The 144,179-nt window shown below is 39.1% G+C and overlaps 1 protein-coding gene across 1 annotated transcript; it reads left to right on the top strand.

The window, feature by feature from the left end:
* Positions 1-23,858: 23,858 nt before the first annotated feature.
* Positions 23,859-137,152, top strand: LDAH (lipid droplet associated hydrolase). Its single transcript, XM_039721628.1, has 7 exons — positions 23,859-23,968; positions 37,127-37,285; positions 55,538-55,672; positions 71,234-71,403; positions 96,412-96,652; positions 121,390-121,472; positions 134,003-137,152. The coding sequence occupies exons 2-7, from the start codon at positions 37,132-37,134 to the stop codon at positions 134,192-134,194; spliced, it is 975 nt and encodes a 324-aa protein (XP_039577562.1). The 5' UTR covers positions 23,859-23,968; positions 37,127-37,131; the 3' UTR covers positions 134,195-137,152.
* Positions 137,153-144,179: the final 7,027 nt, after the last annotated feature.

Here is a 144,179-nt window from a genome sequence, read left to right as displayed (position 1 = left end):
TGTCTTTTTTTTTCCCCCCCAGGTTCTGTTGTACACACACATTGGCATTAGGGAACATGAAAAAAGGCAACAAATGAAACAAAGTCAGCTGAGGAAAGCGCCAGAGGTCTGGTTGTCTCTTACACATTTATTTTCTGCATTTCATTTTTTGCCTTTTCTGCATTTGCCTCAAGCTTGATGATAATTTTATTCCTCAATGTCCTTCAAACTTTTCCAACAGCATTAGCTGTTTTTACTTGAGGTAAGCGTTGTTTATTCAACAAAATGTGGCTTTCTTCTGCATATACAATTGTGAAAAAGGCATGACTGTTAACTATGGATGAACAGATAGGTTTTGCTGTTTTGAGCCAGATTTCTTAATTCCAAGGTCCAGAGGTTTATGACTTGTTTTTTGTAGTTCCAGATCTGCGGTCAGGACGCCCTAGCACTCAGCTGGAAGCATCTATGGCTTCTTTAAATATTTTTTGTATTTTGTTATTTCACAAAACTCTCTAACATTTATGTCAAACATCAATATTTTTTGAAAAACCCCGTAGTATCCATAAGGCTCTTCTTCATAACTTTTTTTAAAAGCAGGTAAGCATTCAGTCTCCTTTAAGGAAGCCACAGACTATTAGCAGGATACAAAATTTTTCAGAAAAATTAATGATCCAGAACATAATCTTTACAAAATATATATTTCAAGTAGGTAAAAGCAATATGTTATAAATACCTACAAAGTCAAAAGCAGAAAGTGTAGTGAAGAGTCATTGCTACCTGTTCCTACTCAGCAAAGGTTGTTTCTGCACTTGGCTGCCTTTAGAGAGGCTAGAAAGAGCACAGAGCTGCTTTGTTTCCATGCCTGAGTTTCTAACCTGTTCCCATATTTGTGGAAAAGGAAAAAAAGTCTTAGGATATTACAGATTTAAACAAAACAAAATTAAATTCCTCCTCTGAGATGCACACTATGATGGATCTTGTGTTTTAAGACAGTTATGGGTACTTCTGTATTATGTATGAGAAAAACTATGAAGATTCATGGAGTCAGAGTAGCTACATGGAATGTAGCTGTATTATAACTTTACAGGGAACTTTTTGAAATTACACTATTATCTTTTCTTTTCTAAAAAAACAAGTTTTCCAGGTAAAGCTTGGCATCATAAGCAGTATGCCATGTTTTCCAGTGCAACTTGTTCAATTTCTGTAGATAAACTACATACAGCTGTATTTGCTAAACTGAGCAGCCACAAATTCTTCTTTCTATGACCTTATTCTTGCATATCAGAAGGTCCTAAGAATACAGACCTGCTATATTTATGGCTGCTATGGTGATTATCAAGCACACAATGAGCAACAGCAAATAGTTTGGGTCAGCAGTCTATAGGTAAGATAATGCAACCCATGCGCTTGCTGCTGCAAGAAAGAGAAAGTTTTGCTGAAGAAATCAAATCCTGAAGGGACTGTATGATCATAACAGTAATGGGAGGAGTTATTATGAAAAGCCAATATATAATTAAATGAAACATCCCTTTGACATAGTAAAATCCCCACACAGGATCATTTCACCAGAGCTAGGGATACCTGAGAATGTAAACCAAGTAATTTTTGGCTACTAGTTATTGCCATTTGACAGATTCTCTATAGGCTGTGCAAAACAGAAAGGTGGTCTTAGCCACCTCTTTAGGACTGCAGACAATAAAAATTCCTTTTGTGCTAAATACTCTTTCCATAGAAAATGATCTGTCTCATCTAGCTCTATGGCATATGGCAGTTGTTAATACAAAGGAGCCCCATGCCATTTCATATGCCTTATAGAATCTTCTCTGGCCCCCAGATGGGTCTATTATACATTGCTTGCTCCAGGGGGACATCTCAGATACCATATGTCACAGGCATCAGGATAACTCAGCAATGAAACAGCTGCCTACATCATCAGTAAGGGAATCTTAGACACCCAGCTCACACGCAAATGCACAAATACTAGGATTAGTCTCTGAATTTGAAATTCATTCTGAATTTAAAGCAATTTGAATTCTACCCCTGAAATTACAGAAGATTAATTCTACTCCTCATGTTTTCCTCCACTGTAAGCACAGGAGGCACACAGCTGGCTGTCACAAATCAACTCCTTGATTTCCATTGTCTCAGTATAGCTCCACAACCTTGTCAGGCACAGTGGTGAGACTAACTGACCTGTAATTCCCAGGTTCTCCTTTTTTACCTTTTTTTAAAATGGGGGTTATCTTTCCCCTTTCGCAGTCAGTGGGAACTTTGCCATAATGCCACAACTTCTCAAATATGATGGGTAGCTTAGTGATTTCATCCACCAGTTCCCTCAGGACCTGAGGATGAATTTCATCTGTTCCATAGACTTGTGCACCTTCAGGTTTTTTAGATGGTCTCAGACCTGATCATCTCTTACAGCAGGTGGTTCTTCATTCTCCCAATCCCTGCCTTTGCCTTCTGGAATTCAGGCGGTCTGGTTGGAACACACAAAAACCAAGGCAAAAGAGTTGTTGAGTATCTCAACCTTCTCCACATACTGGGTTTCCATGTCTCTCGTTCCCTTCCAGAGAGGGTTCACATTTTCCTTAGTCTTCATCGCCGAAGCACCTACAGAAGCTTTGCTTGCTGCCCTCGATGTCCCTGGGCAGGTTTAATTCTATCAGCTTTTCTAACCTGATCCCTGTTCCTCAGAAAATTTCTCTACATTCCTCACAGCCTTCTTGTCCTCACTTCCTCCCTCTTGTATGCTTCCTTTTTGCATCTGAGTTTTCGAGGAGCTCCATGTTCATTCACACAGGCCTTCTAAGGCTTTTGCCTGACTTCCACTTTGTTGGAATCCATCCCTCCAGATCTTGGGGGAGGTGATCCTCGAATACTGACCAGGTTTCTTCTGCCCTTCCCTTCAGGGCTCTATCCCATGGTACATTACCAAGCAGATCCCTGGTTAGGCCAAAGTCTGCTTCTCTGAAGTCCAGGATATTGAGTTTGCTGTGTGCCCTCCTTGCAACCCCACAGATCTCAAACTCCTGTAGTAAGGAAGCTGAACCCCTGGCTGTGGCACCAGTCCTGTAACCATTTGTCAATCAACCAGATTTAACTGGCCCTTTCAAACCATTGTGACTAAGTCCTTGTGACTAAGAGGCCTGATGAAAACAATACTGGCTCTGCAAAGTTCCTTACTGTTACTCCTAGGGCTCTGTAATCCTTCCTGATGCTGCTCAGCCTGCTCCTGCCTGTATCACTGGTGACCATGCAAAACAGCAGCAGTAGATAATGCTTTGTGTCCTCTACAAGGCTTGGCAGTCTCCCGGTGACATCCCTGATACCAGCCCCCAGTAAGCAGCACACCTCTCTAGAGAGCACATCAGGCCAAGAAATGGGTGCTCCTGTACATCCCAGAAGGGAGTTATCTACTACCACAACCCATCACCTTTTCTTATTTACACTGGTTTTTTGTACAGGGAGAAAATTTTCATTTCATTCCATCACACAATGCTTGACCAAAGAATTAATAATGTTGTGTTTGATCCAGAGCTTCCAAAAGGAAGACTTGCTTATGTTATGCTCTTAAATTAATCTAATAATATTTAAATTGTTTAAATTATTTAATTTTTAAAAAATAATTTAAACTAAATATCTAAATTATTCAATTATTTCAATCAGTAAATCACTGACCCTGCTGGGGTCAGAATTATTGCTCTGTTCATGAGGATTTGCCATTGGTGTTTCCTTGATTACTGATGGGTGCCTGCAACAACCAAATTATCAGAGGTAGAGTAGTTATTTCTGCATGAAAAGAAGTTGACAATTCCAGTGCCTTATACAATACTGCGCAACAATGTTCTAATATTTGGGTTTTCAGTTTACCACAGAATTCAGAGAGGTCAGAAAATAACAGATATCCCCATTATTTTTGGCTTCTTAGCTGACATGTACTTCAAGTTCCTACAAGGAACACTAATTAAGTGTTGGAGGCTTATCTACAAAAAGTCTCAGGATTCATTAAGCTCACAAATAACCACTGCAATATTCAGAGCTGAGTAAATACAGGATGCATACACAATTCACTAAGTTTACCTCTCTGCTTTTATCAGTATGGATCTGCTTTAAAGACTACCCTGAACTGATCAGCCATGCTATCAGAATTATTTGCTTTCTGGAAATGTTAGAGATCAAGGAGGACTGAAATCCCCTTACATCAGGCACTGTGCCTTCCTTCCTTTAATAGCCAATCTCTGCAGCAGTGCTTCCAGACTTCAAAGACAAGATCAGCTAACTCTTCTTGTAAAATAGGCCAAAGTCTACCCAGAGAGTACAAAACTGTGTAAAATTGGATACAAACTGACAAGGCCTTCAGATGTACTGTACATAGTGAAAGAACTCTGAAAACCTGAAATATGTGTCTGAGGTTGGAGCCTGTAAAATTGCTGTGGTTTTGCCAACATAAAATTCTCCTACAGACTTGAAAACACATAAGAAACTTAAACATTATAGAACAAAGATGGATAAAATGAACAAAGAAAAATTTCCAGATTTTACACACTTTGTGGTTAATTATATTTTTAGGATCAATCCAAATGATACATTTCATAGATTATTATTATACAATGAAAGGGTTCCTACTCAATTCAAGCAATTAATTAGCCAAGGTGGGTTGGCCCTGGCTAGCTCCCAAATACCCACCCACCCACTCACTCAGTCAACTCCTCTCTCCCCTGTGATGGTGAGAAAGTAAAAGGAAGGTGAGAAGACTCACAGACTGGGTTGATAGCAATTTAACAGAGAAAACAAAGGTTGCATGTGCAAGAAAAACAAAGTAATGAATGCATTACTTCCTTTAGTCTAGCAGATATCCAGCCTCTTCCTGGGCAGCAGGAGCCCTGCACACACAATAATTACTTGGCAAGAAAAATGCCATAACTTCCTCTTCTTTCTGACAGTTATTATTTCTGGGCACAGTGACATAGGATATAGGATATCGCTCTGGTCAGTGGGGACCAGCTGTCTCAGATGTGTCTCCTTGTAATATTTTGCCCTACCCCAGCCCTGCCACTGGGGTAAGCAAAGGGGGGAAAGCCTTGATTCTGTGCAAGCACTGTTCAGCAAAAGCCAAAACACTAATGTGTCACCAACACTGTTTCAGCCACAAACCCAAAGCACAGCACCACACAGGCTGCTGTGATGAAAATTAACTCCATCCCAAGCAGAGCCAAAGGGAAATTAAAATTTGTCTGAGTGGCTGGATAGTAAATAGATAATAAAGACTAATTAAATTTCATCACTGGGTTGATGAAATGTGGATGGAGGAAGCATGTAGAAGAGTCATCAACTACCAGCAAATAGGGACTTGACCAAGGATCCCATTGTCCTTAAAGCCACATAGAATCATAGAAAGGCTTGTGTTGGAAGGGTCCTTAAAATCATTCAGTTCCAACCCCCCTACCGTAGGCAAGGACACCTTCCACTAGACCAGGCCTCTCAGAGTCCCATCCAACTTGGCTTTGAATGGTTTGCAAGAGTTTCAGTGATCCCACACAAAGAGTGATGAGGAGAAAGCAAAACGTTTCATGAAGTTGGAGGATCTCATCCTCATGCAATGTTACAGAACCAGCATAACACCCATCCTCTGGGGAGAAAAGAACGGGATGTAATGCAAGAAGCATAAGTAGAAGTGCAAAACATTTTCTTGAAAACACTGCAATGTGAACAGTACATGCAAATTCTTTCTTCTGATGAAAAGAGGTTATCAAGTCAGAAAGCCAAGCAAGTTATTTCAAAGTTCTTCCAGTTTTGAGCAGTTTCCATACATCTAGACACAGTCCCTGCTTTTTGCACTGTTTTATGAAAGTGTTGATTTTCTTTACATTAGTATTTCCCACAACCCCAATCACAAGTAAGCTCATTCACCCACTTGAGCAAATGGAAGTGGGTTTTCAAACCTGATGTTTTACCGAAAAAAAGTTTTGGAACTCTACTTTGGTCTGGAACCCATTCAACTGTCACTGAGGACAAAAATTTTTCCAGTAAAAAAAAGATAAAAAATCACTTTTTCTTTGACACTCTGTACCTCAGATCATTCTCTTCAAGAACTTGGCTCACCCTGTTGTCAATACACATTGTTTGGTCACTGTTTTGGATTTCTTGCTATGCACAAGAAGTTTTCACACTATCTTTCGTAAACTCTTCCAAGAATTAATCTGGCAGGGTGCTGACCATTCTGGCCTGATCCAGAAAAACACTTAAGGCTGTCTTTAGGCACCCGAGTAGTTCTAACCAGACTGAGCTCATAATACTATTGTTTTACAAGATGGTGAAATATCTGTTTACTCATTAAAGTCTGAATATTAAGATTCAAGATTGCTTGTTCTATCCATTACAGATGTTTTCTCCTCATAAATGACAATCAAAATTTCATTTGTTTGATGTTTATATCTTTGTTCAGTTTTCTACTCTATTGAATAACTCTCAGTGAAAAATTCCAGGCTCTTCTCAAACAATTTATTGTTCTTTTCTTTTTCTTCATTATTATTAATGGGAAATTCCAAACTTTGCAGATAAGATTTATATACACTTTCAAATAGGTCAGAAAAAGAGAATATCAGAAAAGTCTAAAAAGCCTGTTTTGCAATTTATGGCTTTATTGGGAAAAAAAAAAAAAAAGAAAAAAGAAAAAAAAAACCTCAAACCAAAAAATAACCCCCAAAGCTTCAGATGCTTAAAAAAGTATAAAATTGCCAAAAACCTCTGTGACTGATGCACCACAAAGGAATCTGTCTTGCAAACATTTATGTGCCCAATTAATTTTAAGCACATAAGTAGCTTGTATAACTCACTGTACACTTTCATTAATGACCTAAATAATAGGAGACAGAACATGATTATTAAGCATTCAGATCACACTCTGAGAGGAGAAATAACAACGTCCTGTTGCAAAAAGAGTTAGGCTTTATATTTGCTACATAATATTGGATTTATTTCAATTTTCAAAGGGATTTTTCTTTAGTTTAACTAACTCTTTTTTTTTCCTTTGGTAATCACTCTTTTAATACACATAGAAAAAACAATAACCCTTTTCCAAGCAATTTATTTAGATTCTCCTGTAATTGATCACCTTCTCATCTTATTACCATGACTGTGTTCCAGACTGTGCTTATTTTTCCTAAACACACGTAACTTGAAACATAGTGTTTCAAGCAAGTCAAGCATTTTCTTTCTTCTACAACTTTCTGATTCTCTCTGCCCTGGGGATACTTACCATCTATCTCCATGTCAGTGGATTTTAGTGGAAATATCCATATATTTCTTCTGCACTCATGAACATGTTTTGCTTTGGAGAGTCCATTTAGTCAAGGGAAAATTCTTTCAATTTTTTTTCCCTGGATCTTCAGGTTTATTTTTGTCTCAGGAAGGAACTGAGGGTCTTGGCTTCTGGATAAAAAATACTGTGACTTTGGTCATGTAATACTGATAGATATCACCTTTTTTTATAGTGCATTAAAAATTCAGCTTACTTGCATGGTCTGACATTATAGCACAGAGATTAAAACACTAAGGTCTATTAATAGTGTGGTATTCTCAGTGATACTTTTTGTTCTAGGATCCTTCATATTTTTTTACTAATTTATGAGACAAGGCATGACTTTTTGTAAGACTGTTGAAGATTTTTCTCAAGATTTTGGCTGTGCCTTTCTGAAAAGATGACTGTGTTTGAGCAGAACTACAATAATTTTTAACAAACTTATTATCTAAGCATGCTGTACAGCCTACAGTCTAAAAGCTTCCAACATTTCCTAGTTAAAAGAATTCAAATGGGAAGGAATGAAAAAGACAGAGCCAGATTGTTCACACTGTCACCAGGTGACAGGATGAGATGCATTGAAACACAAAAAATTCCATTTCAGAAGAAGAAAAACCTTTTTTTTTTTTTTTTACTGCAAACACAATCAAACACTGGAACAGTAGTTAAGAAAGCTTGTGGAGACTCCATCCTGGGAGATGCCCAAAATCCAATTGGAAACAAAGGTCTGTGCAAGTGGCTCTAATTCACCCTACTTTGAGCAGGTGAATTGGACTAAGGAGCCTCCAGAGATTTTTGACAACCTCAGCTGCACTGTGAGTAGATGACTATGAAAACTGACTCTTCACTGCTGACATTGAAATACCCATGTAGGATGTGGACGGCTGTCTTTCAAAAATTACAGCAGCAGAACATTTGGTCACCTTAAAAGTCACTCTAAGAAGACTGATAATGAAACCCAAAAGCAAAGAGGAGAGAGCACTCAGCTGGGATAAGAGATGCTGACATTGGGATTGTTGTTTATATTAGTCACTGGGCAATTTAAACCAGCTTCCATATTGGTAGCACTGAAAACTGAGTAAACTTCAAAATCAGGGTTCCTGGTGCTTCCTCTCCTTCCAGACACCATTACGTTCTCATCTGTAGATACAAAATATTTTAACTTCAACAAGAGAGGTAAGGTATTAACCATCTTACTGCCTTTTTTCTGTCTTCAGCTGACAGACAGTTTCATGGTTAGCAAACTTCCTTAGACTATAAGATAACTTTTCAGTCACAATGTTATTTGTTATGTACATAACTTAACTATGCAACTGTGAAACTTCTATACAAAAGACATTGCTGCTGCTCTGTGGGTTGATGCATAGGGGCTTAAGATATTAAAATCCAATTTTGTGCCGACTAAGGAAGTCTTTATTCATCCATGACTACATGTTTAATATCTTAGCCAAGTGCTCTTGAGCTTGTTCTGATAAGCACAAAAGCTTATAAATCAGCTAAGGTTGGGGTTTTTTTATTTAAACTATTTTTTTATTAAGTGTATATAATCCAGAAAAGAAATTAAGAGTTCAAATATCAGTCACAGGTAAATGAGATATAGGAGGCATGTGTATACATAATTACAGTTTGTGTTGTGTAAAGATAATCTTTTTTATGGAACAATGAAAACAAACATAGAATCAAAACCACAAAAAACAGGGAAGAAAGGGTAGAGAGGAAAAGATAACATGAAAGATTAATGCAATCTGCAGTATATTAGTCTGCTATCTGATACTCAACCTAAGAGTGTGCTCTGTAACACTGTACTATGACTCGACTGATCTGACTAGAATAAAGGAGTCAATCAGTCAGTTTGTGATGAAAAAGTGTAGGTCTTATATATTCAATTTATTTATACTAGGCAGGTCTTCTGTACAAAGCTTTTAAGTTCTGGTAGAAAATGTTAATAATTGCATTATAAACCACTTCTACTAATAATAAAGGATTTTATATTGGTACTATTTGCAGAATGCAGTAAATATTATTTACAAAAAGGAAAGTAAAATTAAAAAAATATTCAATTTCTCAATCTCTATTTTGCAGGCATCACTAGTATTGTTCTAGTATAACATTTTTTTCAGAAAATATTTATGTTTTCTGGTTGTTAAATCTTCCTTCAAGAATTTTTCTTAAAATGTGTCTGCCTAAAGTCTCAAGACCCTAGGTGTCAATTTCTAAAAGGGCTGTGCTGTGCCAGCCTGCCAGCTTCTTTGGAAACTACTCAAGAATCTTTAGTAGGGCGCTGTACAACAATGGCAAAACCCTCAACCTAAAAGTGTTATGTCACCTTTGAAAATAGGACTAAACTCACTTGGCTGGTGCCACTAGAGCCTCTATCACTTTTTTTTTTTACATTGCAAAACTGTAGTGCAGATAGAGACTCTGTGGCTGAGAGCCCTGTTATTCTCCTGGAGAAACAGTGGAATTTCATAGCTTCCAGGATAACAGTCCAATGTCATAATCTAAATGGTATCATCCCAACAAACTCTCCTGAAGATCTCAATATGTTTCTATATTTCCCTTTGTGCAGGACTCTTCACCACTGCCACCTCCCCAGCCAGGCAAGGAGCTCCCACGGACCCTCCATCACATCTGCACCAGAAGCCATTGTCTCAAAAGCCCAGGGCCATCCCAGGTGGCAGCAGAGACTCAAGTGTGGACAACTGCATCAAGGCCATACAATTTGTTCTCTTATCTAGGTAATTCATACTAGCTGTACTGTAGACAACCCAATTTAGATGCCTGAATCTAAATCCCAAACAGAATTTTGACTTGGCATCTAATATTAAGCATAAATTTCCATAACTGGAGAATATTTTCCAAGTCAGCATATTTCAAGTCAGAATTCTATTACAGAAAGCTTAAAGGAAGTCAGGGTAAAATCCCTAATTTTTAACAATATACATAGAACTAGGCATTTAGAAGCTTTGCAAATTCCACTGCTGCATATTTATGTACTTCAGTATATTAAGTGACCATTAAATGATATAATTTGTGGGCATTTGCAAGCACAGGACCTCAAAAAATCTTCTGAATTCTTCAGAATAAAATGAATTTTACAGTAAAATAAATACATTGGCCACAGTAGATGGTTTTGGTGAAATATTTCAGAATTTATAAGCAAGAATACTGACATGATGATTGCACTGTACCATTACAATAATGCAATTACATGCAAAACAGGGTTTTTGGATCTCAGTCATTATATTAAATTGTCACATTTATCCTTAGATTGACTTAACATGTTTATAAAAATTTATTAACACTTTCTTATAGTACATTAAATTATTCCAGAAAAGACATGTTCATATTTTGAAGCATCAAATTTATTTTGAAAACTTGCTTTCACACTTTAAGAAAATATTTCATTTTTTTTATCACAGTTTAGAGAAGTACATTGAAATAAGAAGAACACTGGGATTCTTCTTCACATGTCAATGGCTGGCTACACTTTTAGTTTTCAAAGCAGAAAAGATAAAATTAAGAAACAACTTATAAGTGACAGATAAAAACTTGCAGAAAAACTGAAAAGGCAGCCCAATGGGTTTCTTGGATTTTTCTCAGCAGATTTCTTTGAGAATTTTTCATATTGGAAGTTCATTTAATCTTTATTTTCATCATACATACTTTAAAGAAAATCACCATGATTTTCAACAGTCTATTTATTGGGCTACACATCACAATTGGTAATTTAGAAAAATTAACAGTTTCTCTAGAACACATTATCAAAGAACATGTATAACTCTTATGTACCAGAAAGATTTTTTTCTCCCACAAAATCCACTGATGCACATCCAAGAAACCCCTGGACAGAGCCTGCTGAAGATCTTTTGCACTTCATGTATAAGACTACTCAATTCAAATAATGTGTGCAACGCTGAACCTAAGAGGCATTAATGCCAGAAACAACAACTGCAGCATATCAAGCCCAGGAAAAAGTAATGGGACTAGAAGGGAGATTTTCCAAAAATCAGAGGTTTTATTTCATCTGTAATATCGTTGATAAATGGAAACGCTACCATGCAAAATCTCAGCACTTTTTTGGCCGGAAAGGCACTCATGCTAATATAATGAGTCTGGATTACAGAGGTTTGCCAAGCTTAGATCATGTATAGATTAGTAATGATGCCTTTTAATGTCTTAATGACCTCTTAATGAAATACATTTATAATGCTACAGTTTGGTGAGGACGCACTAAACATTTTTCATATCAGAACATGATGTTCAAAGCTAAGTTCTTAATAATAATTAACACATGTATTGTTCTTTTACTCTTCAAAGTGCTTTAAGAACATTAGTAATTAGTTAAAAACCTGTGTGCTGGATGTATGTTATCTGTTTAGGCTCGAAGAGGCCCACAACAATCAAACTGGAGCTAGCCAGTAAAGTCCAAGCAGAAAATAGTCACTTCTGTGTTCTAAAGAATTTTAGATCAAGGCAGGAAAGACCTGTCACAAGATAAATTAAATGCAGGTGGTGGTCACTTCATACAAATAGTATTAGACAAATAATATAAACATAGACTATGCTTTTAAAAAATGTACCCAGAATATTAAAGCTTAATTAATTTTTTCTAAAAATCAGAGAAAGAAAAGGAAACCTCTGAAACAAAAAACTCCCCCAAACCATCTGAAACCCCATTTCATTAATTCATGTTCTCAGCATCCAAAGTGAGCAATTTTAGCATAAACAATGGGAGGCTTGTGGTGCTGATTCAAAACTTGCTAATGCTCACTAACTGTGAGCTACAACAAACCCCACGTAAATCACACCCGTTTGCTCCTGCGACTGATACCTGGCAGGGCAGGGGTTAACTGATCAAAGGAGGAACTGCAGCCAGCTAATTTTCAGGGGCTCATCATCTGCCAGATCAGTACAGGTAGGAAGAGAAATCAGACGTAGTTGTGGCCAAGCAAGGCTCATCCTTAGTACCCAGAGAACATGGTTGCTTGAGAAGAGAGGCTCTCCTTCACAGGAATATGTCCCCCAAACCAGGGAAAACTTTATTCTGAGAACTTTCCTTCAGTGCTAGAGGAAAATTGTTTCACACTATTGTACTGCTTCAGATGGAACAATTAACTATTGCATAACAATGCAAATTCAGAGACTTTACTTTTTATCTATGAATATTATAGAATTTTGATTTTTACAAATAATTCAAATAAATCTCTGAAAACTCATGCAAGAAGCCAGCTATACATGAAAATCTCATTCTAGTTAGGCTAGATTTTAAACTGTTTTAATATCTAATGCAACTGATGTGTTTGTTTTCTACAGAGAGACAACAGCAATGCCTACATTCACAGGAATATTGTGAAGATAAACATATAAAAGATTAATCAGCAATGGCATTATGTGCTTAAAATAAATCTGCAGCTAGATTTAGTCAGTTGGAGTTGGGAAAGATTTGGGTGTCTGCTTATGATCTCAGTTTCAAGGAGAAAAAATGTTTATATTTAGTTGAATTTGAATTTCAGCAGTCAAAAAAAGTGTTACTTATTATCCTTTCTAACTTCCTTTGCCATTTTTAGCAAAGTAAGATTTAAAATAAAGAGATACTCCAAGCTTATTTAATTTGAAACATTATGAAAAAAGTTCTAATATTAAACTCAGTATGTTTTAGTAAAACATACTTTTAAAATTTTATTTGAGAAAGGAAGAAAGTAGGAATAGAGGAGAATTTGGTGATTAAAAGAATGGCATGAGATATTCAAATAATAAAGAACTGATTGTAACAAAGGAAACACCTTTAGTAAAGAGCAGAAGCTGAAAGTCTGATTATTTACATATTGCACTCACTTGGATTTCTTCCAGCCATATGCTGGAATTTCACTTTACCTTATGTTAATTTTTTGGCACATGGCAGTATGATGCTTGTGAGGTCTTCAGAAATATGACCTAGAAAAAGCCGATAGCAAATTCTTCAACACACTTGTTCTACTTAAATTATACAGACAGCACAAGAAAGGAAGGGGAGAAGGTTCAAAAATGTTATGGGATCTCAAGCTGCTGACTTCTGAGTCTGAAGAAAAAGTGACCAATTTCCATTCTTTTTCTTGGAAGGCATAGCGAGGCCAAGTTTTATGGAGCAAGCCTTGCCCTACCATAGCTACCTCCCTCCTGCCTGCTGAAGAGTGAGTCTCCCCAGTAAAGCAATTCCAATAGACCTCTGAAATCTAAGGCAGGAAATTCCTTTCAGCACCGCTTTCAGCAATGAAAAGGACTGTCAAAACACCTTCCCAGAGGATTACAGGGCTCCTGCCCAGGAACTAGCGGAGAAAGTTCGGCACTTACATGAGTACAATGCCCCCAGCTCCAGTTCATGTGTAATCAGAGCAGCTTTAATGCACATTTATACTAAGGCCAGTTAACACTTTCAAACTCAGCACAAGAATGTCACTTCTGTACCAGACTGTTAAGAACTTCTAAAAATACACCACATGTATTCTCTAAGTGTGCATGCTTCCCAGTTTGCAAATGGAATGGTTTTCTTCATTAAATATTCTGTCTTTTTTATTTCATATCTGGCTAATACAAAATTTTACTAAAGACCTTTCAATAGTCTTCCCATCAACCCACTGCATATGCAATCACATTCCAGATGCACAAGCATCAGTATGCATACATGTTTCTTCTGCTCTCTTTCAAGCACAGTAACTATGAATTTATTGGTAAACTTGGAAATGTTGCTAATTTCAGTCTTTTAAATACAGTTGGTAAGGTGGTGCTGCTCACTAGAATTTAGACAATGATGGCAGGCTGCCAGGACAGGACTGGGTTACACAAACACCTGAAGGTCCCAGCCAAGATGTCCTAGGGGGTGTTGCTGTGTCCTGAGATGTTCAGACACCAGCTGCCAAACCAGAAAGTGTCTGATAGGTCCTGTCTCTCCTGTGCCAGACCCCTACATATGTCTTAGGTGCACAAGAACATGTCAAATAGCACTAGATTGCTACACACAGGCAGCTGAATCCACTTTCCAATGCTTTCTAAGCAGAGTGAACAGCAAAATGCAACAGTGAAAAAACTGAGCTCAGTAGCTCTAGTAATAGTGTAATCCCACCTTTGTGGTATTAAAAAATAATTGTATTGAAAATAGCAACTACTTGAAATGTTATCTCCCCCAAAGGAAAGCCCAAGAAAACTAAAACCCCAAAATAAGAGGCTCCCATAGACTATAATGGAAAATAGCCATAGAACATTACAGAGTATTTCTCAAATGGAATTGTTGGGATTTATTATTTCAACGTACCTTGTAAGTTAACAGGAGTTTGTTGTCAGTCATAGAATCACTGAATCCTAGAGTAGTGTGGGTTTAAAGGTCCTTTAAAGGTCATCTAGTCAAGCCCCTCTGCAATGTGCAGGGACACTTTCAATTGGATCAGGTTGCTCAGAGCCCCATCCAACCTGACCTAGAATGTTTCCAGGAATGGGGCATCCAGTACCTCTTTCAGCAACCTGTTCAAGTGTTTCACCAACCTCTTCAATAATTTCATCCTTAAATGTAATCTACTCTCTTGCTTTATGTCATGTGTCAGGAATCCACCATCTAATATTTGTGTCATTGATATATATCTATATTTTTAAACAGGTGGTTTCAGAGCAACAGACAAAGACCACAACCTCTGGCCTACTCCCCAGACTTCTCCCCAGTTATCTACTAATTGAACCTGCCTTGGACCTAAATAATAAAACCAGCTGAAACTGGAGGGATGTGTCTGTCTTTAATCCAGAAGTCTAACATCTTTTAGAAGCCTGCAGAGAAAAGAGTTTAGTAATGTTACAGAACGAAAGATTGAGACTCTGCACAGTCTGTGCCCATGCAGCATTCTGGAGAGAGGCACACAGGAAAAGCTTCTTCACTACTGCTTACTGGCTGAAAATATAATAAGCCAGAATGAGGTTCCCTTCTCCTGTGCAGGGGAAAATGATGTCCTGTTAAGTCAGAAACACAAGCACAAGATGAAAAGGCAGAAGAATTTATCAGAGAATAATGGATGAACCATTATAGGTGCTTTCACAGAAAATGTAAGAAAATCTGATGTGCTGCAAACTGGAAAACTGCCAGAAATCATGGCAAAATATCAACAACTGTTGGGTTCAAAGGGCTGTAATCAGTGACCCCAAGTTCAGTTGAAGGCCACTCACTAACAGCACAGCCAGGGGTCGATAGCAGGACCAGCACAGTCTAACCTCTGCATTCACGATCTGGACAAAGGGCCAGACCCTCAGCAAAACTGGGAGCAGTGGGGTGAAGGTACTGCCACAGGGAGCAACCTCGGTGGGCTGCAGAGATGGCCAGAGAGGAACATCACACAGTTCCACAAAGGAAAGTATGAAGTTCTGCACCAGGAAAAGGAATAATCCCACACACCCATGCAGGCTGGGGAACAAGTAGCTGGAAAACAGCTCTGCAGAGAGGGACCTGGGGGTCCTGGTGGACAACAGTTTCACTGCAAGCCAGCAATGAGTCCTTGCAACAAGGAAGACCAACAGTATCCTGGAGCTGTGGCAGCAGGAGCATTGCTAGGAGGCTGACAGCAGTGATCCTTGTCTTCCACTCAGCAGTGGTGAGGCCTCATCTGGAATGCTGTGTCCAGTCATGGGATCCCAATGCAAGAGAGACATGGGCTTACATGGGCTAGTCAGGCAAAGGGCCATAAAGATGACTGAGGGATAGAAGCAAGAGAAGGCTTAGAGAGCTGCAACTGTTCAACCTGGAGAAATCTCAGGGAGCTCCTGTCAGTGTTTAGGGGAGTTAAGATACCTGATGTAAGGAAGTAAAGAAGTGGGAGACAGTGACATGACATGAAGAAGTGGGCACAAACAGAAATACGGGAAATAAAATTAAAAGTTAAAATACCCCAAACCATCTTTCTTATGGTGAGACTGGTCAAACACTGGAAGAGGTTGCCCAGAAAACCTGTGGAGTCTCTATCACTGGGGGTATTCAAACTCAAATGGTCATAGAGCTCTAAGTAACCTGCTGCAGCTGACTGTGCTTTGAGCAGGGGAATTGATCTAGAAAAATCTCCAGAGTCCCTTCCTATGTTATCCTTCCTGTGAGTCTGTGTATCTGTAAGTGTAGTTTAAAAGGGCAGATGAAAAAGCAGAAACATAACATTTTGATTTGTCTTTTCTATGCTTATTTTCTAGAGTGAAATTACAACTATGTAGTTACTTGCCCATGTACTCCATTCACCATTTGTGCTAGACTCAGGTGCAGATGGGTTGACCTCTCTTTCATTTGATGTCTAAACCTCATGTTTGTTTTGGAAGTATATCTCTTTCCAAAATTAAACAAGGGAATAGAAAATCAAAGTCACCTATTCTGCCCTATAAAGTACTATAACAATATAATGGTTGCAGGGAAAGGAGAACAAAGGTTCTAAAATGTTAAAACTTTCTTTCATGTAACACTGATATAAATGAAAATTGTAATACATCATTAAATTAAAATTCAGTCACAGATTCTATTTCACCAACAATACAGTTTTAGAGTATAAAGAATATTGCATTATTATCAAAGGTACAGACAAAACACACATGACATTTTAGGGAATTTAATGTAGTTAAACTTATGCAAAAGCTGTTGTAAAACAGAACAATTTGATACCTTTTAAATGGCTGAAGCAGAAATAATTTTAATTTACTATCTGCATTGGGACTAAAACCAAAACATTACCACAGCGGGTTTTTTGCTGCATATTGACCTCGAGGGCAAAGTAGTTGGTCCCATCACTAACAAGAAGGAAATAGTGTAGAAAGGTGTTTGGAAAGTTCACCACTTTCTAGTGGTTTGTATTTCATTGTCGCCCTTTAATTCTGCATATGGGTCTATGACTGCTCAAAGGGAGACCACATACAAGTAATCATAAATAACAGTTTAGAATAAAATTCAATATTCTGCAAAGGCTAAGCAAAAATGTGATCCGTGTTGCTGAGGCAAAAGGTAGGGCTAGAACTGACTTTTTACAAGAGACGAAGTTCTGTACCTGAACTGAAGCCTGCACCCTCTGAAACATCAGAAAATCTCTGATGAAGATTTCTAGCCAAACCTGGCTGTGATTCATGACTAACAGTTCTCATGGTCAGTTTTAGATAGCAACAGGGGAAGGCAAGAGAAAAAAGCAACCACAAATTATTCAACTAGTTCTCAAATGTACTTATAAATGGAATTTATTTTCTTGAAATTCAATGTTTTATTTCATTTACAGTTTGCAGCTATTAAATATGAGGCAGTTGCTGTGTGAGTTGTTCCAGTACACACAGCTGCATTAACAGCTAGCTACAAACACATTTTACACTAGTGGGTACTTTCAAGAACCAAATGTCTCTTCAGGAAGTTTTACCAGTAGCTTTTTTTCATGTGCTTATGCAGTTTCAGCGAATTTGGTATGTTACTTTCCACATACATGCACTTTTTTCTGTCTCTGCTGCCTTAAAACTAATTTCCACTCATCTGTGGGGCAACACTAACAAAGACACTTCCATCTGTTCCTTGACAGGATTTGCTATACTGTAACTGTTGACATGTAAAGGGCACTTTCTATTTTGATTGGACATTAATTGTGCTTTCTTTGGATTAAGCATTTTAAACTGAACTATGAAATAGTTTTAAATATATAGGTCATAGCAATTATTGTGTTATTTATATTACTAAACAAGTCTGCAGCAGATGGCCTCCAGGGCTCTGGCCAGAAGAACCTAACTCCTGCAGATTTATTTGGTGCTTAGAGATACTACCAACTAACTTCTCAAACCTGCTTGAATGCCATTGTGCCTCTCATTTGATGCCAGCAAAAATATTCGAGGCTTATTTGTTTCAGTACCAATATTCCTCAAGGCCTTCCTGGTACCTGGCTATATAAAACGTTCCTACTTGGGCTATGGGTCAGAAATGAAGTAGCACCAGAGACCCTTATCAGTCCAGGGGGTGCAGCCTGGCCACACCTACACTTGTTAGTACTTGGCTCAGTTCTTTTTTGGAACTAGGTGGTACCACTGTGGCCATTAAAAAAAAGTTTTTATATTGTTGTAGGGTTTTTTTCATTCATAAGTGCCTGAAAAATACAAAGACTGCACTGCAGCCCTCCAGGGTGACTTCTCCATTTCACAAAACGTGGGTTGGATGCAGCAGTGTGATGCTATGGGCTGGGTGAGAGTGCAAAGGCTGCTAGGACAGCTCTGGAAGACCACACGAAGTGAAGAACATCATGTTTGGTGGAGGCTTTTTCATCTTGACTACTCAACATGGCTTCTGGTGCAAGTCCATGCCCTGGAATGCACCCAGGACTGTTCATCAGAGTGTTCACAGGCCCAGAACAGGGCAATGCTTGACCAATCTGAACAACGAGTGGTTCAGCACTAAAGGACACTCACTGGTCCTGTTTCATGTAGCAGTAAAAACATAACCAGGGAAGTAATGCCAAATACTCATGAAAATCTGACCTTGTAAAGTGCCACCCCAAGCTTTCATAATTTTTTTTTCCCTATGCCTGAATTAAACAAGTCCTTAAACATATTTATTGTATTCCAGCCTGATCTACCAAATTTTTTAATGCATGTGAGCCACTTTAACATCACTATTTTCCAGGATACTGTTTGTTTAAGCAAGCCTATGCATGTCCAGAAACTCTGGGACCATTGCTGTATGTTAGTTCATTCACATGCTCCAAGTTTTGTGTTTGCTGTACTGTGGATTTATATATTTAAAAAAAAAAAAAAAAGCACATGAAAGTAATATTATATACATACACTTAATATATACAACCTCCAATCAACTTCTGATTCCAAAACCTTGCAGTTGTCTTTTTTAGTCTTATAATACAGGAATACCTACAAAAATGTTACTGCTGCCATTCATGATAGGAACATAACTCAAAGGCATAAGGTCAGCATGTACTCACAATATTGGGTACAATGACACAATTAACACTATGTCAAGTTCATTTTTTTCCAAGAAGATGTGGAAAAATGACATTTTCCTATCTAAACTTTCCATTTGCACACAAACCAGGCAAAGTGCCTCTTCTACAAAGTGAAAGAGCTCTTTGTGACTTCACTACAGTAACTTACCAACTCTAGTTCGTATCAAAAGAAATGTATGCATTCATTATTTTAATATCACACATGAGCTAACCTGCCGCTGACAAACCAATTTTATTAACAGTTTAATAAAATGTACTCTGATCAACAATACATCAAGCACCTCAGTGGTTCTTTTATATATTCACACATTAGACAAACTGAGTTCTGGAATAAGAAATGACCTGAAGGATTTGATGTGAACCTCAGAAAAAAAGCTATGTTACTTGCAAATAGGAACATGAAAACTGTATCAGATCAGGCCAAAAGTCCATCCTGTCTTTGACAGCCTCCAACAGCTGTGCCAAGGAAAGGGCACTGGGCTATTTCCCTGGTGCAAGTTCTGGCAGAGTGACAGCTCTCAGGGCTACCCTGAGCCTTTGCAGAGTATTCTCATGTTTAACAGTCCCTGATAGATTTTCTTTCCATAAATCTGCCTTATCTTTTTGCAAATTCCTGTGAAATTTTAGGAATCTGTGACATTTCCAATGAAGTTTAAGATTACTTAAAATGCTTTGTGTTTTGACTGCTGCCTATTAGCTTAATTTGTTTTCCAAAGGTTTTGCATTAGAAATTACAATGAGGAATTACTGTCCATTCAGCTTGGTTTCAAAAACCATTGTCATTATCTCCCCAAGCTACTTTTCTCATTAGCTTGTCTTCCAATTTCCATTTTACTTTTTACTTACTATGTGAGGAATTTCAGATCTGTGAAAAATCTTGTCACATTTTCCATATCTTTTGTAGATTTACTGTACTCTTTCTGAGAGATAGTAACTGCAGTCCCATCCAAGCAGAGAGCACGTCACCATCACACAGAGTAAGGATCACGGCATTCCCAATGGCTACTAAATATTACCTGATTTTGGAAGCACTAGGCTTTATATTCCGTTTAAATAATCAGCTTTATCTCACATGTCAACATGTCCATCATTTTATTGCTCAGAAGGAATCAAGAAGTCCTTCTGCAACCTGACAATTTTTCTTAAATCTAAATAACTCAGTGTGAACAACAGATTTTACTACTCCACTGTCCACCCCTTTTCCCAGACTATTTATGCCTGTGTTGAACAGTACTGACCTTCAGACAAACTTCTTTTAAGTCCTACCTCTTACACAATCCATTGAAAAGACAATAATCAATTCCGAACCTTTCTTTTCTACCCTTTCTACTAAGTATCCACCTAGCTGAAGGTTGTAATTTTATCTCACTGAGCTTTTCACCAGCGCACACCACCAATTCACACACTGAGGTGAAGTACTCCAATTTTTGTTTTGAGTTTGTGGAAAGTAAGGAGCTTGTAAGACACAAAAGGCTGGCTCCCCAGTCATCAAAACTTTACACTATTTATATGCTTTAGCCAACAATGCCATCAGCGTTACACAACTTTTTCATAAATTAGCACTCACACACCTTATATGCTAGTTATAACTCTTGTTTCTCATGATAATTAGTCCACATGCACAGCTCTTCCCTCCATTTGAGTTTGGAGTCTGTTCAGAGTAAGTGGTCAATAAGCTGATTCTCATTATTTTCTACTGCTGGACTTAACTTTCCCTCAGTTACTGCTCAGTTCTGCTGACTTTACTCCTGGTGGCTGTCATCCAGACAGCTCCTTCATTTTGGGATTGTCTTCCCTTTTCCTTAACAACAGATTAGCCAAGCATGCAACGTTAACAATGCAATTGCTTAATTATAACTGTCTCGCTATAGCTACTGATTAACAACTAAAACAAATTGCAGTTTGAGTCAAATCTTGAGGGGCTCAAATCTTGGGTGGCTCAATAAAACATGATTCCTGAATCTTCTAAAAACCTTTAATGAAAATTCTTGCCCAAACCAGGAGGGCCAAACATGCCTGGTGCACCACAAGTATCGCCAGCCAGGCAAGGGAGGTGATTGTCCCGCTCTGCTCTGCACTGGTACAGCCTCACCTTGAGTCCTGTGTGCAATTTTGGATACCACAACATAAAAAAGACACATAGGTATTAGAAAGTGTCCAAAGGAGGGCTACAAATACGGTGAAGGTCTAGAGGGAAAGCCATATGAGAGCAACTGAGGTCACTGGGCTTGTTCAGCCTGGAGAATAGACTGAGGGGAGACCTCGTTGCAGTCTTCAACATCACCATGAGGAGAAGCCAAGGGGCAGGCACCAATCTTTCTTTCTCTTGTGACCAGTGACAGGGCCCAAGGGAATGGCAGGAAGGTGAGCCATGGAAGGTTTAGGTTGGATGTTAGGAAAAAGTTCTTCCCCCAGAGGGTGTTTGGGCACTGGAACAGCTTCCAGTGCCCAAACACTTGGGCAGTGCTCACAGCACCAAGCCTGACAGAGCTCCAAAAGCTTTTGAACAATACTCTCAGGCACTTGGTGGGATTCTTGGAGCCTCCTGTCCAGAGCTAGGAATTGAACATTATGATACAGATGTGTCCCTTCCAACTCAGGATATTCCATGATTCTATGATTCTGCATTCATTGCTCTGATTCGCCTTGGCTGATGAGGTCACTTGGCTCCTCCAAAGAGTCCCACACATTTCTGAGGTGCCATGTCCCTCCACAGAAAATAAAGCTGGTGGTTCTCAAGTGCATTCCTATTCCTATTCCTATTCCTATTCCTATTCCTGTTCCTGTTCCTGTTCCTGTTCCTGTTCCTGTTCCACTTCTTTTTGTTATTCTTCCCACTGATTTGATCAACATGCTTACCAACCTTAGGGACTCCTTTTGAAGCTGCTCAGGTTTTGGCTACAGGCAGTACTGCCTAGTCCTCCAGCACCTCCTGTAGCATGTGATTACATAGTCCAGCTGCTTCATGCCCAAATCCCTGTGTAACTCCTGAATAACACCATCCAATCTTGCCAATTTTCTACTATTCCATTTACCTGCCACCCTGGCTTCAACTGGAAACATCTCTTACAACACTTCTACCCAAAAAGCAGCATTTTAGTATGACAAGCTCCCTGAGCTTCTCTCTGATAAGCATGGGGTTTAGTTTATTCATTACATCTTCTCTGAGCTCCTTTCACACCTTACCCAGCAGGCATGCAGACTCTGTGACAGGTGCTTAGAAAAAATTTACTGCTACTTTTACTATCTTCACATAATCAAAGAATCAATTAGGTTGGAAAAGACCTCTGAGATCATTGAGTCTGACCTATGGCCTAACAGCAGCATGTCAACTCAGCTGTGGCACAGACTGCCATGCCCAGTCTTTCCTTAAACACCTCCATGGATGGTGACTCCACCTCCCCGGGCAGACCATTCTGAGGTCTAATCATCCTTTCTGTGAAGAATTTCTTCCTAATGTCCAACCTAAACTTCCCCTGGCACAGCTTAAGATGATGTCTTCCTGTCCTGTTGCTAGTTGCATGGTGTTCTTTTGCAAGTTGATCCTTAAAACATAATAATTTTTAAATTTTTTTTTTGAGTGGGGAGGAATGTTGTGATTTAGTGTGTTGCTATAGTCCTGGTGCTCTGGTCCAGTTTCCTCTTGGGATGCTGGATGACAGCAGGCTCAATATGAGGCAGGAACATGCCCAGGTGGTCAAGAAGGCCAGCGGCATCTTGGCCCACATCAAGAACAATGCTGCCAGAGTAGACCCTGGTGAGGCTGCACCTCCAGCAGCGTGCTCAGTTTTGAGCCCCTGATTTTAAAAAGATGTGCTGGAGCGTTTTCAGCAAAGAGCAACAAGGCTTATGAAAGGTCCAGAAAACATTGTGAGGTATTATGAGGAACAGCTGAGGGAGCTCAGGGTGGATCTCTTTGCTCTCTAAAGCCACCTGACAGAAGGTGGTAGTGAGGAAGAGGGTGGTCTCTTCTGCTATGCCTATAGTGAAAGGACCAGAGGAAATGGCCTTAAACAGACAGGGGAGATCCAGATTAGATAATAGAAAAAAATTCACAGATAGAGTGGTCAGGCACTGGATTAGGCTACCGAGGGAGGTGGTGGAGTCACCGTCCTTGGGGGTGTTTAGGAGGTGTCTTGGATCTGGTGCCGGGTTGATGTAGTTTAGTGGATCTTGCAGCGGCAGCACGAGGCTGATGGCTGGACCGGATGATTCAACCTTGGTGATTCTATAATTCTAGCCTTCAAACACGCTGAAGCATAAGCTTGCACTTCGCTACCCTTTTCTCTGCCGTTTTTTAAGCACCAATTCATTTTGCTCTTTAAAAACTACCTATTCCTTTTCTCCTTTGCCAGAATTCCCAAAGAAACCGTGACCGGTGAGAAAGAGCGAATGACAGGCAGAAGGAAACCCCCAAGCCGCGCGTCCCGGGACGACCTCCCCTCTCGCTCCTGCCATTCCCAAGCGGGTGGCGGGCGCCTGACGCCGGGTGAGCAGGGCCGGGTAGGAAGGGCTGGGTAGGGAGGGCTGGGTGGGAAAACGGGTCCCCTCCCTCGGAGGGGTCGCAGCCGCCGCCCTCACGGCGCGGGCGGCGGGGGGCGGGCCCCGGCGGAAGGAGCGGCCCGGCCCCTCCTCGCCGGCTGCTTCCGCCCGGTGTCGGCAGAGACAGCGCCGGCCGCCGCCGTGCCGCGAGCCGGGGAGCCTGCCAGCGGGGAAGGTAAGTGCCGCAGCGGCCCTGCCCTGCCCTCCCCTCCCCTGTGCCGGCTCCGAGAGCCGCCCCGAGCCCGCGGGCCCTCACCCCCCGCCGCCGTGCGGGGCTGACCCGCAGCCTCGCCCAGCAGGGAGGTGCCGCCTGCCCGGCTGTGTCGGGTGTCAGGTCTGTAACAGAGCCCTTGCAGCGAATAACGCTGGTGATCTCTAGGCGTGCGCTTGAGGATGGACTGACACATCCCATGCAGAAAGAAGCGCTTCGTGCGTGCTCTCTTGACTTGTTTTGTCATGGAGGAGACTTCGTGAAACGAGTCCTAAGTGATGTCTTCTTTTCCAGAAAATAACTGAGGTGATGCTGTTCGGGGTGTTTTTCTCTGTGTTAGCGCTTGTTCCTGTGAAGCATCTCTCGGAGCTGAGTGATGCTTGTTATCTTGGTGGCGTGTTATAAAACAAGAAATGTGGGAAAAGTCTGTGACCTGAAGGGCCTATAAATAGTAAAAGAGGAAAATAAGATTACAAATTCTTAGAAGCTGGAGGTGAGGTGAGATTTTTTAAGTGGAAAGAGGCGTATTTCCAAAGAGGTTTGGAAAAGCAGGGAGTCCTGCAGGCTCACACCCTCTCTCGGGAGCCTGCTGGCTGTCAGGTTTGCTGTCACTGCTGGTGCCAGGGCATCGTCACTGTCAGCACCCACCCTCACGCCTGTGTTTACTACACAAGAGAAGAGGTGCCTGTGCCAGACGGGGTGAGCAGCAGGTTCAGGAAACAAGTAAATGCTGGAATGGAAATGTGCAGTGAAAGAAATTAGGACAATGATGAAGGGCTATTTGAGGCATGACAGTTGTTGAGAGCTTTCTTAGTGGTACGTTTTTTGTTGCATTGCAAAAATGAAGAAACAGCTTATTTTCTTGCAACTTAACTATAGTAATAAAGACTTGAATGATGCAGACTCTTATTTTTTTAGGTGTTGTATATTCCTGGCCCTCTGGGACCTTATGGTACCCAGTTAAGGCCTGAGAGTCCATCTGCATGGGCCTGTGTCAGAATCTGGATATGAATCTGTATTCTGTGTGCCTCTGAGACTAGAAGCCTTCAGTTATTAATTGTGATTACTGCAGCTTCCTATTTTCTTGTGACACTTGTTTATGATGTCAATGAGGGAAGTGGTCACACATTTACAGACCTGGGTAAGCGACAACACTAAGACTTTATACTTTCCATCATGGAATTACTACAAGGTTTATATCAACACAGTCAAAGCTTGTATGATTCTTCTTTACCTAGTCCCACTCTGTGAGTATGCACTCAACTTGCAATAAAGTGCAGTCCAGGAACATTCTGGAATAGATGTACTGAGGTCTTAAAGAGCCACTGGATTTCTCCATCAGCTTTGCCTTTGACCCATAGGTAGATCTAGTCTTCCAAACATTCAGCCTCAAGTAGTTCTGTGGGTCAAAATTCCACTAACTCACTAACATCTCTTGGTTTTCGACACACTTCCTGCTACTTCTACATAGCATCATCTGTTTTGTTTGATTCACAAGGACAATTACAATAAATTGTGTATGTGTAATGGTAAAACAAAATTTCCAATATGACTGGCCAAGCCAAAGAGCTTATAAGTAAATTTGACAACATTTACCCTACAGCTTCCTAATTGTACTGTTTTCAGTGCTGGTTTTTGTTTGTTTTTAATGGATAACTTTGATTTCTTTTAAATGAAACTTTATTTTCCTATTCTTGTGGTTTGTTATAATGAGGGCACCTTGTCTGGAAAATGGGGTGGTCCTGATTTTGGATGATGTTGAGGTTATTTTTATTGAGTATTAGAATCAGAATTTCAAGGTTTCAGCTTCAGAGCATGCTGTATATGCATTTGTACAGAAAACATGTTTGCAGGATATGAAGAACAGGTAATTTCCACTTTCTTAATTCAGGCATGCTCTTAATAGCAATGTGACTGTGTTTTTCTGGTCCTGACAAACTGCTGTGTAGACACTGAATTCCCAGTGAAATGTTTGACAACACTGGATTCCAGCTTACATGTTGAATGATGACATTTAGATGTCTTGTGAGGCTTGTAAACAGGTTATACTGGGTAAAGTAAATTATTCTGTTAAAAGAATAGTTATAATAGGAAAAAAAAAGGTGTAATATGAAATGTGTGAGCTTAAAGAACAATTAGGCATGAAACAAATCAAAGTTTTCCCACTGAATACAAGCCTGACTACACAGTCGCTGGTGAAATGAATGAGAACTGCTTGTTCAGCTCACTGGGTTGCACAGCCAGCTCATGTAGTGTGACAGCACCTTGTTACCATGTGTTAGGTAATCCTGATGTGCCAGAACAATGTCTAACCAGCGATGCTACAACTTCAGGTTTGGCAGGGTTTATTTCATCATTGTCCTTGTTTCTTTCTTTCAGTATTTTTGCTTCCTCCTGCTGCTACCATGCTGTTCACTTGGTTCTTTCCTTTTTCCATCTCTTCTCTAGCTTCTGTTTAGATCCTGTTCCCATTGTCCTTTGTTTAGACTAATTCTTTATTCAAATCTTTAGTTTAAAAAAAACCCAACAAAACACTTGTGAGACAAATTTTTGTAGAGTCTGAAGTTTGGAATGAATATCAGGTGATAACTGGGTTCTTATGTGAAGCTGTGATGACCACAGGCTTTGTTCCTGTAAGTATTTGTTCAAAGTCATGACTTACCAGGATTTAGCAATTATCTTGAGGGAGGAGCTGGGCCCTTGTGCAAAATGCTGTAATAGAGTAACTTCAGGGGTTACTGGTGTGGTGAGGAGCAAGCTGCAGTTTTCCCAGCATGGTGAATTGTCTTTGGATCCTCTTGTGACTGGAACTGTAGGTCTGTGTATCAGAGCACTGGCATGTGTGGGCCTTCCTGCAGCAGTGGTTCTGGAGAAACTTTCTGGTTCCTGAACCACTGTGTCCACCTGGCTGTTCAGTTCCCTGTCCTGCCCTCCTCATGAGCAGAACCAGTGCTTCTTACTGGGAAGGACTCGGACTCCAGGTCTCACATCAGTAGTGCAGACAATTATATTGCAATAGTGATTCAGAAAGGGATCTAATGCTCCTGTTATTCAAGTCTCCTGATCATTGCTTCTCCTGTTTGACTTCTGTGTCCTTTGCACAGAGCTCTGTGCAGTTTGTTTTCATGTCTCTGATTGCGCTGCCTTCCTAACCTGTTTAGGTGAGTGGATGAGTATCAGAATGTACAGTTGCTGCAGGAAACATGAGGAGGTGGTAAGCAGCAAGCACAGGTTGAGAGGTTACTGGAGAATGCAATTGTGACTAGTAAGTTGGTCTACTATGAGTTGATGGGATTTTGACTAATTCTTTTTTGTCCTTATTAGAAAGCAAGAAAACCAGCAGCAGCTGGAGAGCTAAGCTGAAGGTGGGATAAACACTTGATATAAGAACATACACAAGTTGAAATAATAAAATGAGAAGAAAAAAGTGTTTAGAATTTGGAGCATATTTTGGGTTAAAGGAGAATAACTAACATGGAAATATGGACAAAAGAAAGAAATAAATAAGGGATAGCTCCGTGGGGAGACTTATGCTGAACAGCATAGGAAAGGATGGGGAAGCCAGATCAAGGGCAGTGTGATGCTAAATGTACTTGTGGACTTTTTTTTTTTTAAATTTGATATCTGCTTCTTGCTAGTATTCATTATGGTCTTTGAACTTTGCATTACATGACCAGAGGAAAGAAAGAATAGTGATGTCCATGAAGTAGTCAATCTTACTCTCATAGGAGGTGGAAAAGGAGTTACCAAATGTAAGGTGAAAGAGATTAGCTTTTTTCTGCTTTTGCCTGTTATTATTGCTGCTGAAAGATGGACATTTCTTCAAATGCTTAACTCCTGGGAGCTGTGGTTTAAGTGAATATGTAGGTTGCTTTTACTTTAAATTGTTGCAATTCAATGTTTCATTGAATGTTGGGCACATTACCTGTATTACTTAAACATCTGTCCAACAGAAATGTGGGACCTGTAGTTCTTTTGATGTAGGAGAAAAAATATTAGTGTAGAACATATGGTTGAAGAGCCAAATAGTTTCTTGACTTTTTTTTTCTTTTGAAAAGTTTTCATTTTCCTTAGGGATAGTAGGAACCACATGGTAAAGAAGCATCATCTTTGTTTCGTGAGCAATGGTTTTCTCCCAAACTCTCAGACCACTAGCAGACTTATTTGCAATGTATATATTTCCTCTTTCTCAATGCTATTTACAGTTTCTTCTTGTCCATGTGTCCTTGATAACCTGTTGTTCACTTTTTTTTTTAGCATATTTTGATATTTCTCTCTCTTCTTTGAAGCAATACCCTGTGAGAGGCCATGTCTTCTTCCCATAATTCACATAACTGTTCACTTTTGAACATGCTTTGGTTTGTGTGGTGATTTGTGCTGAAGTTAAGAGACCAGGGATGTTTCTTCTCTCTGTATCCAAACATAAGCATGATGGGTTCTTGTTCATGGTGTGTGACATTCCCACCTCTAACTTAGGTGAAGTTTTAACCCTGTCTGTAATTGTGGTGTTACATTTCAGTTTTAACCACTGCCTCCCAAAATACTGATGTTCAACATAATTCTAATAAACAAGTTACTGTTTACTGTTACAATTTTTTCATGCTATCCATTCCAAAGTGATTTATTCTCCCTTTGACTTTCTAATGCAATGGGCAGCTGGGAAAGTTTATTTACAAGGTACTCTTGACATGTGTCTTTGAAATTTGTTGGTCAGAAGAGACCTGGCATAGTTTTGTTTTTTCCCTGGAAACCTTTCTTACCATGTAGACATTGTACTTCAGCAGCAGCTTTTTATGTTCTTTCATGTAGATACTCTATTTCACTGAGGTTTTGCTAGCATTGCAGTTTAGTCTCAGAATATAAAGTATATTTATTATACCTGCATGTTATTCATGCTTCCTACCTTCTGTTTATTCCCCTGTGAGATTTCAGTTTTAAAAGCCCCATTTTTCTCTGGATCCAGTACTTTAATGCAGTATTTGGAGGGAAAGTGATCTTTGAAAGTTACATTATTTCACCAGTAAATTTCAGTAGTGTGCACCAATGAACAGCTTTTTCTTCCTTTGAAATGAAAAGGTTTCCCAAAATCCTACTTTCTGTTCTGGAAAATGCTTCACATTACACCAAATGAAGCCATCCTATTTGCTTTCATGCAAGTGAAACTATCATTACTTCCTTGAGTATATTTGTTTCTTTAAGCAACAGCTTTCTTGGTTATTTCATTTTAGGTCATGGACAGTCTTAGCTTTGTCATCAGACCTGCATATTGGCTGGGAAATTGGAAATTTGCTGGGACAATAGCTACCACTTTCTTGTAATCTGTGTGATTCCCAACCTTAATTATGCTTATGAAGTTACTTAAAGAAAAAACAAACGAAAACAAAAAACTTGTACAAAAAACTATGTACATTTAGGATAAAGTTCACAAACAGTTCGCTTTTGAAAAAGTGAAAGTTACTATCTTGTTGTGATGAAATAGAATGGCAGGACATGATACCTCTTCCACTGTATCCTGAAATGTGTTTGATAAAACATACTCCACTTTTAGAAAGCCATGTCTTTATTCTTTTGGATACATTTGTTTTGTCTGGTATTGTGTGACGCCTCAGGGACCCTCGGCCACACCAGGGTAACTTCTCAGGGTTTCCTCTACGCTCGCTCTCACCCCAGTGCCCTGTGTTTCCAGCCAAGTGTTAAACTGCAATGGCAAATGGAGGAGCTTTGATCTAGCTGGTAACAAAGGACATGGACTCTGCTCTCGGAGCACTGGGCAAGCATAACTGGGGTTTTATGACCTTTGTTAAGCTGGAGGTCTGTGATTGCCAAAGGGGAAAGAGGCAAGCATCAAACTTAGAGTGTTGTTGCCAGAGCTGTAGTGAAACATTTGCTTGCTGACTGTTAAGTTCTGTAGACCACCAGCTGATGCTTTCAGAGGTGTGTCTGCTTTCATAAGGGTTCATAAGTGTGCCTGGTCCCCATGGAAGTCTTTCATTTGCTTTTTCACCTTCTTGAGAGTAGCGAGGAAGACAAGGCCAAGAGTACTGTAGTAGTTCCATTATGATAATTAAAAGAAGCTCTTTTTTAAGTCATTAGTACATGCTGAACTTCTCAAAGCTAAAACTCGCAGCGACATATAAAGATTGGTTAAAAGTTGTGGTGGGCCTTCTTAATCTATTTCCCCAGGGTTTTTGATCATCTTATCTGTTGAATAATTTTGTGCCAGACCAATGTATCATTGTGGGATCTGAAAATATTTTCTGATTTCTTGATTTCCTAACTCCAAAACTGTATCAAATTATTAATTTCAGAGCAAAGCACCTTTTTGGAATAAGGTTGATTGGAAATCCATCTGTTCCTGATTTGAGTCCTCAAATGGATCTTTCTAAGCTAACAATTTTTTGATTTGTGAGTCCTGTCCTGCTTTGATGAACAGCTGTCTCAATAATTGCATTCATTATAAATGAATGAATGGCAGTGACATGTACACCTTGTCTGGTACAAACTAGATTCCCAGAAGCTATTTTCCCTGCATCCCTAACCCCGGCACCGTGCACACTTTCTTGGTCATAGCTACAAGATTATTAATGGTAATATCATGTTACAAGGTCTTGCAGGTAGATCCAGTTCTTAAAACTAGGTTTCTCGCTCAGGTCTTTGCACAGTCCCCCATGTGTTGTCTCTGAACCAGGTTCAGACTTGAGAAGTGATAGCAGTTTTCATTTTGCACTTCAGCTTTTTATCATTACAACCTAAACATGAGTAAGCTGTACCCAATTCCACATGTGTCACTGATATTTTTATACAGTCATCACTGAAATTCTCTCTCCCAGCAGTTTTACTCCTTGAGGGAGTGGCATGGGGAATGAGGCAGGAACAAAACAAATTGAAGGCATTGTATTGCTAGCACATCAAGTGATCACTGAAAACAAGGCTTCCTTTCCTAGAGGAAAGCAGTGTTATTTTGTTTAACTATGTTGCTTTGACTAATGAGTCTGCAGTGTTAATTTTTTAGCTTTGTTCATTTTTAGAAATAATGCCTAACAATTTTTATCTACTAATTCAGAGCTACTGTGAAAGGGGCTCATATATGACTTTGACAGAGAATTGTGCTGGAAAGTACAATGAAGAAATGTTTCATTTTTATGTGCTACTGGCTGCTGCTGCTTTTCTTACGCAGAATTGGTCAAGATTTGTGGCTGATGTCACAACAGCTTGCAAAGTATTTGGCCTGTGTTTATTGCTTTCCCTGAGAAAATCTGGCATCCATTGTTTGTTGTTCATCCAGATAAATCTTTGATGAGGTCTGGGCATCGTGTGTCATGTCGTACCTCATCTCTCACATCATGAAATCCCCACTTCCCTTGTTCCTCTTTGCAGTTTTCTCACCAGGTCGCTCTCTCCCTTTCTAGTTCCTAGCTATGAGCATGCAAGTTCCAGTCTGCAGATCAAAGAGCTTACGTCAGGTCTGGATGGTTTTCCTGTGGGAATAATGTAGAAATTGTGACAGCCTTAGTGTAGAAGGCAGCTGAAGGAATCTTGCTATTTTTCCAGTTATTCTTTTACATTCTAGTGTTGAATTCAGTCACATAAAATCATCTATTAGGGCAGGGTTTCTTTTTTATTTAACCTGGTACAGCTAATCAATAGAATGCATCTACTTTAGTTTCCTATATTTTTGGGGGACTGTCTAGTTTAGATTCCTTTTCTCTGACCTAAATACTTAGTTATTGTCATGGGCTGTGTTCATGAAACTCTGCATTTACTAAGGTACTAGAAAACTTGTTTGAGATCCTTGCTGTACCCCCTGCTTTTTTTTTTCTCCTGTTTTAGGGCCATAAGAATTGTAAACTGTTGATTTGTGGAAAACTGTGGAGAAAACTTAGTCCATCTTTCTGTTGAGATCAAAATTACCATTTTGTCCAGCTGAGTCTTAAAAACCTCCAAGAGACAGACATTCTGCTGCCTTTCTAGTGATCATCCATTGCCTTCTTAGCAACTTGTTTTTTATGATGCCTGGGAGTGTCAAGACACAACTTGTGGCTGTTGCCTCATTTTACCATCTTCCATTGCAAAGAAAGGTTTGGCTATGCTGCTTTTGCAGGTCTCCTTCAAATGGCTCTAGGTTGCTATTTCATTACAGCATGGGCGAGTGAAAAAGCACAGTTCATAAAGCTTTTCCTCTAGCCTAGTTATTCACTTGACCCTCCCAAGTTTCCTTGTGTTCTTGATGTGGCAGGGTTGAACAGAGCTGGGCTCAGTGTTGGAGGTATGTTTCTGATGAAAATCCTGAGTTTTACAGGCTCCAGTATTGACCCAAGAGTACTTGACAGCTGTCAGACAGCAGGCAATTATCTTTTAAGCTTGTTCAGTTACTTTTCAAACTATGCAAGTCAGTTTATTCAGCCTGCATTTCCTTGGCCTAGAAAGGAGAATGCAGTGGAAGACAGTGCCAAAATTCTTAATAAGGTAGTGTGCATATTTACATATTTTCTTTCAGTGTGCATATTTACATATTTTCTTTCGTTCTTGTGGCCAGGTATTTTATAATTTAGGGCAGTTGCATTGCTTAGTATGGTTTGCTTGTGGCAGACTGGTCTCGTATTCTGATTAACATCTCTTCCTTTATGTGATCAGAGGAACTTACACAATGCACACTCCTGTGATTTTTCCTGTGGAGTCAGCTGAGCCAGATCTGCCTATAGTGCCTTGGGTGCTCTTTCTTGCCTTTTCTGCTGGAAAATGGCTGTGACTTTAAATACCTTTTCATCCTTAACCATCAAGACCTCCACTGATTTACAGTGGTTTTTGATAAACTGCATCCTTGTAATTGACACTTTATGGTATATCTAGTCGTCTCATGAATTTATATGCATCCAACTTCATAGGTTATCCCTGAGATGTAGTCCAGGTCCTTTCTCAGAAAGGTCCAATGCCAAGCAGCAGAAGATAAAAACATTCTAAGATTGCAGGCTATTCCTTGTGCAGCCCTGTATACACTTGAGCTTAATGGTTACAGGAGCTCATTACTGACTCATTTTCAGCTTGCAAATCATTTGTGTCTCATTTGGAAAGCCACTTCCTAGCTTTTGAGCCCCCAGTCTATGTTCCTGCATTGGGTTGCTGACCTCTTGGTGCAGGACTTTCTATCTGCCCTTGGCTTTTATGTAGTTCCCACCTTTCCAGCCTGTCAGGGTCCATTTGGATAGCAGCTCTGCCCTCCAGATGTTTCAGTCTTCCTCCCCCTGACATTTTGCAGGACCCTTCTGAGAGTGGCTCCTGTCCTGTGTGCAGGTGTTCAGTGGAGACATCAGACATTATTGCCCAACACTGATCCTTGAAAGACATCACTGGTGCATTAATGTTTGTTTCATGTTCTTGGGTACATCTTTGAGCAGGATTTTCTTTTTTAATAACTTTCTGTGAACTGAGATGGGGTTGACTGGCCTAGAGCTCCCTGGACACTCTAACATGGGCACAGTGGTTGCCTTTTTTTTGCAGTTTCCAGACATGTTTTCCAGTCATAGAATTGTTAAAGTTGAAAAAGAGTGCAGGTGTTCAGTGGAGACATCGGACATTATTGCCCAACACTGATCCTTGAAAGACATCACTGGTGCATTAATGTTTGTTTCATGTTCTTGGGTACATCTTTGAGCAGGATTTTCTTTTTTATATAACTTTCTGTGAACTGAGATGGGGTTGACTGGCCTGGAGCTCCCTGGACACTCCAACATGGGCACGGTGGTTGCCTTTTTTTGCAGTTTCCAGACATGTTTTCCAGTCATAGAATTGTTAAAGTTGAAAAAGAGCTCTAAGATCATCAAGTCTGACTGTTAACCTGGCACTTCCATGTTCATCACTAAACCATGTACCCAAGGGCCACATCTACACATTTTTTAACACTTCCAGGAATTCCACCATTCTCCTGAGTAGCTTTTATAAATGTCATTGTAGCTTACAAGAAAGGATAGAGATTGGCCTCACAGTAGCCTTGGCCATGGACACCTTGGGGTGTGTCTCTTATGATTTTGTGGAACCTTTTATGCCAAATCTGCTGCAGTGGTCCTTTCTCCCTTACTTTGGTTCCACCATTGTTTTATTACCTTTGCCCTTGTGGTTATCATTGCATCTTTCACTACAGCATCATGCTTCAGAATGGGTACACCAACCTGTTTGTCCTGTCTTGTGATCGAATAGTTTATATGTCAGATATCAATATATTTACTCTGATTACATTATTACATGGTGCTAGTCTGAGTTCTGGTAACTCTTATATGTCAGATATCAATATATTTACTCTGATTACATTATTACATGTAACTCAGGTGTTAGTCTGAGTTGTGATAACTCTTTTATTAAACACTCTTTAAGTGTCAATTAAATTTTGTTATTTCCAAGTTGTCTTTGCGATAAAATGTCAAGTCCAAGTAATAGTGTAGGATGGAGCAGTTAAAATATGTTATCCGGAAAGAGGCATAAATAATTAGCTAAGTTCACTTAGCTTTATTATCAGCATTTTATTTTAGGGTCAGTTGAGCCAAGGATGAAAAGAATTGGTCCTGTGGCAGAGGTAATCTGCCCTTTGTGGATAACTGTGTTTCCAGATACTCTTGTCTAAAAAAATGACTGTGGGTGGCTTCTGGATCAGCAGGGAGGCACCTAAATACGTGTGTTGGTTTGCATGTGCACATGTCTTCATATGTTTTTACTATAGGCTTTGCTAAGCAGGAGAGGATTTTTCTAATCTGGAGGTGGCAACCAAGAAACTGATCCCACAGTCACTCCCCTAATCAGTTCATGTACTGACACCTAAGGTTCTGGATCCTGTAACAGGAGTTTGTTTTCTGGTACACACCTACGTTAAAGGGTGTGTTAATCTAGAGCTAAAGCCTTATGAATCGAAACCCGTATTTCGATATTCTAACAGAAATTTTGGTACTAGATAGATGCATCTCTTTGAGTCTTGTTACTTTTCTCCATGATAACTTGTGAAACTCCCACCAGTCAAGTTTGTCCTTCTGTCTCCTCAATATTCTTGGAGCTGCTGTGGCACAAACTGTGCTCTCTCTGTGGGCTGACAGAGCCAGTAGGAGCCTCATCTCTCGAAACCTCTGCCTGTTAAATCTGTTTGGAAGTTGATAGACCGTCTAATGATATTTCTAGGGGAAATGCAGGCAATTTGTGCCAAAGATAGATGCCTGTAATAGAAATACTGTTCTTCAAAGCTTTATTTAAGAAGGAAGGAGGTATTTTTGGCTATTACTGATTACATCTTGAAACAGGTATGAATAGTATTCTGGGAGAATATCTACTGTATTTTCCCTGTTTTTCTCTTCTGTCCATTTTTATTACCAAAGGCCATAAAGTTGCAAGTTAAAAACCTAATAATAAATAAATAAAAATCCCTCAGACACTGCATAGATCTAGTACAAAGAAACCATTTGGGATTGTCTCAGACAGGCAGTTTTTCAAATAACCATTTCTTCCCTAGTGTGCAGTGTTCCTTTCAGGTACTGCAACACTGTGTGTTTTTGAAATTAGAAATTAAGTTAAACACTGGACCAAAGCTACACAGGTCTGTGTTCACACACCAGGTCTGTGTGAACCTGAAAATCCTCCCGTGCCAGTCCAAAATGTATTGCTCAGTTTTCTGTTCTTATTGCTTAACTTTTGACCTTAATGTTGCAAATACCTCTTCTGAATGAACAGTTGTCAGTGGGATTTCCATTTAGATTTGTTGTGTGAAATCAATTCAGAATGAAAATATGCAACAGATTTTAGTGGTTCATGATCAGAAACTGTCCGAAACCTGCTTTCTTGCGTAAGAACTAGTTACTTTTGCTTCTTGGATTGTAAACACCTCAGAAAAGGGGTGACAATTTATGTTTACTGTGGTTGTTGATGTACCAGGATTTCTCTGTTGAAACTGTTCTTGGCTTCTTTCACCTTTAAATAATGAAGAAATACAAGCAGGGATAATGCATTAAAAATGTACCTCTTTATACTTTGGCAAAATTGACTTTACTTCGATTTCAGTCATTACCAGTTAGATAGTGACATGGCAAACAATGAAGTAGTAAAGGTGTCTGCATAATCATTAAAAGAACTTCTTTTTGGGGCTGCTGGGGTGAAATGGGCAGATGGGGGTACAAGGTTTCATCCGGAGAATTGTGCTGTAATTGACAGTATTAAAGAACACTTCTCCCTTCCCTCCAGAAGTGTTTTCTTTTTGTATTATATTCTGTTTTTTTCAAGGTGGTACTTGTTAGTTCAAAACAAAACATTTTCTGTCTTTTCTGCATTGGTTGTTCTTTACCTTAAATCTTTCAGAACCCCAGATTAACACCGGGGAAAGTAAGGAAATGTTGTTTTGCCAAGTGTACTTTTCTAATGTTGTCAAGTGTCATTACTTAAAATTTCAGTCAGATCTGTTCCTTTTAAGTTGTGTAGCACTGAGAATTTTTCAGTGACTATTTTCAGTGAGGGCAGTGCCCCCCACTTAATAGTGCAGCAGACCTTGTAGATCTTTCAGGCTTTGGTTTACATGCCTGAAATTTCACAAACTGACTAGGAAATAGAATTTTTGTCCTTGTACTGAAAAATGAATAGTCCTTTTTCACTAAGTAAAAATAGTTGAAAGGCCTAATGTTATTTTTAACTATGCTTTTGATGGTTAAAGGTCATAGTGTTATGCTGCAATATCCAGTTTTACTACGAGGCACACAGAACTTGCAAAAACATTCATGCGCTAGTTCTGTTTGGTATTTTTTGTTTGTCTTCAGACAACTTTCAGATTAATCTTTTCAGTGGACAGTATGAACAAGAAATGTTAAATTATTTGCCTTTAAGGTAGAATAGAGCTTATTGTCCAGTTCATCGTTGTGTATTTCTGTGACAGAAACTGAAAGATGCTTTCTCTCATGTAGTAGCAACATGTATCACCTTCTACAGCCCCTTCAAACATCAAATACTGAACTGGGACTCAGATTACTGGATATGTCAGCTGTTGGGGGAGGGATGGTTTGGCTGGGTTTTTTTGCAGTTGTTCTGGGGGAAGGCATGATAGCAAAGAGACAGCTCTGTAAGTATTGACCTGTTATAACAGTATCTTACTCTGCTCAACAGCGAACATGAGGTCGGGGTCAGAAGAGCCAGTCCCCTTACATGAAGAATTTATCTACTGTTGTGGAGCTGCTACCCATGTCTTAAAGTGTGGGCCCTGGAAAGACCTCTCAAAAGATGAAAGTAAAAATCTACCCAGGCTCTTGTTCATGATTATCCCTGGTAAGAGTCTTTTTTTTTTGTTTAAGTCTAGAAGTTTGTTGATTGAAAAAGGTATGTCCAGTTTCATTTTCAAAATTATCACTACCTGAGTGGTAGATTTTGGCTCATGCACATGGCCAGAAACTCAGTAATATTGCAGTGGTGAAATTTCTTTGTTACATTTGATTGCTACTTCTACCTTTATTTTTAACAGTGCCAGAAGGCAGCACTTAGAAATTAGAATGTCTTCCTCATTTTCTTTATGGTGGTGATTTACTGAGAGCATTGTGGGTTTTTATTTGTTTTCGTTGCTCTTCTTCTGTTTATCTTTTGCACCTTGAAGTGTTACTGCAATGTCAGCTGTGTGCCAACTGACAGATGAAAGTTACAGTATTAGAGGAAAAATTCTAGATCCAGTTGTTTCTTTGGTTTTTTAATAGTAAAAGTTTTTTAACTTAGATTTTTACACATGAATTTTTATGCTGACCCTCTTGAACTCAGTGAGTATTGTACAGCTCCTCATTATATTTAAATGTGGCTGTCTTAAAATGAGAGCTCTAAACTTGCATTTGGCATGTGTTAAAATTAATGGAGAAATCCTAATTTCATTGAAGTCTGCCAATGAACTGTAGGAATTCTGTCTTTAGCAAAAGTAGAGCTTGAACCCACTCAAGACAGATACTGTGACTCTTCCACCACCTTACAGTTTGCAGATATCTAATGCTTTCTATTGTTTATTTTGATGTACTGGATACTGTTGTTACTTCTCCCAGAATGAGTGGTGCAAATAATGACTTTTCTGAGTATCCACAACTTTGGCTCACTGTTAGTGTACCTAGTGGCTGTTTATGGGACTGTGTGTGTCTTAGTCTTTACTTAATGGTGAAAGAGAACACGGGTGCCATTTTTCAGGACTTTTTTTTTCCCCAGTGTTTTGGAAGGTCCATGGAATTTTTTATGTTAGTTCCCTTGGGCAAAATGGTTTTATGCCTTTGCCTCCAGGAGTTGAATAGTAACTTTTTAAGCCAGTGACAGTCAAGTTTAAATTCTTTTCTTAACTGCAAAGAAGCTTTCTATGAATTTGTTTTGTTCCTTCTTTTGTGGGGTATAACCTTTTAAACCAAATACACTATTCAGTATCTCTTTAGTACCTCTCTGGAGGCACAAGCCTGATTTCATGCTTTTCAACTGCTGCTTTCTCTCAGTTAAGGCATTTGTGGAAGGTTTAATTGAGCAGCTAAGTTTAGTTTCTTTTTCCTACAAGTTCTGGAACTTTCACCTGTCTTGAGACTGATACCTTCTGTTTGGGGTGATAGTAGAGGCTGTAAGAAAGATAAATCTGTAAAGCTAGATTATATCAGTAGAAAGATATGTAGGGGAAGAGCATAAAAATCAAACATTAGCATCCAAGGCATGGTACCTCTACAAGGCATGTAAGTTATGGTACCAAGTCACATACATTGCATGGTCTCCATATTCATCATAGGAAACTTTTAATGCAAGAAAATGTAGTGGCAGGGCTACATAGAGCTGACTTCCTGCAGAACAGCTCTGTGAAGACTCCTTAATAACATCTTAACAAGATAGATGTTCAGAAATAGACATCAGTGAAGTATGCAGGGTTCTTCTGTCATAGTCTTCAGGCTTTTGCAAGCCACTGATTTATGGCTTTGCTCTTATTTCAGAATTATGTTGGTAATAAGCTGGAAGTTCTCTCACTGTGAAAACAATTTAAAACCTCAGCAACCACTATAATGCTCTCTTCACTTGAGGTGCCCAAATTCAGTAGTGAATTAAGTTACCCAGGCTTCTTGCTGTGGCTGGCAGGGAGCTTAGTGGGACCTGGCATAACAAAGTGCAGTTTTGCTTCTTGTAAAACAAATGGTGAGTTTTTTTGCTGTTGTTGCCTGCCTCATTTTTAGCCTTCAAGGGAAGGTTATCAGTGCAAAAAAAAACCACAGCCTTAGGAGTGATCTGGACATTTGGGTCATCTGGCAATGTGTTCATGTACCTAAAAATCAGGAATAGGTAGCATTCCCCTTGTGCTTTTGTAACTTCCCGAGTATGAAATGTGGAGCCCTTCTGGAGTCCAGCAGTTTTCACATTTGAAAGGCATGTATCCATGGTGGAGATTCTTTATGGAATGGGGGAAAGAGGGGCAAAAGGACAGCTTGGTACACAAGTCAAGGAAAGCAATATTCAGACAAGGGCAGCTCTCACTTTAAAAAAGAGAGCATGCACAGCCAAGTGTTGAGTGATCTGAACTGAAGGTGGTTATTCCTGCTGCATTTGTTACTCTGTTCTGTGTATTAAACTGCTCTGGTACATACTTTTCCAGTCCTAATGAAATTCAGGCACATGATTTTGTTAACATGTAGTCAAACGAAGCAGAGTTGCGGGTATTGAGAAAGACAACAAAATTCTCAATTCCTGCTGGTATTGAATCGTTGCAGAAGATTTGAGAATAAATCCTGTGTAGTTATTTTTGTTTTGTGTTTTAATCAGGTTACTTCAGAACAGAGGGGATTCCTCTCCGATCCAACCTAGCTTTCTTCCTCTCCCCACTTTTTAAAAAAACTCCAAAACATTCTTCTACTCTAAAATCAATGACTTAAAATGAAGCAGGATTCTGCCTCATGAGAGCTGACAGCTCACTGTGCTTGAAGCAGTTAAAAACCAGAACATACAGCAGGGTTTAATCTCATTTAACTGCAACAAGCTAATGTTTTTTTTTTTGTTAGTGGCAGTGAGTGAACTTATAATTTTAATAAAGCTTTACCGTATTAATTGAAATGTTTAATTTACAAATGTTGTTTTATAGCATTTCTTCTTGTACCCACAAAACCTCTGAATAGGACTAATAATGTGTTTACTAACGTATTTACTGTGTAGAAGGTCCAATTTTTCCTCAGTCCAGAATATATGCAAATACTTGTTTGACTTTCTTAATATGAATTCTTTTCTGTTAAAATCAATGAGAATAATGTTAAGTGTGTACAGATGGAGGATCAGGTACATGATTTTCTGGATATGTAGGTGTCATGAAAAGGACAGGAATTACTGTTTTTCCTCTTGTGTCCTAAAGGACTGGTTTTGCTTTTACAGTGTTTGTTTAGTGCAAAATTAGCAATGAAATACAAAATCTGCTACAGCAATATTTAACATATGTTAATATTTGTGTTTATTGGAAACCATAATCCACAAAGTGTAATGGATATTTTTTTCTGTTTTAATAGTATCTATTTGTGCCTGTGTATTTATAAAACATTTAGTCTTGTAAATAAATACTCTACAAATTTTAAAACCACTGTGCTGTTTAGTTCATGACATTTTGCTTTTCATCAAAGTTTTTCTTGCATTTCATTGCAGGGGTACATTGGCATACCTTTGTTTCAGGCTTCCTAATTTGTGTTACCATTGCTGTAAACAAGGCAATTTTGCAATTTACAATCTTGTACTTGGGAAGCATATATAATGCAAACATTTTTTTTTGGTGGTAAATCATGTTACACGAGCTTCATTCATTAATATACATAAATAATTTCAGAATCTGGTTCTCTGGCCTGCATTCAGAATGCTTTGCCAAGTTTCTTGATCTGCCTGTTTGCAGTTGAATCACTGTTGGGTTTTTGGATCATGTCACTGGTTTACCAACTCATGCTGTCACTTGGTGATGTTTAAGGGCTGTGAGAACTTAAACACACATTTTTTTCAAGTATAAAGATATTTCTTCTGAACTAATTCTGAGTCAAGAATTGCTTATGCACAACAGAAGTTGCATATTTGGATTCTCATCTCCTAGGTATAGTTGCATCAACAACACTGTCTCACTTGAAGACTGCTGAACTGTTTTTCAGCAGTGAAAGCAGTGCAAACAATTTGTCTGGATTATGAAAAGTCTTTAGTATACTCTCTCCTGAGATGAGAGTTCCTGTTAGTTTTAAGATCTTTAAATTGCCATTTTTAACTGTAACATGGGGACTCTAAAAAGCTTTCTGTATGTTATCTGGCTTTGTCTTCACCTGCTGTATTACTTAAGAGTCATCACCCTCAACACTTGCATAAAGAAAGTTATAATAAGAATCACTATGTTATACTACTTCTCAATAAAACTGATTGTATAGCCCTGAAGGCTAGTTTCTTTGTATTTTGTTTCTTTGGCTCCCACCACACCAGCTTTTTGAAAGTTATTAATTTTTCATTCTGCTCAGCAGTTACTGAAATGAATGAATTGTTCTTCCAGAGGGTCTACTGTCTGGTCACTGAGACCAAGGGGTAAAAGAATCTATTTCCTCATTCAGCAAACTGTGTAAAGCATGTTTTATTCTCTTCAGTTGGGTTTTAGAATGGGCATTGATTTATACAGAATTTATGTGACTGAATGCCCTTGTTGGTACAAAATCTTCCTGTTGTAACTTGAAGTAGATGTAGTGAGGACTCTCAGTATGAGCAGATGAGCTTGCAGTGTGTAGCTTCTGGCAACCTTAGCCAGGATATAATCTGGAATCCTGTATGGAATCTTGGCACCTCATGTCGATGGGTCAGACTGTTTATTAGAGCAAAATCTGATTTTGGAGTCAAGACCATGGAGTTACTTGGGGAAGGTACTTTATCTCCTCAGACACTACTTTCCAAGTCAGCAGCCAGGGTCTCCTCCCCCCGCACAAAGCAGTGTTCACGATTTGCCTTTGAAATGCAGCTGGAGGAGAGGGAATGTTGCTGGCAATGGACAGACATGTTAAGAGGAAAATAGATTTTTTTACCTCCTGGGCAAAGGGAGTTCTGAGTTCTGGATCATGTATGTTTTGTGCCTAAAGGCCCTGACTGAGCTCCAGCAGCAGTTCTGTGAATAAAGTTGAGAACCTGTTCTGTCTGAACGCATTAGGCAGTTTTTTCCTCTTTCTAGTTTTGGGGTTGGTTGTTCTTACTTGTTTTTTTTTTTAAAGAATTGTACCAGAGCATCATCCAGGAAAAAAAGTCTGTCCTCATGTGTTCTCTCCAGTTTTGTCACTATCAGCAGTATTATGAGAACTCTTATGAAGTTTGTTTTGGTTGGTTGGTTTTTATTTGCTTTTCTCTTGGTGGTTTATTGGTTTTGGTTGTTTGTTTTTTTTTTTGGGGGGGGGGTGGGAGGGGTAGGTCATCAAACTGAGTCCATGATGTGACACCTGGTTCAGGGACTCTGAGGCCCAATTTCATCCATCCTGATTAAACAGCTAATTCAGATGCTGATGGAAGGAGCATAAATTTCTGGGTATTTTGTAGAACTAGTAGGTAGGGATGGCACTGCCATGAGCATTTCTGCCTACTAGGGGGTTGGGTGGCTTCCCTGAGATGTGAAATCTCCAGCTGTGGAGGTAATCAAAACTTGACTGTGCGTGCAGCCTGCTCTGACTCTGCGTGAGCAGGGAGGAGCTGGGCTCAGAGATCTTAGATGGTCCCTTCCAAATTCAGTGATCCTGCCATGTGACCCCTGAACTGGCCATCCAGGCTCCTTGTCCATGTGTGGATTCTAGGCTTGGTTGATATTGGGATACTTTCAAAAGGTAGTAAAGTCTATGCATAATCTTGGATAAATACTTGATAAGAATTAGTCATCCTTTCAAAAGCTGTATTTTGCCTTCACAGCTGTACTGAAAAGTGAAAACCTTAACAATGCAATTGGGTTTGTTAAGTGTTGGGAACCAAATAGAATTAAAAATTGGTAAGGAATGAAGCATACTATTTAAATACAGTATAAGCACACTATGCCAGAAGAGGGAGCTGTTCTAAAGATTAGGAAAAAAAATAGGATGTTTTGGCAAAGTTATTGCTATAACAGCCAGACATACCATACTATAGGCTTCAGGCTCTCCTCTGAATGCACAGGTAAGCCTTTACTGACTGTCTACTGTATTCTTATCAGAAAAAAATATTACTAGTTTTATAAGATTGTGTCACACTGATTAACCAGTTATGTTAGTTGTTGAGGGTCATAGAAATGCCTTTTATTTGTGTTAGGAGGAGTGAGGTAAAGCAAGTTAAATTAGAGCAGAAAATATAAGATTGGTAGTGCTGGGGCTTTTGTTCCCATCCATTGGGCTCCTTCTCACAATACATGGCAAATCATCCTCACAAACTGTGTCCCAAAGCACAAAAAAAAAAAAAAAGTCTTCATCCACATTTACAGTATTTGTAATTATACAATAACCTAAGCTTCTAAGCTAGCATTCACTTACAATCAGCTAACACCAAGTAAATAAATTAACAAAAAGCACAGCTGCATTGAGTGAGACAACAAATACTTCCTCTCTAGAATGTTTAAATCATTGACCAGCTCTATGGGCAGCTCCACTCTTACTGTGAAACATTCTTGTGCCAGGGCAGGTATCACCCTCAGCAATAAATACAGCAATAAATACCCAAAGGACATTAAGGAGAATGAATCATCACATAAAAGTACTTTGTGTCTTTTTCAAAGGAATCAATCATTTAACTTTGGATTTTGGGGGTTGAATTAAGTTATGCCTTTAAAAATAAGGCAATTAAAAAATGCAAAGAGAATTTTTAGGTGAAATTTTGAAAGTGTAACTTTGTTTTGTGCTTATGTTGAAAAAGGCCCCAGAGGTCCCCTGTTCATACACTAACACTTTCTTAATCCTCTATCACATATTTCTGGTGACCTAAAGCTGAGGTTGTTTCTTATGTGGGCTGAGGTTGTTTCTTATGTGGATGTTTTCCATCATATTAACATTGTGCTTTATGTGTTTATCTTCACCTACCCCTACTAGTGAAAGGTACAAGGTTTCATGAGTCCTATTGCCTTTCCTCATTTTGATCATACCATCCCAAAGAGAGTAGTGCTTCTGTTGTCCATCCTCAGCTGAAACAATGGAGCAGAGAAAAAGGAAATTTTAGGTTTCAAAAGTGAAGATGTTGTTATTTAACACATCTGGTCCAGAGAATCAAATTAAAAATCTTGTTTGATTGGAGTCTTGGCTCTCTTGACAAGGCACGTGGGGGGTTATGGAGCTCAGAATGGCATCCAGTCCAGCTGGCACACTTGAGTTACATGTGGCTGATCAGCAGGAACCAAAAAAAGTCTGAATTTTGCATCTGATTTGTGTCCTTATTATATGCTGTTCATATCCAAACAGCTGAGCAGAATTCCTTCTGTGTGTGCACAGATACTCTATTTAGGAACAATTTTTCTTTTACATTTTCTCTTAGCAGCAGCATTCATCCATTCTGTGATATTTGCAGTGCTTCAAATTAAACTTAGTTCTGCAGATACTATACTTGACTGGTTTATTTACTAGAAAACATTGTTCCTTGCTGTGTGGAGAGGATGGCTGTGAACCTGCAGTGCTTTCCTCCAGAGAGGAAGAGAAATGCTGTGCTCTTGTATTGTGACCTCACCTGCGGCATGGGGATTGGAGCAACCACTTGTCTTTGAATGTATTATTTGCCTGCTGGGCTGCTCATTGCACTGGCTCAGAGAAAACTACCTGGTGTTCCTAAAATTTTCAAGAGTGTCTTTCCCTGTGTTCCACCTCTCTGTATTATGATCTTACTTGATCAGCATAACATAATCAGAGTTTTCCTGGAAGTCTCTACCATTACCTGCTTTTATTAGCAGGTAACACTTAAGTAGTTGAACTTCTCTTTAGAGGTGGCTGTTGAATGACTGGCCATTCATACAGCTCTTGCCTTCACACAGTTGTTAGAACCATGAAGTTAGGTGTACAGCAGATGTTCCTGAGTGTAAAGTAGTGTGGAAGTTAGAAACTGTTTGTAGAGTGTTCATTAAGACCCACCAGACAATGGAAATCCAAGAGATTAGTGCTTGGAGCACTTAAAAAATTGCCTAAGGCAATTATTTTGCAATTCAAAATGTTTGTCAACAATACTGGCATAAGGTATTCCTTTTCCCACCATGCTGTGCCATTCCGCCCCTCAGTTATGCCAGAACAATACTTTGAGAGATCGTGCTGTGAATTAAATAAATACGTGCATTTATTTCTGGGGTCTTTTTACAGCTGGAACAGTTCCCTGTTTGGGTTCACAGCAGGGCCCCCACAGAGCTGTGCCAGTGTAATTCAGGGGCTGGTGAGCCATGGTAGGAGGGTGGGAATGATAGTCAGGAGGGAAGGTGGGAGTTCCTCCAGCTGGATTTGTCACAGAACTTTCTGTTGTTAAATTATGGTGTCAGTCCCCAGCACTCAGCACATACACGAGTTCACGTGCTCCGTCTGAGACTTTGGCAGGAGCTGGTGCTCCACCAGCCTCTCCAGGTGGTAGTGATTCTCTGAGAATGCCTCTCCCTTGAGGCTTCTGCTTTTGTTTCCACTGCAGCTCCAGCTGAAGCTGCCAGCTCTTTACATTTGACCCTGAGTTCTCAGATTCTGATGTTGAAAATTTGTATTAAACATTGTGATGAACTTTTTTTTTTTTCCTGAGTAAAAAATTGGCTTTCCTACTCTCTAGTGACTGGTATTTGGGATGCAAAAGTCATCATTGAGAACTGACTCCACTGTAGAGTTAAAGTTTGTGCTGCATAACAATCCAGGTAGATGTACATAGAGTAAGATAAAATGTTTTTCCCTTTCCCTGTGACTGGTCTTCTTATCAGCAGGTAAGGAAGTAAGAGCACAGTTTTTTATTTCAGTGAGACAGAAACACTGCAAAGCAGTTTTTATTCTTATGCTTGTATGAGGTGTGTATCATTATATTTTGTGTATTTGCACATTGCACAGGAGCAAAGGCATACACCCAACTCAACTGATACTTCCAAAGCTACTCCTCCCAACTTTTCTAGCCATTTCTTTATTGTTAATGCAAATATTCATGACTTAATTACAAGATCAGCCTTGTTTCCTCAGGTGCTTGTGCATGTAAGATACTGTAAGCTGGAGTTGTTTTTGTGTGAAAATTAAAGTGTTACTTACTAACCACTGATTATTTGGTTTATTTCTTGTATATAAAATGTGAATAAGTATGACCTTCCCCTTTACTTACTGAGGTAAATAGTTTCACTTCCTGAGGACATTATTTGTAGCAGATAATATTAATTTGTCTGTACCTATTTGATTTCTGTTTTCAATCCACACAAAACTTTGAATATGTTAGTGAATTTTCCCCAGGCTTTTTCTGAGACATAGTGGATGCCAAAGGATAGCAAAATAAAAGCTTGGCTAGAAGACATGCATGCTGTAGAGTACCCCCTGAAGGAAAGGTGTATGTTCTATCCCACATTGTATATTAAAAAATTCGGTTCTTAGAACACTGTTCTTCATTATTTTTGCTGCTTATGGACTACTTGTTTGTGACTAATATTTTAAAATATGCTGACAGTTGAGCTTTGTTTACTGGGTCAGCCCACGAGCTTCCATTGTCTTTAGAACAGAAAAAAACATAGTCTTTCATTAAAAATAAAAACTTCCTCATGCAGAGAGGAGCCTGTATGTCAGATCTAGGCTTGAAATATGCCATTTTTGTTGAATTTCCCAGTGCTCCAGAAGTACCTCTGATGGGGGCTTGGCACAGTTGAGCTTGTTAAGTTTGAGAAGGCAGAGTAATGACAGCATGGTTGAACATCCAGCTGTGTTTGACAGTATTTCCCTCCACTAAATCTGGGTGGCAGATGGGACTTACTGAAGTGACTTACTGAAATTTCTCAATCCACAGTCTTCTTTTGGTGTCCTCTCCCTACTAATGAGGCGTTTTCAGCATGGATCCTTCCTGCCTGGCTGTGTGAGCAGCATCAGGGGAGGAAGTGATCCCTCTCCTGCAGCATGCAGTGGCTTGAGTTGGCCAGGGTTACGGAAAAGTTGTGTTCTAGGGTATTTTGCGTGATTTGAAAATTTTAAAAAGGATGTGTTTCTCTTCATGTGATGTCTGAGGCAGGAGGGAAGAAGAAATTGCTTAGTGAAGGACCTACCTATGAAGGAAATCCAGTGTTTCCATGTGCATCATGTACAAACAAAGCATTTAAAATGCTTAAAGCTACAGCAGCAGTTTATAATGTATTTCTTTTCTGAAAGCTGATACCAGAAATGCCTGAGCTAGTATGAATTGGCTTTGATATTGAACATTTTGACTTAGTTGTATCTGAAAAGAATGAAAAATAAAAATCATCTTTCAGATTCTAGTTAACACATGGTCTTATTTCTGTCTTCTAGAAACTCTTATGGATCACAGAATCTATATTGGAAATAAATATGACCCATTATGTTCAATGTCTAGATTATGAAAAACAGTATGACCAGAAACTCAGTCATAACTCTTGCTCTTGTTTTCCTGTTACAGGCATGACGGAATTTTGTTCATTGTCCTGATTCCCATTTTTGAGAACAAACCTTGATTATCCTTGTTGAATTAAAAAACTCTCATAGGAATAAGTAAATACATAGTGATACATAAATACTGCCCTCCATCTTTGAGTTTTAGATATTTTATATCTGTTATCACAGCCTTCTCTTAGGAGGCAGAAACTCTTGGCAGTAGAAGTTGAATGGGTGAATAGATGTGATTGTGGAGTGACTTGTGTTTTGTGTTTTCCTGAAAACAGTGTTTCAGTTGAAGTCTTCATGGAGCATCTACTTAGGACCAGTATTAATACCCCAACTACCTTTTTTAATACCCCAGCTGCCTTTTTCCTCAGTCAGAAATACAGTGGTGCCAATGCAAAGAGTCTGTCCCTAAGAATGTGAGTTGGTAAATCTTGGTTTATTCATGTTTAGAACAGTCTGTTCTTTTGTCTTGCATTTCTGAACATTCAAGGCAGATGCAAATGCAAAATTAGTTCATTAAATCACCTTAGATTGTTGGTTTCAAATACGACATTCTTGACGTTTCAATACACAAAAATTGCAGAAACATATTTTCGGTCTGTTTTTCTGAAAGTAACTGTCTGTTAGTACTTTGATTCAAGCAAACAAACAAACAAAACCAAACCAACAACAACAACAAAGAAGTAATAGCCGAACCTAATAACCCCACAGTACCCAAACCTGTGCATTTTCTTCTTTTTTTTTAATTCTTACCAGTGGTACAACATAGGAAAATCTGATACAGGTTTGAAAATATTATTTCTCATGCCTTTTGAGTATATTGTTTCCTTTCTCCTTGTATATTGTTCAAAAGTGATCAAATTTTTGGAGCTGTGTGTCTGCACAAAACAAATAATTTGTGGTTATCTTGGGTTTGAATTCTTTTTTTCACATCTTTGTCTTTTTCTGCTGCTGTTGTCTCATCAGGGCTGTGTTACTCAGATGTTTCGTAGGCTTTCTTGTGAACCCATTTGACATCAAGTCTCATGTTTCTCTTCACGCACTTGCTTTGTTCTCCGTCTTTCTTTCAGGAGGTTTGTTTTCTTCTGGTCCAATGCTGCTTCAGACCACGAAGCTGGCTAAAAAATTCCCACTGGGAATTCTAGACCCAGCACAGAACGCACAGTAGCCTCTCTGCCAGCATTGGCTGCAGGATGGTTTGGGTCAGACCAACCACCTCTGGGGTGTTAAAAGTAGTTCTGTCTGTCTTCATCTGCTTAAGAGACTGTGTATGTGTAGGGTGTGTACTAGGAGATTTAACTAAATGTTTTAATTTTTCATTTACTATGGAGAAAACAACACACAAAAATTATTTACTTGTAAGCGCTAGAAAATTCTGGGTTCTACTATTGAAGTGTGAAAAATTGGCTATTCCATTGAGAATTCAATTATTTCAATTTTATGTCTCAGTCTTAACTCCCTTCCAAGAAGCATTAGTTTACAGACCTGTTAAAAATTAAAATCAAGGCTTCTTTTGTATTTATGTACCTCTTTTGGCAGAGATGGCAGAAGTAATTATTGAAGTACTTGAAGTATCTGTGGACTTTATAACTCTTGCAGTATTGCTTAATTGCAAAGTCCGGTAGGTTTGCAGTGGATGAAATCAGCATTTTGGACTTCATATCTTATCTGCCTGCTGTTAATTATTGCCATGGGAAAGCCAGCATATACTGTCACAATTTTTAGCTGGTAATTTTAATTCACAAGCTTCAGGCATTCTTGTCACTTGGGCAGAAACAGCTGTGTTAGGTTAATTCAGGTTTATCAGACTGTCTGTGGGATTTCTTTAGAGGTGAATGAACCTACATTTATCCTAAACGTAAAAAAGCATCAGGGAACAACAGACAAGCTTATTGGCTTTACAAAATATATACAAAGAATGTGTATTATAAAATCCTTTATGTAAGTTTTATAGCTGTGTCAAACTAATAACAGTGTATGTGTGTAAGTATATAGAGGGAAAAAATGTGAAATGTTCTTGAAAACCCTCTCTAATAAGCTGTGTTACAGGCACCTGGCTGAATCCTTCTGAGATTCCCTATTTTCACAACCCAAGCAAATATCTTAGTGTGCTTTCCAGCCAAATTCACTATTCCAGAGTTAGAGAGGATCAAACAGAGTTTTCACATGTGTTTCTGTATAACGTCCTTGTAATGTTTTGCTCCTTGGCTGATGCTGCTCCCCTAGAGCAGGGACTATAAAGGGATACAGGACGAAGAATGCCAGTCCCTGAGACATGCAAACAGGTGAAAGCTTCATTGACATAGGTTTATGATGGCCACTCAAATATTATTTGACATGTTTTATATGAAATCCCTTGACCTTGCATGTCAGAGAGACCTGTGTGTTGCCTTTTAAGGGCTGCTCACCAGCCACGGTGTCAGATTCTGCAGTTTTCTCCCAAGTGTGAGAACATCATTGTGTTTTTTGCATGCTCCATTTAAATTCTTCTGACATCTGCGTGGGCTGCTTTCCATTCATTAACATAGGGGAGTTGCATCTTCTTCCATGGTGGCTGGTCAGATGCCAAAGGCAGATTAAGTTTCCTTGAGCAAGGAACTTGTCACTGAGGCTCTTCGAGCTGGAGCTGGGAGCTTTGGCAGCTCTGTGAGGAGGCAGTGAGAATCATCACCACAAAAATGATTTTTATGTGTCCTGCTGTGCACCCCTGGATTTCAAATTTGATTTATAGCTGCTCTTTTTAATTTTTTTCTTTTTAGAAGCTGCATTTGTTTGTTTCATGCAGGAGACTATAATCTAAATATTGCAGCATACATTTCATTCTGAAACTATGGATTATTTCTAAAATTACACTTATGGTAATTGCTGGCTTATTTTCCAGTTCCTTAAAGTTCTGTGTAAACCCACTGCTGGCTGTGTATTTCCCTTCTTGTATTTATGTAGCTGCCTTTATTCTTTATAGTCCTTCTGAGGTCCCAAAGCAAGCAAAAAGCAACTGCTGGAGAAGTGCATAAAGCACCACGGCTCAGTGCCAGCTGCTGCTCCCACGGATGGTCAGGCTCCTGGAGACACCACTGGAAACACTGGGGAATGTCTCATAGGACAGAGAATGGAACCCAAATGCTTGTTTCAGAGCAAGGTGCAAGAAACCTTGTCACTGTTGGGATGACTTAGTTACATGTCAAATTTTTATTCACTCCCCACCGCTCTTGGCTTTTACTGTATACTGCTTAAATAAATCTTTCTCAATTCAGCTATCCCTTCCAGAACTGCTAAAAATTACCTCGTTTTATGTTTTAGTCTCAATTTCTTTTGAGCAATCTGTATATATTTATATATATACAGATTATAGATATATATACACTTATATTTTTCTGCACAGAAGGCTTCTTTCTTGTTTTGGTGACTATCTTATTTTCTAACCTGGAACATTTTTTGCATGGGGTTATCTAATGCTAGTGTTCTCTTACCTGTGGTTTCCATTTGACATGAATGTGTTCTGTTGCTGAAGAATTCAAAATGCTTAGCAATGTGTAAGCCATAAAAGCTGTAGTTGCTTGTGAGGAATGGCTATGGTCTGTGACTTTTTAAGTGAGCATGAAGTGTTTGTTGTTTTCCATTCATAATTAAACTGATGGAGTTGCACTGACAGTGCACTGTTTATAAGTTTAAATCTATCAAGTCTGAATAATTTTTCTTTTGAAAGTGCAGCATTTCAAATATTAGTATTTCATTTTAAGACAGGCCGAGTTTGACTTTATGATGCATTGTATAGGAAATCATGTGAAATCAGGATAAAGGTTATTCTCTAGAAGTGATATCCTGGGATAAATATTCTGTTTAATGAAATTGTTCTCTCTCCACTGCCTAATTGTCTTATTGAGGAAGCAGATGGCATTTAAAATCTTGATTTGATGGAAAACGCATTAACAGGAAAATGTTTGAAAGTGAAAGGTAGGCAAATGCATCTTTATAAGTCATGTTTGTATTTCTACTTATATGGGTGACTAAAGAGTAGTAGTTGTAGTTCTTGGAAGCTTGTATCTGCAGTATATAGAACTGGAGAATATTTACCTCCTAAAATAGCTCCAAGTTCCACCTCTGCACTCTTGGTTGTTCTGTACTGTTTTGTGTTAGCTGTGGGTGGAACAGATCGGAAAAGGAAGCAGTGGATTCCCGTCTTCAAATTAAAAATGGAAAGACTTTGAGCTTAATGTAGAATAGCTGGGTGAAATGTCATGTGTTACAGAGAAAAACAGGGAGTGTGGCAGGAGTCCTTTGGTTTATTACAGCTTATGGGTACATCAGCTAAAGTGGTCCTGCTGTTCTCATTCACTGTATAAGTTGTCCATTTGACACACTCTTTCCATGAAGTGCTTGGAAATCTTTTGCAAATTAGACAAATCCTCAGTGTATTACAGTCTTGACTCTTTTTCTGTTATGGTCACCATTTACAGCTATTGTTTAAAAGACTTCTGAAACAACATAAATGCTGTTGAAAATTAAGCACAGTTGAGAGTAACTGCTTAAGATGTGCTTCATGGTTCAGATGACTGCAATTTGAGATTTATTGGCATGCATGAATGATTCAGCTGCCCTGAGGTGTCTAAGGATTGATGTGGTATTCAAATAACTGGAGTAACCTTCAGATCATGGGGGTTAACACTGCATTTACTTATGGTTTCTATTTTTTGACACTTAGTTGCTGAGTGATAGAGCATAGGCAGTTCTGGTTTACTGTACTGGGAAATCCTTCTAAAGCACAAATGAGCACTGCCTGGGTGCCCTTGTGATTAACCTGGTAGTTCTTTATCCATAAATAAAATAATTTAATTGAACACAGTCCATTTGCAAAAATCAGCCTAAAACATTATTGATCACAGACTGCTGTACGTATTAAGTCCCAGTTATTTCTTTTAGCTGATACTATTACTCTGTTATATGAAGAAAATCTTAATCAGTCCAGTTTTTTTTGTTTCCTCCCATAAATCCATTTGCAAAAATCAGCCTAAAACATTATTGATCACAGACTGCTGTACGTATTAAGTCCCAGTTATTTCTATTAGCTGTTACTATTACTCTGTTATATGAAGAAAATCAGTCCAGGTTTTTTTGTTTCCTCCCATAATGTATTTTGACAGCAGCTCAGTCAAGAACATACAAAATTACTTTGAAGACATATGAGATAAACATTCTTCACTCATAAATATTGTAGATGCCAGCTTTCAAGAGCAGGGACTATTAATCTGCATTTACTTAGGTCGCTACAAATCTGCGATAACTCCATTGGAATTGCAAGTTCAATAAAGGATAAATTTATAGCTGCTTTACACATGGTGATTTCTCTGTAGAAATTTTGCTGTTAAAATTCTTGTTGATTTTCATTCCCCTGTTTGCCACCAGTTCATTCAGTTCTCATTTTGAAATGCCAGTAGCAGTTCTAACAGCTCAGATCTCTCAGAATATCTCTTACAATGAGCAGATGTTTATGAGGACTGGGGTTTCTTTTGCATTTATGGATTTTCTCTTTTACCTAAAACAAATGTGCCTAAAATACACACCACATTTATCACATGATAAAAGTCCCCTTTCCCTGAAAGTATTAGATTTTCTTAGGCTTTGTATAATATCTGGTGCAAAGCCTCACTATTCTTAAGCAGTTCTTACCTGACTACTCTTCAGCTGATGACCAAATTCTGAGCAGATTTTACATGTTAGGTTCATCTGGCTGATGATGGGAAAGAGCACCAAAATGTCTAAGCTGCTGTCATCTCTCCCCATCCTTGTTCTGCATTATTAAAGGAGAGAAAAGTGTAAAGAAAAAATGCTGTGATTGAGATTAATTTTGTGATTCCTTGATCTCAAAACGCCTAATGGTGTTTATTCCAGGATTAAACATAATGCAAAACATTATCATCATTTGTACAACAAAAGACACAATTGATTTTGGATTGCTGCTACATTTTTCTTCAGCCTTGCTGAAAGACAAATTTCCTCTGTGTAACATCAATCCAAGAGACTTGACAAATGATGTCAAGATTATGTTTTATTGTCTCTAGGGCCCTTCATGTTATATATTTTTGATGTATGAAAGGATGATGCAGTTGTATAGATGTGTGAATCTTGTGAATTTTAAATTGTTTTCCTGGAAATCAACTTGGACAAATTTGGTTGTGTTCTAGAGTTTTTACAGAACAAGTTTATTTTTTTCAAGTCTCCTTTAATGGCAAACTTACAAAGTGATGCTTAGAAATACATAATAACTGATAGTGATGTTTTGGGGTTGGGGATTTCCCTCCCCCCCCACATCTGTGTAGTCCAGTAAAAATAATGTTTTTCTAAGATCACCAGTTTTATTAAGATTTAAAACTCCCCAGAGACTCTCGCTACATGTAAGTGAGGGGTGCAGTGTGTGAGATACATTACCTAGAGGGAAAGGCTCCCTTCCTGTGCTCATGCATCATCCCGGGGTGAGCTGTGGCACCACCTCCTGCACACGTGGCTCTCCTCCGGGTGGCTGTGGGTGCCTCGGTGGCTCTGGGCTCAGGGAACCTCTTGGGACAGCAGTGAACCTACTGTGTGCTACCTGAACAGCAAAAGGGTGGAAGTAAAATAAGAAAGTATGAAAATATCCACCACAGAAAGAGAAGTGGAATAACCCTTGTTTTTATTCCCATACACTGTTTTCACAGGTACTAATTTGATTATAGGTATAATTATTCTCTGTCACTATCAATACTTACACAGCTCAGCCTCTGTTATTACTGATACAGAGGAGTTGACAGAATTTGAATGAAGGCCTTTTTGTTTTGTAATACACTGGTGTTATTTTGGAATGCCTTTGTCTTAAAAAATGACAGCCTTTTTACACAATACTACTTGTGCTGCCTTTTGCTGTTGATGATATCCAAACTAAGAATTGCCTGAAGTGGGAGTTGCACATAACTGAGCAATCCCAACCATGAGGGCGAGCTTTGCTGGTGTCTAAACAATAATAAAAAATCAGTGTAATTACTCTGAAAAATAAATAAATAAGTGAATAGGAATTCTGTGTTCTGGTGTCTGTGTAGAATTTTTATGCATCATATAGATACTAGGAAAGTTCTGCTTTGTCTTCATATGGATTTCCTCTCCAATTTACATCACCAGTGATACCCAAAAGAGAAAGAAAAAAGGAGGAGCAGAGTGCAGAGTTTTGTTTGGAATCCAAAGATCCCTTTCATAGGTGTACTTTTATCTTTGGGACAGTATTTCAGTTTCCACTTCAGCAATGGTATATGATATTTTCAGTGTTTAACTGGATTTTAGAGCAGGGTAGTCTGAATTCCCAAGGCAAGCCATGTCCATTCAGACGCCAGCCTTTTATGAGAAGTCCTCGAAAGCTGCTGGGACACCCGGAGGGAGGACAGATTATCCCATGGTTCTAGAGCACAAGAGTTGAAAAGAGTTTCTCTACTGGTGTAGAAAGGGACAGAGAGAAGTTGTAGTTGCAAGCAGGAAAATATTTATTTGGTCCAATGTGTTTAAAATAAAATCATCATTTCTTTTAGGGTCAGGATAGCCTTTTTGTATAGTAACAATGCCACATACCTATTTTGAAGTGGTAACACTGAGATATTTGGAGAGCAGGCATCTGGATCTGGTGATACGTGCTGTAGACTGTGATGTTTTAGTTTCACATTCCTGTAACTGGATGGGAAAGATAAGCAAGCTGGTTGACCTCTGATGGAAAAAGATGTTTTCACTTGTGTTGGACTTCAATTTTAGGTTTTGCAATTTTGAAGTTGTTCTGTAAAATGCTTCCCATGAGTGCCATTGGTCACTGGAATTAAACAAGTTGAATAGCATAGCCTGTAACATTGGGGAAATAAAAACTGGAAATGTACTAGAGAAAATAAATTATCAAATTGCTATGTAATGCTGTTTAGTTTGTTTTGAAGCAGATTGCTTGCTGTTGGAAGGTTATTATTGACTGTGTTTGTATGTTTTGTTTTTTTGGCAGGTAACCCTGGACTGGCAGGTTATTACAGGACCTTTATACAGGCCCTTTATTGTGGACTGAACCAGCAGTATCCTGTCTGGGTTGTGAGCCATGCTGGACACTGTAAACCTCCGAGTGGAATGGAAATGATAGAAGGTACAACACTGTCACCTGTGCATACAATTGTTTATATGCTTCCAGTTTCTGTGGCAAAACTTGTGCTTATTGAAAACAGATTGACATGAGTTTTAAATGTCTCCATTGTATTTCTACAAAACAATTTTCAGTTGTATGAGAAGTTAGTGAAGTATTTCAGGTAAATTAGATTTGCCAGACAAATATATGCTATTAAGAGAATAAGAGAGTTTACTGTTGGCAGTCGTTAGAGACACGTTACAGTGAAGAAGGTCTAGAATGTGTTTATGTTGAGAAGAGTAGAGTAGAAAAGTAAATTTTTGAATTAGATGTCCAGTTCAGAGATTGAATAGGTTAGGAGAGATCTAATTATCTCTGAATTTAAAAACAGCTGTATTAAATCAGTGAATTACCTGGAAGCAAGTCTTTCTGAGACTGGGGTATGGGATGTTTGTAGGGAAGAGGTTGCTTGTGTATCTGTTAAGAGTCTTGACATGCAGATCTGCAGCAAGAGATGGTGCTCCAAGCATAGCTAGATGGGGGAACCTGCAGTGCATCCTGTCCTGAAAGCTGATTGATGTTGGACGTCCTCTGGACTTGGTCAAGTTACAGTGGTGTAGCAGTAAATCAGCATTTCTGGTATTTTCTTCCTATATCACACTGTGCAAACGCCCCACTTTGGAGACCACTGATTTACAGTGTGCAAGCATTTAAATTGTGCACTTGACTTATGAATGATGGTGCCCTGGAAAGGGGTCTAAAATGTAGCAAACTACAAAGGAATAATATGCCTGATAAGATTTAGTTCAAGTACATTTTGGAAGTGTAATAAAGACTAAAGTAAGTTTTCCAACAGCAGCCATCAATCACAGTCTACTTCCTGATTGACTGGAGGGATATCACTTAGCAATTTGGAAACTGAACAAAACTACACCCTTCATTTCTACTTCTGTGTGATATCCTTCTATTCAAAGAACTCTTGCAAGCTCTGCTCCACAGAGGCACACACCATTAATTGAACATTTCACTGCTGTAATTCTGCTCCCAGCAATCAATCCACTGTGCAAAACTATTTGAAACTTAATTTTACTCATTGAATACAATACAGAAGTCATACCTCAGTTTCAATGTCCTTATCCTCCTCCTCAGCTTTTAAAAATACATTTGTTTTTAACTGCTGTGAACGTAAAACAGGGCAACATCAATCCTTAGGTGAAGGGGAAAATTACAAAAAGGAGTTTCCTAGTTCTCTCTTATTTTACTTAAAATTAGCATAAAACATATACATAGCAGGTGTACATACATAGCAATATTTTAAAGTGGTTTAGTTCTGTGGACATCTGCTGTGGCTGGATGAGAAATAAGAAACAGAATATTTCAGAAAGAATCACGGGATCAGTACATTTGGAAAAGATCAAGGCAACCAAATGCCACCATACCCACTAAACCATGTCATGTGCCACATCTGCTTGTTACTTGAACACTTCCAAGGATGGTGACTCCACCACTTCCCTGGGCAGCCTGTTCCAATGCTTAACCAACTCTCAGTGAAGAAATTTTTCCTAGTGTCCAACCTGAACCTTTCTTGGCACAATTTGAGGTAGTTTTCTCCTGTTGTATCCCTTCCTTGTTACCTGGAAGAGACCAACTTCTGCTTGCCTGGCTACAACCTCTTTTCAGGTAATTGTAGAGAGCAGTAAGGTCCTCCTTGAACTTCTTTTTCCCAAGCTGAACACCCCCAATTCTCTAAGCTGCTCCTCATCAGATTCATGCCCCAGACCCTTCCCAGCTCGTTGCCTTTCTCTGGACACACTCCAAAGTCTCAGTGTCCTTCAAGAAGATGGAAGGCATGCTTTTGTTTGTCCTTAGGGCTGCCAATAAACTACTTTTGGTAGCAAAATGAGACTGAGAGTAAAGAAAAATTACATCAAAATTAAATTAATTTGTTTGTCCTAATTGTCTGTGTTTGCCAAGTGCTACAGAAATATGGAATCCTGTGATTCATATCTTAATCAACTAAAGAGACGCAATTGATGTATTAAAATATCATATACCTAATAAGTAGCTAGTCAGCATTTGTGACTTAATGATACAGTATTTGGTCAAATGATAAATTGTATTAAAGATAAATCTCTAGAACTTTATAAACTATACAGATGAGTATTGAGTTAGACACAGTCAAATCAGCAAGACGTTTTTCCTTCTGAATGACAGGAAATTTTGAGTGGCATTCTTAATAGTCAATTTACAAAATAAATTTCTACTTTGATCTTTCATGTTCTATGGACTGTATAGTGTGATAATAGTGTGTTCTTAAAATCTGCTAAACCAGCCTTAGTTTGTGGTTCTTGGTGAAAAAGATAGGTAATTATTGATTTCTAGTCCATCCAAAGAGTGTTTCCACTTCTTGCTCTTTACACAGGGGGAGTAGGGCCTTCAGACCATTTTGAAACTGAATTACATCCTAAGAAACAGTATGGGAAAAGCAGAGAAGTGGTGAAGGAATAATAAATTATCTGTGAAGACATTGATTATGTGAACCTGAAATGTTAATGTACCATCAGTGTGAAGTTTTGAACTCAAATTAAGTTGTGCATAAAAAGAAATAAATTCTAGCATTACAGGAAAAATTGGAAGTGGTGTGTTGCTTAAATTTATTTGATGTATTGCTTCTTGGCTGTTGGTGTAATTCATCTGAATGAAGTTTGCTTTTGCAGCCCTATGGCTTCTAATGAAACTGCAGAATTGGCTATGAGTGAGAGTCTGCCTCTAGCTCAAGTGGTATAAATACAGAAAAGGCAACTGAAATTATTTGGGTAAAATTGAATTTATACTTCAGCAAGTTAGTAATCTTGTTAATTGCTGGCTAGTTGTCCACCAAATCACAGATAGAAGTGTGGGCTTGATCAGCAGACATGAGCCATAAGTTTTTGCCATCATGATATGCTGTGCTGGCAGGAAAGAGCCTAAAATAGTAGCCTGAGCAAGACAAAGAGTGTGGTGTTCTGTACTAAGAGGTTACGGGTTGTTCAGGACAGTGATTCCCAAACTGTGATCTGGCTGATCAGATGCAATTGGCACTTCAGCTGCTTTCCACTTGCTAAGTGCAATGAGTAGTAACTAAATACTTTTCCAATAACACTTCTGTGTAAGCATTTGCTGCAGTGGCCTATTGTGCCACCATGGATGTGTGGTGCTGACACAGAGTGGGATTGTGATCTGCACTGCTGCAAACGGGAGAGGAGGAGGTCATGGAAGTTTGGTATTCCAAGAACTGGGTTCCTAAAAATAGGGACGTTTCCTTCTTGTTGTGTATTACAGAATTGTAGAATGGCCTGGGTTGGAAGGGAGCTTAAATATAATTTAGTTATAACTCCCCCTGCCATGGACACAAACACCTTCCACTAGACCAGGTTGCTCCCGGCTCCATCCAGCCTGGCCTTAAACGTTTCCAGGGACAAAAGTTACATGGACACAGGGACTCTGTATGCATTTGGTAGTTTTTGCTGGCTATTCTACTTAAACTCATTTAGTTTAAGTAGAATAGATGTTTTTAGCAATTGCTGATGAGGGAAAATACGTACATTGCTGAATCAGGTGGATCAGAGATACTGGCAGTTTCTTTGGTCAGTACACAAACACCTCACAATTAATCTCTGTCATACTCACAAGTTTTTTGACCAACAAATCCTTATCTGTGCTTCAGCCCTGTATGATTTGTTATAACAGCAGATATGTGGCCACACTGAGGTGTGCAGTGATAGCCGTGCTTAAAAAGCATTTATGTGTTGCATATTTATGTGTACATGTATACATAGGGAGAAAAGCAGTAGGAAGGCAGCTTGCCTGGCATCTCACATGCATACTTTAAGCTTGTGCATATACCCATTTAATTCATGTTACATACATTTAATTCACATTAATTTCTATTTCAACAACATTTTTTGCTTCCTAGGCGTATCAATTAAAATATCTGAGAGTCATTGAAGGATGAATTATCTTTAATATAAGTTCCTTTGAGGTTTAGTCAGTTATATTTCTATATTACAGACACAGAAAACTCTGTAGTCATGTTTATGGCCTAGAATATGTTAAAATTCTGCTTAACTGTAATGCAGATTTATATGACACGATGTCTCCCAGTCTAGTGATCACACTGTAGATGCAATAAAAACCCCAAGTTTCGAGCATGCCATCACAGTAGAATTATGCTGGTTTCACAACTATTTCATAGCAAGTGCAATTTTTTTAATGTATAGAGAGGGTGAGGTCCCTGTTCACAGAGCTGGCCTTGGCACTGATTAGTGGAGCTCCTCAAGTGGTGTTTTGTCAGCAGTGAGGGGTCCCAGGTCAGGGTGTGCACAGAAGGACTGGTTGTTTTCACGGGATAGGACAGGAACTGCAGTGCAGTCCTGCTGCCCCTTGTGATCCAGCAACTGCTGTTGCCCAGAAACCTTATTCCTTCCTTGTCTTGGAAAAGGCAACCTAAGGAAGGAAGCGTGTGTGCATGTGTAAAAGTTATTATGAGCCATTTAAATCTTGAGGTTTTTTGTCTTAACCTGGTAAGATCTGAATTTTACTATATGGTTTTAAAGCTGTGTCTATTTTAAGGAAACAAATGGTCAGTTCATCTTATGAACCCACTGGAATGCTTGAAATCTAGATGTGTGAAAAGTAAGCAGCCCTAGGGATGCTGCACTACTCCATTTACTTCTTTCCTTTAAACCACATTCAGTTAATTATTCATGGAGGTCCCGTAATCATGCCCATAATTATGCAAATACATCCTTAGAGTGAAATCTTGGCATTTGGCATTGACTTTATCAGTCCTGCTTAATTTTAAGCATGTGTTTAAAAGTCTTGTTCCATTCAAAATCAAAACTAAGAAAATTAAAATTTTGCCATATCTGAAGTATTTCTAAGTTGCTCTGTTGCCTTCTTTTCTGGCCATTCAAAATGTTAACAATTTTAAGTGTTTGTATTATCATACCTTAGCAGCCATGTATTTAATTGTAAAGATCATTTAAACACTATTAAGCTCATTTTGGTACCACTTAATGTATATCCCATTGAGTTTGATGGAGTAGTGACTAATTTTTGCTGACATTACAAGGAATAGCACTTTGTCTTTACATTTCTTATGGCTATATGAAAAATATGTTCTCTGCATTCTCTACTTCTTTCTAGGTTTTCCGCTAAGTCTTTTGACATAATATCTATTGAAATATTGGAATATTATTTTAAAATGTCCATGTGGAGAGCTCTTTAATCCATTCTAGTACTTTCTTCAACTAATTCCTTGGTTAAAAGAACCAGAAGTTTTCATCCATACCTACAAATAAGAATAATATAATTCTTTTTTTAACGATTTTTGAAAGCTGGTACAGTCTTCTGGACCTTTATCCAGAAAACTTGATGTTAAAAAAAAAAAAGGCAAGAATTCATCCATTAGAGAGCACAAAGTTTTTGCTGCATTCCAGGAAACTTTGGATATAGGTTTTGAAATTGTTTATGGGTTATTTTCTGCCTAGGTGTGTTCTCCAACTGATACCAGCATTTCTGTTTAGATGCAGGTGGCTTTTAGTGAGAGCAGGGGAAGCGTTCAAGAATGTTCTACCTGGTCAAGAGGTTCCATCTTCTGGTGTGTGTTTGAAGGCAGGTCACAGGTCCCTGGGATGAGCAGTGCTATCATGTTTTAGAGTAGCTTGTTTGGATGTTTACCATACTGTTAAAGGGAAAGTAAAAACCTAACGTAATTTGAAAAAAAAAAAACCCACAGTATTTAGAGGATCAGGTTATATTCCCCAGGGAGAATGCTTAGGAATCTTTTAACACAACTCAATTTGAAATATATTCTTGCATCTGCTAACAGAATGACAATGAAGTAACCCCACAGCAGGGAATAATCATTATGTCTGAAGGTGTAAGAGGCCTGGATTTGTTTTTATAGTTGAGTCAAAAGTTTATTCACTTCACAGTCTGGCTGCAGGAAGAAAAGCTGATCAATAGTTTAATTTAGCAATTCTAATTTGTATTAGGGACCTTTGATTTAATTTTGATACCCACAAAACTTGCAACAAATGGTGCAGACCTTGATGGTATCAGTCCAGTGTTTAATGACATTTTTATTTTTAATTGATAGTGATCTACAGCTGTTAGAGTGAGAAACCATCAGTAATGCACAACATCATTCCAGATTCTAAAATTAATCAGGTTTGGAACATGGATCCTTTCTGGTTTTTTTTCAGTTTTAGGAATTTTTCTTCCTTTGAGGGGAATGTAAGCATTTCAGGGAAATAGACAAAACTGTAAGGCAGAGTGTGCAGAAGTAACTGCAAATGGCCTCATTCTTAAATAATCAGTAATGAATTACTGTTGCCTCTAATGTATCTTAAATGTCTAAGATCTGAGTAGAGGCAGAGTGCTTGAAGAAATGATAAAGAACAAAATTATGTGGTACTGTGGATTCAGGTTGAATGAGTCTCATTGCTGCTTGCTGGATGAAGTTGTTTTTTTTTCCTAGTTTTGATACCACGTGGCACTAGTGTCTTTCTTTAAGATATACATATTCTTACCTTTATAAGGGCTGAATTTGAGGTTTTGTCAATTAATACATATATTAAAATAACCTAATTTACTACAGTTACTGAATTACTGGTCTGGTCAGGTGACTACTTGTTTGCCAAGTAATTCCCCATTGGGTTAAACATTGTAGCCGATACTTAAAATTCTTTGGCACTGCCATTGTAGCATCACTTTTTTTAGAACAGAACTATGGCTTCAAGCATATTATTGCTAAGCTTGCTGCCGCTTCCTTTGCTGCTATGGTTTACATGATTTGGGGGATTTTTCAGTTAATCACAAACAGGGCAATATTAGTGTTCCTGAATACACTTCAGTATGAAACTACTTGATTGTATTTGGAAGTGTTTATGTCCAGAGTGCAGGTAAAACTGATGTGTCTTATTATATAAATTATACTGTAAAGCCTCAGGCAGTTTCAAAATGTTTGTATTGAGCTGTTGCTTCAGTGTCTGCTAAATGCGTGAGGAAACCAAACTTTTTACAACCATGACTCTAGAACTGCTTGTGTTGAACTGATTTACTTTCCATGAAGGACCTCTCACATGTGCAAAATGAAGACCAAAAATGCTTTATCCATCACCTACCATGGGCAGAGACACCTTCCATGAGATAAGGCTACTCAAAGCCCAGTCCAGCCTGTCCTTGAGAGATGGGGCATCCACAACTCACAGTAAAGAATTTTTTCCTTACACCTAAACTAAACCTGCCCTCTTCCAGTTTAAACCCATTTCCCTTTCTCCTATCACTTCATGCCCTTGTAAAAGTCCCTCTCCAGCTTTCTTATAGCCCCTTTAAGTACTCAGTTTTGTATTGGTGGCACTTCAGTCTCTATTTCATCTATCAGGTAAAACTCCAAGTAGAGTAAAGCCATCACAGCAGTACCTTGGGCAGGTTGCCATAGTTGTATGCTGGGCATTTCAGGTGGGTGGCTAAAAAAGAAACCTTCAGCATTTTCTTCAGGAAGGTTAAAAAAGAAACTGCTATCTTGGTAACAGAGAATTAAATTTTAAACAGTGTAACAGAACACTGGAGAAGAAAAGATAAAAATCAGAATTTAAAACAGTCATTTCACAAAAATTTGTTTCTTCCCCAAAGATACAAAATTTGCACTGCACAGCATATGCAAATGGTTACTTAAAGCATCAGTAACTGATAAAGAAACCTGCTACATTTATACAAAGTACAAGGTGAAAATCTATTTGCTCTGCCAAGTTTTACCATTGAGTTTCATAAATTCAGACTTTTGCAGGTGCTGTTTTTTCTGTTTTTCTTTTGCCAGTGGGGATCAGTGCTGGGAGTCACTGAGCCATGGTTGGTTCCCTCTGCTGTCAGGTCACTCTCTGTGTGTGAAGAGAAGCCCAGGCAGAAATTACAAGCCTTTTCAAGGCAGGTAGCATTGGGAGTGTTGACCGAGTCCTGTGAGGTGGCACTGCATTGCAGAGTATTTGGCAGACGTGCTGTGCTACAGCCCTCAGCACTGCTAGCAGGGGCTCATGTTCTCTGGCATAAGCTGACATAGCTCTTTGCAGTCAGTTCTGTGCTACTAGTTTACTGCGGCAGGGACTATAAGATAATAATTTGAAGGGTTCTTATAATCCATCAGTTTTGAGGGGTACAGATGAAAGATGGAAAAATGTAATGCTTGCGTAAGTAGATCATTTACTCCTTAAAAAGGATGTTGTTACATAATTTGGATCTGGGTATTAAATTTAACATTTCTATGGACAAATAAAAATCGTGTAGAAACCTACACTTCTCTTTATACTTCTGTTGAAACAGTGTCAACCAAGATGAATATTTGCAAGGGCAAATAAAAAGACTAAGTTTACTGAATGCCATCCTAATACCTGTTATAGGAGCTGGTGAAACAGGAAGTGCATTACTGTTATTTTGGTATTATTCTGAAGATTCATACTTAATTGAACATGTCAGTCTTGGTTGATACCACAGTACTGAATAAAATTTTGGGATGGATTTTCAAGGAAAATTAGGACTGGCCTAGCAAATTAAAAGTTACAGCTTGAATTCAGTAGAAGCATCAAACACTTCATAAATGTTACCTATCAATCTGCCCAATCGCTGTGAAGTTCAGATTCTGTATTGTAACTTGAGCTGTTATATAACTGCCCCCTCAACTCCCAGCTTTTTCCCTTTTCTTTCTCTTAACATCATGGTGTGCACCTTCTCATTTTCTCTTACTTTGAAATAATTCCTTTTATTTCCTGTCTGTGAAATAACATGGGTTGTCTTCCTTGGCCAGCTGTCTTACTCTGCTCTGAACTGCGGCTCTCCCTTGTTTGCTCTCAGTCCTTCTTTCTCTATTTGTATCTATTTGAACTTCCCAAAGTTTTGAAGTGCTGTTTCCAATAGGTGTGACTGTTGGGCTTGCCTACTGTGGTGCAGCACCTCATTTGTCATAACCAATGGAATCAATGCCTATGAAGTGATATTCATCTATTTTTGTTCCCGTCAATACAATTTCTACTGTCCTTTCCTTACCATCTGTGCTACACCTCCCCATTCTTGGTGGTGTGAAGATCATTATTATTCTGGTTTTCTTCCATTGTTAATCTGTATAAAAGTAATTTGTGTTGAAGTGTGCAGTTTTGTTTGTGTGGGTGAGTGGGGGGCATTGACACAGCTTTGCACTTGGCTTCAGTGCATCCAGAAACAAGAAATGTAGCATGGACAATCACATTCCCAGGGATTCAGACCTCTTTGCTTTTTGCTCCTTGAGGTCATTTTATGTTGGAAATTCAGATCTGCTCCTGTACAGTGATGGGTCTCTAGCCTGTACCCTGCAAAGTGTGGGGGTTTTTTGTAAGTTTGTTTTACTGTTTGTTTTCTCTGTTCATAATACGATGCTGAGAATTCTTACAGATTGCACTTCCTGCAGCTATATTCAGCTTACAGACTATAAAATGCAGTCATTCAAATACAGAAAACTTTACTATATACAGTATGTAAAACACCCATATAACATTTACTTTATGCTCATTAAAGTGCTTGGAATGGAGATGTCAATTGGTATTGAACTGCATAATAAAACACTGTTTAATGGTGTTTGCCTTGCATTTGAGACAACCAACAAAAGTCTGCTTTAAAGTCTGTACTGTTATTTCATAATTACTTGATAATAGTTACTCAGAAGAGAGGGAAGCAAGACTGGGAATGTAAAATAAAATAAGTTTCTAAGAGATAATTTTAATACTTCAGGGTGCTCCTGTATGCTTTTAATAAAAATCTGGGGTTTAGTACTTGTCATGTTTATTAGTTCATTCTGTCAGACTATTCTTGTACTAATTTAATTATAATACAGCTTCCTTTGAAAAACATATTAGGTGTTAAACAAGTGTCCCAGCAATAGGTGTGTAGAAAGCAAAGGAAATCAGTAGTTCAGTTTGTAAATTAAGGCCTTGTTATTTTTCTAGTAAAGGAAATAATACATATGACCACTTCAGTATCTTGAGTAAATGGTAATTTATTTGTGGAGTATACCTTTACAAAAAGTAATTGCTCTAATAAACACTAATTAATGGTGTGTTTATCTTAAAAGTTGTATGAACAGTTCCTGAGGGTGCTAGGGCCAGACTAAGGTCTAAGGGTTAATCTAAAACACAGTGCTTTAAGACCTGGTTCTTGGTGTCAGGAGGAGTTCTTCAATATTTATTTAACATTCTTTCAGGGTTTGCATCCTTTTTCTTTGGCATTTTATTGCTTGCTGATACAAATTATCCATGGTTCACTAATCAAATGAAAGTGAAACAGTCAGGCTTTGAGCAATATATCTTTAGGCGATGCCCATACTAGACCCACAAACCTTAAGTCTCAATTTTTAACCTTACAGTTCTATTTTAACATTCAAATGGCATGGTTCACTTTTGAGTAATTAGTGTCTTTTGCTATAAGGAAAAAAAACAATCAAATTATTTATTTAATTTCCAGAATTAGACTTCATATTATGCACACCATTTTAACAGTAACCTAAGTAATTCAGTTGCAGTTTCTGTCTGTCACTACATAAAGGAAAAGATAAAAACTTTCCAGGTGTTGCTTCATCTAAACACAAGTTATTCAGTCAAAACTACTGCTGCTCCCACCAGAGTCTGTCTATGTGTTTGTGGTGGAAAAAAGAGGTGGTATGTAAAATCTAAAACACTTGGCCCAATATGTTGGTTTTACTTGGGTGTTTGGTGGAGATGCAGAGGAATTTATATGTCCCTGAGCTACCCCACTAGTTCAGTCTCCAGACACTTACTTGTCCTTACCCTGCAAAAGGTCCAGTTCTGAAAATTCTTGAGCACACGAGTTTATAGAAGTGATTGATTGAAGCTTGTTCTTAGATATCCTGCTGCCACTTCTTAGAGTCAGTGGTCTATGGAAGAGGAAGACACAGTGCAGGTAGACCAGTGGTTTTTACTTCCCTTTCCTTCATTATATGTAATTGCAGCTCACCTTTCCTCACGGTTCCTTACTTGTTCAGGAGTAATTTGGAGGCCTTGTTTATGAGCTGATCTTGGGTCGTACTTCAAAGTCACTCCATGACAAGTGTTCATATGTACTGAGCTCAAATACTCAGTCGCCTGTTGTAACTAGGGCAGTTCAGAGTTTGGAAAATTGTGAAATTTGAGAAGTACAAAAGCATGCAGAAATTTAAAGGTCCTGTTAGAAAGGCAGGCCTCTGATATCTTTTTGAATCTTCCAGTAAAAAGAAGTGTATGATTCAGCAGACTTTTTAATGAAAGGCTAACTTTTATGAATTGGCAGCCTCAAGTCTGCTCATATAACTGCTGTGCTTTTTTTTCTGCATAAGAATTTCCCTTGCATACACAGCAGAAAACAAACAAACACAGTTCTCTGTTATTTCCCTGAAAACCAAAGTCCTCTTTCCTAGCAAGATTAACTTGTTGACTAATCTTAGAGCAAACACTTTGTTTTAATCTATCATTGTTTTCTGCCTGTAGTTTTTGCAGAGGTTAGAAAAAGACATTCATTCAAGTGATGGCGCATTTGTTTTTCTGAAAGCACATCAGAAAATTAATGCTTTGCCAAAAAAAATAAAGAAACACAGTATTTCTTTTAATACACCAGTTAAATAAAGTCTTAAAATCATGTCTTGGCCCAGATGGGGTGTTTGTAGCATAAGGTACAAGTCGTATAATTTCTACTATCTGAAAAGTGCTTAAATGAGCTCTCCTTCAGCCATGGCATGTATTCCACACCTGAGGTGAAGTCACTCTGGTCTCTTCTTTCATGTAGAGCCATTGGAGTGCTGACTGCCAGTGTGTTTGTGCAAGTCTGTTTGCTTATACAAAGAACCCATTTAAGCTTCTCCACCCAAGAAATTCGTGTTGATTTTGGATAATCCCTGGGCGATTTTATTCTGTAAAATAAATAAATAAATCTTTCAGACTTGTGATGCAGCCCAGCTCTTGCACATTTTGGACTATTAGAAGTGTAGCATTTGTGTTGGGGAAACATGAAGTGACACGAGGCGTGGGCAATTTTATGTTTGTCCAGATGTCAAATAGGATGCCTGTTTCAGTGCAGGGTTATGTGATACTGGAGCTTCACCTGAGGAGTGTGGGGCTGGTCCATGATGAGAGTTTTGCATGGGGATTACCAGACCCCACACTGCATGCTCATTCCCCAGTGTGGCTTCTCTAGGAATAGTGCCACGGTGATTGAGTTTGGCAATAAACCAGTATTTCAGAAGAAAAGGAAAGGTTGTATTAAACAGCTGAAACAATTCTCTGGGGTCAGCCTTGACTGTCAGGACTCACTGGCAGCCTCAGAGAAGTTCTCTGTGTGTTCAACACGGGCCAGTAGCTGAGGGAATTGGAGCATCCTTGCTCTGAGTGTGTGAGCAGGGCTGCGCTGGGGGTGATTTGGCCCACAGTGGAATGAGTGTCCATGATCATCATCAATCACAACTGACCCATCCATTCAATTAAAAATCACTTCTGCAGGCTCAGCTCTCCCTGGTCCCCTTAAGGAAACACTGGTGCACAGGCTGGAATTGAGTGTTCTCAAGTCTGGCCAAACACAAGGAGGAAAAAGCCATTGTTTTCACTTTATTCTCAATCCCCAGCCATGTCCTTCCTCAGGGTTCTTGCTCTGGCAACACAGCTGGTTCTGAACAGGCACATTTCTGCTGAAGCCAATAGCTTTGGGTATGTTGGCCAGAATGTCTACACTGCTGTTAGGTAAATAAACATTAAATTAGGTATGTAATGTCTTAGCTAATTAACTGTATTTGTCTAACATAGTTAATCTAAACTTGGAAAGTATTGAGATGGACCTAGACTGTCTCTGCTGTGCTATTTATTAATTTCATGGCAGCAGTTTTCAGCAGCTCTTTTAGCAGATGCTGAATTCATGTACGGAAAAGCCATTAACCTCGTGAGACTGAATAATACAAATAAAAATCTGTCTTGTTTCCTGCTTGGTTTTTGGGGTCTTGTGAACCATGAAAAGTTCTCTACAAGATTTATGCACCTACTTTGCTTCGTTTTCCCTTGCTTTAACTGGAAAATAAGCTAAAAACACTTATTTTCATTAACTGAAATAAAATGTAAGCCATTAAAAGACGTGCTGATAAACTACTGCGATGGCAGGGCCTGAGTGAAACAGTACAGAAAAGACAGCAAATGTTTACAAGGGACAATTGACTCACACAACCCAACACTATATGTGTTACCAACACATATATCTTCCAATATGTGTTGTAATACATATATACTCAATATAGCTTACTCCTTCACTTGTTGCTCTATCCAATGGGCCATCATGTTTCTACTATGCTGGTGTTTTCTGTGTTACATATACCTGTAATTAGACTTGGGATGCAGACAACTTGTTCCTGCTGAGCTGCTGTGTAATTTAATGTAGGAAAGGCAGCTTTTGCTAAAAGTAGGAACTAAATGTAAAAATAGTGTTTTTGCCTTAGGCTTTTATTTAGGGTTTTTGAAAATAGAAGAAACTCTTTGTTTTCTATTACGTGTAGAAAACCTAATAAACAAAATATCACTTCTCATCTAATTTTGCATTCCTTGGGTGTATTTAGGTATACCCTTTTTTGTTTTGAGTAGATTGCTCTAAATTATGCTGGGATGTGATCATTGGTAGTTTTAGCAGAAACAGTAGTTTAACTGAAGAACAACTTTGTTGGGACTTTGGTAATTATTTAAACTCAGAAAAGATCCATCTTGAGCAATTATTTTGCTTCTAAAGGGTATGTTTCATACAGATGATCAAAAAGGTGATGTAGTGCCAGTCCACTTGAGCTACCAATTAGTTCTAACACTATCAACCTCCTGATAAGTTCACTACAGCAGTGTTAGAATATTCAGTATTTGAGGTTATTGTCCAGTTGCCATGAAATTTACTGTGTATGAATTAAAGTACTGACAGCTATGATTTGATAAATGCTGTTCACTGTCATAGGCAGTTAGCACATAGTTACCTCTTTCCTCAAGCAGGTTCAAAACAATTTGAAACAGAACTACGATTCTGACTTCCTTGTACAGTCATTTTTCTTCAATACATTTCAGTCTTTTTAGTGTATTTATCTTTACAGTATCTTTGCCTGATGGTCACTTTGTTCCACATCTGTTTTTCACACAGGGGACTGTAGCAGAGCTCACCAAAAGACACTAAGTGGGAAGTTAAACACCTTACTGGGCCTGTTAGGGCTGTGTGTGCACTCTGTTAGTTGCTCCTGAATTGTTGGAGGTGGGTGGCATTTGCCAGGAGCCTAGGAGCCATCTGTAGGACCATGGCTCAGTAATGAGCTGGTCCCCACTGTGTGTCCAAACTGTGCTGCCAGGAGGTTTAACTTCAGGCAAAACTGCACTGCAAGTCAGCCTATAAGGAGTGTAAAAGATCAGAGGTTTAATTTGTAGTGTGAAACTGAATCCTGGGATAAGAGCACAGATTTGAGAGATTAAGTGATATTAGTACCACTCCGTCTTGTCTAGATAAGCTAGGGGCATTCATTCCTTCATTCTTTCTGTCTCTTTTCTATTGCTCTTCTTTTTAATATTTCTTCTTACAGTCATGTCAGTAGAGTAGTCCAGCATAAACTGGAGTGGTGTATCCTTAACTTAGTGTTTAGTTTAGTGGGTAAAGCACTTCTCTAGCAGATGAAAGAGCTGCGAACCCTCTTAGACTGGGGAGCTTCAGATACATGTCACCCTTGTAATAAGCAAGTTAAAGATATCTGAATTGCTGGATATTTTTACAGACACCGGTTCAATTTGTCTCGTTGACTGGCCAGGAAGCAAGGAGCCAAATCCTCATCATGAGGAATTGCCCAAGCTCCTTTAGAAGGTCCCTGGCAAAACAGGAATGAAATTGTACAGTAATCTAGAACCATGAAGCTCTAACTTGGTTTTCCTTTTTGCAGCTGAATTGACCATGATAAGAACCTGCATTAACAGGGATATTTTATGTAGGTGCTGGTGTTCTGCCTTGACACATTCTGTGGGACATTTTTGTGCATCTTTAAGACAGGAAATTTTGAATATCTGAAGGTTGCTAGTGCATGATATCATATATAGTAGCTTGTCTTCTGTGGGGAGGGACTCATTCCTGGGCAGTATTGCTGTTGTCCTGATCTCTCAATGTAAAGTTGGGTTGATTTAAGTTAATCCAATGCTCTGAGTTTAGTCTTGTTCTGAATGAAGGAGATTAAAATAGTGGATGATGTGCTATGAAATCTCCATGTATTTACATATCTTGTACTGGTTCCCAACTTACACATAAGTCTTTACATCCTATGCATGTGAGTTATCAGTCAGTATTTTCCAGTGGGGGTAACTGAAAATTAAATTTTTAAGTCTGGTGAGGGTTTTTTTTTGTGTGTTTAGTTTATTTGGGATTTTTTAATTAATACATGTTTTTATTTCAGTGTTCTACAAAGAAGAGGGGCAAAAAAGAGACATGCCTGAAATTTTATTCATTGAACCAAAGGACTTCTTTTCTTTTATGTTTCAGACACAGATATTAAGGAGCTAGAGGATGTTTTTGGACTTAACGGACAAGTAGAGCATAAGCTGAACTTCCTCAGAAAGAATGTATCAAAAGATATAAAGCTGGTACTGATTGCTCATTCTATTGGCTGCTACATCACCCTGGAGATGATGAAAAGAGCATCAGAACTTCAGGTACATGAACCTTCTCGAATGGGAGTTGCTTTATTAGCACAGCAGTGCACATGCTCGGCCTATGGGTAATACCATGAATTTGCTGTGGAAACTATATTCTGTTATACAGGAACAAACAAAAAAAAAAAAGACCTTGATCCTAGTAACATATAATAAAGCAGGTTGATATAATTCTGAGTCTGAATTTCGATCTTTAATGCCCTTGGAATATAAATAATTAACAATGGTGAGACATATATTTATGACTTATGATGACATTTGATTTTTATAGTGGTCTCTTATCTTGAGGTGAACAGATTGCTGGTTAGACATGGGAATATGTATGGGAATGAACAGTAATATAAATTATGAGGAGTACTACTATGAAAGACATTGATTTTAAAATTTAATGCAAATATCACTGCTTCTGCAATTCAGTCTTGGTTTGTGTAACTCAGTGAGAGTGAGAGCTGTAACTGCATGTTCTGTATATCTGAACATTTTTGTTTGTCCCTGTGAAGCAGTAAGACGGCCGAAGCAGGACCATATCTTTGCCCTCTGTAAATGGCAAACTGTGCTCAGTACTGTCTGTTAGAGGCTGTTAAATGGAGAATGGGGAGTTTTTATTCTTAAACATTCACTCTTACTAAATCATTGCTTCTTCCTTTACTTTATAAAATCTTCAGTGGAAGGAAGTTCCATGTTAGTGCTGACATGAAGTCTGGGGTTAATATATGCATGTGGTTAATACATGTAATGTATGTGGTTAATATATGCATATCCACTGCTTCATAACAATTTCCACTGCACATCTAACTTCTTCTTCCTTTAAAGGTAAAAGGAACTAAAAATGTGAAACATGAGGATAACCTCATACATAATAATGACAGGCATATTTCACTTTGTGATTATAAACAAGAATATTTTTCAGAGAAATTTTACATATTTTCAGAAAGGAGTATTCTAGAAAATATGTGCATTAATTTGTTCAAATGTACCAACTTTTTTGGGGTCAAAATCTGTAGTCTTTATTGCTCAAATGATTTGATCTGCTTTCAATTAAAGTAAAAATTGTTGAGTAACATTTTTACACCTGGCTCACTGGATGCTGGCAGCTTTTTGTCAGTATTTTGAAACGTAGGGATCTTGGGGACCCTCTTAGACCTCATGGTGCACTGTGTGCATGAAGTTAATATATGACAAGCTACATTTAAGATGCATTCAACAATAGAAAATATTTGTGTAAGCCGGAGTATTGTGCAATCTTTGTCCCTTTGCCAAAAATAAGTTAACTCTTAGGTTTTATAACATATGAAGTGTGATAATAAGAAACTTGTGTTTCCATCTCTCCCTTTATTTTTACTGGAATATTTGATTCCCACAAGATTTTGAGCACATGTGTATTTTAGTAGCTAGATCATTTGATTTTGTATTTATGTAGTTCTCGGTGATATTTTTTCATTATATGAATTTTGGGTTTGGTCTTTAAATTCTCTGCTTTCATTATTTACAATTTATTATTCTGAAGCAGAGGTTAATTTGTTGTATTTTTTTATTCAAATAGTCCAGTAAACATTTATATTTGGAATGTATGTTTAGCAGATTTTATTTTTAGAATCACAGAGCTTAGAATTTTTAAGTTTGGGAAAGATCTCTAAGGTCATTGAGTCCAGTTGTTAATGCAATGCTGTGTTCAGCACTAAACCACGTCCCCACAGTGCCACATCCACATGTTTCTTGAACACATCCAGGATGGTGATTCAACCACTTCCCTGAGGAGTCTGTTCCAATGCCTGACCCCGCTTCACTGAAGAAATTTTAGTTTGACAATTTAAAGCTCTTCCATAGTCCAACCACATACAGACTAGATTGTCCGTCCCTTAGCGTGCATGAAAAGGAGAAAGTACATCCTCTTCTCTCTCCTCCTTCATTCCTCTTCAGCTGTCAGTTTTCACAGGATCACAGAATCGTCAAGGTTGGAAGAGACTTCAAAGATCATCAACTCCAGTCATCAACCCAGGACCACCATATTTATCCCTAACCCATATCCCCAGGTGCCTTATCCAGCCTTTTCAACACTTCCATAGACAGGGCCTCCACTGCCTTCCAGGGCAACTTACTTCAATGCCTAACCACTCATTCAGTGCAAAAAAGATTTTTAATAACTAATCTGAATCTCCCTTGGTGCAACTTAAGGCTGTTTCCTCATATGTTTTCACTTGAGACGGGGCAAAAGAGACTGACCCCCACATCACTGCAGCATCCTTTCAGTTGTAGAAGTCTCCTCTGAGCCTTCTCTTCTCCAGACTAAAAAACTGAGCTCTCTCAGCCACTTCTCATAAGACTTGTTATCTAGACCCTTTACCAGCTTTATTTCCCTTTTTTGGACCCAAATGCTGCTGCTATCTAGGGCCCCTGTGCTCTGCAACTAAATGGGGTACTGCATTTTTTCCTTAGGCTTGTGTGAGATAATGCTTTCCTCTTTAATTAGTAGAAATGAAATGGGAATTGCCAGTTTATTCCAGCATGAATTCAGTTTTGGAGCCCATCCCTATTTTCCCATTGATTTTCAGGGAGGCTTCCATTGAGTGTTCCTTCAGGAGACCCATTAACACAAACTTAGTCTTAGGTTGGTGCCTTTAACCAAGTGTGATTAGTAGAGAAGGGCACACAGGTTGCATCTATACTTGTAACTAAGTGGGGCTATGGCACAGATTTCAGCAATGGGACAGTGATGTTTTAAACTTGTCTTTAAGTGGCTTTCTGGCCCAAAGGAAGCAGCAACTCCCAGCAGCACCTTTGCATGGTTCTGGGCTTGGCTGAGGTCCAGGAGCATTCCCAGTAGTTAGTTTGGATGCTGACATGCTGTTTGGAGGCCAGAGGAGACTCATCCATGTGAGCACAGACCATCCCATGCCTCCTGTTCAGTGAAAAGCTGCAGAATAATTCCTGGCTGTTGTGTTTTCTGGCTCACGAATAACCACAAACACTTTCCAGTTGTCTTGGTGGGCTTCAAGTCTTAACAACATTCACCTCTCCGTGGGAAGTAGAGCATCCAGATTTTGCCAGACTGCTAAAAAATTTTGGCACTGGGAAGGAAAAAAATCAGCCTCACTTTGTGAAGATGGAAAACTGCAGTAATGTACAGCTTCCTTGATACTTGCTCTTAACCTCATAATCTTCTTCGCTCTTTATTCAGACAACAGAACTGAAAAATGAGGCTCAGTGACAAAATTATTTTCTCAGTTGTTGGAACATGCATCTGACCCATAAATGTGCTACATCCTCCAGGCATTCTATTCTAAAATGCAAATCCTTACTTGAAGGATTTCCTTGTACTTTACTGTTTTCCTAAAACACTCCATTTGATCATTAATTTAACCAAAGATTGACAAGTTTTCTTGCTGGTGAAATTCAATCTCTTACAGCATTAGTCTTTCATTTGTAGTGATGCTTTTGAAATGCTAACACTTTTGTGGTAGTAAATTAACTCTTGTTAATGAGTACAATATAAGTATTGCTCTTCCTGTAAAACTCATTGAAGAGGAAGAGTGTAAAACCTCTGAGTAGTATCAGTTTAAGCAAATTAAATTTCTGTAATATGTATATTAAACCCATGCATTGCTACTGTGTCTCACTGGTGTGAAGAAATATTGGATATTGCTGGAATTTGTTGATTTCATAAATGATAGCTAAAACCACAGAACTTGGAATAGCTGTGCATAAAACTGATTCCTAACTTGGAAACCCTGATGCATCATTTCTGTGCGCATACTGATTATATAGTTTCAGTTGTTGAACACTTGGTTGTGAGTATGGGAAACACTTTCATAATGCTAGGAAAGAGAAAACTACCATGTTTTTAAATATGGGTACTTCTACAAGAAAACAAAGTTCTTTACTCTGGAACTACTGGAAATCTACAGGATCTTTGAGATTGTGAGATTGAAAGAGGGGGATTTTTTTAACAGCACAGGAACTACTAAGCATGTCTGACCTTTGAGATAATAGGAAATCTTTTCAGCAGGATTAAAGGAAGTGAGGAAGAATATATGAAAGCAGTGACAGTCATTCAGTTTCTATTTTGCTGGGATTGGGACTTAAATATGTAATCCAATACTCATGGTGTCACCATTACAAAAAGCATCTTCTGAAAGGATGGCAATGTAGCAAGTTGTGACTAGAAGTTCTGGTGCTTTTTGGAAAGAGAGAAAAGATGAAAATATAACCACTCATGAGAGAAAAAGGAATATAAATTTTTATTCCATATTTGAAAGTTTCATTTGATATAATAGCCAATGTTGATTACCTAAATTAGATGTCATGGTACTTTAAACAAAGTCAGTTTATATAGCTGTTGTCTTGGTGAATTAACTTCTGATGGTCTCACTGTCTATTATAAAATATGCTTAGCAAGGCCCATTTTTAACCACCTTGAATGCTCCCTTTCAACAGTAAGCTTATCTCAGATATTTTGAAAAGTACAGTGAGACTGCATAAAATAGAGAAATATTATAGAAATAGCTATTGAGAGAGGGAGTAATAAATATATGAATTTCTTGTTAGTTGCAGGCCTAAATGAAGAAGTGAAAAAAATGAGCATAAAAAATGAAATGGGTAAAAGACTTTCAGTAACACAAACTCAGTGACAATATTTGTAAAATTATTATACAGGGGAAAAAACAGATGGCTGTGCTTAGCAGACTTCACAAGGGAATTGGTGTACATTTCAGATAAATGTGTATCTTGTGAAGAGAGCTATTAATTTCTCGGCCATGATATAAAACTAAATTGAGTCTGGTGTTGTTTTCTTCATCTGTCCATCCATCCATATTGATAAAATACATATTAAAAGAACAAGCAAGTGGCATTGGGCTCGTATGCACCCACCTTCATCCCCCTTTACATGTTGAGGAAGCAAGAAAAGACTTACTCTGACACAATTATGCACAGATTTAAACATTAATCTAATTTCAGCTGCCTTCAGTGAGATGAGTGTGTTAATTTAATTTTATGGATGTTTTAAGTGGGTCTCTGAGTTGGATTATTTTTGTGAGACAGAGAGAGAGATTTGGCAGTTCTATCAGTTCTTGGTGTATCAAGTCTTTGGAAGCATATACAAGGAAGCCCAGGCGGTCTGAGACAGCAATTGGAATAAAATTTGCTTTAGTTGACAGCTTACCCATTACAAAGTCTGCAAAATCCACTTCACAACTCTGGATGATGCTTCAGGCAGTATCAGTAATTCTGATGGAGCAGGCAGTAAAGCAGCAGTAGGAACGTGGGGCATATGCAAACATTCTGCAGCTCGCTGACCTGGAAGAAGAGAGAAGTCGCGCAGATGATTTATTAAAACTAACCAAATAAGATAAATAAGATACTGTATCTTTGAAGCATCAAAGAAGTTGCTATGAAGATTTGTAGAAAGATTTTTTTTTTCCCTAAGAAAGAAAATATGACAAAATCTTCACATGAGAAGCTAAGGCAAATATAAAATATGCTCTCTGTTCAGGTGGGAGGCTGCAAAGTAAGGAAATGGGTTCATGGCAAACAAAGGTTTTTAAGGGAAATAGTATTTGACTGAGACACTCACAAAAGGCTTGGATTTAAAATTTCAACAAACCTTGAAAACACCATCGGGGAAAGGCCGATAACTGCGGAATCAGGTTGAAAGTGTCAGCTCACCCAAGAGACTGCTAGCAACCATTATTTTCAATGGCTTGATGACAGACCCTAACCCTGAGGGATCCAGTTATATTGTCTTCTACCTTTCCCCTTAAAAAAAAGCTTTGAAAATGTAAACTGTATGAAAACGCAGCAGTCAACAGGCAGACGGCTCTTTTGTGAAACCCTCAATGGACACAGTCTTTGTCAGTAGGAGCAGGCACTGTCCATTGCCATCTGCTGTGTAGGTCTGCTAGAAATTACTTCACAGGCAAACAACCCCACCTTTAATACAGCAAACAAAAGGATGTGAAGTGTCTCATGATGCAAAAAAAAAAAAAAAAAAAAGAAATTGAGGAACTTACAATGAAATAAGATAAACCTTTTTGCAGGTGAGCCGACTCTTAAGATGTGATGTGCCTGAGGGAGGTTTAAAGTTTGAACAGTTTGCCATGTGTATCCATAGTGTACCTTTTGGTTTTTGGAGTGGGTGAAGCAGGTAGGTATCACCTGCTCAATCCTGGATCTTTATGAGGAACAATGGATTACATATACTTCAGTACTCTCCTGAGTCAACAAAATTTTTCTTCCAGAAGTGTGAAGATGAGATGAGATTGGTAAATAGCAGAGTGACAATTGTTGCAGTTAAAAGACAGGCTTGACAAAATCAGCAATGCTGTATCTCTCAGCTTGTAATTGCCAAGCAGATGAATAATAGTTTATGTTTTTAACACTGATCACATTTTAAAAATGAGGATTCAGAGTTAATAACAACATTGCCCTAATATTTCCTTGTTTGCATCATATGCTTGTGATCAGAAGGCCTGAGAAAAAGCTTAATTCTCAAAATTTTCTGTGAAAAACTGTGTTTTTTTCATAATGTTCACTGAAACTTCAACTTCTCTTAACTTGCTTAATATACTGGTATACTGCTCAGTTAAATATAGAATCAATATGAAAAGCAAGATTTTGATCTGTGATGATTCAAAGAAGTAAAACTTTAAGAACAATAATTTTTATTTCAAGAGACTTGATTTGTTTCATGACATTGTGTTTATTTCACTGCTAATGAAACATCTGATTTCAAGTGTATGTAGTCAAAATTCTAATACACCTATAAAAATTATTTTTTCTAGGAAGTTAAAAGACATTAAAGTAGCCAAATGTACAAACAGAAACGAAAGAAAAATAAACTGAAATGTGAAATCTGTGATCATTCATCAAGAATCCAAAGTAAAACATGAGAATGAGGTGGAAATGAAGGACTAAAAATAAAAAGATGGTTAAAATGGTAAATGGCAGAATAACAGGATTTACTCAGTACTGTGAATTTTTACAGATTTGTTAATAAAATCTTGTTATTTTTAATCTCCAGAAATTTAGATTCATATTGTCATAACTAACTGAAATTACTGTATAAAAATGAGGGATTTGAAAGCAAGAAGTGAGTTTCAAAAACAATTAGGATTTATGTTTTAAGAAGAGCTCAACTCAACACCCTTCTGCAAGCCAGATTTCCCAGAGAACATTTTATGCTGGGAGGTGAGATATTTTGAAATTCTGCAGATGTGTGCACATAGCTCTTGAAAATCAGAGAGTCATCTTTTTGGAGAATTGGACCAAGTGATTGGAATTCAGTATATGTTGCACATAGCTTGAATTTTTTTTAATGTTTTTATACGACAATCAATGTGCTTTTACAGAAATGAAAATCAGAGAGTCATCTTTTTGGAGAATTGGACCAAGTGATTGGAATTCAGTATATGTTGCACATAGCTTGATTTTTTTTTTAATGTTTTTATACGGCAATCAATGTGCTTTTACAGAAGACAACAGAGCCAAAAATCTAGCAGTTCTCATGCAGTTTTAATAGTAGGTGAAGGAGAACACTGCCAGTTAGGACAGTAAAGAGTTGAAAGGAGCAGGTGAAGGGATATTGTGGAGTTTTTGAACATAGACTTTGAAAACATGGTTACACTTGGAGCTCAGCTTTAGCTCTAGTATCCAATATCTGTTCCTAGAAGCTCTACATTAAAATGGAATTTCACTGCCAGTTTAGAGCCCTCAGCAAAGAAGTTGAGCTACTTTGTCAGCTCATGCCTCGTGTTATATGTGGTACAGTTGCTCAAGCAATGAGGAAGGACTTGGCTTAGAATTTTTATAAAAGAGGTTACTGAGGATGGACAGGGTTGAAATTGCAAATATTTCCTACTCTGCCATATTGTTCATTTCTTCATTGCACATGATTCATGGTGAAGCCTAGGGGTACTTCTGCTGCATTGGTTTCTACCCAAGAGTGGTTTGTCCTGTTTGAAGGGTTCACTGCAGGAGTGAATCAGAAAAAGACACAAACTTCATACAAAACAGTTATAACATCTCTGAGATAGCATATCCATAGCATGGAGGGCATTTTTAATACCCTGTGGAATTAAGTTCAGGCAAATACTGGAGAATTTGTTTTCCGTATCACTTTAGTGATTGCTGATTATTTTACGGGAGCTTTTGCCAGTAATCAGCATTGATTTCTTCTTATTTTAGGGGAGTTCTTGCCACCATTAATCTTTTCAGATACCTGAGGATGTGTTCCATGACCATAAACCTGTCTTTAGGGAACTAAATCAAGCCCTAGATTTCTTCTTATGAATCCCCATCTGTACTTTTATGACTGAGGCTATCTCCAAAATTAAACATAATAGAAGTCCACTTCCTTTTCTATTTGTTTCAATGTATAAGTGTTTGAAATATTTAATTTCTGGTGTTTGAATGCAAGTCTACTTATCTGTGGCATTTTGTGGAAAAAAAAAAAAAAAAAACCTCATTGGAGTTTGCTCTTTTATATGGAATTGAGTGTTAAGTATACATTTTAGCAGAAGTCCAGGAAGAACAATGTGTTTAATTAACTTATTACCTTTGAAGTCCTGTAAGGAAGTTGAATTGATGTTAATGAAAATATGCTTTTAATAACTTTGTTTCAACACTTTTAGTTACTGGAAAATTCTAAGAAGTTTCTGCTCCATTTCAAATTCCAAAACAAAGCATAGTGTTGTATAAGGAGCAGAATTCACTGAGTCCTAATTGTTCTTGAAAACACTGAATTTCTGCTCCTCTATTTTAAAACAGTAGTATGACTACTGCAAGTATATTTTACTGAAATGGATGGTACAAACCATAGTTCTCAATAAATATAATTTAAATTGCGACCTTTAATGGCAGCTGGCATGGCTCAGACTTTTTACCTGGCACTGGCAATTGAAAGATATTCTGCAAATACTTGTTCTCAGTTGCACTAAAACCCTTACTTACCTGATGACTGATTTTATTTGTGTGATAAATTAGATATGATAATTTTTCTCTCTTAGCAGATTCCTGCATATATTCAGTTTGTTATAATAATTAAGGCTAGCAGTAGTCTGTAGTCTTGCAAAGGAAGGAATTTTCTATTTTTCCCTTACTATTTAAAATCCTTACAGTTCTGGAAAGATGAAAGCAAGGATGGAAAAACTAACTGACTGAGAGAATTCCTAACTCCCTTCTCTCTTTTTATCTTCTTCTGATACCCTGACAAGAATTTGGGGCATAAGTTCTCTCTCAAACCGTAAATATTCACGGTTTCTTTTCATTCTCGGACAAAAATGTGAAGTTCTGCTCAGTGTATACTTCCTGACTCACTCATCCTGTTTTTCACTGATATCACAAGGCATAACCTTACTGTTCTTCTTTCTCCAGGGTACATCATGAAGCCACTAAGTGACTTTAATTAGTTAAAATGGTAGGGACCTGAAATCCTTCCAACATTCAATACCAGCTTTGCTTGTCTAACTCCTAACCCTTTGAGCTGAGAAGGACTATGGATCTGGTTTGACTGGATGCCTTTTTGAGGGCTGGCTTAAGTGAGTGGTAAAATAAACCCCTTCCAAGTGTCTTGAGTGGAGCACTTAAAAACAGAAGTCCAGGGATCTCAAGGCACTGATGGAAAATCATGGCCTTTCCTTTTCATCAGCAGAATGAGATTATAATTGTAAAGCTGGTTTCTCATTTACTTTGTTCAGCCCCATTTCCTTAAACTGAATGGATTGTCATTGAGATTTATTGGTAGGTATGGCTGTACATCTATGGCTGTGAAAGTAGTTGGTTCAAGACAACACGAAGTCTGATTCTTAATGTTTTCTTTTGGTTGAGCCGCCTCTTCACTTTAAGGGTATTTTGCTGGTTCATCCTAAGTGGTAAATGTGCCAGAGCACATGTACAAAGGTCACATTTGCCAGTCCCTGTGCCATAAGGGTACCTGTAGATGCAATGTGGTGATCTCATGGGAGTGCTACACTGAAAAAAATCCCACCCTGTTCTTCCAAAATGAAAACGGAAAGAATTTCTGCTGGAAAGTGGCAGCTGCATTCTGACATTCATGTAATGGGAGCAACTGAAAGCTTTATGGTGTGTAACTGTGACACTGCATTCCAACATAAGCTTCTCCCTGCCCTTCTTCCAACCAATAAACTATTCTTCCTCTCTTTTCACTCTCACCCCTCCTAATCTTCTTCTGTTTATATGCTTTAATCATAATAGCAACAAATCCATCCCTGCTGGTATTATCACACCGTTGCAAATTTTGGCCGTCTCCTTTGGCACTTCTCTTGTAGATGGAATGACATTGCCCACTTTGATGGGGCTTAATTCTCTATGTAAAATACTGCCCTGTCAATGAATATTTTCTCTATTAAACTATTTTCAGTCCAACAATAAGATACAGATTTTTGGGAGAACAGTTTTCTCATTATTACCTTAACCCATAAAAAGGCTATTTTTTTTTTTAATTCAAACATTTTGGGCAAGTTTTCAGTTACCCAAATATTTGTAGTACAGAGTAATTTGCATTTCAGCCCTGTGAGACTTATAAATGTAATGAACAGTCTGTGTGTTTAATATTTTTTATATTTTTAATAATTTGCAAATAGTTCAGTACGTAGAGCTGACCTGTTGAAAAATAGTTTGCAGTGTCTGTAGAGAATACTTCTGAGACTTTTGTGTACTTAACAGAACTCTGAGCTTCAATTGGAAAAATTCTAGGAGTACCTCTTACTGGAAAATATTTCAAGTAATGTGAAGCAACAGATAGTTTTTTCCTGTGCCATGACCCAGTTGTAAGGTGAGGTATGGAAAGTCCTTCTCCTATGGCTATGAAACAGGTTTCAGCATTGGAAGTAAAGTACACAGAAAATATTGATACCTGCTGAAAGGTGTGATTGAAAGTGTATTTATTTCAAAGGAAATTGTCAAAGGTCTCAATTTACTTGTCAATCCAAGAGATTAATCTCTCTACTACCATGATCAGTGTTTTATGGCAGCCATGGTCTTCATCTGTCTATCCAAGAACAGATAAGAGAGAATTGGTTTCTAGAGCTGGGAGTATGATGTCTTTGGTCATATCTACATGGAGTGTAGGCTGTTACATTTCATATCTGGGAAATAATCCTTTTATCATAATTTATTCATGGGGCAGAATTAAGACATATGAAATCTTTGAAAATTTTGCCACTAGTTTCAACAGGAGCAATATCACACACCCACCTGTACTGTAGGTGCAGTCACAGAGCAGCAGGAGTACTCAAAGGGACATTGGGCACAGTCTCATTAGGGCTCTTCTTTTTGCTTACTGTGCTTGTGATCACTGTTGTCAAAGGTGATTTCTTACTCTCAGCAGCTGTAACTGGATACTGCTGAGATTTCCATGCCTCTCACTTGCTTATCCTCAGTTGCCTTTGTCCCATTTCAGTTCTTTTATAATTAAACTCTGCAGAGCAACTTGTAGTATTCTCCTAATAATCCTGCACAAAGTTAACACTGTAGAAGCCTGATGGTGATTCATGTTTTACCAGGACTCTTCATATGGAGAATCCAATGAGTTTGGATGCAGGACTCCAGCACATAAGGCTCAGAATCAAATTTATGCTAAGTCAAGTGGAAAGTGGCCTTAAAGTAGACATAAATTTAGTCACACCTCACCTTGGTGCAAATGACATTCAGATCCACATACCTAAGGATGTAATCATTGTACCCAGCACTGTATTTGTCATTACACTGGAGATCACGGTTTGAAATACAAATACATTAACAAAAATGCTGGTCCTTGAATTTCGTTTCCATCCAAGTGGAACTGCCAGGAAGCACTGGAGGCTTGGGGTCTTATAGGTGTACTTCAAATAAAATTGGATAATGTATGTTAAATAAAAAAGGTGCCAGGACATGGAAAAACCATGTGATCACTGTAGAATATTTTAAACAGATGCAAATTTTACGTGCTATATGTATCATCAGGTAGAAGCTGAAAGAAAAAAGTGAAAAAATAAACAAAAGTTTTGAATCCATTTGAAAAAATGCATGGATTATATATATTTTAAAATAGTTGATCAAATTCAGATGTTGTATCATTTATATGATAATATTGGATATATTGAATGTAAGAAACAATAAGTTAAATAACATAAAAGTTCAATTTGTTGTGATCCATTTTATTACATTTGAACACTTTAAAAAGAAGATACCAAAAAACCTTATGGTCAGGAAATATGAACCAGCTTACACAAAAAGGAAGTTTCCTTAGATTTACTTAACTGTTGCTTGGCTTACATTTGTGCCATTTGCAAATAGTGACTTTGTCTGATACCACTAAGGTCAGCATTGCCCATACCACTTAATTCCTCTAAAAAAAATCCAAGTATGACTTTATATTTTGCAACAGTTGATACCATTATAAAACATTGTGAAGTTGTGAGGATTATGCCCAGTTTCACAAGATGGGTCTCAGTGTGGCCTGTATCTTTCATTACCTTGTATCTTGAAAGAAGTTAGTGCTGTTGAAATGTTGGGAAACAACACATTTCTGAGGTTTTCAGGAAGATTTATATGTGTGTTTTTTCTTAGAGAAACCTTCCAGGAAGTATATACCTATATACACCATTTCCTGAAGAGCTGACATAGCTGGTACTTCATGCATAGGTCCAGATAGGAGTAGCTGAAACCATGGGATATGTGGTTATATGAATTTGTGTTGTCCTGAAGCCAGCCTGTTGTAGTCTCTGAAGTTCTCTCTTTTATAAATCAGAATGATAGAGACCTGTCTAAGTTGACCACCTCCCTTAAGGTCAGTAATAGTGATGAAGTTTTTTGGAGGTGAGAAGGGTCTGCATGGGCTGTACCTATGATGAAACAGAAACAAGAGCGGTCTCTTCCTCAGGCTGAATTGAATATCCCAGGCTATTTGAGTATGCTTTAAGTAGTTTTAACTATAAAGACATAAAGTTAATTCTGAAAAAAGGAGTGTGCATCAGACACCAAGAGGCAGAGACATCCTTGACATCAAAGGTGAATGGAAAACAGCACTTGGGCAGGAAACAGCCCTTGTCACACAGCCAGCCTGAGCTTAGGATGTGAGTAGTTAATGGAAAGGACTGTAAAGAAAGCTAAGAGAGTACATCTGTTACGGTGGCTGTAGATTTGCACCATATAGTGTGTGTGTGTGTGTGTGTGTGTGTGTATGTGTATGTATATATATATATATGTATACATATGTTTGTATATATTATTACTATTGTTGTTGTTGTTGTTATTATTATTATTGTTATTATTATTGTTGTTGTTGTTGTTATTATACCTAAGCTGTTTATGGTCTTTTCCATAGTCCCCAAATATTTTTTGTCCTGATGTTAAGTACAGCTTCTGTGCCCTCATCATCAGGTGATGCCTTCATCTGCCTTCCTTGGAAGCAGTAAAAAATGACCACAGGTAGAGAGTATATGCAGTGTTCCCTATAACACTGTAAACCTTGTTTACATTCTCACAGTAAAATTCATTGAGTATTTGAAATCACAAAGGAATTCTCCATCAACACTGATCTCTGTGTTTTGTTTCAGTAGCATTTTCTCTAGGCTGAAAAAAAATCCTTTCCTGGGCTTTTAAAAATATTTTAATTTAATGAGTTCCATATTAGAAAAGGGGGCCCATGAGAGTGATAGTGTTGTTAGTTTGCCATCTTCTCATCCTATGCTGTATCATCAGTTTTGGGGGTTTGGATCTTTTTCCAAAGCATCATAAAATATATCATTGGGTGCTGGAGGATTTCTTACAGCTTGATGGGAAGAATGGTTGTGGACTGGGTTTAATGATAATCTTGTGCTGGAGTGTTGAAAAGTTCAGAATACTTTGAATTTTAAGTATTTTTTCCATGGTGTTTTCAACTTCACTTTTTTCCCAATTTTTTCTTTTTTTTTTGAGGAAGGGTGAAAGCTTGAAGAATAATGTCTAATTGGTTTTCTCCTCCTGAAGAGATATATTTCTTTCCTGAGCATAACCACTCTGCAGACATTCTGCCAGCTTGCTGTATAACTGAAACATAAATACATTTTTAATTTTTGAATCTGTTAAATATTTACAAGAAAGAAGGAAGCGGGGGGGGGAACCCTCACTTTTTAAGTCAACACATTTGCTTTTCATCATTCATTTAGTCAACATCTGTAATATGCAGTCCCAGGACAATGTACTTGCATGAGAAAAGTTGAATATATAAGTAACATCATCAGGATTTATGTTAACTAGTTTCAGGATTTATGTTAACTAGTTTTTAAGCTCCCTGACACAATGTTCTGGTTTGGGAAGTCCAGGCTGTCTGTATGTCCATGTAAGGGGGCATTTCTCTTTCTTGCACCATTCCTGCTGGTAACAGTTCTACAGCTGGGACACTATACCTTGATGCAGCATAAAAATTTGTGTCAGTACAGACTCCTGATACCTGCTTTAGCATTTTAGATTTTTTCATTTCTTTCCATCACATTTACTTATGTCACTTATTCCACCCAGAATATTATTGAGTATCCTTTGCATTTATAGCCCTTAAAAATTTGTGTAAGTATGATTCTCCACCCCATTACATTTTTGCTCCCATTTTCTTGTACAATTCATGTTTTTTTCTCTATATATAACTTCTTCCAGAAATTTTATCATCTCAGCCCCTTGTTAATTTTAGGCTGTATTTGTGGCTCACTCTTGGTTGAAATCTTTCCATTTAGGATGTAGAGCACAGGATGCAATGTGCATTATCTCCCAGAGGCAGAGCTTCCTCTGGCATTTGTGATTGTGTTTCCTCACTGTGTGTAACGTGAAGTTGCAGTGCTTCGCTGTTGTTTGCTTTCTGCACCATATCATATTGCAAACTTGCATCTCCCACATGTCTTTACCACTGTATTAGTTGCCAGGATTTTTGCTACTCATTCATGCTTTAGATTATTTTTACTGGGCATATTTAAAAATAATAGTAGCTTCTGAGTTTGTTCTGTGAGCTGAATAATTAAAATACCAAATTTAACTTAACTTCATTATTTTACCACCACTTTCCAGTTCAGGAATGGGGTCAATGTGGGTGTTGTTTTGGGCTTTTGGTAGTGGGCACATATTTTCTGAACTTCTGCTTAGGAAAATTACCTTAAACATTATAAAACAGACACCTAAGTTGTATCTCAGAAAGGTGGTTTGGCATGTACTATAGCACCATGTCCATGGAAACTGCAGTCTAGCTACAAAAGAGGTAGTGACAGTCAGTATGAAATACCTGTGGCTTCTTGTCTTATACTGCCTATCTGCAATGTGAAGATCAAATCTTCAAACATTTACCTGATATCGTAATTACTGCATATTTTCAGTTTTTACAAAAGTAAGTAATACATTCTGTTCTTCTTACATTGCCATGTTAAGAGGCACCAGTGTATTTACAGTGTTTTCAGTGCTAGAGATCACACACTGCTGTGGATGGGCCTCTTTAGAGAACACTTGCTCAGATACTGCTCAGTGGTAGCATTTTGTTTCCCTCAAAATACTGTTCAGAAGTGTGCTGCTGCTGCTTCTCCCTGGAGGAGGAGTCTCATTTTGTTCTATATGATGAAGCTCCTAGTTAGAAATTGTTGGTCCTCTGTAATTAGGGGAAATAATTTATATTTTTTGAGGATCTGTCCGTGACTGACTTCAGTTGGGAGTTTTGGGTGATTTAACTCCTATCTCAAGCACCTCAGTTTAGAACCAGTAGTGAACTTAGATAACACTGAACCAAGATGGACTCTGAAAGGGCAAAGGTTTATTCTCAGTTATTTTCCCACCATTTCATGGTGCAATTTCAGCAGATACCTTTAATATCTGTGTTTGTAAACATACAGAGTTAGTGATGGGCCGTTCTTTCCTTGCTGAGCATCTGATGAATGATCCCTTGATAACAGAGGGGAGATCTTTATATACTTGCCAAGATTGCCCCAGTGCGTTTAGAATTTCATGTAGACAAAACTGATTATTAAATATCACTGAAAAGGCCAAGGTATTTCTGACTGATTGAGGTAAATATGTTAAGAATTGTATTTAAATTCCTTTTTTGTATAAAACATACAAAAAAGCCACCCTGTGGCTCCTGACAGCAAGTGGCAAAATACAGCTTGGATTCCAGGCATGAAGCCTTCCAAGACCCAAACTGGATTGCTTCACATCCTGTATTTAGAAGATTCCCTGGCCTACGCTGTTTTCTAACCTGTGCCCAGATGTCCAGCTGGCTTTGACCAGAATCCTGCCAGAGAACATACTAAAGTTGTTGATCTTGGAGCACCGGCCCTAGCCCGGTTTCACTTACCAGTACTGAGGTGACGATGTAGACTGGAAAACATGGGTTTTATCACATGTAAGGAGATAACATTTTTTGTGCTGGTTTCACCTCTTTCTATTTACAGGAGACATACAAGGTGAAAAAAAAAACCCATGCTGGCTAGTCAATAATGAGTGCCTCTGCACCAACAAAGCTCAGGTTATTGCTGTACTGACAAAGAGAACTGTTTGTCATACTGCTCTTCTGGCACAGCTCAGCTCTGTGCATGTATGCATGCTTTACTGTATTTATGAATTTGCTCTTTTAGCATAAGATGTCATTAATATTCATGTAACCAGAGTGCTGGATGGGGATCTCTAGTATTGCTGTATTTATTCAGGGAAAAATTAGAAGCATGTACCTGGGTATGTGCACGTGTGTGTGTGCATATGTTGGACTTGGCACAGGCCCAAGGCAATGCCAAGGCCTGATGACTTAGAGGTAAAGGCACTGAAGTTGTCAAGCAAAATTGAATCCAAAGTTTATGTGGGAAATGGATCTGTGGACTGCTTACATGCTTTTATGCTCAGTCCTTAAAAATCCATTTGATTTTACGTACTCATGTTTTATATCTTTGGTGATATTGTTTGGGTGCATATGTGTCTATGTAAAAGGAAAATAGCATCCTGACCCAGTAAATCATGTTCATCCTTAGGATCATTGCTCTCTGCTGCTGTCCTGTTGCATTTACACTGCTGTACTCTCACCTACATGAAAACAATAACTGGGTCGTTGTATGTTTGAGGATGGCATCAGATGGTTCTGCTGAAGAGTAATTTCTTCAGACACGGAGAGAATTTCTGCCTGTTTGAGTGTCTGTGCGTCCTCCATGTGCCTTCACAGCCCTGCATGTGTTGATTCCCTTCAAGAACTCAGTCCCTAGTTGGATCCTCATTATGCCTGTGGGAATTCTACCAGAAGGTCCTGTGATCAATCCTGGATCCTTGATTCAGTTTGTTCTTAACCTAAGAAAATTCAAATATCCTTAATGAAGTTGAGCTCACAAGCATGAACATGATAATGTTGGTGACACTCAAAAAGTCTGTTTTTCTTAGGGAGCAAGAGTTCCTTCAGCCAGTCAGAGAATTTAAGAGTGTTACTTAGTTTTACCAGCATGCTCACAGAGTTGCATATACTAACTGTACATTGCTTTGGAAAACAAATTCAGCTCTTCAGGGAGCATGTTATGCGCCTCATAGAAGAAGACATTTTGTAGAAAATTTAAAAATCTTTCCTTCTATCAATCTCACAGAAATTATATAATGAAATTAGGAGTCTGGAAAGAAAAAAATAGAATGTATCTGATGCCAGGACACAAAGGGAAGATTTGGACACTAAGAAACAGGAAATGTAGAAAATTTTGAAGGAAACTTTGAAATCAAATGCACATTCCTCTGCCCTGTCCTATAGACCCTGTATGTTGGGAGGGGTCCATAGAAGATGTTAACAGAAGATTGTCTTGCCCTAAGCAGCCACTAGTGAACTAAGCCACCATGACATTAATTGTAACAAAAAATACAAACTTTCCTACAAAATGTTGGTTATTTACAATGTTTTACCATTTTGTTTTACAGAAACAGTGTGGTTATCCAGAAAAGTAACCTTCAGTTAGAGCAGAGAATTGTAATTTGCAATACAGTTATTTAAAATATTCCTGCTTTTGCAATGTATATTTTCATGTGGAGTCATCTAACATCACAAATTTCAGTTTATTTGTCCATAAAAAGCATGCTAAGACTTCTCTGTGGTGCTTAATTCTTATAAAGCACTTTGAAATAACAGTTATAAGATCTTCTGTTAACTGTGTTTGAGATATTTGTTTTCTTACCTCTTTAATATGCCAAACATTTGTTTAGAATTACAGGAGATCCGTAGGGTAAAGTAGAAGAAAATGCATACAGTATGTTTTGACTTCACACCAGGAGAAAAAAAGTGTTTTGTCATTTGTGTCCGTTCTTTTGCTCTTTTGCTGTCATGAAATCCTGTGGATTTGTTGATATTGAGCTGTGACACAGTTCACTGGTACAGAAACCAAATGACATCTTAAATAGACAAAGAAGAAATTACTGAAGATTTTAAAGTAGAACTCTGTATTTTACGTATTATATTATATTAATGAGCGAGCAAAGTGAACGGGCAAGCCCAGCAGGTCCTGCTGTGGGGAGAGGACAGCCCAAGCCAACACTGTCTGGTTTTTCCTGTGCGTTTTCTTGGAAATCTGCTCGGCACAGCTGTGGCAATAAAGCACAGAATACTTCCCTGATCCTCCTTGTTTTGCCTGCAGGTTTCTGAATACTGAGTAGAAGAAATTGTGTGATTAATGTGGCATTCTGTGTCAAGGGTAGACTGTAGATTACCGTTAAGTGCATCATTATGTTATCTTTGAGAAATTTACTAGGTTTCACCTGACAGATAATAGCTTTTCTTCTGCCAACGCAAGAGGGGAATAACAAACTAATACATGGGGTGACCTAATATATATCAAAAGAAGTGCTGCTTTTGACAGAGAAGCAGCTCTTGCTTTTTGAAGGGTTTTGAAGGAATTTTAAATTAAACTTCCTCACTTGTTTTCTTTCCAGAGCTGGCTGTGTGGGTGCAGTGCCATGCTTGGGCACTGATTACTGAGCACCGGATGGTGCAATGACTCTGATGTAACACATCATGGATTGTTTCCTTCCTTCTGCCCCCTGATTTGAAGTCAGAGTTCCTTCTGGGATCTGAAATGCATAAATGGTGTGGGATCTGAACCTTGTGATTTTTTGGTGGTGATTATTGTATCAACCATTTCTGCCATCCTGGTGATCAAGAGCAGGTTATGCAGCAGGAGCAAGTGCTTTCCAAAAACCTCCCTGCTCAAAAGCCAGTGAGAGCCCCCAACAACCACTGTTTCTGCCATTAAAGCAGAGGGAGCCAGTGATTTATTTCTGAGGAAGTTTCACTTTCTGGTCTTTTCTTCAGTGGACCACAGTCTTTTATTTTATGGCTCTGATAGAGATATCTGAACATATCTGTGTTCTGTCATGGGCAGGGATGGTCTCTTCATTGAGATCCAAGGGACAGGACTGAGAAAGCATGGCTGTAATTAGTGTATTCATCTACTTGGACCTTCCTCTGAAAAAAAATCTTTGAAATGGCTCTCGCTCTTTTCTCCTGGTCAGCATCTGCCTTTTTCCATCCTGACTGCTTTTCTCTCCTATTTTATTTCTGTTAGCAAAATGTCTCTCTGTACTGAAAGCTGGTGGCATGGTGTGACAGCCCTCTCCATGCCCTGGCTGTGTGAGCTCAGAAGGTACAGACCTGGGGGCCTGAGTCTGCAAACAGCATTTCTTCTGTAATCAAAACTGGCTGATTTCAAAAACATTGACCTCCTGTTGTTGCCATTGAAGGACTTAACGGCTCTGAAAATTGAGTCTTCTTTGAGTACTGGTTGTAAGTGGCATCCAGTTTTTAAGCATGATTTTACATTCTCAGCACTGTCATTTACCAGTCCATTAAACAAGTAGTATTACCCACTCAAACTTCAAATTGTAGCTGAAGAATATATTTCAACTCATTCAGTAGAAGGCACTAGTGGAAAATATTACTGTGGGGGTGTTTTTAACTTTATCCAATTTGCATACTTGTAGTGTTTTTATAAGGAAACCATTTAAACATTTTACAAAAATCCTTTGCTGGTGTGGTTGAGACTGTTAAATTGTGCAGTGCTAAACAGCAACTTATTGTAAATTTAATGGTTTAGCTTTTTTGTACTCTGTTCTCATTTTAATCAAAACAAAACAACTTGCAACTTTTACTGCAAATCCAAACCCAAGTCTGGACATAGCCCTTATGCAGTGAAGCTGTGAAGGTAGTCAGTTGTCATTTTGTCATCTTGCTTTGGATAGATTTAGATAAAAGCTCAATCGAAAGCCTGGGTATACAGGAATGTATGTACAGAATCTTGCTAGAAGCCTTTACTTTATTCTTTAATAGTTATGTGGACCAGTGATCATGGGAAGTGAATCATATTCACTGGAGATCCTTCCTAAACAAAGCACCTTGGTCAATACCATGCTGTTATGGAATGAGTATTTAATATTCCTTGTTTTGAGAGCTCACTTTCCTGTAAAGTAAGTAGTTTTTCTTCCATCTGTGTTCTAAAATTTACTGTGCAGGTCATACATTCCTGAAGTTAATGGACTGATTGCTCTAGATACAGAAATATATAAACAGTGTCAAAAGGGAAACTCCCGAAGTCCCCACGCCTTCCTCCTGTGGTGTGTGTTGAAAGAATCAAGAGCAGAACATTCTGGGCTGGTTTGTTCTCTGGATGCATGCTCAGGCCATGCACCATTTCATTCCCTCTGTGATATATACACACTGCTGGACACGGGAGTAGGAGCTGCCTTGGCACCCACGTGAGTTATGTGAAGAGTTTGCAGGTTATGTTAGCTTTTGGTTCTTAACAAAATGTGGAACTTCTGAGACACTGTTCAGATTGTAGTCCCTCGAATCATTCAGGGTTTGAGCCCTCTAAAATGTAGAGTTAAAAATTAATGATGAAATAGAAGCGGCTGCCTTGGTGACTAACCAAAAGAGCATCTATGCCTTGAATAGTGAAGTTTAGTCTAAGTGCTGTCCTGAGTGTTGAAATCTCGCAGTCCAATAGCATGATGAGTGACTAACTGGTAAATAAATTGACCAGTTGTACAAATACTGTTGATTGTCACAGTCATCAATAATGACAATTACAGTATAATTTAAGAGTACTTGTACTGTTTTAGTGGGTTGACCAAAGCAGAGTCAAGGATTGGTGGTACAGCCCTCAGCAGCTCCTGGACACAAGCTGTGTTTGCCTTCAGTCAAATCACCAGCCAACTTTCTGTAGTCCCTGGATCTGCTCAAGTCTCTGTTTCCAGAATCTCCTCTTGCTCAGCTCTCTGCCTGTCCATGTGCTTAACAAATAAATATTACTGGACTTTTAATTGGGCGTAGTTTAAATTAGGTGAATCTGAATGTTACTCTCTAATATTGTTAATATTTGTGCGTTATATCTAAACTTAGATATATATGTGTAGATGTACTATTTTTTTAACTATATAAATAAATATTTGTAATACTTACGTATTTTGACTGATGGTTATCTCAAGAAACTTAAATTAATTATGAGGAGGGTTACCATAAATAAGACAATCATTAACCTTTGCCCATTATTTAATGGTATTTATGTGTCATTCATAGTTGTGACAATACGTGGTGCTTATGATAGGCAGTGTCCTCCATTTTCAGAATAATTGGTTTTATAATAATTCTGAAAATTTTAACTTGAATATAATTCCGTGCCATCTACCTGATTTCAGCTAGTGTAAACTGTGTATAGATAAATTTCAGGCATTTAAAAAGTAAAAAAAAACAAAAATTATTAACTGATGGTGAGCATTTGAGCATTATTCATTTCCTTAATTTTACCTGAATATTTTTACTTCATTTATTTCAAGACACAAATATGACATGCCTTTTTATCGTAATATATGTCATTATAACAAAGTGGGTTAAATCCCATATCCATACTTCTGTTGCAAAGAAGTTGAACTAAATCTTTTAAGCAATTCTGCAGCCAAATGCACATTTCAAGATCATGGCTTGGGAATCCAGCAGTAAGTTAAGAAATAGTGAATAAATGTTTGAAAAATACTAATTTTACATTCTCTGTTATTGTCTGCAAAAGGTTTAAAAAAGAAATTAAATAAAATTATCCTCCATCTTTCAAATTTGTGGATCATTACAAAATGCAGGAATGTACAGGACGGGGTAACAGCTTTCTTGGTTTCTGCTTTTTCTGCCAAGGTTTAGCAGCTTTCTCCGTGGTTAGTACAGCCATCCAAGCAACTAATCCTATATCTATAAACTGCAATGTCAAAGGATTAAAGTGTGCCTGGGAACGCAGGTCAAATCTGCTTTAGATCACAACAGTTTGGGTTCAGCTCCTAGCTGAAATATCACAAAACTACCATGTAATTTAGTAAAAGTTTTGCATTCCTGTACCTCAGCTGCTGGTTGCCTTTAATAAAAAGAGGCCCAGGATTGATTTCCCTGAGAAGGTATTTTTCTTTGTCTCAAACCAAAGTAGTATCAGCTGGAAAGCAGAAGGGTTTATTAAAATAGTTCTCTATTTTTATATAAATAACTCTTTCAAATTCTGCTTTTAAAATTCTGTAAGAAGTACAGTTTATGATGAAGGATGCATAACACAGAGGTTTCCCAGCCCGCTCTCTGTCTGTCTGAGCACAGTGACTTGAGACAGGGGGCAATGGTGACAAGTTCCTGCCTGGCATAGCCAGTGTGTCTCCTCTGGGACTTTTCCACCTCTCCAGGTGTGACACCTCTCTGAAGTGACAGGTGTGAGGCTCTGAAAGAACAGTAACCAGAACAATGGTTCACCTGGCTTGAAGGTGTTGCTGAGGTTGCCAGTCAACAACTTGCTTCCATAAAAACTGCTACCATGAAAAAAAAAGACGAGTCATTTTCAAAGGAGACTCCTTCTGAAGGAAATGGACTCACTTCTTACAGCAGCCTGCTGCCTCCCTGAGCCGGGTTAAAGATGTGAAGAGAAAGCTTCCTCTCTTCCCAACCTGGTACAGCTCTTGGATTATTATCCATTACTGATTCTTCAGGTAGACAGCAATGAAATTGCAACAAGCAGCCCAAGGACAATCAAGAGACACTTCAAGGCCTTGGGACAACTGGTTAAGGAATCAAAAGCACAGATAGTATTTTCTGTCATTCCAGCTGTGTGGAATGATGAGGGAAGAAACAGGAAGAGCCAGCAGATCAGTACCTGACTCTGACCAGTTGTTCTCTGAGTATCCAGACATGGACAGTGAGCAGAATGAAACCCCCATAATCTGAGGGGAAATGGTTAGTGACCTGTGACCCAGCACAGACACACAGTGAGCAGCAGGACGAGGGCAGTGATTGTCACCCTGTACTGCGCAGTGTTGAGTTGAGTGCCGAGTTCAGTTTTGGGACCCTCATGGCAGGAAAGACATTGAGGTGCTGGAGTGTGTCCAGAGAAGGACAAGAGAGCTAGGAAGGGCTCTGGAACACAAGGCTGGTGAGGAGTGGCTGAGGAAGGTGAGTAGAGAAAAGGAGGGACCATATTGCTCTACAACTACCTGAAGGAAGGCTGTAGCCAAGTAGGGATCAGTCTCTTCTTCCAAGGAACAAGTGATAAGGCAAGAGGAAACAAGGAACCAGCTTCTGCCAGGAAAGGTTTAGATTGGATATTAGGAAACATTCCTTCATAGAAAGGGTTGCCAAGCGCTTAATAGGCTGCCCAAGAGAAGTGGTTTATTCACCATCCCTGGAGGTATGGTGAATTTGGAGGTATGGTTTATTTGTGTGTGTGGCAGTGCTAGGCTAACAGTTGGACTCTGTGATCTTAAAGACCTTCTCCAACCTAAAGGATTCTATGATTTTTTAATGTTTCCTGAATTTTTGCAGTTTGTTCTGTTACAATGCCCAGATTTTGTAGGCATCTCTTGGTGCCATTCCCTGCCTTCCATTGGAGGGATGCTGGGACCAGGAGTGCTGCACACAGATGTAGTGGCATACATTAGCTGCGTCTCATCTGGGAGTAAAGAAAATTTATTATAAAATATATTTTACAGAAATAATAATCTAATTTGCACAACACTTAGAATGATGTGCACTAAGCAGACATATGTAACTACATTTCTTGATATTGAGTCACCAAGAAAGCCCAGCTGTTTATACCTTATTTTCTACCAATGCAATATCCAGATCCTCTCTTACTTTTTTTATTGACACTTCTGTTAAGTAGAGCTGTGTCTCTTTGAGGGTTATTCCTATATGAGTTATTGCAATATATTTTTACTTCCAGAAAAAAATTGCAGTTATTCTTTTAGAATATTTGCTTGATGTTAGCATTGAAATATAACTATGAGTAAATGTATTAACTCACTTTTGATTAGTATAGGTGGGTGTGATTTTAATTAATTTCTTTGTATTTTAAGGCTATAGTGTATTATTATAACATAAGCTAATTACCACCTTCAGAATGTCTGTTTCATTATAAGATCTAAAAAGCAATATTTTATGCCACTGCAGTGAAGAGGCTGTATGCTTTTTGTTCTGACTAAGTTTACCTGTATTGAGCTGCAAATTGAAAAGCCTGTGTACTAAAAAGCAATATTTTATGCCACTGCAGTGAAGAGGCTGTATGCTTTTTGTTCTAAGTTTACCTGTATTGAGCTACAAATTGAAAAGCCTGCGTGTTGTCAGTTTTTAAAGTTACCATCACAGCAGCTGACATTTTTTAATTTCTTTGGTTGGTTTACTTAGAGAAAGTAGTTTACCAGGTGAAATGAAAAGCCGTGTACTTTTCCTGACATAAAAAGCCCGGTGGGACTGAGCAGAGGGCTCCTGCCTGCTGCCCTCTGCTGGGGTTACTCCTGCTGGTGCTTCCAAAGGCCACTCACCTCCTGAGTTCCTTATCATAAAACATAATTTTGTAACCGTGTACTTGCTTGCTTCACGTCTTAAACAATTGAATCTGGGCACATCACACAGCCTTTGGGGCAGTGTGCCTGGAATCTCAGCGTCACTGCGATGGAGACCCATTCCAAGCGTGGCTCCACGGGCTGGGCTGTGCTGCTGCGGCCCCGCTGACCGAGCTTTCCCTGCTTCGACAGGTGCTGCGCTCCGTGCTGCTCTTCCCGACCATCGAGCGCATGGCTCAGTCCCCGCAGGGGAAGCTCATGACCCCGCTGCTGTGCAAGCTGCGCTACGCGCTCTACATGCCCGTGTACCTGCTGTCCTTCCTGCCCGAGGGAGTCAAGGCCTCCCTGGTGAGGTTTGCGCTGCGCGGGATGAAGACCTACGATGAGTCTTCGATAACAACCTCCATAAATCTCTTCAGTGTCGACTGCATTGGTGAGCACTTTTTCTGTGTTAAACTATCTTTTGTATTTTTGTAAATGTTGATTTAGTTTTTTAATGTTAAAGTAAAAAGTAAAGAGTTTTGAGGAGTAACAGATCTGGTCTTTTCTAAAATTAAGACCATGGTTACAGGAAAGTCTCATATGAGTTAATTTTTTTAAAAATCTTAAAGACAAAATAACAAAATATTTTCACAAAGAATATATATTTCTTAAGCAAACTGACCTATACTACTGACGTGATTTCTCATGTGATTAAAACACTCTTTTTACAATCTACTTTATGTGACTTACGTCTGTTTACTCTTTGCATTTCATTCATATTGGATGGTGAATGTAAATCAGTAATCAGTTTCACAAAGAGTTCTTTGCATCTGTTTTTATTAAGCTGTTTTAGCCAGCTGTATAGACTCTGTCATCTGAATTGGAATATTGGTAAATTTAGAAAAGGACCTTCTGCCTACAAAGACTCATAGAAGTTACTTTATGCACTGAATTTCAGCACTTTTTTTGGGCATAAAGAGAAAGATTAACGCTCCTCCAGTGCATATTGTACATATACTTTGCACGTTCTAGCAAGAGAAACAACTTTAAGAAGCAGAATAATTTCAGATCTGTTATGTTAAGTTTAGAATGAAAACCAGAACGTGAATTGTGCTATACTCCAGGTATTTTGGTAAGTTAACAGTTTAAAACAATTTGGAATGGAATTGACATGCTAACACAGTAATAATAGTAAGAAGGAAGTTTTGATTGCATTAATAGTAGTAAAAACACATTCCTACATTTCCACTTGGGCTCTGTCTTCTATCAGTTAAATTTTACTTACTAATCATCCAAACAGATGTGCCAGAGTAACTGGGATTGCAGTGAGGGGCTGTGCCTTTCATGGATCTGTGACTCTCTGTGGGAGGCTCACTGTAGGATGGTACACAGACCAAAAGCAGGATGGGTTTGTGCTGCCAGCCTGGACAGCCCCACTTTTGTTGTACAGACTGGACATAATGACAGTCACTCCCTTGCAGTGCCCTGTGCCTGACAAAAGCAGGCTCCTGGTTGATAATACACATTTCTGATTCAACTCCTACAGTTTGTTTCTTGAGTTCCTATTAATTGATGACAGTTTCGTGGTGACCAAGGAGAAAGCAAGCATGCAGCCATACCTACACAAGGCATTCAAGTGTCTTCCTTTGCTAGTTTTGTCTCTGTAAAAGGTATGTGGGGTCTGTGAGGTCACATCTCCACAAGCCAGGAATCCTTCTCTGGTCCCCACAGATAAACTTTTACCTCTAAAATACAGGTTATACACAGCCAGGGTTGTATTGGAAATGGTCCTTGGCCTGTGTTAACCTCCAAAAAAGCATGGCCAGCCATTGTTTGTGTGTGTTGTTTGGCCCAGGCCACAAGGCAGCGGCAGGAATAATTTAGCAGAACGGATTTTGTGTTCTGCTGTTGGAGGCTGACCCTCTGAGTTCTTTAGTCCCCAGGTGAATGATCCAGGTTCATGTGTGCCTGTCAGCCTGTTGTAATTTCCTCTGTGTACCATTGTCTGACCTGTGTCCTGGCTGTAAGGTAAATTAAGGCAAGAAACCAGGCTGAAGGCTCTTCAGTCATGGGATGTGTTCTCTGTCTATGTTGTTTGTTGCCTGAATTAATTCTACCAGAATGAAAACCCCTGGGAACTGATGTCTTGTAAAACTTGCATAAATAGGCCTTATTGATGCAACTAGTTCTTTTGGGCTTGTGATAGCATCTCTCTCAAGCAGAATTCCCCTTTGGTTTGCATCTTTGGAAACTGATGGTGTTTTACAGCCCAGTGACTCTGGACCACATGTGTGGATTAATAATCATTGAGCATCCGGATATTGCCTGTTAACCTTCTCTTTTATTGTTTGAGGACAATAGAAAATGTTACCATTCAGCAAAAATTTGCTAAATCTAGCACAACAACTGAGTGTGTCTTACGAGACTGCTCATCTATGAGTTGCTAAAGCCTCTGAATTTGTGGTAGATGCTTTTCTAAACATTTCCTTTTCCCTTAATAAATTACTAGATATAATTCAGAAACATTCAGCAAATGAGGTTGTTTCTTCTCTCCAGGAAGGTTGCATGTCAACTCATTAAAAATATACATATTTCCTTTGGCATGTAACTCTGTTGCATTACTGTAATTGTAATAAAAGCTGTGATTAAGGGCAGAAAAGATGGTAAAAGTTTCCTTAAATCTAATACGTCCGTTAAAACAAACCAACCTGCCAGGGATTTGTTACCACATCCAAAGCTTAGTCACAACAATGTTTTCTCTCCTCTGAAAGGAAATGAGATTTGAAAACTTAATTAGAACAGAACTCTAAGACCAAGTGCTTCTCCCATTGACGCTGAGAGTGAAAAGCTTCATTTAGTTGCTGCAGGATCAGGCCCTTGGCTGAAAGGAAGAATTACATTACCTATTATTGTCCCACTGTTCCAAATTCTGTTTGTTCCTGCTTCTTATCCAAACACGTTTTTCTGTTGTTTTAACTCCATAGTTAATGATATATGGAAGCCCCAGTTACACAGCTAGAGGAATTGTGATGACACTGTCCAGAAAGGGAACATAATAGAATGTCTTGTCCCAAAGAGGAAACAGCACAGAAGGAGAAGAGACAGCAGGGACTGTAAAGAAGATGGATTACAAGGAAGGATGGGAACATACGGTGTATAAATAATAAAGGACCTATAAGAAACGGGAAAAAAGGGCTGAAAAGCCTTTGCTTACCTGGTTTAACTTCTAGCAAAGATATCTTAGGGCAGAAAAAGCATTACAATGAACAAACAAGCATTTGGGTACTTGTATTTATGAACTTAGGAGATGAATAGACAAAAAAATTGAACATTAGTGACCCTGACTTATCTGAAACATTGTCACTCTGTTTATTCAGGCTAGCAAAACAAGGCTACCCCTATCTAACACAGCGGTGATGGTTCTACAAATCATGTATAGTCCTGCAGTGCTGGAATACTTTGGCACTCCAGTGCCCTGAAATTTGTAAACATTTTTTCGGTGACAGATGCCAGTAGCAGACTTACAGTGACAGTAAACCATTCTATCTACATGGGACAGGATTTATTGTCCAGCCATTTGACTGGCAAACTTCCTCCATTTGTTTCTGTAAAATTTCCACAAAAGCACAGACATTACATAATGGGTAAACACTGCACAGCTTTTTCAAGAGGCAGGCTCACAGGTCAGAGGTTAATGTCTGGATGACAGGGAAGATACAGATAAGCACAATAGCAAGAAAAACCTCTTACTGGCCCAAATGAGGTGGGTCCTTTGTGATCTTGAACCTGTGACTTCCCTGGAGGAATATCCCTGTTTGTTTAACCTGGTCGGGGGAGCAGGGGAGCACTGCAGCCTGGGGCAGGGGGGGTCTGCTTTGTGCTGTTGGGGCAGGTTGGGAAGGAGGAGACTCAGAAGCCTGAAACAAGGCTTTCAGATTCATTTAGGCTGTCACATGAGTGAAAGCTGGAAATAAGAGATGCCTAGTTAATTTAAACATCCAACAGAAGTTGTAAAACAAATAATTAAGATGAAACTCTGGAGTTGGGTTTCAAATTTTATCTTGTTCCAAGTGTGGAAACATTCAGATTTCATGTGGAGTGTTTAAATTTCCCTTGTTTTACAGAGGAAAAAGGGGCTGTGGCAGTTTCAGGCACTCCACAGGACTGTGTAGGAAGCAAGTCCCAGCTGAGGTATTGAGGCTTGTCTCCCAGCAGTACCTGCTTCTCCCTGTCAGATCTACAGAATGACAAAATTAAATCCCCGAGGTGCCAGAGAGTAAAAGGTTTTATTGTGGGATAAATTTTACACAACTATAAAATAGCATCTTGGAGATAAATTTACATCAAAAATCAGTAAAATGTAAGCTTCCAATTGCTATGAAAATGGAACAGAAGCTTTTATGTTGACACCTCAAGTTATTCAGAAGTTTATTTCCAGGAAGCCAACTGGAGGTAGCATTCTGGGTTTGAATTACCCAGCTTCAGGAGTTATCATGGCTTGAGATCTGCTTCTCTTCCAATTCTTTTTATTTATCAGAGAGATTTTAAATGTGACATTATGGTTGGTCTTCATCTGATCACTATGAGCAGCATGCTTTCTGAGTAGCTGGCTTTAAAGCAGGAAAGGCAAATCACGCCCTGCAATGACTGATGCATTTTACTGATCACAGTGGGACTCTCTCTACTAGAAACCAAAAGCAGAGGGAGGTAAATGCCACTCAGAATCTACTAACTGTTCTTTTTGCTTCAGATACCAGAAAACAATGCGTTCCAGATTTTCTATGCAGCTTTTACCCTTGCTGCTAGGACAGTCAGATATCTCATACTTTGTCTGCATTAGAATTTACAGCTGCTGATTTCTAGTGAGAGTCCTGTTGTTTGTTTCCTGCCTTCTTTGAAAACTCATTTTACATTTTCACCTCAATTTCCTGATAAGTAAGATGGAAAATTTTTGGAGTTCTTTTTCTGGGACTGAAATGCTGTGGAAATACCCATCTAACCAAAATACTTGTGTAAGGACAGTGCATCATGTTGTGTTCATGGAACTCAGTAGCACCTCCACCTATTCTGCTTGTATTTTTCAGATATAAAGACCAATGCTTAAGGTAAGGATTAATAAAAATCTTCACATGAAATGGTGAAATAAGAGGTTTTGTCCCTGAAAAAATATTTTAAAAAGCTGTATAATTGCATAGCTAAAATTTAGTTTGCTTTTCTTTCTTGCTCTGCTTTTTAAATCAAAATGCAACAGAAGGTATGATGAGCAGATGTAAATTCAGCACAGAAAGCATAGTTCTTTTGAGTTTTCTTTTGTTTTACGGAACAAAATCAGAAGAGCTCTGCCTTCCTTGCTGAATGGAACAAAACCCATCCACTGAGGCATGCACAGCCAAGGAGGATGTGCACATTATGTACTCATCTAGGTTTTATTATTTCAAATGCTCTACCAGCATGTTTAAAAAAGAACCCAGTATTCAAGACAACAGATGAGCTATTGGCCAGCATTACATAGCTGGTCAGCAGCAGAACTCTACCTAGTCCTGCATTCCAGGGCACCAAGTTGATCTACTGAACTTGCCTAGCCACTAGTTTAACCTAAAACATATATATACGTATGTTAGTCATGAGCAGCTTCACCAAACCACACTGGCCAGACAGGCTTGTGTATGCAGTGCATTTTAAAATAGAGACAGAAAGTGATACTACAAAGGATTTCAGGTAGCACCTTGCAATCTCACACCTACATCTTTACCATCCTTCCATCATAGTAGGCAAGAGAATAAAAGCTTTTCCTACACTCTGGGCACTGAGTAACTATGCAGATCTTTGAACCCAGCCCAGGACATTTTCAAGCTGGTTTTCCAGGCTGATGGAAATCCAAGTCCTGGTAGTAAAAAGTGATTGCTTTATTTCTTCTGGTGAATGTACATTGTAGATAACTTCTGGCTACAATGCAGAAACCATTTCAAGGATGTTTTATATTTAAATGTGTGTAGAATTTCAGACATGATGGATGGCCAGACAAAATGTCATGGTGAACAGAAATTACTGACATGGTACATAAATTCCATCTACATAAACTAAACCACGTTACATCTGTGCAGCATAGCACAGTATATCACAGGTGGGCAAAAACAGTGGAGCTCAGCAGGTCTCCTCTCTGCCTGTGTGCATTCTTTGATGCTCAGTGGGACAGTAAGAAGTCCGAAATGATACAACAGATAGTCTCTCCCTCTTCACTAACATCTGATTAATTAGGCTTCAAGAGAAGTCTGTCCTGAAATCAGGTGACTCTACAGCTGTCTCCTGCAAGATGTTTTTTGCCTCTCTGAATTTGCTCTGCCAGAAGGCTGCTTTGGTAGCCCAGCAGCCTGGCCCAGTGTGCAAAACCCTCTGGTCCTGCAGTGTTTCTCAGCAGCCTCTTGTGTGCTGTCACAGTTGAGTCCTATCCACTTCTGACATTTTAAGTGATGATCGTAATATGTGTTTCTGTAAAGTGTTTAAGAGCGTGTTTCCTTACCTGTGGAAACACAGTAATATTTTATCACCTGCTTTGCAGGAAAAGGTGCCAAAGAATAACAGTCTTTAATATTTTCATGTTTCCTTTGCTACTGTTTATTTTCCTGTGTGATGCCTGACTAAAATGTTTGTTTAATGTAGTCGGACAACTCACCTTACCAAGGCAACACTTAGGCTGATGGAAAAACCTCACATCTGCTCTATTCTTTCTGTGAGTGAATAAACTTTTCCTTATTTCAGAGTAGGATGCTCATATTAAATTACTGGAGGAAGGCAATGACTTTTATGTATTTATAGTCCTATTTATTTATTAATCTGCTTCATAATTTACCCCATTTCCAAAAGAAAGAAAGATGTTTAATGAGGACTTTTATTACTTGCAAAAGCTTTTACTTTCCTGTGAAAGCCTTATAAAAATACTAGTAATAATGTGGAAATTTCTCATTGGGTCTCTTTCTGTTAATTATTCCTCTCTTTCTTCTTGGGGGGAAAAACCCAACATAAAAAACTCCCATCATAAATATTACTCATAAGGCGTGAATGTTTTGATAGTGGAACTGCTGATCATTTCCATGAAATGTGAGGCACAGTTGGGATTTGGTTGGGGAAGGGGAGATTGTTTATTCACCCCTGGTGAGGCTTCATCCCCAGGGACACGATTTACGCCCACAAATTTGCAGTGAGTCTAATGATGTGTTGCAAATGGCATGAAAAAAGAAGAGGTAACATCAACAAAGCAGAAAGGATGTTGAAAATAAGTATATGCCAGTGAAGTGCTACCAGCTACAATTGCTTTGTGTTAAACTATGCCAGACAGTCATCTGCAAATTGGCACTTTATTTTTCCTGGGGCAATACAAACCTCCCTGAATTCAGGGCATTGTGTTAAACTATGCCAGACAGTCATCTGCAAATTGGCACTTTATTTTTCCTGGGGCAATAAATTCAGGGCAAGGACTCCCTTCTGCAATAGGCTTATCATGCATTTTCAATGAGATGTGTCTGCCGAAACTCCCCCAAGGAATATCTGAAGAGAACTCATGGCTCTGGTAGAACTTGTGTTTACTGGTTAGAAATTCAGCTTGATTCATCAAACTCCTTCATCATGCAATACCAGCAAAGTGCTTAAACTCATGCTAAATCTATACCCATGGGTAAACTCTAGACATTTGTGTCTTGGCATAAGTTTTTTCCTGAAAATTATATTTACAAAGCTGATAATTAATTTAGTACCTGTTATTTCATGTCACTGAAGGGGACACTGGTTTGGATTTAATTCTTATGGCAATCCACTTTGCTGCTGCTCCTTGTCATGAAGATGTCCACCAGCGCTCAATAATTCTTTAATGTGACAATATTGACAAGGAGAAAATTCCTATAGAGTCTTCATGGATCTGGGAAGGAAATGCTGGCCTTTCTTAAGCAAACCCCTTGGCACAAGAGATTGCTTTCTGCGTAGTGCAAAGGTCAGGTCTATTTAAAGTGAGCTTTAAAAGTAGTAGATTATGTTTATGAAGTAAAGTGGTATAAAGTCCACCTTTCTTATGAATCAAAGCCATTCCAGTTGAAAGAAGCTTTACCTTTTTCAAAGGATGGGTGATCCAGATGTTCAGTTTCATGAGGTTTCCTCAAGAAAGAGTCAGCACCAGGTCCCAGTTCAGAAGAGCACTTAAACTGACCTCCATGTAGCTACTCACAGGCTAGACCCTGTCTGGCAAAGCAGGATAATACCATAGAGCTCAGGCAGGAACCACAGGCTGGAGATGCTGAATTGCTGCAGATATTGTCCATCCTGGCCATTCCTCATGGACTGAGCTCCACCTGCAGCAGGCCCTTCTGTGTCCCTCTTGCAGGGTAAGAGCAGACACTTCCCATAACCAAAGTCTGGATGCTGGCAGAAATCCCAGCATCACAGCCATCTGCCACGGTATGCAAGAGCTTAAGCTGGAGATGAATTTTTCTACCTAAGGGACAGTTCTATCATTTGAAGAAGGTGGGAGTTGTTCCAAAGTAACTTTGGGCAGGATTAAGCCTGTGGACATTTCAGTTTTCCATCACACATGCCACTTCATCTGCACATGCTTCATCACAAGTGTAAATGAGTGTTTTTCGCACTCCCCAACAAAGCATCTATTGTTTGCAAAGCACCTGGGTATAATTGTTGAATAACTTTTTATTTTTGCCTTTAGCCTCTATTCTGCTTTCTCAAACACAGCTGACTGATTTTCTTGTATAGTTCTGATCTTCCTGCAACTGTAGTACCAAGCAGATTGGAGAAGCCTGTCTGTAACAATTGCAGCTGTTTCTGCCTATTCATGTCCATCATGGTTATACATTAACTGCTGTGTTTGCATTCTAAATTCAAGCGTAAACTTAAGCAGACCCCAAAGTCAATGTTTATATCTTGTAAACCTCTAAACATCAACATTTTATCTAATGTGTCTGTGCATGTGTGGAAGCACATGTTCCTGCATTAGTCATCCTTGATACAAAGCAGTTCCTTCTGTTTGATGTTTTAAACAATAAGTTATACGATATTTCCAAGATTGCTGTTGGCAATAATTACCGGTAGAAAATATGTTTTCCTCATAGGAAATTACAGTGCTGTTTGGTATTATTAGTTCTTACCACTGTTTTCTGACTCCTTCAGAGGAATGACAGAGATTGCTTCCTCAAGAGCAAAGGATAAACTGGAAATGAAACTAATTTTACACTTCACTGAAGAACCTTACAGTAAGACAGACACCTTACCCGTAAAAAAAATGTGATCAGATAGTTGTATATTTCTTGAGGTAAACTTATTTTCAAAAATTCAGTCAACTATTTGGAGTTCATTTTGATACAAATGCAGCATTTATTCTTTACTTTAGAGTTTAAGCAACTTTGCTTTAGAGTTTAAAGGACTTTTCAAAGAGTTGTATTGCAGCATGTTGAAGTTCAGATGACCGGTGCAGCACATGAAAATCACAGACTCACAGAGTGGTTTGTTTTAGAAAAGACATTAAAGATGATCCAGTTCTGACCCCCCTGCTGTGGGCAGTGACACTTTCCACTAGAAAAGGCTGCTCAAAGTCCCCATCCAACCTGGCCTTGAACACTTCCAGGGATGGGGCACCCACAGCTTTCCTGGGCAACCCATTCCAGTGTCTCACCACCATCAGAGTAATAAATTTGTTCCTAATATCAAATCTAACTTGCTCTATGTTGATTTAAAACCATTCCATCTTGTCCTATTACTCCACACCCTTGTAAAAGTCCCTGTCAGCTCTCTTATAGCCCCATTAGGTACTGGAATGTTCCATAAGGTCTCCCAGAGCCCTTACTTCTCCAGTCTGAACAGTCCCAACTCTGTTCATGGGAGAGTCTTTGGCAATAATCATCCCATTGAAGTCAAGTTATTTTATTCTTGTACCCTCTGCATGTAGTTACTCAGAAGGACAAGCAAAACTCTGTGTGCATATCTGCAACTCAATGTTCAGCAGTAATAATTTAGAAATAAACCATAAAATCTGTGAAGCAGAAATGTTATTTTTCCTGATAGCCTAAGTAGCCTCTGAGATGCTGAAGCCAACTTGACAGGGACCTTCTGCACTCCCATGCAGTATAACTCGTTCTTAGATGCAAAAAAAAAAAGATCCAGTCAGGCATTTGGGACTCCCCTTTGGCTACTATTACTGGCAAATTATCAATTTAATTTTATATTGTCCAATTTACCTTTACAGAGGCCAGGAATGGGAATGTAGAGTTGTCATTGTGCATATTTAAAAATACTTCTGAAACATTTTGTGATAACAGATTATTGTGAAATTATCCTGCTGTGAGGCAGATTTGCTAAGGCAGGCATCGATGAAATGTTCTGGAAGAAAGAGACTAAGAATTTGTGGAGGTTTTGTGGAAGTCTCTTGTGTGACAGAAGAAAGCATCACTTCAGGCTTTTCCATGTCAGTGCTGCCAGCACCTGACAAAAGATGTCCCCAGTCTCTGCGTGGTCCTTAGCCAACACAAACAACAGTCTGAAGTAACAGCAGTAATAGAAATTAAATGGCAAATGGTGAAATAGCAGCTTCATTCTGTGAAAAAACCTGACAGCAAATGATAGTTTTGTAAGGCAGAGCATCAGAAGCGTCCTGGGAAGCTGCAGTGTCAATATGGGAAAGAAAGATGTATGGAAACAAATTGTAGAGAGTGAGAGACTAATGACAGGGTAATGAGGTTGCATGTTTTTCACAGGGCATAAGACTTGGCTATTAAAATCACTGTGCTTCCTCAAAAGAATATTTTCAAGTGTGCGCAGTGGTTGGAGCACTTCCAGCCAGACCAGTGTCATGGGAGCTTTGGCTTCCTTAGCCATGAAAAGGTGATTAACATTGAAACATTTAGTAAAGGATGCTTGATGATGAATTCAAGGGAAAAGATAAAAATCCCTCTGTATATCACTGTGAGCAAATTTGTGCTTATGAATGATGTGAAATTATGGTGGAGAAAGAAAATCATAAGGGAGAAGAGGACTACTGGAAGGTGGTAGATGTGGCAGATGATGTGCAGGTGATGTAAATTTCTAAAGCATGGAAAACAAAATCACATTGCAAACCTTTGAAAAACATCAAAATTATTAGTTAATTGTCTTAACAGACAGGTTAAGACAGGTGAGAGAACTGACAGAGCTGGAATATCAATATGAAGAGACCTGACACTCCTGGAAAGAAGAGCAGGGAGAAAGGAGGAGGATGGTGTGCTTGTCTTTGCGTCCACATATTAAAGACAAGAGAGCTATTGAATATTACATCCACCAGAGCATGACAGATGGATCTAAGGGACTTCTAAGAAAATTTGGAGCTATCCAAAGTGCAATATGGAATATGGTTGATGGTTGTAGAGGAGGGAATCCACAACACATACTGTTCAGCTACTTCTCACAGTGCATTGCTTTACATATATATTTATATATATATAAATATATATCTATAAAAAATATATGTAATAAAGCAGAAAAAGCAATTGGCAGAGAATATATGGCAGTTTGATACAGAGCATTTGAAGATGAGGCAGATTGGCTTCATATTTTCACAAAAGGGTAACACCTGTGCTAGAACAGAAATACTCAACACATTTACAACATAAAGCTCTATTCATTCACTAATCCACTTAAAATCCTGCTGTAGTCAGTGGAGAAATAGGTAACACTTGTCTAATCTATCTTGGTCAGTACTTAAGGATGAGATGAACCATGTACTTTTGTCTGACTGTGAAGAAAGAAAAATTAAGCATTAGATACCCACATTTAATCAAGCAAGTCCTATGACAGGTATAAAATAGAGTTGTTTAGACTGAACAGGAGACAGCTGAAGAACATAGAAAGAGTTTTCAAGTAAAGGGCAGTAATTTAACTTACATGTCCATAGTAGATAAGGTAATATATAATGGATTACATTGCAACAAAAGTGATTCTGATTAAATTTTAGTTAATGATATGAACAGAATTCTAGATGGGATTTCCTATGAAGATAATGAAACTTTTATCATGAGTGCTTCCTAATGGCAGGATGCATAAGTACCTGCTGAAAACAACCTAGTACCATTGATTCATCCTAAGAAAAAGACACCAGTGGAGATCCCTTCCAGCCCTGTAATGTCATACATACTGATTAAATAGACAAGAGTAGCATTGAGAATTTCAGAACCCTTAATGAGAAACAGTTTACCATAGAAGAACCAAGCAAAACAGGTGAACAGATGCAACAGAGAATGATTGAGGAAACCCAAATAAAGGTGAAACATGCCTAATGTCAGACATTAGTTAATGTCAGACATTAGTTAAAAGCAAACCTGCAAGTTCATAATGTGACTGAATTCTGGTATGGTTTTAGCCTTCTCCAATTAGCATGAACAGAATTCTAGATGGGATTTCCTATGAAGATAATGAAACTTTTATCATGAGTGCTTCCTAATGGCAGGATGCATAAGTACCTGCTGAAAATAACATAGTACCATTGATTCATCCTAAGAAAAAGACACCAGTGGAGATCCCTTCCAGCCCTGTAATGTCATACATACTGATTAAATAGACAAGAGTAGCATTGAGAATTTCAGAACCCTTAATGAGAAACAGTTTACCATAGAAGAACCAAGCAAAACAGGTGAACAGATGCAACATAGAATGATTGAGGAAACCCAAATAAAGGTGAAGCATGCCTAATGTCAGACATCAGTTAATGTCAGACATTAGTTAAAAGCAAGTTCATAATGTGACTGAATTCTGGTATGGTTTTAGCCTTCTCCAATCAGCGTTCTCCAAGTATTCGGGCTCAGCTGAGTTAGCACTGCCATGCATCATCCCCATAAGCAGTTTGGGTAGGGGAAGAATATAATTCTGTGGAAACGAGCCATTCTATTCCACTTGGCCTCAGGGCCTCAGAATAGTTTCTGGCTCATTTTCATACACTGGTGCACATATAGCCTACATTTGTACCTGCAAAAGCAACAACAGTTTGATTATTGAAAACAGACTGTGGAAGTTTGAGTTCACAATTGTCAAAGCAGAAGCTGAGAAAGTGCATTTTGTGTTGGCAGAAGGGTAAGATAGACTAGGAAAGGCTTTTCACAAAGCTGTTGATCAGTGAAGGGACAAAGGACTATCAGAAGCAAGGCAACATGGAAATATGTGCTTTACAGCCTGGCATTTCTGGGACAATTCAGTAGATTTTTATATAACAAGTGAGTACTTGATGAAGGTACAATGAAAGGCATCATCATTTTCCAAACCATCAAGCAACATCTGAGAGAACCATACTATGCACTGTGTTTAAGAACAAACCTGTAAGTCTCTAATGTCAGAGAAGGGCAAATTAATAGAGAGCTTTGCTCAGACTCCAATGTAAGAAATTTAGAATAACTAAGTAAATTGTAGCCACTCTTCAATTTTTTATTTCAAATCTGGTAGAACTGATGTTCAGCACTTGTAATGATGCACTAAACAAGAATGTTAGGTGTTTTTTTAAGAAATAGTGGCAAATATTGCTGGAAAATTAGCTCAAAATTGGATGAATATAAACACCATCATACTGAGATATACTGTTGACTTACACAGGAAATAATAGTTGGAAGTGAGTGAGGTCCAAAGTCCATCTTGCCTGGTCTCTCATTTCCAACAATAGTCAGAACAAAATGCTTCCAAGAAATAGGCAAAAATTCTGCAGTAGAAAAGTCTGCCAGTTAGTAAAGGCATTGTTCTTTGAGGTAAAGGCTTAAAGACCTGAGGCTTTAACATGTGGTTACAACATGTAGCTCTAAATTTTAGTATGTTAAGAGAATTCTAAATATTTCTTGACTTCCAGTGTCTTTGTCCTCTCTTGCTAATTTCTTGGCCCTGAGAGGTTTTTACTGTAATGGGTTGATGTAAAATTGCTTTACTTTCACATGTTGTTCTACTTCTTAATATTTCCTTATATTACAAATGATTTGCAAAAAAATTTTTAACAGCTCAAGCGTTCTCTTCTGGGCTTGATTGCATGTCAAGTTTGTGGCTTTTAATCAATAGTGAGCTGTCTTTCATTAAAAGACAGCCTCAAACACAAGGACACAGAGACCAGCTGCAAAATATTGTTTTACTGAAGAATAAATGAATTTACTGAATAACATTCAACCTGGAAAAATAAAGCTAATGGAATACATAATTTTATTTTTTTAAGTAGGTAAAGCATAGGTTCCCTACAGATGAGGAGCAGAATCAAGGGAGCCAGAAGTAGTGGGTGGGTGAGCATGGCCAGGAAGGGTCATAAAACTTGTGCTGCAGAGTCTCAGAATACCCTACAGAAGTACTGAGAATACCCACAGCCTGTGCCTCAGTCACAGGGGAATCACTGATCTCTTACAAACCCCTTCAGTTCTTTATTCATTTCTTGGTGAAAAAAAGATGATATCTTCACAAAAGAGTGTAAGGTGTCTCTCCAGTGTCTGTATTCGTCTGCTTGAGGGGTTGGTTGATCTGAGTAGTGGCACCAGATTTGCATTTGAGAAGCATCATGAAGACAGGGCCATGTTCTTCTTTTCCTCTGAATTTGTCCACTCTGGAAACTGTTACAGTATGTTCTTCCAAGGCTGATGCTGCTGAAACTGTACTATCTGGAGCTTGAAGTAAAAATGTGGCTTTGTCTTTCTCCCTGTATCCATTGCAGATCATAGCTCCTACAAATTTATAAAACAGAACAATATTTTGATGTGTAGGACTTAATAAATTTACACCTACAGCCACAGTCTTGTTGATAGAGTCAATGTCATCTAAAGCCAGCAGCAGTAGGGAAATGAAGTTAGCTCGGGTAACCCTTTGTAGTCTTATGTTTATTTGATGAACAAGCTATTAAAGAATGTGTGTGTGCATCCATTAAGTTGTCTAGATTGGGGCTATCTTCACAACCACTCATTTTTGTTGGAAAAGGAACTATTTGGATGATTTCCTGAAAACTAGCCAATGAAGTTGAAAAGGGTTTTTTTTCCTTTGTTATTGTCCCTTGTTTCATTAGTATGGCATCTCTTTCTGTCTATTCTTTATGTCAGAGTAAATTCATTTCCTTAGCCCAGCAAAGAACACAGTATCATTTTTATGTTATTCATGTACAGGCAAATTTATAGTTATGTATAAATTATATACTTTATACATAAATAATATTTAAATAATAAAATAATATTTATGTAATTAATATACAGAGCAAACCACACAGAATGAACTCTAGTCATTCACTAGAACACAGAGCTATTTTTAAATTAATTTAGGACATGTATATCTCTGAAAGTTTTTCAGGATTAAGTCAGAAATACATAACCTTTTGTATTCTATTGATACGTGTACCATGTTTAAGTAATTTTTTCAAGAGTTCTTTCCATAAAGACGTAGTTCCAGATCATCTCAAATTTTCTCAGAAAACATAGTGCGACCCCTCAGTTTTTAATGTGAGTTTATGATTAATTTAGCCCTAATGTAATCTCTTTTTTGCAAATAAGCAGGTAAATCTTCTTTGGATATTCAATAATCAAGCAAGAATTTTAAAGACTAGAGGAAAAACACATATTTCTGTCCAAGTACAGGAAATCTCTGTATTGCTTCAAGAATCAAGTATAAGGTTTATCTGTCCTGAGTAAGAAATGTGTTTCTTCCCTGAAATTTGCACAACTTCCCAAGTTCTAGCATAGATCTCTTGTTACCCAGAGAATCAGCAGACAAGAAATTAGCTTTGACTATTGTTCTAAAATCTTTAGAAAACAATAATAATAATTCTAGGCATGCATTTCTTAAAAATCAGGAAGTTTTCTATTTCACACATGGTTTGCTTGGCTACACTGTGGCTGTATCAATGTGTGTGAAGTTTAGCTCAATAGATATAGGTATCCATCTAACAACTGACTGCTTGAATTGGAGATTAAATAACCCAAAGCATTGAAAAGCTTGATTGATTTCAGTCATTATTGTTTGTGAAAACTAATAATTTAGCTGAAGGATATTAAGTCCTTGCTGTGACACTTTGGGTTAAAGAGCTACCAATGATATAAAGCACTCTATTCTTTTCTGGATCCTTGATTTGAGTCCAATCAGGGTTCCTGTATCACAAAACCCCCACAAATAAATCAAACACATTTTGGCACAGTTTGTCGTCTCTGCTTAGCAAATGTGTGAGACTGAACTGACACTGATCCTTAATCACCTTTAATCCATGGAGAGGGAATGATCCTACCAGGGCAGGAAAAAGGTCACTGGCAGGATCATGGGGAGAAGCTAAGTTGGCAGTAAATTTCATAAGCCTGGCCTGGGAGTAAATGAGGAGCTTCCATTTTCAAGATAATCTGTGTGTATAAAAGATCTGCATATGAAATGTTACAGCATTTTAAGAAGGTTAAAAACACAATAAACATGATATTTGTCTGTTTAAATTTTGATTCACTTTTAAGCTCTTAGGCCTAATTGTTTATAGTAGTTAATTAACACTAACTTTTTTTTGTTATTACATCTTGGTAACCTGGTTACGAATTACAAGGGGTATCAGCAGCTTGAGATGGAACAGCATGTAATAAAAACACTTTGGGGTACTACAGCTGTCACCAGGTACCTTGGCCAGTTTCTGTAGGTTTGCAACCACATTTTTTTGTTTGTTTTGTTAGAAATAAACCCATATGAAGGAATATTTATAAAGGCCATGATACTGGAAAAATTAATGTTATAAGCTTCTCTTCTGTGCTTTGGATTATCCCACTGACTCAGGCTGACTCATGATGCATCAACCCAGTATATGCAAAAGTACACATTTGAAGGAATGGGATTATAACATGAAAATTAAGAACAAAGCCCACTCAAATTTGCTTTAGACTGTTAAACCAGATCAACATATTGAATAAGCAAAAAAATGTTTACAGAAAAAGCTAAAGAGCTTCTATATTTCTTTTCCTAGAAATCCCTGAGTGGTTCAAAGCCAAATTGTTAGGAGCCTGTTTCCTAGATAGGAATTGAGAGTGCAGGGACTTTTGCCTTCCATGCAAACGATAAGAAAAAATAATTTTTGTTCCTTCCTTCCAAACTCTTTTCAGGAGAAAACTGCAGTTTATGTATCCTCAGCAGGTAGAGAGATGGCTTCATAAGTCACATCCCTGCAAGACAAGATTTAGGATTTAAGTCCAGCCTTGATACTGCAAACCATCCTTGCCCAGTAAAGAGCTTTCAAGCCACTGTGTATGTCTGTTGCTGGAGTTGTGGAGCACTCACACTCTGTGAGAACGCTCTCCTCATTTCAGGGTCTGAATATCCAGGTTACCAAAAGAGCTGGTGTAAGTGGTGTTCATCTCATTTACACATCCCATCATAGCAGTGCTGTGGTTCTTCAGACACTGAGTGTTCTCATGGTTTGTCACTGGTGAAGTCCCTCCTTCAGTCCCTCTTTGCTTTTGGAAGGATGTTCTTCAAGAGCACAATTTCTCTTAAAGCTCAGGCAATCACGGTGTGCACCTTCATTTTATGGCAGGATCAGCTTATTTCAGTTGTAATAAATACCAGTTAGGGACTGGTGGAAGACACACAAATTTCAAACTACAGGACAGTTCTCATCCTTCAAATATTTAACACTGTCACTTCAAACATTCCTGCTAAAAGCAAAATGGCAGCACATCATGTGCAGAAGTGTGTGGGTGCAGTATTAGGTCCTCCAGGCATTTGGTGTTGGCTTCACTAACCCAGTTCAGGGAAATATTTTAAGTTTAACAAGCACAGTTTTCTTACAGAGGCATGTTTTGACTTTGGGTACTTTCAGACTAATCTTTGGCTCTGTTTTTGAGGTTTTCTTCATCAGAGAGCTGTGAAGATTTTGTTACTTGATCACTGTAAAAAGCAATGTTAAGGTAGTGGTGAGCAGTTCTAAGGGAATATGATGAATTTCTGTAATTCATTATCATTATTGATAAAGAAATATATTTTTCAAGGACTAATTTATTGATATTATTACACAACGTTTTTCACTTACAAGTATTTTTAAGACAGTCTACAAAACACAGTTCATTGTCATAGCAGCCTGAAGCGTGTTTTTAAAATGAGAAAACTGAGACAGAAGAGATTTTTTAATTTGCATGGGGTCTCAGAGGACTTCAGTGATAGTTCGGAAAAATTCCAAGCCTCTTGACCTTTCATCCCACAATCTTATCTTTCACTTTTAATGATTTTTCAGAATACTAATTTCAGTCTTTTTTTACCTTTACTGAACCCTGGATATTCTCTCTTCGGTGATGGTGGTGGACCAAACAGATGGAAGCTACACACTCACCCTAGCCCAGCATGGACACTGAGGTCACAGCGCCAGCAGAGCTTCCACACAGCCCATTAAGTGCATTTCCCATGTTTGCATTTTGAGCCACAGGCTGCAGGTTGCTGGATGTGCTTTATTTTTGTGCAGTGACTGGTTCTGCAGGTTTGGGTGAAACAGCTTCACGCAGGAAGTTCAGCATGTGGGCTCTACATTGCATTTTATATTCTACTTGAAATCATGACAATAAAACCCAATAAATATTTTTTTCCAGGACTCTTGGTAATGATTCTGGGATTCTAGAGATTTCCTGCTAAAGCAAGCATTGGCAATGGTTGGAAATGTTTTGGGACTGTAACACCAGGTAGCAAACACTGGGCAGGTGATCTCACAGGACAACCTTCCTCTTCAAACCTTGTGAAAGATTTCAGATGCCAGTCATTTTTTAAGTGTCAGCATCTGGTTGTGCCCAGTTCACAACCTGATTTTCAGAGCTGCTGAAAAGCTCAAAGTAGCAGTCCTTGTGAGCCTTTTGAAATAACTTTCTAATTGCACACAAAAGAAGTAAGTTCTGAGTTATTTCCTTAGAAAAAGCCGCTTGGTATTCATGAAATAAGGAAACACAACAAGTTTTTTTGAAAAGGAAAGAACTAAATATTCAAAAAATGCCAAGGTTAGCAGAGTATAGTATTAGGAAATAGCAGAGAGATTTCTCCCTGAACTTGTGACTTAGCTTTTGAGAAAAATAGCTTTTTTGGAGAAGCCCAGATTGACATTCCATAGCAGCCAGAGAGAAGGTTATTGTTCCTGCTTTATAATGGTATAGCTTTAAATATAGCTTTATCCAGACATTAAACATCTTATATTAATGTAGATTGGAGGGAAGCAGTGGATTTAGGATATTTTGACTTCAACAAAAATGTTTACAGTGTCTCCCATTATGTTCTAACAAATTTGGGAAATATGACATACCTGAAGCACCTACTAGATGTATGACTGCCTGGAAAATAGGATTCAGGAAGATTTTTAAAATGATATTTTGACTTCAACAAAAATGTTTACAGTGTCTCCCATTATATTCTAACAAAATTTGGGAAATATGACATACCTGAAGCACCTACTAGACAGATGTATGACTGCCTGGAAAATGGGATTCAGGAAGATTTTTAAAACTGGAAAGATGAATCTAGTAGGATTTTGTTACAGTCTTATCTTCATCCTTTAGTATTCAGTAGCTGTTCCCTATGTGACCAGCAGAATACAGTGTGTGTGTTTGCTGAGGTTACAGAAAGCACCATGCTAGAATATTCTGCAGATGTGCTGGAGAGGGACAGGATCAAAGTGACCTACACAAGTTTAAGACAAGTGCTGGGGGGCAAGGAGAGGAGAATTCTGTCATTCCTTAGAGATCCAAGTTGTTCTGTGCATAAATTTCTTACAAGAATGGTAAATTACTGGTTAAGGAATAGTTCCACAAGAAAAAATAGCAGAATATTGTGTGTCACAAGTTGATGTGGGTTAACGTGTTGTAAAATGAGGCATGATTCTCACACATGTGAAAAGCTACAAGAGCTGAAAGAGCTGTGGCTCTGCTGTTGAAGAGAGAGAGATTCACTGGCATGAGCTGAAATTCTGCATCAGTAAGATTCAAGAGAGAGATGAGCCGCTGGTCATATCTACAGGAAACCAAGAAAGAATAGTATCAGATGTAGAGAATGGTGTCTAAAAGGTGAGGTTGATGTAAGTATGAGGTATCTGGCCTTTGTAGAGATTTGCCCCAAAATTAATTTCATTAACTGTGTTTACAATTGGAGGAGCTCAGGGCAACACACTTAAAGTGAGTGCGTCAAATATGTGTGCAGATCAGTTTCTTGTGGCAGCAAGGTTCATAATTAATTGCATATGACATTAAAAAGTATTTCCTTTTATTGTTTTGTATTTAAATGTTTTGTGCTCTAAGAGAGGGAGAACCAGTGTGTCATGAAGTATCACGAACATGATGGCAACAGATCTTTAATTGTACTTCTTTGATTGTTTTCCCCACCATTCTCAGTTTTGCAGTGTCCCTCAGGGGTTGTGGCTGTCAGCATACAGAATAAATGGTTGTTCAGGTGTGATCTGTAGTGGTACCGCAGAATTCTGCATCATCCTCCTCCTACTGTTTAAGAAACTTGGTATATGGTCTGATTGGACTTCTGAGTTAATGCAGATAGTGAACACCAGTCATCTTGGGGATCTCTGGATTCTGATTACATTCTTTGCATTGATTATAAGCTTGTAATGGAAAATACGGTTTTCTTCTGCATGTATCTTGATTTCTTTAATTTGAACTTCATTAGTGCATTGATTTTTTTCTCTCTTGTCATCGGATCTGTCTCACCACCTGTTCCTGACAAACTGACTAACATCATGTCCTGTGTAAATGCTGTCAATAAAGGACTTACTCATTTACCAGATCATTAAGAAATCAGGTACCCATTTGTTTTAATATCGACTTGGACTAGAATCTTTGGCCAAGATTCATTCCACCTCAGTTTAGTAATTTAATTCAGAGTAAGATCTAAAGGTTTTATCACTGAAAACAGAGTCATCTTGAAAAGTGATTTAATCCGTAGCAGAAATTATTAATTTGCCAGGTGTATTCAGTAATTATTTAGAGATTTTAAAACAAAATGTCAAATTGTATTAATTTATTAAGATTTGTTTAAATTTTATTATAAATCTGTTATTTTTAAATTGGGATGACTCTAGACCTTCTTTATTGTTATGAAGACCAGATTATCTAAGCCTATTTTTTTATTTGCTCCCAATCTCCTTATCATGTTACAGCCTTTCATTTTATAGATGTTTAATTCCAGCCAAAGTTTGTTATATCATCTGTGAGAGAGTTTTTTAAAGATCAATAATTTTTGTCATCTGGTTATGCATACTTCAGAATTTAAAGATCAGTAAAATCCTATTTTCCTTTGTAAAATCAGGGGCAATTAGATAGTATTGTCTACTTCCAAAGCCATAGGAGAGGGTGATTCTTGTGTAGCAAGATTGTTATTAACTCGGCAATTCTCAATTTAGAGCTCTTTCAAACCCTAAATATACCTTCTAGCCCTGATGTATTCTGTGTTCTCTCTCCACTGTTGCTACTTCTTGATATCTCACTACTCAAAGAGAAATTGTTATCACCAGAAAAAGAATATAGAGAGCAAAAACCTCCTGAATATAGTGAACAAGAAAGTTGGATGCCATAAAGGAAAGTCATTTATCTTCAAAACAGCATCATTATCTTCTTTAGCTGCTCCCTTAGTCTGTACAAATTCTGTTGTAGGCCTCTTGTTTCTGATATACCTAAGGAATATTTTATTGTTTATTTTTAAATCCTTTAATGTTTGTTCTTGGAAACCTACTTCTGCTCTTTGCAATTTCCTCTTACTTAACGCCTACTGAAGTTTAAGTTCCTGTTTATTGGTTTCCCTAGGATCATGTTTCCAAAATTTGAAGGATTCCTGTTTGGTTGAAATAGACTCTTGAACCTTGCTGTTCATCCGGTTTAGCTTAATCCTGCCTTCCTGGTTCCCTTTCTTGCCCAGTGCCCAAACCTTCAGAGACATTTCCTTTTGAAGTACTGCCCTTACTGCCTTTGCTGTCTTACAGTTTTACTTTTAGTATCTCTATGACTAATCTCAGGTTACTACACGTGTGAATTTCACTTCAATTCTTATTATTTACTGAAAAAACACACAAGCTACCCAAAAGTATGAGCAGAGCGCAGTAAGAACAGGAGGTAGGACAGAGGAACCAGGAGATGGGAGAAGGGGAGCAGGACAGTACTTAGTCTTCCACTATGACTGAACTGGAGGTGGAGAGCTGCCTGCAGCATCCCAGCAGTGCTGACTGTCACGTTCTGCCCTGAGGGCCACTGGTATTGTCATCCCTGGCCTCCATCCACTGCAGGTACTGCAAGGTAATGCAGCAGCTCTCGCTGCCCCTGTGCTGTCTTCTGTGGCCTGCTAACAAGAACTGCATTCTGGGCTGGCAAGTAGAAGTCTTGACATACTGGGATCCTCATATGGGGTGTTTGGTATAAGTCCTGTTGCCACAGATTTCCTGCCAAATCCAGACTCTTCCACTTAGTGCTTTGTGAAATCCTCTAAATACAAGGAGCCACCTTGGTCACCTGAATCAGCAGCACTTAGAGTAGCAAGGGCTGCTCTCCACATCCTGCCTTCTGACACAGAGCAGGGCTCTTGGCAAACAGCTTCAGTTACAGGTTATAGTTCTGAGAACTAAAGTCATAGAGTTACCACATTAGAAACAGAACACAATTAGAAATTAATTACATACCTATAAAATTTGTCGTTACAGAATGATTTGGATTGGAAAGGATCTTAAAGGTCATCCAGTTCTAACACCCCTGCCATGGGTAGGGACACATTTCACTAGACTTGGTTGTTCAAAGCCCCATCCAACCTGACCTTAAACACTTCCATGGATGGGGCATCCACAGCTTCTGAAGCAACCTGTGCCAATGCCTCACCACCCTCACAGTACAGAATTTCTTCCCAATATCCAATCTAAACCTGCCGTCCTTGAGCTTAAGGCTCCTTTGTCCTATTATGCCATCCCTCTTAAGAATTCCTTCTCTGTCTCTGTTGCAGCCCTTTTGGATACTGCAAGGTGCTATAAATCTTCCCCAAATCTTTCTCTCATCCATGCTGAACAGCCCCAACTCTCCCATCCTGTCTTCACAGGACAGATGTTCCAGCCCTGTTGTCAGTTTAGTGACTCTCCTCTGGACTTGTTCCAGTTGTCTTTCCTGTCTCTTGTTTAAGTTTGTCCTAGATGATTTTTGAATATGCATTTGAAGATGTGTGTCCTTCTAAAAACAAGGTGTGTAATTCATCAGTTTGGAGCTGAATTGAGAAGACAATAACCAATGTCAGGATATAAACTCAGCAATGCTGTAGATGCACAGATTTTGCCAGCTGCACCACAGGATTGGATGGCTGGTTTGCTAGACATCAAACTACACAGAGACCCCTTTTCCCAGCAGAGTAGGATGGGACCAGAAAATTTGTGGGATTGTCTGTGACAACCCTTTCATCTTGTCAAGGAGAGAAAGAACTTTCACGAGCTGCATTCAGTGTTTAATTGAAGAAGGCAGAGCTCTGCAGGCCTGTAACTGAATTGCATCTACTTTGGCTGGCTCAGAAGTAGATATTACTTTCTAGGATTTTTTTTATTCATTTGAGAGCACTGGCTTTGTCTATTAACATTTGATCTCCAGTGGCATCACTCATCTGTCCAGTGGCGTTCTGTTTCCTTAGAGCACTGCTGGAATTCAGCCAACTCCATGTTTTGGTCACCACCAAAGACCTATGTGATTGCCACTTCCTCCCCTATCCCACAGTGTGAGAATGTTTTACTCCTGTCTCAAATCAGCATCAGATCCAACACTGTCATTAACTACTTGTGCACAAAACTTCATTAGTTCAGATTTTTTAAATTATCAGTCTTTCAATTTTCTCCATTTTTTTCAGGAGAAGATTTAGTATCTTAAAATACTTTCAGTTATTCTGAGACCTAGAAATTAAAATGCTTTTGGATAATTTAGCTACATTGGTTTTTGAAACTGAGAAAGTAGTGTATTGTCATTTATTCCCACATATAGGTTATGAATGTGTCTGTGATCAGAGGTTAGGAGAGACTTGGCCATTTTATTAGCCCAGTAAGCTAACTGATCCAAAAAAGAGATAAAATAAGTGCTAATTCTTTGGCTAGCTTCACATTTCTTCAATACAGCATGATGATGACAGAAATTGATAGGCCTTATTTAAACACCCTTTGAAGATCCTCTCATATTCTGGAAACATAATGCATGGAGCATCTCCTGATTCTGCAGTTGAATACAAGGTTTTTTCTAGCAGCAGAATTCATAATCTATGGTGCTTGTTCAATGCCAGGTTTTGGAATGTACATTGAGTTTCTGTAGGTTCTGTTGCATGAAAAGTCAGGCTGCGTGGACAGTGTGATTCTTCTGTGTCAGAATGTTTAAATTAGTGAATATTTAGGCATCCAGAAAAACCAACCCACTTTTCCAAAGTGCTTGGCTCCCATTGCTGTTTAACATATAAGGGACATGCCTGAACTCAAGACTTGATAAAATTAATTAGGTGTCCAAATGTTAGACTCAGTCATTTATGTCTCTGAGACAGTATCTTGCAGATCAACTCTAAATAAATTGCACTAAGCTATTTTGAATACTTTATGTTCAAGACAGCTAAGGCTTAGACATTTGGTGTCCAGTCTTGACTGGACATGTGCCATCAATTTTATGAAGGACAACCACATATTTGTAGTTGCCATTGTTTTTATTATTTTTTATGTTGAATGTTTGAATTACTTGCATAATGATATGTCAATAATTTAATAATCTACTGATTAATAATGCCTTGTAATGTATGTTTTGTATTTAAAACCCAGTCTTGAAAGCCCATCATAGGGGATTTTCATGCTGACCTTTACCTTTCTAAAAGCACATAGTGCAAGCTAGTCATTAGAGTTCTTTCTCTGGTCAGGTGAGACAAAGTCATCACCATGGGCTGATCTAGAAGTCTGTAGGATAGATGAATAGAGTTACAATCGAAAAATCCTTTCCTTCTCCATTAAGTATGGAATTAATAGGAGGTGAGTTAATTCAGTCTGTATGCCTTTTTGATCATTTGGTTAGGTGAGATAAACTCTGGTCTTTCTGTCAGTGGCATTCTTTTCCATGGGATTGTCAAGATAATGACTGCTCTAGTTGCTCTGCTTTTTTGCAGAGTTGTGTCTATATTGTCTGTATTGTTCTTTCTAGCAGTTTTGCTATGCGTTTACATTATTTCCTGTTTCTTTTTCTGCAGCCAACATCTTGTACATGGCAAGCCAAGAAATGATGAAGGTGGTGGAGAGAGACAGTACAACCATAAAGCAAAATTTAAAGAAGGTAACTGTTTAATCCTCAGTTTTCAAAGGAAGCCCACATGCATGAGATGTTACACCCAGTTATATTTATGCAAAACCAGAATTTCAGCAGGCTTGATTCTGCTTTTTTTGTGGGTGTCATTCCATTAACTTAGGAGAAGCCATTAAAAGGGTCACTGATCCTTAAAATGTGTTGATCCACACGTTTGTAGATGTAGCACTCATCACTGTCAGATTAACCTCTGGTTTGTTTTCCTTGCTGGAGGAGAAGCAGTCTGTGTTCTGGCTGGGCATGAGGTGTGGTTCCAGTGGGGCCTGTAGTTACCTGGGTTCTGATCACACAGGTGGGGTGTCAGTTATTATTATTGTCAGCAAGCTCAATCTTCCATGGCTTCAGAATGGGACAGAGAGGAGTCACCAAAATTATGGCTCCACCATTTCACCCATTGGACTGTAACATAAGAGAAATGCCTCAGATGCTGGAGCTACAGCTCTACAGGTGAATCAATTCATTTCAGGGATCTTTCTCACACTGAGCTTTCTTGTCTGTATGGATTTATTGTTGAAAGAGACTCTGTAAAGTTCTTATCTGGACCAATTGCATTTTCCCAGTCACGGTTCAAGGGCTGGCACAGGCCAGGAACTGTTCTAATTGGAGTTCTGGTGTGGTCACCCTGTGGTCACCATGTTTTGGAGGCTGAGTTAATTTAATAGTGTGACCATGGTCAGACAATTCCAGATGGGTTATGAGCCAGAAAACTGTCACATTTAATAAATTTCTATTGTGATAGCCCCTGTGAAAGTAGATAATCAGGGTAACATATTCTACTGTGTTCCTTTCCTTCTCTACATTTTTCTGTATCATCCCTGCCTTTCTGCTGGAAAAAGAATGATTCTAGCACTTTGCACTGGAAGAGATTTTCCTCAGAGAATGGAGTTATTTAGGACAGAGGTCCTAAATCTCTGTAAAATTACTCTGTGTCTTTTAAATAGAAAATGGTATAAAGTTCATTTCATCAAACAGTCTTTCTTTTTGTGGCTGAAAATACTTATTTTTTACTTGTCCCATTTGCCTTCTCTGCACTTTGAAAGGTACGTTCATATTTTAAAGGAGTTAAAGTAGCACACATTAACAGGGATCCTGCACTGTACCTTGCATGCCTGGGTTTTCTCATTTTTGTTGCAGAGCACTCAAAGTTCTGCACTTTGTGGGGAATCTCAGTGAAGAGACTGAAGGGCTCATCTTGCAAAGACAAATACTCCCATTGTCTTAAAAAAAACTTCCCATGGGTGGATCCAAAGCCCAGTGAATTCAAGGAAGGTGGTTGATTTTATTGACTGGATCACTCCTCTGAGTGTCCAGGAGCTGGAGGGTCTGTCTGTTCCCTGAACCGTGAGCCAAGGCTGACCCCACACAAGCAGTGCCCTCTCCAAGCAGGATGCAGTCCCACAGCACCTGAGCAGAGCACAGGAGCAGGGTCTATTGACTGTCCCAGACAAGGCAAAGTAATGTAACTGGTCCAGCATCCCTCCAGAGAATCCAGTCAGGAGCAAAAGGGGACAGGGGCAGAGACAGGAGTGGAGACAAGGCTACAGCTTGGGTCCAGAGCCTGTCCAGGAGGGATTACCAAAGACATGGTGGAAGGGAAGCTGCAAGGTGGGAGCCATCCAGGTGTCAGGCTGTGTACAGTGTAGATCTGATGTTGCTCTGGGACACAGGGCCAGGGCTGGAGTCACTCCACAGTGTAGCTTGGGAGGCTGAGACTGGAGAAGGACAGAGCTGGAGACCTCAGAGCCCTGTGCAGGGCTGGGGGCCAGGCAAGGCTGGTGAGGGCTGTTGGTGCCCTGAGGGTGGGACTGCAGTCCTTGTGTTGGCCAGGGTACAAGTGCAGGAGCAGGACTCCAGGTGCTTGAGGAAATGTTAATCACAAGCACACGTGCTTGAAGTTAAGCAGAAATGCTTTGTTGGGTGGGCTGGTGGTGGTGACAGTCACCTGCAGCTCCTGTGACTTCAGGTGGTTGGTCAGATGCTTCACATTACAAAAATTCTGATTTCTTGTACTGGATGAAGGCCCACAGCTAACAGTAAAGTTTGCAGGTGTCCTAGTCTGCTCCATCTGTGCTTTTGTTGACTCTGTCAATCTAAGCATGGCCTTGGCAGGCAGGAGCTGTTTTAAACTTGTGTTAACTTTCTTTTATTGATTCTTCTATGTCCTCTTGAGTATGTTTGCCTCATACATCTGTGGCAAACATACTCGAGAAAACAAAAAGCTGAAGCAAGCTTGTAAGAGTTAGCAAACTGAAGAAAAAGCAGGTCGAAAAGTGAAGCTAAATGCTTCTCTTTTTTCATCTTCTAGTAATTTCTGGGAATGTAAGAATTAAGGGAAAAATTTTCAGTTGGCATCATGTTAAATTTGAAGAGTATTGACAATAAAAATGGGCTTAACTTATAAGGGTTGGAAGTTTATAAAAACAGGAACTATAGTCCAAGTTGCTATAGAACTGGCAAGCTGTTACTTCAAAAAATTTATACTGTTTAGTAGTCACTGTGATCATATGGTAAAAGCCAATCTTAACACCTGACTTTGCCAGCTGCTGTGGAATAGAAAAGTTATTTCTGGATCTTATTTGCATTCTGTGATCTGAAAGAAGAGACACAAAATTATTCCAATCTTTCCATGTCCAGGTTTAACTATAATTAATACTAGCTAGGAACCAGGAGAAATTTTATCACCAGACTGCAGATTCTTAGTCTAACAAAGTTAATTGCTTGGATTTATGTTGAAAGAATGGGAGCTAGAATATTGTTTGAATAATTAAGTTAGGTTTTTCACTTAAACTCTTTTTAAGTCAGGATTTGTGCACATTAAATACCAGTGGAACTGTATGAGGAGGATGGAGACCTGTCTTCTAAGAAAGTAATATATGATAGAGGTTTGAAATATTGTGTAAAACTATTTGTCCAGATCAAGCAGTACATGAATGTACAGGAATTTGAGCTTCATATTGCAGTGACATGGGGGGGTTGTGATAAACCAGAAAATCCGAACAAATAAGGTGAGGGATACTGATAAAAGATTTCCTCAGATCTGGAGGTTAATTATTAGCTGATCATGTCTAAGCTGAGCTACCTATGTTCTTTCACTGTAATAACACCAACTCCCTTTCCTAACAGAAGCTGGAGGCAAAGATACTACTGAACTAGAGGAAGTTTATTGTAATTCCTGCACAAAAGGAAGTGGGTGTAATTCCACGTTCTTAAAAGATGGATCAGCACTGACCATCATGAAGCTTTTACAAACAGAATTTAAAAAAATTTAAAAGGCAGAGGAAAATGGATGTATTGGGCATTCACTAGCGTGCCTGGAATGGACAATGATATTTCCTTACAGAGATTCTCTACAACACTTTCAAGTTTGCATCGTGTCCTGTTCATTGCTCTCTTTTAAGTCTTAGCCTTATTGAGTCTTTTTCTAAGCATATAAACCTGTTATAATAAATATAACCTTATGTAAATCAAGAAGATAATTGCATGAAAGGGTAAAACTAGATGCTTACAGAGGAAATTATCTTAAAATAATCACACATTGGATTTTGTATTTATTGAGAGATATATCTGGTTCATTAGTCCGTGTGTAATACACAGTAGTCCTATTTTGAAATGTAGGATCTGCTCCAAAGCCCTTTTAAATCCATTGAAGAGCTTCCACAGGCTTCAGGAATTCTTGAATCAGTGAGCTTTTGTAGTGATTCATAATTTTTTCTCATAAACCATCTCCTCCAACTGCAAAACAGGGTTCTTTTGGTTGGCATGTTAATCCAAAAACATTTATATGTTCCTTGAGTTTTTTGCCAGTGGTCTAGTGTAGCAGTTGCATTGATTGTATAAGGAAAAAGACAGGAAACATCTGAAGTAGAGATACAAAGATGAAAAAAACCCCAACCTGTTGTTTGAGAAGAAAGGTACAAACTGGACATTTTTTGACATATTGACCTATTTTCACTCAAACTGTGGAATTTTATATTGTAGGTGGCTTATAGACCTTATAGATGATGAAGTGGGGAAGAAATACAGTTGTGAAAAATGGAATTAATTAAGTCTATGTTTACTACTTTGTGTTTATTCCAATGGTGTATTTAGAATATAAAGCAGTGCAAGTTTATATCACATCAATGACACCATAGATAATGTGTTCTCCAAAAGTATCAACCAAACAGTGACATGCAGAGATTTAGAATAAAGGCTGAAGAATTAAGTATTTCCTTCCCACAGAGAAGTGCTGAAATATTTCCTCTCCACAGAGAAGTGCTAGGCTTTTCTTTTGCAAAATTGTCCTTGATAGAGAATTTTTTTAAACTAAGCAACCAAGAACTGTTTTGATCCCTGAAGCAACTGTTTTGATGTTGCCTAGTCTTTTTGTTTGAGTCTCTGTAGACATCCATGTGGGTTAGTAGTGATTCCCAGTGACAGGAGCATGATCTGAAGATACGTGCTTAAAAGAATGTTACAAATACTCCGTCTGCCCACAGCCTGAGTGAGGTGCTTGCCTACATCTGTGAAAAACCTTCCAAACACACTTTCTGAATAGGTGCAAAGTGTTCTCTCTAGCCAAGAACACCTCTTTTTTTGGCTGGTCTCACATCCTTTTTGGCTTGCACTCCCTGGAGGTGCAGAGTTGAAGCCAGGGAAGTTGCACATCTGCTTGGGGATTTTCGTGCCTGTGTCGTTTAACCACAAGAACAAGTTTTTCTTTGAAGTGGCCAGAATGCCTAATCAGGGATCAGCAGCTTTTCCCCTTGGTGGAAAAGGATCCCAGTGAGCATTTAAAAAAGTCAGTGTACCACTATATACTTACCTGTGATGTTTCATTCACTCTGTAACTGAGAGCCTGTTACCATCATTTGTGCTGTGTGGGATTCTAGTAAAGAAGTGATTACAAGAATTTCCAGAATTTTTGGGGTGGGTATAGGATGTGTGCTGCACACAATGAGCAAAGACAGCAATATTTCCCCAGCCTTCTGAAGACTATTTAAAAGTTACCATCAACCCCTTACTACCCCTTTATTTCTTACTGTGCACACCACTGGGGAGCTTTGCCTTTTACAACCAGATTCTGATCCTGCTGTTGCAAGAGATATTTGACTTACCTTAAGCCCTACTGAATGTAGACTGTGTCAGGCTGATACTCAGAGGGAAAAACTGTTTGCAGTAAATACATTTGGAAGAATCTACCCCAGCACTATTATTGCTTAAATAGGGGTTTCAGTTCTGTTTGTTTTTATTTTGATATTTATACAGACTTGACTTCTGAAATGTTCATGTTCCTGACACATCTAAATATATACCCTCAAAATGCTTTTAAGTCTTCAAAAGTAACATAGATAACATAAATAAGTTACTCACCCTGATTTGTTGATAAATCCTGTGCATCCTTTTTTAAAAGCACAGTTTTACTTTGCATTGAGTTTGACCCATCATTATCTGTGAGAAAGTGGAAATAAAAGTGGTCTCTCTTTATCTCATGGGTCTTTGTGCAGAGCAGCCAGTAGTGTTGATAATAAACTGCAGCAGAGTTAGAGAAGCCCTTTTCCCTTTGTTGATTTACCAAGTCTCAGCATTGATAAAGGCATGAAAACTGTGAGAATATATGAATACTTGACACTGGGGAGAGCCCTCACACACCTGGAATCACATGCAAAGTAGCCACTACATCAGGCCCTGTTTAAGGGATTGCATCCTAATTTTTCTGATAGTAAAATGTTTCTTCGCCTCCTTTCCATACAAGGAAGCTGGTTTTGTTTTTTATTTATACTGGCTTAACAACACTGGCCACCATTATTAAATTAAAATTAACTCAGCACAAGCACTTGAACTACCCATTACACCTTTGCTGCAAGTCCTACAAGTGGGTATTTAAAAAGAGCATCACAGACCCCAGATTATCAACTGCCTTTTCTCAAAACAGTCCAACTGAGAACATTTGGTTTCACACTGCCCTTGGAAAGCTGAGAAAACCCAGTTCTGATAAAAAAAGCTGAGAATCAAGTTCCCCAGGACCTTACCATCAAACTGGCTGATCTCAGCCATGGCAGGATCACGAGGTAAAGAGATGGTATCTCAGAGAACCATATCCCAAAGCATTTAGGGCTTCCTAGCTCTTTGAATTCCCAGAAGCCAAAATACAACTGAAGCAAATTTTTAAAAAGTATGTCCCAAACCAGTCTGTTCCCATGTCGTTTATCCTATTCATTTGGCAGGATAAGGTGGAGACACTTTCATAATTCCAGAGAAGCTAAGTCATTTTCTATAAACCTTGATTGAAACTAAAATTAATTCTGGGATAATGCCTTTTAAACTAGTTTTCATCCAAGAACAAATAAAACTGGTTGCTGTTGAGAGATGTCACCCAGAGAGAAGCTGCTGGAGCAGCCAGTGAATGTATGTGGGAGTAATACTAATAAAATGTGAATGTATCAGAGACAAGGATTTCAGCAAGGACACTGGTGCAGTCCTGCTATTGCACGTGTGCCACTCCCTTATATCCACAGAGATCAGTCATTCACTCTTGGCCATCAGCTGGAGTGGTGCCTGCCCATGTAATAAGATCCTGAAGTTGTTATAACATGTACCAAATTCCAGAGAGATAGAAATAAATTAATATATTTTAACTTTTTTGATATATTTTTCAGTGCTGGTCTAAGACAGTTACAGAAAGGCAGAAAAGAAATCTCTCTGTAATTTGTACTTCTGTGAACTGTCATACATACTATAACAAGTGCCAGTGGAGTCAACTGCAGGAAATCTTTATTATTTTCTTAGAAACTCTTTAAAATGTAAACATCCTGTTGATACAAATCTCAGATTCTTCTGATGTTTACTTAGCAGCTGCCATCATTGTGCAGTGTCAGAGTACACATACCATATTACAGGGTATGAGGCTGACAGAACCCTATTTGGACTTGTGTTTTATTTTACAGAAGCTAAGGCTGAAAATACTTCTGAGCCATTTAATGGTAAATCATCATCTAAGAATACTGCTGTTATTTTAAAGCTATTTGGAGTTTAGAAATTGCATAACTATTTCAAATGCAGCATTGAAATGGCTGGCAAAGACAGCCCAAGTCCCCTTCACTGTGCCTTCTGAAGGAGGACATGTTTTAATCACTCATAGCAATCAGGATATTGCATCAGGAATCATAAAGTCTTTGTCATGTCCAGGGGTAGCTGCCATTTCCCTTCTGAGTCAGGAATACCTGGAAGTCTCACCATTCAATATTGCAAAAGAATAAAAGATAATCCTCTCTCCCTCATGGCAGAAAAGTTTAAAAAAATGCAAATATTAGAAAGTTTAAGCCCACAGCAAAACCAGAAAGAACTTCCTATTTATTGTTTTGCAAATCTGTTTATTTTTAAGCTGGTCTAATTATTTTGGGGGGCTGACTCATCATTTCTGAATGCTTAGATTGGCAGCAGCTTTCCATTGCTGGTGCAGTGGTTGTGCTGACTCAGGATGTCTTTACAGCCATCCACAGGAAAATATGCACTTTACAGATCCATGCAGGCCATACAGTGCATGCCAATGTTCCCTACATTAATGGAGATCCCATGTGCCTCTGGTTTGTTAATTATTCCTGCCTGCCTGCTGCAGTAGCAAAGCTCCTGATGTTAAAATTAAGATGGGAAGATGGATTCTGGAAACTTTTATTTAAATATATCTAAAATTATTCTGTTTAAATGTATTAGGCTAGAGGGTGACATTTTAAAGTCTTAAGATGGGAAGATGGATTCTGGAAACTTTTATTTAAATATATCTAAAATTATACTGTTTAAATGTATTAGGAAAGAGGAAGTATGTGTATTTCATGTCTGTGTGTGATACAGGCAAAGAGCAGATACATTTTGTCATTCAAAAGGAGATTGTCAATCTCATAAATGGCAGTCAAGTATCTGTCAGGTTTCCTAGGCCCTGTACCAACATCTGGATCACAGAACATTTACACCTTGATTGCAGTCTTGCTTTTTCTCATAATCCAGTAATAAGGAAGCACTTTGAAAACAATTCCAGAATTAAAAAAACACTTCAGTTAAAGTTTTGGATATGCAGGCATGGGCAGATGGACAGAGTGCACACACCAACACCTGCACATGAAATAAGCAGGCAAAATAACTGTAGCATCAAATCAAGTTCCCCAAATCCTCTGTTTAAAAACTGTTATTAGTTGATTATAACAGACCCAAACCTTACTTAGTTGCATGTATGACACAAGTGTCTGTCCTACCTTGACTGGTTTTATTTCTATCCAAAGGATTCTACAATGTCTGCAAATAAAGCTTGGGGAAAATGCACTGTTTTCTCATGGTAGCAGTTCCTAGCTTGGAGAGGGAAGCTTCTCATTCCAGTGTAGAGGAGACACATGCTGAGTTAGTAAAGAGATAACTAGTGAGGGAGCAGTAAACAGAGAGGAGGAGGCAGGAAGAACCAAAGGCTCTGGTTGTTTGGCCAGAGGAAGACTTCTGGTGCTATAGGAGGTGGTGGATTGGAACTACCCAAGCAAGGCCATGTTTCCTGAATGTGTGATGGAAATTGGGTGCCTGGTACACATGTAAACACCACAGTACAGTGATCTGTACGTAGATGGTTTTATGCTGAGCTGAACCCAGCCCTGCTGCAGGAACAACTGCTACTCTGAGAGATGCTTGAGGAACAGTGCTGGCAGTAGAGGCTCTAGAAAAAACAACTAGGATTGGAGTTGGGACTCAAAACGAGATGAGACTTAAAATTTGGACTTCGCAGGGCAAGAACAGGGGACTAAAGCAAGAAGCAGAAGTAGGAATTAGAAATAATGAGATATGGAGAATAAAACTGAAGAATAAAGAACCAAAGGGGGTGTGGGGCAGTCTTGAGACCAGAAAGGGTCTCAAGAAGTCATACCTGTAAAGAGTGAGCAAATGACTGGATGACAAGACCAGTAGTTGGTAAAAGTTCTGTCCTTTTCTGCTTGGAATGGAACCTAAAGTTCTAAAATCTTATTGTTCCTGTCCTCAGTGGATGCCATTTACTATGTTTGCCTTAAGAAGAGAAGCAGAACAACAGAAGGGAATTTGTAGAGATGGATAGTAAGTGGTGAGGACCTGGTGTTCCCAATAGAGGTACCTGAGAGAGTTATTATTTGGGCCAGCAGTTGACTAAATGTCCATTGGTGACTGGAGCTTTTTAAATGTGATCCTGAAGAGCATCTTTGCTTTAGTTTCAGTTGGAAGCACTCCATGTGGTCCAAAGTATGGTAACCAAAGTATGGTAAATATGGACAAACTGGACATCTGCTTCAAAAACACACCATAGATTTTCAAACTAAATCATTAATTTCTGTGCTGGACGCCTCCAGTGTGACAGCAGCAGGAAGGTGTCCCATGCTCCTCTGGCCAGAAGCTGACAGTGCTGCTTCTTTCAATTACACCATGACCTTAAGGAACAGAGGCCTAAAGCAGCAAATCTAGAGGTGTTGAACTGTTGGCAGTACTTGTAGGTGCCACATGTGAAATACCTGAGGTTTGGTTTACCTCCTCAAAGCCCAGCAGACTGTGCACACAGGTTCTGCTAAAACCAGTTGCATTACCAAGCATTTCACAGCTGGAGAGCACTGACCTCAATTCTGACACCTTTTGTGTAAGTATTCAGTGCTGATCTTTCATTAAAACATCCCTTTTTCTTTTTCTTCTTTCATTAACCAAAAGAGCTGTGTAATGGAGGAGACAGCAGGATGTAGAACCTCATTGGTAGCAGAAGGGGTAAAATGCCTATTGAAATGAAAGTAAGCTGATGGTAAAGGCACCTAAACTTTGAAGAGAACAGGCTCTTGGTGAAGTCATCAATATTTTTCATAGATAGTCACAGTTTGTTCTCATTTTTCTGAATATCTCATTTAAGACCTTGAAATGTGTATTACAGACAGGTAGACAGTGTTTCAGAACACCTGCAAAAGCAATCCAGGAGTGCTGTCCTTTGAGTACAGTCAATACTGTGTAATGCTGCACACGCTGGAAAACCAGCTCGAGGTGTTTCACTCTACACTACATGCTTTCATATTAACAAATGTAGTTTGACATTAATTTCTGTGCTCCCCACCTGCAAAATGAAGATTAAAATTGCCACTAAGGTGTTGCAAAACTAAATTAATAAATGTGAGCATGTGAATCCTGTAGTAGTGCATGCCAGAGGAATGCAGAGCATAAAGAAAATAAATCCTGTCTGTAAACCATGAAATATGTAGTAAATAAATCCTCAGACCGCACACAGAATTTAAAATGAAAAATACTATCAAATAGCAGCTCATCAGCTGAATATCATCCTGTCAGTGGATTGAGTGAATCAAGGATCCTTTGGATCATGCAGTGAAAAATTAAACTGTAATGCAAATATACCAGGGGTAAACTAAGAATGCACATAAATCTTCTATTTAGGCATTTTCAAATCTGTGAGTTCTCAAGTTTACAACCCTACCTGGAGAACAGCCCATTTCACAGTCCATGCAGACTAAGCCAAGTATTTTATCCACCTTTTAAGTGTAAATGGCTTTTCATCTTTTTTTAAATGATCATGTGATGAGTCTTTGTGACTTGCCTTTCAAAAATCTAACCATTTCAAGGACTACTCCATTCAATTGGAGCTGCTCCATTGCTTTTTTCCCCCCTCAGTTTCATAATCTTTATTTCTGTATCTGTTGGTAATGGAGCCCAGGGTTAAAAATAATTTGGTCAGATGTTTTGCTTCCAAAAGGCCTGAATGCATCTTGACATTTTACATTGGCTTTTCTGAAGAATTTTTGCTAGTGTGATATCTTGTGATTGACGAATTGAAGGCTAGATCAAAAGAAATTTTCTGCTAGAGCAAACAACAGACACCTTGTTTTCAGCAAGTAGTGAGTGACAAAGGAAACCAATACTGTTTGTTAAGATGGGATGGTTTATGTTTTATGTTTTGCACATAAATAGAAGTATGACTGGGGTTAGTGTCTGTGCAACTGAGATGCTATATTTTGGATACAGACAATAGTCAATAATGAACAAGATTTGGGCAAACTTCAGCAAGAAAAAAGTGAGTTAGACAAAACCTTGTAATAGTTTGTGAAATGCAGTCTGGGCTCTTAGCCCACCTCTACCCCAGTGGGTCCATTTATTTATATTCCACATGGCTACAAAAATGATGGAATTGAAGATATTTGTGATGAAAGGAAAACTTCTTTTCCCCTAATTTATGTTAGCATTGCTCAATTATTCACTGAAGTACAGAAATGAAATATGAAACAAATGCGAATAATGGAATTGGGCCAAGCTGTGTGTGATGTGTTGAGCAATCGGCATCCTTTTGGTACCTGCATTCAAACATTTTAGTATGAAGAGTGCTCCCCATTAATCTTATTCTTGTACAGTCTGAAATCCATAGGTTTTTACTCTCTCCCAGAAAACTACAATCCCCTCATATACTTTATAGAAATTGAAAAGCATAGCTATAGCATGCAATGTCAAGAAGAAAATGAGGAGAAACAATGATGTGGGGAAACATGACATTCACTGTTTTAATAGAGAGAAAAGTCACTTCCCTGAAGATGGTATTTTCCTGGAATTTATGACTTTTGTGTTTAGGTGGGCTCTAGGGCAGGTGGCACTTGCTTCATGTATGTCATCGGCCAAGGTTATTTGGGCAAGATCAAAACAAAATGGACTTGGGCAGAATTTTAGTTCCATGTTACAACCCAGAATAAAGTTGTTTGTTGGTCTTTAGGAGGTGCCTGCACTCCACACAGGCAGCACTTCACAAGGATAAGATAGAGAGTTGGGACAGTTCAGTCTGGAGAAGGGAAGGCTCCAGGAGACCTTAGAGCACCTTCCATACCTAAAGGAACCTGTAAGAAAATCAAGAATGTAAGAAAACTTTTGCAAACTCCTGTTGCAATAGGACAAGGGGTAGTAGTTTTAAACTGAAAGAGGATCAGTTCAGACTAGCTATCAGGAGGAAGTGTTTTCACAATGAGGATGGTGAGACACTGGCACAGGTTGCCCAGAGAGGTGGTGGATGCCTCAGCCCTGAAAACATTTAAGGTCAGGTTGGATGGGGATTTGAGCAAGCTAATATAGGTGAAGATGTGCCTGGTCATTGCTTTTTCTAAATAGCTGGAAAGCTAACACAGAAAACTGCTAACAGCTATGGAAAACACAGCAGCTGGGCTGCTTGGGGGTGGACTTCATGGACAACTCCATGCTTTGAGCCATAATAAGCAATTTACTAAGTCAGCCAGGCTTTCATCAACAGATTTCTCTTTTCAGAGTTAAACCTGTATTGTGTTGCACAGTTTTGCAGGTTAGGAAACTGAGTTGCAGAGCATTTAATTGTCTTCATCATATCTGCAGACCTGGAAACAACCAAGGAGTACCAATCTGCTTTTCCTTACAGTGCATCTCAGGATTTGATGCATTATTTATTTCCAAACTATTGTATTGGTTGCTCCATCAGTAACATTCCACACTGATTATTTGATACACTTTTTTTCTAGCTGATCTTTTACTATGGAACTGGAGACAGCTGGTGTCCACAGCACTACTACGATGAGATCAAAATGGATTTTCCGGACGGGGACATTCGGCTCTGTGAGAAGGGGCTCCGCCACGCCTTCGTGCTCGATGCCAGCAAGGAGATGGCTGCCATGATCACAGACTGGCTACAGGACGATCTGACCAAATTATAAACACTAATTCAGTGATCAGCAAGAAAATGATGTAATTATTTTGTGAACGTGTAAATTTTTTTTGTGAGAGAGTCTGTCTTATTTTTTTTCTGTTTATTATAGATTATGGCTTGTTTTCTATTGAGATGTTTTAAAGAAAGTTAGAGAGAGACTGGCTGGACCAAAGTATAGTTTTATTGACTCAGTGCTTATGTAGTTTCATCCTGAGTCTTCAGGACTCTGGAAGACTTGGCGAAGGGTGGAATATTTATTGTCTGCTAGCGTTGTAGACAATGCTGACACAACTGTACCTGAGCTACTACCATCCCACTCTGCTGGAGAAGTGTCAGATGTGGGTGGGTCCTGGCAATGGGTTCTGCTGTGCTGTGGAAGGCCAGGCCCTCTCCTCATGTCTCACCCCAGGTGCATGGCAGCCAGAACAGCCCAAGGCCCTGGGCAGCCCTGACGTTGTCTCCTCTGGGTCAGAGGGGCTTGGTGGTCAGGCAGAGTTTGGGACAAGTTCAGGGAAGATGTGGAGATCAGGTGTGCAGTTTCTCCAAGTCTCACCACGGGTTTGGGGCACTGCCAGTACTCCACAGGGTATTAGAAATGCTGTAAGGTATCTGTGACTGCTCAGCAAGGGAATACATAAGGATCTCTTGCCTGGAACATGGCCAAGTGCTTCATTTTTCAATTGACTTTAGAGAAGGGAAAGTACACTGATCAAAAATGCCAGTATTTAAAAATTAAAATGGATTGCAGAATCCATGTATAACAACTTCTAGGTGGCCTAGCTCTCCTAATGAAGTCCATGAGAACAGTGCTTGCTCAGCAACTTTAAAGAATTGAACCACTTTTGATGCATGTCTAAATTTCAGTTCTTTGCTCTAAGGACTGAAGTATGAAATTTTCTGCCAAGCCACAAATTAGGTACGTTCAGCATCAGAAAACATCTGTTACTGTGCCATGGCTGCACCTATGACATGGCATGAACATTACTGCTGAGAACCAGAGCCTTGCATGGTGCTGACAAGTTCCCTGTTCCTTACATTTGGACAACCCTTTCCTTTACAGATGGAAAAAAGAAAAAAAAGAAAAAAAAAAGAAAAGAAAAAAGCTTCCTACCAGTTGTGATAACAAAAGAAGTTGCAGGGAATAACTAGAAATTAAAATATTGCAAGTAAGGGGAACAGAGCCAAGTGTAATCAGGAAAAGCTTTCTAGCCACGAACCTGTGAAATAGTCTCCCTGTGGAGCTCATAAAGACATTTATAAATAAGCAAAACACTACAGAGCAGTCAGGGGAGGTCCTGCCCTTGCAAAAAGATGAATTTAGACGATGCCCTGAGTATCTAAGTTACATGATTTATTACCAGTTTTGATACATGTGAGAATGGTATTGGAGAATGTTCTCTGTGATGCAGAAAGATAATTGCTTTGTTTTCTTACACGATTATACACACCCCTTCCACTGCTCTCTAAACCCCCCTTGAACCTTTCACTAATATTTGGGGCAACTTGTAATAGAGTTCAGTTCCTGGATGTTTTGGACTAGTTTTCAAACTTGCAGACTGACACTGGATTTAAGTGGCCTTCTCTGTATCAGAAACTGGTTTAGCTTTTGAGACTAGCCAGTGGATTTTCCAGTTACACTGCCACGTAATGAAATGGTACTGATGAGTGGGCAGGAATGTTGGGAGCGCAGTTTCAGCAGCGTGGGGAGGAAGCAGACACTTTCAAAGTGAGGAGACTGTGCCCATGCAACTGATTCTGCTAACTGGAGAGTCACAGGACTTTCCATCTTTCTACAGGTCCATATTCAGTCATGATCAAAACAATCCTTGTGCTCACTGTAGAAATCCATGGTTGTGTGCGTGTGATAGCCCCGGATGTTGGCATTGTCCCAGCTGGATGGCCTTGTGGCAGATGCTCCCTGCATCTGGTGGCTGAGGTGCTCCCTGGGGCAGAGCCGGGGAGGACAGGCACAGACATGGAGACACATTAATGTGCACCTACATGTACATGTGCACCTGTCTGTGTCAGCAGCATAAAACCACTGTTCACTTGGTTGGTTTGGTTTGCCCTTTGGTGTGGTTGAAGAAAACATTTGTTCTTCGAAGTTTGTGGAGTCGGGGAATGGACAAAGAGACAGTTTGTGGGAGTTCAGCTGTTGTAGTGGATCTCCTGAGACCAGACAGAATCTTGCATTAACCAAAGATGACAAGCAACTACTACAGCCTGGAAACTGAAGCACCTATGAGAAGCAGTTGTTTACAGTGCATTATGTGTATACTTTGTATGAGGAATTAATTTAGCAATACTTGTACTTGACTTGTGTATGCCTTTTATACAAAAGTTAATCCATTATACTAAATCCTAACTGCATTAAGACCTAAACTGAGATTAGGTCTGGTCAGTGATGACCCGATCTACTGCAGAAGAATGCCTTACAATTTTCTTAAAAGAATTTTCTCTAGTATTAAAAATAAAAACTATATTGATTCAATTGCTACCTTCTGCCTAGAAGCTGTTACTGTAAGGCAAAGATCTGAAAATTTGCTGCTCTATTCATTGCTAAAACACATGGGCCTACTTTCCACAGCTGTATTTCCTAAGGGGAGCAGATCCCACACAGTGAGAATCCAGCTCCTTGGAAGCCCATGGTGTTCATTGTCACCCCAGGCAAAGAGTGTCAAAAGTGCTCGTGGTCCAAATGTGCCAATTTACCATGAAAACACAGTGTGGTTTTGCCTGTTTTAGACTATTTAAGAATTCTTGGAAAACCTATCACAAATATATTGACTGTAAGCTGTAGCACCTACTCACTGTCATTCACATCTGTGCTTGATTCTCACCACACGAGTAACCCTGCTAGTGCAGTGACTTTGACTCATGTGCAAGTGTTTTGCTAGATCGATACCTTTTAATAAAAGTACACAACTCCAATAACAAAAATAAAGAAATTTATGGTAAAATGTAACTTGATTCTTTGTTTTGCTAACTTGTTTAGTCCTAGTTCAGCTCCTTTATTACTTCATGCATACAAAATCTACAAAAATACTTTCCAGACCCCAAATTTCACATGCACTGCAGACATCTGCCAAGTGCACAGAAAATCCGTGGGTGGTAGGCACCTGACTCGCTTAAGCATTTTTATCCAGTGCCTCTCCAAAATAATCAATCAATTTCCCCTTGCTGCCTCCAGCTCCATGTTTGCTGCTCTGAATGAGCTATAGAGTGTGTGGATCAGTGAGGCTTGTCCCTTCAGGAAGCTGGATGAGTGCTTGCCCAGTGTTTATGGTGAAGAATTTGGAGTTGGACTCCAAGCTAAACACCAGAGTCTTGACTCACAGAGACAGATTGCATACATGAGCCACAGCAGATAATCTCTTCTCTGCAGCTGAGATCATTTATGTATTTATTTTACAGAAAATGGGTTTATATGTGCATCCACACCCCCCCCTCCCCCCCCCCCCCCCCCCCATCCCTTTCTTTGGTCTAGCTAATTGCCAGCAAAGACTTTAAACAAGATGTTCAATGTTATCATTTTAAAGTCACTCAAACTATTACTGGGTTTGGATAGACTCACTAGACCCCAGAGATTTGTTTTACTCTGTGTCACAGGTCATGCTCAGACTCCCAGCTACAATAAGTTTCTGAGGCTCTTCACTTGCAGGCAAATGTTCTCTTTCCTGGCACACTTACAAAATAAGGATCCAGAGAGCATTTGTGAGTGACCAGGAACTATTAAAACAGCATATATTTCTGGAACAGCCGATGGGGGTTGAGCACAAGCAGCAGATCCAGCAGCAACAGCACAAGCAGCTGCCAGGGCGATCGCTGCTCTCAGTAGCATCACGCAGAAGTTATGGAACAGGCTGACATTCGTGCTCAGATGGGACAGGCAGGGAGGGATTTAATTAAAAACCCTTTCAGAGTGCTTGAGCTGATAGTCAGCAGCCTGGGTTTTGCCTGTTGCAGGAAAGTGCTTGCAGGAGAATAGTTGTGTTGCAGAAAGTTTGCAGCAGCTAATAAAATACAGGTGTTTTTTAAAACATCTGACTGACGTACCTGGCTGCAGGGTTTGCCAGTCAGACACTCGACGATCTTTCTCGTCCTGTTTGAAGCAATTCACACTGAAGGAGGAAATGAGGGGGGCCTCCTGCTCTCCCCCTTTGTGAACATTTTCAACAAAGCCCCCAGACTCAGAAATACTGTGCTTCATACACTGAGAGGAATCCATGGGATGAGATAACTTAGAATTAGGAAAAAGAGTCTTTCCTAATGCCAAGACTCATCTACTCCTCTTCCCTAACCAGCACCCTTAAAATTTGGAAAGTATTCCGCTGTTCTGTTCTAGCTTGTAGGACACAGGAATGCCATTTTCAGAACATAAATGTTTTGATGTCCTAACATGCTCTCATCATGCAGGGGGTACAACAGTTCATTGGTGATTATAGAAAAGAACTTATATTTTCACTGACAAAGTAAACCCACGGGATTTTAAGTATCCAGAGTGGTTCAGCCCCAGTTCAGATCATGTCCTGTTTTACCAATGCTATGCATTTTCTTCTGTTGTATTCATGTTTGACCTTGGACATCTCCTCTGTCCTTGCTGTGCCTTTGATTTCTCTGCAGTTACAAACTGCCTGGTTTATGTTGTCAATCACTTGAATAGTCTGCAGTGCTGTGGAGTAAAAACCATTGAACACAAACCCCACCACTCCCGCTGGTTCCAGTGAAGATGTGGTGCAATGCCTGTGAACGACCATTTGCTCTCACCCTTCACTGCTCTGTTGAAATCAGCTTGTTACAACAGCACATTCCTGTAAAACTGCTCACAGAGTGGGCCAGGGGCAAAATGCCATCCTGCCTCCCTGTAAAGATCTCCTCTGAGGCCAGTGTCACCATCAAATGGGCATGTGGGGATGCAGAACACTGACCAGGAGGTGGGTCCTGCTTGGTCAGACACTCAGTGTGCACTGGGAACAGAAATTACTTCAGTTGAGTTCTCCACATTTGTTCTGGGTCCTAAAAGCTGAGTTTGCTTTGTTATGTCTAAAACACATACCTGATGCCTTGAGGACTTCTTCCGTGCCTCCAAATGTGCCTTACTCCACACCTGCATGTCCACAGTACTGTGTGCTCAGGGATGGAGGAGACAGTCATAATCCTTATTACCTTCACTCTCTGTCTCCAAGGCACTTGGGTGATGTCCATTGCAGGAGCACCTGCTAAAGCACCCCACTCTCAGCCCAGTCTGTTCTTGAACATTTCCATGGATAGGGCAGCCACAGCTTCTCTGGGCAACCTGTTCCAATGTCACACCACCCTGACAGGAAAGAATTTCCTCCTAATATCCAATCTAGATCTCTCCTCTTTTAGTTTAAAACCATTCCCTTTTGTCCTACCACTACCTGCCTGTGTAAAAAGTTGCTCTCCCACTTTTTTATAAGACCCCCTTTAAGCATTGAAGTGCACAATGAGGTCTCCATGGAGCCTTCTCTCTTCCAGGCTGATGGAGCCAATGGAGGGAATCCTGTCTGGCTGGCTGGAGCTGGATAGCTTCTCATCATGGCAGGTGAACACTATTCAGAAACACAGGGAAGAAAAAGGATGTACATTTGATGATAAATCCATCACAAACACTGTCTGTTCTGTGACTTTATTTATTGGAAAATACCTGTGGCTTCCCTGGAAGGCAGTTTAAAATGAATGGGTATTTCATTTTTGGTTTAACACCTTAGGTAGCCCAGGGAATAAAGGTGGTTTACAAAGGCTGCTCTTGACATCTGGTTTTAGGACACAAGCACAAGTCATCAAAAGAAAATCTTGCAGAGGTCTATTTATCAATAAAATATTTAATAAACTTATCTGTACAAAATATTAAAAAGGTTATTGAAGAGTATACAAGAATATTTATTTAACAAATATATACTGCTATATAATATATTCAAGAAAATATAGATTGCTGTTTACAGTTCATTTACAATCCCATATGTACAATCTATTTAAACTTTAGATACATACAAACAATGCATTTACACCATCACGTACAGAGCTATCTTCTTTAGAGATATTTCACACACCCAGACCTGAAAAAGCTGCACAAATACATGGATAGTTCAGAGGCACACACAGGGATACGAGTATTGCTTCAAGAATCATAACTACTAGAAATACAGCTATTTGAAACTTTTAATTTTTTTATATTTTCCTTTCTAATCAAAGAAAAGAACATATAAATAAAACCACGACTGACCAGCAGAGAGGCTCATTTTGTCAGAGGAACTCCAGAAAATGTTGACTTGACTCCAGAAACAGAGCACACAAGTGATGGGATGCAAAGGGACTGGGCAAACTGGGATTAACATTGCTCCCTCTCCATCTGAGACAGGGAGCACCAGGAGCAGAGCAGGTCTGTGCTGCACAGAGGAGTGTCCATTTCCTTTGAGCAGCATCTCCACCAGCTTTTCCAGTGGGAGCTGCAGAGCAAGACAGAGCTGGTGATCCCAGGTGGGCACAGCCCCTGACTGCTGCTCAGGCTGTGGGAGCTCCACTGCAAAGGCACTGAAGCTGAAGTGTGGGAGCTCTGGACCTTCAGCATCTCAGACCTTTCTTTAAAAGGTTCATCACTCACAACAGGTGGGATGGATGCAAGCAGGATGATCACCCTGGGCAAGGACAGGATGAGCTGCTCCTACAAAACACCCCATCCCAGATGATCACTTCCTACATAGAAACTTAACTTTGGCACCTTCAAGGAGAAAAACTTGGCCCCTCCCTGTGTGACCATCCCTTTTCCTGCCCTGTGGATGCTGTTTCACACTGCTGCTGCTGGCTGAGCTCCTGGGAGCCCCTTGGTGCTCAGCAGTTCCTGGCACACAGCTCCCTGGGATGACCAGCATGGGAGCAAAACAGCCCTAAACTTTGCCTCCTGTTTATTCCCTACTGTTCTCCTCCCCTCTCGTCACCAAGGCAGGATGGAGGAAATGAAGGAAACACCACAGGGAACGCTGCCATCTTCCCAAAAACTGGGACCAATGTCACAGTTCCCAGGGAGGCCGGGCTTGGCCCAGCCTCTGGGTCTCATTCCTCTGGTGATGGAGACCAGGTGCCACCAGCACAGGTTGACATTGTGGCAAAGGGAAGGGGAGGAGAGACCCAAACACCCCCACCTTGCATCAGAAAGGCACTTGAGTGTGTGACCCATTGTGAGCAGATCCCTCCTCCCACCAGCTTCAGACCTGTCCCCTCTCTGTCCCCTGCCCCAAGGCACAGAGAGCACCACGTCCTCCTCTGCTGAGCCTCAGCCTTCCCTCCCCCGCCAAACACCACAGCAAGTCCTGAAAACACTCCCTGTCCTGAAAACCCAAGGCATGAGCACAAGTATGAAAGCAGAAAAATGAGCTCAAAAAACGTATGACTGAACTATTAAGTGGTGATGACAGAAAAATGGAGAGCAAAACCTGCTGAAAAAACACTGAAAATGTGTGGAGTTCTGGTTTCACCCATGGAATGGATGCGAATGGATCAGGCTTTGGTTTAAGATTTTTATACCAGTTCCATGCAAATGCTCTGCTGCCCAAGCTTTCCCACCCTAGTCCATCCATTGAGCAAGAGTCAAACATGGGGCATCCATCAGCCTGTGCTCCTTCCCACCAACACCTGTATCAGGCTCCTCTCCAACATGGAAAATTCAGGGGTTGTTTGAGTACTGCAGTCAGTAAAAGTGAAAAGCAGACACAGGGCTATTTGTGTCTTGAGGTGCAAAGATGCAAAATATCCTTTAAAATGCAAAACATCCTTTAAGACTGGTTTCCTTGGTCAGTGGGCTACACCGGCATGAATTCCAAATTTTTTGTCATTTTCTGAAGGCCCAGATCACTGGCTGGTAGGACGTAAGTGATTTTCAGAGACATCTTTGCACCTCTATGTACCTCACCACACTCGTACTAGGAACAAAGAGCTTAGAAGGCCTGAATGCAGCTGGTTTTACCTTGAAAGACATAAACCAGCTTATGACAAAATTGAATTGTCACACACACCAGCCTGGTGGAACATCTCACTCTTTTACCAGCCTTTAATTCAAAGATAGGAAAGACAAAAAACTCACCCCCTCCCACACAAATTCACCCATCAGCAGCACCCCATCCACAGAACAGGCACTCCCCAGCTCCTTTCCTCATTGTGTTTTATGGAGAACACACTCCCACAGTGGGGACACTGCTACACTCTGCTCCTGCCACCCTGCATCTCCATTCTGACCCCACATAAGGGATCCCTGATGCCACGGGAGCTGCTCTGAGGCCAGTGGGACACACATCACTGCTGGCCATGAGCAGAGCCACACTGCTCTCAAAGACCTTGCTTCTTCCCACACAGGTTCTCCCACCCCCTCACCTTCCCAGAGCATGATGTGAAGAGAGAAAAGCTCACCCCACAAGCCCAGCTGCACCCAGCACAGGGGACACAAGAAGTGATTTGATGGAACTGCCCAAGCAGGCCCATGATAGCCCTTGATCACCTGTCACACACAGACGTGGGGCACACAGCCCCAGTGCAGGTGACAGCCCCTGTGCAATGCCCAGGCTCTGCTGCCATTGCCCCACAGAGGTTTCTCCTCCCTGGCACATGGCCCTGCTGCCCCAGCAAAGACAAAAGAGAAGGCACTTGGATTTCAGAACTCAGTGTGGATTTCCATGCTCAGCAGGAAACCATGGCATTTCCAGCAGTTTTAATCCAACACAAGTATGAGCTGGGCTGGTATTTATGATGTATCTGCCACGTTCACATGGCTCTGTGGGTTTTGATGTAGCTATAAACACTGCTGTTGATAAAATCACCACAAGCAGGAGCTCATGACAAAACTCCTGTTAAGGCTGGAGAGCAAAGCCATGGCAGCCCCTCAGCATCCCAGGTGCTCTGCTCCTTTTGCCCAGATGCAGCCCTTGGGACCTGGATTCCCAGGGCTCCCAAGGGATGTCCCAGCCTGTCTTGTCTCCTCCCTGCCAGCAGCAGGGTGTGTGTGTGTCTGCTGCTCCATGGGGGCCAGCACAGGTCACTCTCCCCAAATACCACCAAGTTTTTCTCCCCAAACACCACCAAGTTTTTCTCCTTAAAACTGCAAAAGGAGCTGTTTGTTTTGCAAGGGGAGTGTGATGGATAAATCACTGCTCAGTGAGAGCTGTGCAGCCAAGGGCTGGGTGAAAACCCACGGGGTGCAAACACCCTCAGGAGTCACTGGCACTCAAACTTGAGCAGAAGGCTCAAGGCTTGGGGTTTGCTTTGAATCAGAACTGGTGCCTTTGCAGCCTTTTCCTCATGGGTGTGCCAACCATCAGCCAACAGGCAAAGAGGATGTGGCTCCATCTGCCAGTGCTGATCAGAAGTGAGGCCACTGGGATCAATGCAGCTGTGCCAGGATGAAGCTACATCAATCCCTTTTCCATATGGATCCTCTCTGCCAGAGGATAGTGATTTCCCTATCATTGGATTTGAAGTATGATGTAAAAAAAAATTAAAAAAGAAAAAGGGGGCAACACATGGTTAGAAAAGCGCCCTATTATAAGAGAATTAAAAATAATTTTTCCTTTAAAAAATAATAAAAGCTGTAATTCTTGGGAAGTATTTCTAGGCCAGAAATACCCCTGGTGACCAGGGTTAAACAGGGCATAAAGTCATTTTGCTTCTGACTGTTTCTGAAGGCAGTGGCTTCAGCACAAGCTCAGAGAACCCCCAGATAAGGCACACACACACCAGTTCAGCCCCTGTCCCAACTGGGCAAGTTTCCCCAGATCCCAGTGCTTCTAAGTCAAATGAGCTCACTCTGCAAGTTTCCCTACTCCTGTGCAATTACATTCCCATGTCAGCGAGGAGGGAGCCAGTTAAGCATGGATACACAGTCCTTTTAAAATGCTTAATATTTCTAGTTTCACTGTAATTATATCCTGCAGATAAAAATGGTGCTCAAGGTCAAACAAATCCTCCAGGAGAATATGCACTAC

This window comes from Passer montanus, unplaced genomic scaffold (genome assembly GCF_014805655.1).
Source record: "Passer montanus isolate IOZ18808 unplaced genomic scaffold, ASM1480565v1 scaffold46, whole genome shotgun sequence".
Taxonomy (NCBI): Eukaryota; Metazoa; Chordata; class Aves; order Passeriformes; family Passeridae; genus Passer; species Passer montanus.
Note: the sequence above shows the minus strand (reverse complement) of the source record. Positions and strands in the feature narration are given on the sequence as shown.

Excerpts from the sequence above, each read along its gene's own strand:
- LDAH (XM_039721628.1), top strand. The coding sequence starts at position 37,132 with ATGAGGTCGGGGTCAGAAGAGCCAGTCCCCTTACATGAAGAATTTATC. Across the intron at positions 37,286-55,537 it reads CTTGTTCATGATTATCCCTG|GTAACCCTGGACTGGCAGGT; the intron begins GTAAGAGTCTTT and ends TTTTTTTGGCAG. Across the intron at positions 121,473-134,002 it reads TAAAGCAAAATTTAAAGAAG|CTGATCTTTTACTATGGAAC; the intron begins GTAACTGTTTAA and ends CTTTTTTTCTAG.